Genomic DNA, 138450 nt, shown 5'->3' on the forward strand with positions numbered 1-138450 from the left:
TTCTGGCTGCTCTTGCAGAGAAACCAGGTTCAGCTCAGTCTTCAGCACCCACATGGTGGCTCACAACCATCCCTAATTCCAGTTTCAGGGGTTCCAATGACCTCTTTAAACCTCCAAGGGTGGTGCACAAACATACATACATGCAGGCAAAACACTTATACACATAAAATAAAATACTTCAAAAAATTTTCAGAAAACATGACCAGCCAGTCCACTCCCACTCAGGACAACCACTGCTACTAATGCAGACAGGGTCGGCCCCACCTCTGGGACTCACTGAGGACAACACTCCTCAAGGCCGTCTCTAAGAGCCCATCAGTTTGAACCCACACGGATGCCAGTGTCATGGACCCCAAACAGCCAAGCATCTACATTCTCTGATGTGAGCGGGCCAGCCATGGGCAGGGTCAGTACAGGGTCAGGAGGAGCTGGGCTTCCCCACTGATGGGTACAGTTTACGCAGGCTGGAATCCAGGAGGAAGTCTACTGACCTACAGGGAGAGAAGGCATGGTGAGCAGGTAGCCAAGGATGAGGGAAACATTAGACTACAGGGAAAGACTCCTAGATACAGGGTACCAACAGCAACCAGGTTAGAACCCATTTTATCATTCTAAGTGAGAACACTTAGGCTACTTAGGAAAATCAAACTTAACCTCTGAGAATAACAACCATCTTCCTTTTCTTTCTACAATTGGGTAAACTGAGGCACAGTGGATAAAACACTCACAGTGAGACTTAGGCTCAGATATGCACCCCCAAGACCCCTCCTCATACTGCACATTGGTCTATTTTGATTAATACTTACCTCTAGTTCTTTTTCTTTCTAAGATATTTTTGGTTTTTGTTTGTTTGTTTTGGGGTTTTTGTTGTTGTTGTTTTGAGACAGGGTTTCTTTGTATTGCTTTGGAGCCTGTCCTGGAACTAGCTCTGTAGACCAGGCTGGACTTGGAACTCACAGAGATCTGTCTGCCTCTACCTCCCAAGTGCTGGGAATAAAGGCATGTGCCACCAATGCCCGGCTTCTTTTTAAGATTTTTAAAAATGTATTTCTGTATTTTTTTTAATGCATGTAAGTATTCTATTTTCATATATACCTGCCAGAAGAGGGCATCAGATCCTATTATAGATGGTTGTGATCAACCCTGGGTGCTGAGAATTGAACTCAGGACCTCTGGAAGAGCAGCCAGCACTCTTAACTGCTGAGCCATCTCTCCAGCCCAGTCCTACCTCTTAGTTCTAAGAGCAAGCACATGGGCCAGGGTTGACTAATCAGTGAGGACAATGGCTCAGACATGGGTACCCTGTCTGAATAAACCAATGAAAATCTTCCTTGGGACTTTTGCTATCACGATGGAGAAGTTTTAATGGGGTTTAAGTTGTCAGGAGGGATGCTGTGAGTCACTGAGGGACATGGCAGGAGAATGCATGAGACCAACAAGGAGAGAAGCTGAAGGAGAGAAGCATCACTCCAAAGCCTGGATTCAGCCCTCCCTGAACACATCCCTCCCAAACCGAGCGTGACTGTGTCACTATCACATCCCTCCAGCTCGCCATTCTGGACACCTGCTTCTGACTATCTCTGGCTATCTGACACCAGTCTTTCCTTCTGAAAACACTTGTCCTTTGTCCAGTACCTCAAGGCCCTCTACTTCTGCCACATCATGTGACTAGGGTACAGATGCTCTCTCTACTTCAGCCTTGCCTCTGCTGCTGTGGCCCTGTGCCCAACGCTACCTGCCCTGGTCCCTCAGGCCAGAAGGGCACCTACCTGTCAATGGGGTGGACGATGACGGGGATGGCCAGCAGCCCAAGTGTGGTGGTGGTCCATTTGCGGGCAGTCAGGGGCCAGCGGGTCATGGTACCCAGGACATAGAGGGAGGCAGCACACAGGCGGTTGATAGTGAAGCCTGGGATGGCAACGGAGGCCAGAGACTGCCACACAAAGGTGTCTACCACAGCCAGGGCCACTCTGGTGCTGCGGCCTGCTTCAGGGCTTGGCACCTGGCAGGTACAAAGGCATTTAACTGAGCTGGAGCAGAAGCAAGAAACCTGTAGCATGAGGGTGGACCAGGGAGGAGGGAGAGGGAGAGAGGTGCAGCAGGGGGTTGGACTCTGGGCTGGGCTACATTCAGGGTTGGTCAGTCAGGGGGTGAACTATCCTACAAACAGGATTAGCTTACAGACTTCACAATGCTAATGCGGATAGTACTGTCCCACACGAAAGCTTGCACACTGATCCATACCAGGATGGGGTTGGAAGGGTAAATTAACACTCACCTCTCCTGCCTTCTTGCCTTTGTCTACGGCATCAGCCAGCACGTAAGAGCTAGACACACCATAGCTCAGCCACACCACAGCTGCAGGCACGAGGGAGCGGAAAGCCTCCCCCACTTCATTAGCATAGCCTGTAGCGGAAAGACTTTTAATTACCTGGCCCGCGGGCTGTTCCACAAGGGGGCGCTTCTAATCCTAGACTGCTAAACTACAGTTGGGCAGGTGACCTCAGTTAAGTGACTTTACCTCTGATTTCTGAGCTGTGGACTGACGCCAACAATGAAGTTCATGGCTCACTGATCAGAGTCCCCAGCTGTGGTTCTGGGGATCTACACCAATGAGGCAACCGAGTGGTCAGCGAATCGAATGACTGAGCGTGGACTCCACTGATACTTAATAAGTATCAAAGCCTTTCAGAGCCTTACCTCTGTCCGCCCTTAAATCTCCCCTCAAGAGTGCCTCGTGTTCAGCCCTTTTTGCAGAAGAGGAAACTGAGGCTCAGAAAGAGCCAAGTAATGGCAGGCGGTAGGAATCTAGATCCTCTAACTCCATGGCTAGTGCACGGTCATGGCAGATGGCAACCCACCCACTCGGCTTGTGCCTCCCCCACGAACAGTGCTGTGTGACCTTGGACAAGTCGCTAGCATTCTCCTGAGCACAGTCTCCTGCCCAAGCCCAATAATAACTAAACCCTTTCCTTTAGATTCCAGATCCGCATCCCACAACCTCTTTTCCAGAGTGGTGGGGTCGCGGTGGATCTCACTCCCGCGCTCACCCAGGTAGCGCACCCACGTGTCCCGGTAGAGGTCGCGCTCGGCGCCCTGCCGCTGCTGCTCCGACATGACTTCCTCAGCTCGGTCCGAGTCACTGCAAGTTAGAGCCTCGCGACCACTTCCGTCCCCACTAGCTCTCTGCCCACACTAGGCAAGGACCCGCCAGAAGTCCGAGGCTGAAGGACAGGTCTGTCTATTGCCACTGCAGGGAGTGTCTGAAAATTGCCTTGTACACCCAAGCCCCTCTCCTAGGCTTGGATTTTGCAGATAGATAGTTGTGTTTTCTCCGACCAGTTAATGCAAAACTCTCCCAGGCATAATTAGTTTTTGGAGCTAAACAGGTCAGGGTTTCAATCAGAGGATGGTATCTTCTTAGGTGTGTGACTTGTAGCAAAGCTGTATTTCCCTGAGCCTGAGTTCATGTGCAAATGGGAGGCAAGCCAGCATTCACTACCTTAAACACAAGGACCAATTATAAATGTCATCACGCATTCAATCCACTCAGGTTTGCTTTCTTAAGCACTTGCACTAGCATAGGAACCTATTTTACAGGGGGCAAATAGAGAGGAAGGTCACTCTCCTGACTCGCACAATTGTTAGGCGAAGAAACTTAGATTTGAATCTAGGCTAGGTGATTTCAGATCCCAGGCTCTGATTCGGTAAACGAGGCAGTGTGAGTTGAGTAGATGGCGAATGCTCTAGAGAGGAGGAGGCCCAGACCCTCTGTCCCTTCATGTTGATCTTTGATACGGTCTGAGCTAACTGGATCTTTCTGGGGACCAGACATCAAATGAATGAACAATTTAATGAGGAATCAAGGTTTGGCATACCAAACTCCAGAAGAATGAGCAGAATAAAAAGAAGGGAGTTGGGGAAAAGCACTCTGGGATATCAGAACAGCAATGGTGTATGTTACTTGTGTCACCTTGTAGATGTTAGCCACCTCCTCTCCAAATCCCAGCGCCCGTGTCAGTAAGAGAAAATAGACGGTGGAGAGATTTCTCGGTGGCTAGCAGCGCTTACACCTCTTCCAGAGGGCCCATGGCTCCCAACGCCTACACAGGTGTCTCACAGCCACCTGCAACTCCAGCTTCAGGGGATCTGACATCCAAAGGCATCCACACACACGTGGTACACTCTCACACAGAGACCCACACAAGCACGTACGTACCAATAAAATTTGTCTTAAATCTTTTCAAAAATCAGGCATGGTAGTAAATACTTTTCATCCCAAAATTTAGGAGGCAGAAAACAGGCGGCATTACGTGAGTTCAAAGCCAAACTGTCTACATAGGGAGTTCAGGCCTGGCCGGGGTTACATGGCACATGGGAAAAAAAATCTTTACAACAATTCCAGGTGGTTAAGAACAAGGTTTCTGTACAGCTCTTTTAGCTTTTTTTTTTTTTTTTTTAACCAGTGACTAAAGACCCGAAAGCTGACTTCCTATGGAGGACACCGTTTTTCAGCCGTGTCCTCATAGGCTCTTGAGGGTCAGTGGGGCCTGGGTGCAGAAGGTAGATCTGTCTGCAGGCCCAGACACACCGGTAGTGCTGGAGTGGAATTAGGAGACGGTCCCTAAAACCACGTGACGCTAGTCCCCAGCCTCCCTCCCTTTTATACCCGTTGCAGACGCAGCACACGCTCGCCCGCACCCGTTCGAGTCGCTGCAGACGATCCACCCGGCACGTCTGGACCCACCGAATAGGGCGGAGTCTCCGCCCTCACCGTGAAGGCTGTCGGGAGCATCTTCATGCCATGAACAAAGATGGCGGACGACATTCACCGGCTGAACCAATCACAAAGCAGGACTTCGGGGAACGTTCACGCGAGAGGAGAGGACCCGAACGCCTGTGTCTGTGCATTATTTTAAGAGGAGTCCGTTACTTGGCTTTTGAGAACTGCAAGAGGCCGCTAGGAAGCCGGCGATGGGCAGTGAATTCTACTCCCTTTGCTTTGAAAGTTGCTTTATTCGTCGGTTAATGTACCTAACAGCATTGTAAACCAAGGCCAGGAAATGCTCCTGAGATCCGTGACTAGACCCTGGGTAGCCTCGGCCCTCTGGCCGCTAGCCCTGCCTGCACCTGCCCAGAGCTCCCTCCGCTTGGTGAGACAAGTCCTCAGGCTGGGCCGGGGTCTCTTTCCGAGGAGGAAGGGGGTCCCTGGAAGGACCTGGGGCCGCGTTCCGGAGCTCCATAACCTGGCCTTTGCCGCCAAGTCGTGTAGGGTCAAGAGCTGCTATTGCAAGGCCGCCTGTGGTCGCCCCTTGCCCCTGGCTCAGACGCTTGCCAGGGCTAAGGCCAACTTCCCGGGCAGCCTCCCTCCTTGACTACCCGCGTTGACAGGCAAGAGGAGTCCACTGCTGCCGTTACCCGCCTCCACGGAGGAGGGCCTGCCAAGGCCTCTCTCAGGGCAGTCAGGAGACCGGTTCTCAGGCACTGTGGGAGACTTAGACTGGGAAATGCCCTCTGTGCGCTGTCTCACTAACTCCTACTTCTCATTTTAGTGTAGAGTTGGTCAAGTGGAGGCTTGCCTAGAGGCCTAGGACCCACGCACAGCCTCCTTGGCCCTTTCAGATCAGTGGTCCCGGAAGGTAATTACCCTTGTGCTTTTGGAAGGTAGTTCCCTTTTTCACTGGACAACAGTGGCTAGGTCCCAAAGTCCCACAAAACTCTGGGTCACTGGCAACTGTTAGTAATTAAACAGGCAGCCACTGGAGGTTCTCAAGGGGATAGAGAGGCCCTCCGTTTGCCTTCCAGTGCTGAGTTGGGCCACCCCTGAGACTTGGGGGGGGGGATACTCAAGCCTTTTACAAAAAGTTTGGAAGAGCTCTGGATCCCCCTCACGTGCTTAGCAGCCTGCTCCCTCGCTACCGTCATTACGACCATGGAAGTTTGTTCCATGTTCATTTAGGAGCAAGTGTCCCCCAGCAGCTGGCTTCCCTGAGTGTGACATCTCAATTTCTTCTTTCTAATTTCTTCCCTGCTGCCAGCCTGTGTATCCCAACCCCTCCCTGTCCCAGCTGTCGCTGGGCAGGTGAAGTTGGCAGGTCTCGGGGTAGACATTATTTCTAGAGACCCCTTAGTGGTCTGATGGCAAGGCCCCACTCTAGCCAGTTGAACTCTTTGGATTCTGGACCGGAGTCTCCTGTCCAGTTTGAAGTCTTCCCTCCAGCTCAGTTTCTTTGGACTACTAGGTTGTAGGAGAGTGTGACTACTTCAAAGGAACTGACAGGAAGACAGAGGAGAGCAGGCCTGGCGCAGGGGGAGCTGTTATTTGGGGGTGACTGCCCCCTGTTGGTTCATCTTCTCCTCTGCTGTTTTGTCTGGAAGCAGGACCTCCACAGTGAAACCGACCTTCTTGGCATGGATGAAGCTGTAGGTGTTGTCAAACCGTAGGACATCTGAAGGGGCAGAAAAGGAGACACTCAGGCAGTTCCCACCGGGAGCTGAGGGATGGCCAGCAGGACTGGTTCTTACCGTCTGAGTGAGATGGTGTGGTAGGAGATGGAGATGAAGGTTGTGTGAGTAATAGTCCTTGGCCTTCGGAAACTCAGTCTCACTGAGTTGACAACATATTCATAAAGTGAAAAGAAAATGTACGGCACAGCACAGGCCTCGTGAGATGAGTGACAGAGACACGTCTGTGACAGCTTGGGAGAACAAGGCCTTCAAGGCCAGAAGTCGTGGCTTCTTCAGATCAAGCAGAAAAATGTTAGCAGCCACAGAGGCTGTGATGATGGTGTCTATGTGTGAAAGCACATGAGTTTGTGTCTATGTGTGATCACATCCTTCCCCGCAACAACTACGTGGCATCAGCTAACAGGGTTTTATGTACACAGTGAGGCAGTGATGGGGCTGGGCTTTCCTTCTGGTTTGCATTCTTGCCCATAGTCCTGCCTGATTTGGAACACGGGAAGCCCAGCCCATTTCATTTCTCTGCAAAATGTATGAACCAAGAGTTTGCCCTCTGGGAAGATTAATGGGGCAAGGGGTGCTCACTGCATGCCTGCCTATAATAATAAAAGGATGGGCTGTTCATCAAAGGAGAATTGCCCAAGCAATTTGTGTTGTAATCCATATACTGACACCGTTCTGACAATAAAAACAATCTTAGCTGGGCATGGTGTTACACACCTGTAATCCCAACACTTAGGAAGGCAAGGAAGTTCAAGACCAGCCTTGGCTGTATACTTTTTGAGTCCAGGCTGAGTTACATAGACCAAGGGGGGAGGCAGTGGAGGGAAATGTCCAAGTACATGCAGAAGCCAAAATAAAGTGCAAAACAATTTGTAACATTTTTGTTAATTTATGTGTAAAAATAATTGGGGAGGCTTTTTTATTTATCTACACTTAAAGCACCCAGGAATGACACTGTTCTGAAGGGAAGGTTTTCTCACATCCTGTGGTGAGTTTCACACTATTAAACATTCTTCAAATATAGACTGAATTACAGGCATGCTCTTAGCCAATGTGACTGCAGGTACTTTCCAGGCTTGTTAGAGAAATACACCTCTAGCCAGTTGTGGTGGTGCACGCTGGTAGGATTTGCTGAAGGAGGCAGAGGCAGGAAGATCATGAGGGATGGGCAGTGTTTGGTAGGCTGGCCGGTGGGAAGGCTGCTGGCTGTGGTTTCCTCTAGGAAGGAGCATGGACACAGTTGGCAGGGACAGCCTCTAAGCCTTGGCAGTTGAACAGGCTTGCTTTCACTCTAACCCTGTTTCTTTGCAAGCTTGTTCCATGTCACTCAGACTCTCCTTTGAGACTGCCCAGTGTGAACACAGAAGTACCAGCATCACCCTTCTGCATTGCTCATCTCTCACGGTCCCAGTGTCTTTCCCTTTTCTCACCCTGGATAAACTGCATTCGGCCAGCAGTCAGCACTGCTGGCATGAAGCGTCAGTCATCTGTTTCCCATCTCTACCAGATGACTGACCAGAGGTCCAGCAGATCCCACACTCCCTTCCTCTTGGCAACCAGAGTTCATCGTATTTTGATCTCCTTAGACAAGGATTGAGAGACTTTGCTCTGTAAAATATCTGCCCTTGAGCACAAGGGAGGGCGTTGTAGAAGGCACAGGGGAGTGCAGTTACTGCCTTCTAGGGGCTGTGTGGCTCAGTGTGACACCAATCATATATTCACAGGCTCATGGAGTCCCTTAGAGGCCCTCCAGTCTAGGACTTTTCAACATGTGTTGGGTAACTGGCCCCTTTGAGAACCCAAAGGGAAAGATACTGTTCTTTAGGGAAGTAAGTGTCCTTTTGTCCCCCCATGTCTGTAGTGAAATGTATAAATTCTAGGTCGGGCTTGGGGTCAGAGCACTCGCCTAGCATGCAGGAAGCCCTGAGTTGAATCCTTGGTGCTCGTGATAATTATTATCTTCAAATTGACTTCCTTTCATTTCTCTTTTACATTACAGATAGAGTTTATTGATTTTAAAATGATATGTGTAGGTGGGTTACATTATCTGTGAGTAATGGGAACAATAGTATTTATAAGAGGGAAATGTTGGTTCTTAGATTCATAACCACTTCTCTGGGGAGTCCATGGACCTCAGAAGGAAATGTGGTCTAGTCTACTTCCCTCATTTTATGGTGAGGGAAAACCAAGTCTGTTCTTCAGAGATGCTTGCTGGGAACACTCTGGGAGAGGTGGTGGCAAAGCTAGACTCTCAGCAAGCAGGCATTGGTGCCTAGAGGGCCTCTCCCAGCACTGTCTGCCCCTTCCTACAGTAATTCAGACTGTGCCCTCCTGCTCAAAGTCCATTTTACTCTTTTCTTCATTCTTTCCGTCCCTAGTTGTGCATTCCACACAGTAGGCTCTCAGAAAGTAATTGGGAGAAGGTGAAACCCACCCAAATGCTGGCCTCCTCAGTTAGTACCCCTGAACAAGGGGCAGAGAAGCCCAGGGAAGCAAATGCACCCAGCAGTTCAATTCTCTGCAGGGTGATGGTGCTCCACTTTGCAGGGGTTACCTGGTCCTCGGGGCACTGCTCTCCCACAGGTGAGTGGTTACCTAATCCTTAGATCTCCCGCCTCTGTTCTCAACAACACTGCCTCCTAATGACATTTGACCCTACCTCACTGCCTTACCATCTGGGAAGAGGAATTTTATCCCGCGGCCTGACTCTGCTTCCCCAGCAAATAAGCAGATCCCAGGCAGGTAAGGGTGCTTGTGGGGACAGATCCAGGAAGACGAAAATAAATGGAGGATTTGCAGTCCCCATCATGGTTGTATTAAAAGGTTGTTTGTCCTTCAGATAAACAGTGTTGGGGCTCTCCTGCTACCTCCATGGCCTTTATGGAAATACTTCCTTGATCTGGGACTCTTGTCACAACAAGGATAAATGTCTTAATTTTCTCTCAGCAGTCTGTGACTAGGAGCCTCTAGTCCTCTCTTGGCATCTACACTAGCTACTTGATGGGAGAGAGAACATCTTGGTCTATGCCTCAGCTTCCTCATCATCTGAAGAAAAGTCTACCTTGTGAGCATTGAGTGCCTGGGCTGGGCTAAGCCTTGTTCTTGGTGCAGCACGGGGTATGGTTGCCCCTGTAACTTGGCTGCTCACTAACAGGAATGACCCTGTTCTTTAGGGAGCCAGATGGTGCCCGTGTGTCCATAGCAAGGGATCTCGGGCACTGCAGGTTGCTGGACAGGCAGGAAGAAGCAGATATCTGTGGGGCTAGTGCTGATGCCTCAGTGGATCCCAGGGATTCTCCCGTCTCGCTCCAGGCTCTGGAGACAGCCCTGCTCTCATAGTTGCCCTAATAATAGTAATAATGATGGCTGCCGGTGCTGAGTCACATGCTCTATCTCTGGCATCTCTGTAAGACCCCAGTTGTAGCAATCAGGAAACACTTAGGAAGGCTGAGTCATTTGCCCAAGACCACACATAGCCAGTGGTCAGGTCCCCCTCAGATCTGAGCATAACGCCCCTTGCTTGTCGCTTTTCTACCCCTCATCTCTTGGCTTTGACAGGAAGAAAACTAAAAACTGCCTGGCTTGTTGGGGGTTTTTCCACTATACCACATAATACTGTAAAATATATTTGCAGAAACAGATGAAAATGAAAGCCTTCTGTAAACCCTATTACCCTGAAGTTGGTGTCGATTTCCCAGAATTCCTTTCTGTTTACACACTTAACCCCTCAGCCTCAGTGAATATATACCACACATGCTGTATTTCATGATTACCTGCCTGACATGAAGTAACATCCTGTCAGAGTGTTCTCTTTAATGACTACATGGTGTTTTGTTGTATGGACGGACCTCGGACCTCCTTATGGCTGTGTGCTGGGTTGCTAGGAACATCTTGGTCCCCTAGCTTTATGTGTTGGTAAAGGTCTCTGTAGGACACATTTCAGAAGTAGGATTCTAGGTTAAAGGGGTTTTAACCAATACTCAATGAGCTCCTGTAAGTGCTTTTGTTGTGTAAGCTGCCTTCTCCTTCCCTTTACCTGCTCTTTGGTCAACCTGGAAATGAGTGGTGCTCAGGATGGCCTCAACCTGCAGTCCTGCCTTGGCCTCCTAAGTACTGGGATTACAGGTGTGCTCCACCATGCCCAGACCCCAAAAGCAGGTATTCTGAACCCCCATACCTGTTATGGTAATCACCTCTACTTGGGAATATCAGGAGAGTCTGCCCTGTTGTTAAACTATCTGTCCCCCCCCCTTAAGTCACTGCATCTTTCCAAATCTAGTTTTCCTCCTCTGTGTCAGGAGAGGTGACCTCATAGAACGGCCCTTCCTGTTCTGACACTGAGGTGACCGGTACACTGAGGAAGAGGTGTGTCATAAGCAGAAAGGTGATGGGCTTCATGAGATGCCAAGACCCAGATACTTACAGATGCCTGGCTCGCTGCAGGTGAGGGTCCCATCCTCAGGGACCAGGTGGGAATTGTACCTCTGGTTGGGCAGCACCTCTGTCATCTCCCCTGCTCGCTGCCGTTCCCCCATCTTGGTCTTCAGGAAAATCCCAAAACCCACATCTGATCCCTCCGACATAAACTGCCACCTGCAGAGGACATCCACCTGTCTATGTGTGTCCATGGCAATGGGGTTTCTCCCACCCCAGCCCACCCACTGGCGCTGACAAATCTCAGGTCCCTGGAAGCACCCAGTCCTACCTGAGGACGCAGCCGGGGAAAAGGATCTCGTACTCCACTTGGTGGGAGGAGCCTCGGGAAATCTGCACACTGTGCTCATACTGCTGCTTCACCTGGTCTCGCACGTAATATTGCTTGGGGATGTCACCCCCATAGTTGATCTAGAAGCAGAGCACAGGGTAACTTGGGTGCCCATCTGAACAAAGTCTCTCCCCGTTGACCTTCACCTGGTGGACCATACCTTGGATTTACACTTGGGGTTTCCATCAGGGTCCGTCATAGTGCCTCCATACTCCACAGGCAATTGCTCAGGGCTGATATATTTGAGTAAAACCTCCTTCCAGTTTGCTGGTAGAAGAGGGAAGGACAGAAAGGTGTCTCTAGACAGGACTTCATACCTGGTGGTTAGCCCTGAAGAGGCAGAAAAAGCTGGCCCTGCCTTAAAAGGGAGCATTATAGGCTGGGCATGGTGCACACTTGTGCACTCAAGGGGCTGTAGGCAAAAGAACCGTGAGTTTCAAGCCAGCCTTGGCTCCATAGTGAGACTATGTTGGGGCAGGGGTGGGGTGCAGGGTGGAGTACTTCAGGAGCACATGATGCATACACACAGAGTTAGAAAGAGCTATTATCCGAGCTCTGCCTGGTCCAGGCCTTAGAAACCCTGGGCTGCTGTATAGTGACTGACCAGCTCAGCAACCTTAGGGACCTCCTTCATCCTGAGCTGCCTGCTGTCAGGGTTGTGAAGGCAGGGAAATGAGTTAGGATGGATGAGAGGACTTTGTAAACTAGTATATTACCTCTCCCAGGAAAGAGTACAAACATTAAAATAAAAGCCAGATGGGGACATTGGGAACCAAAGGGGGGGGGGCATGGACAGATGGACAACTGTTTCATGCAAAGGAGCTTGCAGCAGGACTGGAGAAGTCTTAAACTACAGGTTCGTATCCAGTTACGCTTGTCTCCCCACTTTAGAGTGACCCTCAAATTGGGCTTGCTTAGCTTTACTCAGCCAACCTCACTTCTGTTCTTGTTTTGGGCTGTTTTGTTTTTTTCTTGTTTTTTCTAATCAAATCCTCTCCTGATTGGAGTGATTAACTCTTGAATGTCTATTGCCAAGAATCATTTCCCTAAGAAATACCAGCCTAGTGCAATGCTTTAATAACTGGAAACCACGCTGACTGCATAGACATCTCTAGTCAGTAATTCCAGGCCAGGGACTAGCCTAGTGTCCTCTGCACAGATGACTGGAGCACTGACCATCCCGTGTCTGCCAACCCTCAGTTGTTTAAGGACCCCAAAGCATGTGACTCCTGAGAACACAGTGCCTGTGGCCTTGGGGGTGATTTCATTGGCACTGCTGAGCTCCAGTGACCAACCTGGAGTAACTGAGCCTTCCTCTATTGGAGATCTTGTTTCTTCCCAATCTGCCCAAGGCACATTTGGTTGAAAAATTTTAAGTGTGGGTAGGAGAACAGACTGAACCTCCTACATAATTCTGCTGCCAGGAAACCAAACTGTCTCATGCACTTGGTGGGTGGTAGCAGCAGAAAACCAAAAACCTATTGCTCCGATGTTGTTATTTCTTCTTGAAGCTGAGCTGGAGAGCTGGGAGAGAATCAAAAGAGGCCTTCCCATCCTACACAGAGCAGTGTCCGCCACTGCCAAAGCTGGGGCTTCACTGCAGAAGTTCTGATGACCTTTTGTTTGAAATAGGGTCTCACTATGTAACCCAGGCCAGCCTGGAATATGCTGTGTAATTTCAGCTTTCTTCTGCCTCCCCAGTCCTGAGGTATCTTTTATTTGTTCGTTTTGATTTTTGTTTTTCAAGGCAGGGTTTATCTGTATTGCTTTGGAGCCTGTCCTGGAACTAGCTCTGTAGACCAGGCTGGCCTCGAACTCACAGGGAGCCTCTGCCTCCCGAAGGCTGGGATTAAAGGCATGCGCCACCAGCACCCAGCCCTGAAGTATCTTAAATGCATTTTTGTTCTTTTAAAATGTATTGTTATCACATGTGTACTGGGATGATGCATGTGTGGGAGCTAAAGAACACTTGGGGTTGTTTCCCTCTCTCCACTGTGGGATCAAGGCTCAAACTGAGGTCGTCAGCCTTGTGTAACAAGCATATGCTTTACCTGAGGAGCCAGCCCACATTGTTGCTTTTAGGACAGGGTCTTACTATGTAACCTGGGTTGGTCGAACTTAGAACGTAGCCAAGACAGATCTGAAACTAGAGATCCTCACTCTCGAAAGTGCAGGGAAAGTAGACAGTCACCATCTTCCCAGTCCAAAGTTGCCACTCTCACTTTGTCTTAGCCCAAAGGGAAAGAAACAGAGCAAAATTGCCACTTGCAATGTGTTATTCAAAGGCAGCCCTGCAGACACCTTCAGAATCACTATTAACTACTGCCAGTTCAACCCCAGAGCCAGTCCCAGTCCACCAATCTCCAGTGGGCCTGGTCCTGTGTGTCCTCCGGGCTAGTCTGGGGTCATGTATTCCCTGTGTCCTGGCACTCTCCCTGGTCCCCTGCATATTCAATCCTTGCTTCTCTGTCAGCCTCATTCACCACCTCTCACCGTCCCCAGTGGCTCCTGTCACTCTCCCTGCACTTGAACTTGGCTATCCCGCTCAGGTTCACTTTGGGCTCCTGGATCCTCCACATCCGTAGGTCTTGCACAGTCAGCCTCTACTCATGATTTTAACTTCCCCTCTGCAGCCAGTTGAATTCTGCTTCCTGGGCATGTTGCAAGTCCAGCCTTTCCTTCTTTTCCCTGATGCCGCTCAGCCTACACCATCTCTTAGTTGGGTGCCGGCATGGCCTGCACACTGGTATCTGGCTTTCATGGACTTTTGCTGGTAGGTATGAGTCCTTTGAAAATCTGACCATGGCACTCCCCTGCCGAGCACTTCTCTGGTTCCCAGTGGCCTGAAGAGTGATACCCCAGCCTCTCAACGCAGTGTTCTGTTTTCCGTGTGACCTGGCTCCTGCTCCCTCTGCAGCCTCATCTCTTGCTGTGCTCTGCCTCACTTTCTGTGACCGCTGTCTGTACATTCCCAAGGAGGGAGGCTTTTGCCCAGAGCTCCTCTTTCTGCTTTGTTCCGTGGGCTCAACTTGCTCATGCTGCTGTATGTAGCTTAGGTGGGCGTGGCTGTCCCTGTACTCTGGTGCGATGGGTATTGCTACGAGGTGTGACTGTCCACTGTGGGTCCCCTTTACTGCATGTATCATTATCACGCTGATAAGCATGCTTATGTCTCCCCTGAGAACTAGCCAAGGGGCTCTGTGTTAATCCTGGCAGCCTGGCACCTCGTCCTGGGTCTGGCACAGAAAAGGTGTCTGTAGGAGTGGAGCCACTCACTCCTCCTTGCCCCCAAATAAGCTGCCCGCACCCTCTCGATGCTCTTTCTAGTGCCTTCTGGCTCTCACCATAGCCTTCTCTCTGCAGTTGTCCCCCCCCCCCCCCCCCCCGTGTAACACTGTAAGCCCCTTAAGGATAAGTACTGCAATTCCATTCATCTTTGAATTTGCATGGTGTTTACTTCTAGAGTGTGAGAAAAGGTGTCCTTAGGAAACCACAGGAAGCCACAGATCTGTCTCCACTTGCCCCTGTGTCCCAACTACTCCCAAAGTAGAAGATTTTGGCCCTAAAGCCAGACTCAATCTGAACTTTACAGGAGTGTGTAAAGTTCGGGCCACTTACCCCCCAGGACCATAATCTTCTTACGAGTGTCCTCACTTAGGAAGGGCTTGATGAGGTTATAGGCCACAGGAAACAGCTTGGGGGCTGAAAGAGAGGCAAAACCTAGTGAAGCAGCCAGCGAGGGAGGGTAACTCAGGCGCTGACAGCCTCACCTCCCAGCTAAGCTTGAGACTCAGCCAGGCGTGTCTGAAGCCTAGCTCCTAATCTGTACAAGGGTTGTGGCCAACCAGACTCCTATGGCATCACCAACCTGAATCCTATTGGGCCAGGTTGCTCAAATGCTCTGGGAACTGTACCACTTCTGTACATGTCAAGGTCAAGGTCAGGCTTCTCAACAGGTCCCTGGGCCTCTCCTCTGGCTGACTGTTCACTCAGTCTGTCCCCAAGTAATGGTTTCGGCCTCTTGTTCTCATTTGACTTCACCAGAAATTCCCAACTTACCTTTAACAACAAACAGACGCTTCAGTGTTTCAGGATAATTTTCTTCAAACATGGAGAGAAACTGTGGAAGCAAAATTGGTCTAGTTCAGTAGCTCAGTGCACTTCATCTAGCGAGTCCGCTAACTAAGCGGTCCCTCCCCCCCCGCTCCCCGCCTCTTACCTCTCCATAGGCCTCCACTGCAGGTTTCCAGAGGTGCTTGAGGCCAAGTCCCTCACAGTCATAAATCATGGTGATGGTCTCTATCTTCTTCCCCAGCTACAGGGAACAGACACACAGCGGAAGTTGTATCACTGCCCTGCTATAGAACTCATGGAATTCAGGGCCCGTGCTCATTGCACTGGGTACATACAGAGCAAGCACAGCGTGGCAGAGGGCCAGTTAGGCCCAAGGCTTTCCATATGCAGATGTCATCTAGGGTGGAATTGTGACCTAGAGAAGTTGTTCTCATTGCAAATGACTATAGAGTGGATCAAGATCTCATGTGAGGTCCCCGCTATCTGGCAGGTTCTCCTGATGGCCTCTGTCTTCCTGTCAATTACTGTATGCTCCCTGGGCAGCATCCATATGCCACCTGGACCTAAATCACCTACCATTCTATCTAAGCGTTAAAACCCCTTTGTGTCCCCAGCCTCTCAGAGCTTCTGTACTGAGTGGCCTCTTTGTGAACATCTGTAAGTAACAATGCTGAGATGCCCCCATGCTTTAACACATCTGCAGCTGCTGGGGGAGGAAGGTGAGGGATGGCTCCAGCTCGGTCCTCAATTCTTCCTTTAAAAAAATGCATATGCCTCTCCCTCTCTGTCTCTCTGTCTCTCTCTCTCTCTCTCTCTCTCTCTCTCTCTCTCTCTCTCTGTGTGTGTGTGTGTGTGTGTGTGTGTGTGTGTGTGTGTGTGTGTACATGCCACAGTGGGGATGTGCAGCTTCAAAGATAACTTGGGGAAGTTGCTTCTCATCCCCACTATGTAGGTTCTCAGGCTTTCTGGCAAGTCCTCACCCACTGAGCCATCTACCTGGCCTCTCAGTCTTTTTCTTAGCAGAGAATGGGGGCCCTGATGCCTTGAAAATAAACTTGGAAGAACAAGAATTCTGGGTTCACCTACATCAGGACTACTCCCCATAGCCACTCAAGGGTAGTTTAATCCAAGACAAGACCTCACTGGTCCCCACAGAAACAAGAGAAGTAGTAACAGTGTAGTGAGGTGACCCTGTCTTTCTGGCCCTTGCCTGTGCTAGGTGAGCTGCCTGTCACTGAGCAACATCGCCAGCTGTAGTAATTTATAGTTTCTTGTTTTCTTTTGTTTTTAGGCTCTTACTATATAGCCCAGGCTAGCTTCAAATTCAGGACCCTCCTGCCTCAGACTTACAGGTATATGCTACTCAACTCCCTACACTGCATTTTTTTTTTTTTTCTGTATTGGGGTGGAAGCCTTGGGTGTGCAGGGTGGACACTGTACAAGCTGAGCTCCAGCCCTCACACTAGTGAAGTTTTTGAAGATTTGTTAAACCAATGGACTGCTTTTTAGTCACAGATCTCCCCTATATATACCATTCCTATAGTTTGGGGGATTCATCATGGCAATAATAGAGGTTATTTCAAGTTTTTACTTAGCAAAATGAAAGTGTGAGAAGATAGGGTATAGTTTAGTAGTAGAGTAGAATAGAGCACTTGCCTAATATGCACAAGGCCCTGGGTCCAATCTCCAGTCAAAGGAATAGAGAGAGGGGCAAAGGAGAGGAGGAGAGGGAAGAAGAGAAGACAGGATAGAAGGGTGGTGATACTGTATTCACATAAACCCAAACCATAAGGCTGGTACTTCTGTCTCTATGTGACATTCCTGCTTCTCCTTGAATGTCTCTACCATGACCATTCTCCGTGGCAGATAGAGCGCCCACCTTTGTGGTCTGGTGGGTGCACTCCTGCAGAAGCAGCTCACAGTCCCTCATCTTGGTCCTGAGCAGGTCCTGCTTGGAGGCGGAGAACAGCAGACCCTTGGCATCCAGAGGCCCAATGATATCGTACCAGACAGGGCAGCCATCCAGGTCATAGCCACACCTTCCGCCTGACAGATACTGTTGGATCACCTGGCCAAAGACATAGTAAAAGCCCCTTATGGACAAGTCCAAGACATCCATCCCTTCCCCTGGTTCACAAGTCTCTCCCTTTGCATCCTCTCCTGGGTGCCAAGAGATACCTGTTTTGGAACTATAGCATCTCCTTTGGCATTGTCAGACCTGCCATCTGAGGCTCCCAGTTCAGTAGATCAGGGTACAGACTGTGAGTCTAATCCTTACACAGGGATGGGGTGGGGTAATGTCCTCACCTCTGGTGGCTGCCAGCTGATGATGTTGTCAATGTCCTTTTGCTTCCGGAATTCCACATGCTGCAAATACAAAAAGATTTAGGAAGCACGAGGTAGAAGAATAGGTGTGTGGTGGTGGTGGCGGGGCTCTTGACTAGGAATGAATAGGTGATCACTACAGGTGACCCTTAGAAGGAAGTGCACAGGAGTGGAAAAGGAGACCCTAGTTTCTTCAGATAACTCAGCAAGAATATCATTCTTGGCTGATCAGGAAGTAGGAAACTGTAGAAAGCAGCAAAAACTCACCTTCCGGAGCATGGCCTCTGACTTCTGCAGGTCAAAGCTTCGGGCTGTAACAAAATCATGATCAGGGTTGGGCATCAGACTGCATGTTTAAGGACCTGTTCCCAGGCTGGGGCCAAGTTCATTTGTGGGTTTCCCCAGTCAGCTGTCTGATTTGTAAAACACCGCAGCCCTGAGTTTGTGGGGTAGGCAGATGGGTCAAGTTCAAAGCAGACATTGCAATCTTGGGGTCAGAGTATCCTGGTAGATAATCAGGTAAAGGGTCTTATCTCAGAGAAAATGAACCCTGGATCCTTTTATCAATTGGCCATCCCCCCCACGAGGGCAAAATCTATCTCCTCCACAGTATAACATCCACAGTTTGAACCCACAGTTCAAAGATGAACATAGCTGCCCTAGTTGCTGGGCAGAGCTAGCCAAACACCCACCAGAGGTAGAGGAGTCAGTGTGCCTCTAGCCAATCTAGACATTTCTCTAAAAGACCCACATACTCCTTAAAGAAGCACCGTGGGTTCTTAGTATGTGGACCCTCCCCAATAAGTTGTCCTGCTCAGATCTGAACCCGAGATTTCACTGTCGTCTGAGGCCACTTGCTGATAACCAGAGCTGCCATGTGCACTAATTTGTTGTAAGCTGCATTCTACTCCAGAGACTCCAAACACAGGGTTATGTCTTCCATGGTCACCTGTCCTCCCAAACCATGATTTCTGTGCTACCCTCCAGGGCTTCCTCTCCCATGGTGCTGCCTGTCCTTAGAGCCTTCTTTTCTCACACTCAGCTCCACAACCATTACCCCCCCCCCCCAGTCGCTTCCCTTTTGGATTTTCTCCACCTGGTTGGGGCCCCTAGGGGAACTTCACAAGCTGAGACCAGGTGTTGTTTGCCCCTCCTCCAATAAGTCCTAAGAATTCTCTTGGCTACAGTCACACGGAGCTTAGAGTCAACTGAAACCCCAAATCTTCCACACCTGTGCTCCGGCCAAGCCTCCAATCCCTCCACAGAGAGAGGGGCAGGCCCCTCACAGTAGCCCTCTCACATTTCACCACTGGAGTCTACTTCATTCCATCATCCAAAGCGTTCCTGATTCTGGTGGGTTCCGCCTCTGACCTATGAACTATCTATCTCTCCTGGCTGTACATCCTCCAAGGGTTTAATTGACATCTAGATCAGCTGATAGATAGCCCTGGAACTGAACATACACACTGCCCTTCGTCGCTGCTCTCTGGGAGCAGGGAAGCTTATGCTCTGACTCTGCACTCATGAAGTCCAGTCGTCCTTCTGAGTCAGGACGATTTGTCTAAAGGTCTGACCAAGCCTAGGTGCAGGCTGAGACACCAGGGTCTCAAGTTTGAAGTCAGCCTGGTCTGAATAGGAAGGTCATGCTAACTTGAACTACAAATTGAAACTATTTTTCCTCCCCCGAGACAGGCTTTCTCTGTGGGTTTGAAGCCTGTCCTGGAACTAGCTCTGTAGACCAGGCTGGTCTCGAACTCACAGAGATCCACCTGCCTCTGCCTTCTGAGTGCTGGGACTAAAGGCCTACGCCACCAAGGCCCAGCTAAAACACTATCTTAAGAAAGAAAAAACAAAAAAATCAGTAAGATGGTTTAGTGGATAGGCTAGAGAGATGGCTCAGAGGTTAAGAGCACTGGCTGCTCTGTTCCAGAGGTCCTGAGTTCAATTCCCAGCAACCACATGGTGGCTCACAACCACCTATAACTGCATCTGATGCCTTCTTCTAGCATGCAGCCAAATATGTGGTCAGAGCACTCATACCTAAAAATAAATACATAAAAAATTTTTTTAAAGATTGTTCAGTGGGTAGAGGAGCTTACCGTGCAAGCCTGACAACCTGAAGCCATGCAAAGGTAGATAACTCCACAGTCATCCTCTCCCTTCCTCCCCCATCCCACCCACCCACCCACACACACACATTTTAAAATACTTCCTAAAAACAAGAGAAAGGGTTGGCCAGGCCACCGCCAGTATGCATGCCAGAGCCTCTCTGGCAGATCTGAGCAGCCACTCTGGCAAGTTGGGCTTAGGAATTTCCTCCCTGCCACCCTTCCTGTGCCCAGGGCAGCTTTTGGAGGAATTTAATGTGGGTCTGCATCTCAGCTCTGCCATCTTGTATGTTTAAGATGTTGTGTATGCCTGACAACACCACTTAAGAAACTAGAACTGAATGTCATTTTCTAAGAGAGGAGCTAGACCATGAAGATGAGAGTTTCTCACAAAAAGGACACCCCTCTAGAGAGGAGAGCCCTTATCTCTGTAAAGACCAGAGATCCAGGAGTAGTAAACTGAGTGCTCGTATCTCCAACATCTCCAGTTAACCCATCTGCCAAAGCCCAACATTCAGGGTCTTCCTCACCATGCCTGTTGAGTCAGGCTTTCTTTCTTTCTTCCTCTTTCTTATTTTGTCCTTCCTTCCTTCCTTGTCTGCCTGTCTTTTTGTTTTTCAAGACAGGGTTTCTCTGTGTAACAGTCCTAGCTGTCCTAGACTAGCTCTGTAGACCAGGCTGGTCTCGAACTCACAGAGAGCCTCCTGCCTCTGCCTCCGAGTGCTGGGATTAAAGGAGTGGGCCACCACCATGCAGCAAGTCAGGTTTTTCTAGGCTCCTGCTGCCCTGCTCAGGAGCTGCTGAAAGCCGGCATGGGGCACTATATGATAACCCAGCCCAGAGCAGCCAGCCTGGGCTCTGGTTTTCCCATAGCCTAGCCCTGAATGCTGCAGGCTCACTCACTTATGCTCTCCTCTCTCCCAGGATTCCTTCCACCGCTATGCTATCTCACTAACTGGCCTTCCCTGCTGGGGTACCCAGATCTCTCTTCCAACCAGAGAGAGGCAGTGGACACCTGTGTGCCTGCTGGGGAGAGCCAGCAGAGAACTGAACCCAAGCTCATACCACATACTACTGCAAAGGACTCCTTTGGACTCAAAGGGATGGCAAGGGGAGTCCTTTTTTTTTTTTAAGGCAACAAAAACCCCAATTCAAATTCGTAATAGGGTCTGAGTAGGCCAAAAAACGCCTGCCCAGAAAATGTGAGGCACAAATGAACCACAGAGGGGAAGCTTTCTCTGCTCTCAGAAACAGAGTTTGAAACAAGGAGTGTATCTCGGTGATAAAAATGTTCGACTGGCATGCCCCAGACCCTGGGTTCGATCCTCAGCAGCTTAAAAGCAATTAGGAAACAATGTGTGGCCTCAGGAGCAGTTCACGGTGAAGGAGGCTATGGCTTACTTGAAGGTGCTGGCTGGGAATCCAGAGCCCTGAGCTCTGCTCTGATTGTGCTTTCCATTTTCTTGTGCCTTTGGGTAAGGCCCTTGCCCTGTCTGAGCCTAAGTTTTCTCATCTGGAAAATGAGAATTACCATCCTATGTGGGTGGAGTTGGGGCCAGATACAGGCCCTGATTAAACTGCCCAGCCTTATACAAATGGTTTGTTCCATCCCAGGACTCTGAGAGCAAAAGTTTAGTGTCTAGGAGACCAGCTGCCAAGACCTCACACTGGCCTGTGCCTAAATAAAATAGAGCTGCAGAGCTGTTCAATGGCTCTCCCACAGTCTCTTCCTTCTAGCAACAGCTCCATGCTTAGTTAGCTTATCTTGCAGCTGGCCCTTTAAGAAGGCTGCGTTCTTCCCTCTCTCCTTCCCACCTGCTTCTAGCTGTAGCCTTTCAGCAAATGCTAGGCCAAAATTTCCTCCAGCACAGACAGGCTTCATTGCCAGCACCACCCCTCCACCCTCTCTAGGTGGGCTGGGAGAGGGGCCAGATCATACCGGGGTGGGGTAGGGGTGGACAGGTAACACTTTCAGGGCCCATGAGCCCCACATGGCCCTCCTGGGTACACCTGTCATGGGGTGTTGCTAGCAGGCCTTCAAGAATATGCCAGCTTTATAAAATTTCTGGAAAGCAAAAACTTTATCTTTTTATCTCTTGCAGATCTTCCCTGGCTGGGAGATGTGTGAGTGTGTCTGCAAAGAAGCCACAAGGCAGGCCCTGTACGCTAACATTTACAACGGAGTTGTAAGTCCAGACTGGAGCTCTCCTAGTCAAATGCAGTCAGATTTTCTCGTGTTTATGTCTGGTAATAAAGTTTCTATAAAGAAAAATGAAAGCGTGTCAGAAGAGCCCGGAACGGTGGCACATGCCTTGGATGACAAACCAGGAAAGGGATGAGGACAAAAAGGTACAAGGAGAGGGGGGTTGGATCTGATCCTGACACTAGCAGCAGCATGTTCTCATCATTCCACAGGCAGACCTTGCCATGCCATATCTTGCAAAAAAAAAAAAAAACCCTGGGCACCGTGTCTAATCCACTTCTCAGAGGAGGAGCCTAAAGATCTGTGACCTTGGCCCAGGTGTTACAGCCAAGCTGGGACTAGAACTCAAGACCCTGGCCTGTGAAGGGGGAGGGGGCAGCCCTCTCAGTCCCCATGCACAGTGCCCTTCATTCAAGCCAACAGGACCAGGACCCTGATTCTAATCCCAGCTCTGCCTCCAACTTCCCACATAGTGGGAGCTTTGCGGGCCCTGATTGTCCTTCATCTGTCTGCAGAGCAGATTTAACAGAGTAGGGGGAAAAGGATGTTAACAGTCCATACCCAGAGGTTTGTGTCTTCTTTCTGACTGCAGCTCACCCAGAAAGTCCCTTCCCCTCTCTGAGCTTCCATGTCTGTGTCCTGTAGAAGGGCTGGGGCTGGGGGGGGGGGTGCCAGCCACCTTTTTGTCTCAGCTTGCCAGGGTTTCCAAAGGACATCATTCTGTTGTCCAGAACATGGCCCTGCCCCAGCCTCCCACAGCCGGTCTTCCCTCACCTCGGAGCCATCGAAGGAGAAAGTAGTCATCTGGATTGGGCAGAGTGGGCAGCACGTCCTGGACATTTTCTCGAAACTATAGAGAGAGACAGCTGGATGAGTGGGAGGTCCTCAGCCTCCATGGGGGGGTCTTTGCCAAAGCCCTCCTTTAACACTGTTGTAGCCCCTGACTGGGTGAGGTTGCAGGCTGTGTTGCTAGGAGTTCAGGGTAGGAGAAGAGGGCACAGAAAGGGACCGGGATACTTGTAAGCATGTCTCCGGGATACATGTAAGCCCGTGCCTTGTAAGCATGTCTCCATACTTACCTGGTGGGTGTGTTCCGAGCTAACAGGGATAGACAGTGAGCACTCTGTATGCCTAGCACCTGTCCTCTGTATGGCTCTGATCTGGGCTCTGTCTTCCGTCACCCAGAGAGCCCCTAGAGGTGTCACCGTCATGTTTTACAGCTGAAGAGGCTCAGCCACACTCCCAACAGCTGTGATAGGGATCCGAGTCCTGATCCCAGGCTCTTCCCTCAGTCTCCCCACCCCCTTGGTAATGAAATGCGGAACGGAGGGGAGGAAGGGGATAGTATCAAATGACTTCATTCAAAAATGGTAGTTGAGCTGAGTTTGAAAGACTACGAATGCAGCAGAGGGAATGAGACGGACAACCCAGATGGTGGGAACAGCTCCAGCAGGTAGCCACAAAAGGGGACAGGGCTACGAGAGCCACCAAATGAGATGGACAGTGACCCCAAGGGGCAGCCACACCTAACTCCGGCCTCTCACTGCCCAGTAGTGAGCAGGTCCCCTGCTGTCCTCCCCAAGCCTCGGCCCCAGAAGTGACCTTTACTTGGTCACTGACTTACGGGACACCCCCAGAGGGGACCAATGAGGATTGGCCACCTCTGCCCTTTGCCTTAGGTCAGCTAGGTTTGGCCAGACCCTCCCATCCCCCAAAAGCAGCTCCCAGCATTAGGACAATGGTCCTCTAAATAGCAAGAGGCGGCCACCCTCACCAAGTGCCTTACCTAGCCCCTGGCTTAGTCACCGCCAAACTCATGTCCACCACACTTCCCTGCAGGTCAGCAGTAAACTTGACATGGAAAAAAGCCACTCACAGCAGCCACATCTGCTGCTACACTCCAGAATAAATAAGAAACCGCCCTGCTGTGGAGCATCCAAACATCGGGGCTGGATCCCCGCAATTCTGATCCAGTGCAACGGGGGAGATTAACTTTTCAGCAGAAGGGCCAGCCCTGAACTTCAATGGAGCAGACAGGTTCCCCCCTGCCCAGGTGCCAAGGCAAAGCCTGGTCATGTCCTTCCCTTCAGAGTGGCAAGTCCCTTGCCCAGCAAGAGTCTGGATCACCAGAGGGAGAAGAGCTGTTCTCTCTGAAAGGAGTCCAACCTAGTTAGCCCCGGACTCTTAGACTTCAAACACGGGTGCCTCGCTACCAACCTCTTCTAATTTCATCAAAAAAGCACACAGGACAGGGCTTGGCCCAAGGTCGCACAGTGACTTGGTGCCTCGCAAGGGCTGTGAGGAGTTTGTCAAGGAGCTGTCCAGGACCCTTCATATGCCACTGGCCCCACAGGAGGAAAACCTCCCGGAAATGGGAGGAAACCTGGGGCCCTGCCCCTGTCCCACGGCCCTGCTGCCAGTCCCTGCCAACCCCGAGGATGAATGTTGCCTTTGTGCCCTCAGCTGCTTCTGAGGGCTTCCAAGCAACCACTTCTTCCCAGGGGGCACTGCCAGGGTTGTTCGTGCTGGAGACTGTAGGATGACCAAACTTCCCGAGGTCCTCACAGTAAGCATGAAGCGGTCTGCTGGGCACTGGCCAAGAGGGGGCGACTGACCACCTCTCCCTCGGTCGCCGCCCGCGGGGACCGTCCCTCGCAGCCGCCTCCAGCTGGAGGGCGAGGGCCACAGCTGGGCCAGGAACAGGCTCACCTTGGCCAGTGCCTCCTCCTGTTTGGGGCTCAGGTCACCGACTCTGCCGCTCATCGTAGCTCAGCCTCGGGGCGCGGCGCCTGCGGCAGCTGATGAAGCTCCGATTCGTTTGCCGCTGCAGCCGCCGCCGGAGTAAAGTCCCAGCCTTTGGCCAAGGCCCCGGGGCTGGCGGCCAAGACCCGCCTCTTAAAGGAGCCCGAGAGGCGGGGCGAGACGCGCAGAGGCCCTGGAGGCGAGCCAAGATGCCTACTCAGACACCTGGGCTACTTGGATCTACTCATCCTAACCAAAAGGAGGCTGAAAAGAGCTGACTAATGACCTCTTCTAAAGGAGCGATTCCACAGGGCTGGACCGGGCTGCTCATTCACCTCTCTCCTTACCCCCAAATGTTGACAGCTGTCCTTGTGCTCACTTGGAAGGGATGGCCCCCTGCGCCTCTTTTTGCTTCTGGGAACTGTGTTGGTGTTGACTCTGCCATCCACTTATGATCACAAGCACTAACTCAGCTTGGGGGTCATTCAGAGCTGCACCCAGGATTACCGATGCAACTCAGTTGCCCAGGTAGCTCAGTTGGCGGTAGAGGACTTGCCTAGCATGCACAACCTCCAGTAGGATCCCCAGCACTGAGTGGTCATCGTGGCGCATTTCCACACACACCTGTAATCCAAGCATGGTGGGGGGGGGGGTGGCTGGAGAATCAGAAGTTCAGGATCATCCTTAGGTACTGATTGAGTTTGAGGCTGGCCTGGAACACAAACCAACCAACCACAGTTGGTACCCTTTTTTCCTCTACCTGCAGAATAGGCATGGGGAAGAACACAGCGTCTGGCTAAGGGGCAAGGAAGAACACTCACCCTGCCTAAGACCCAGTTCTCTGCAGCTGACCTTCCCTGAACTCTGGGAGCCACTCCCAAAGCTCTCCACCTCAGCTGGCATGCTCTACTTCCTCTCTTGAATCTGGAGGCTTGGGTCTGAGTGCCCCTGTTCTACGACTTTCTACAAGTCCCTTTGCCTCTCTGCATTGTTGCTCTGCATTGTAACTGGGAGTGATATGGGGCCCATAAGTCAGCATGAGGCCAAAAAGAATTAATGTACATTATTCTCAGCTTTGAGGCCACTTCCTAGCAGGCCCTGCACCATCATCCTTTGCTGGCTGCCTAGTCAGACCTCAGCCATAGGCTAAACAAAGAGGAAATCATGGACGTCAAGACCCACAGCAGCTCTACTGTGGCTTACCTGCTTCCTAGCTCTGACCAAGGGCCTGTGGGGTCCCCACTAGTGACAAATGGACTTGTTGGTGGACTGCCGCAGCTGCAGTCCAGTAGCTTCATGTGCAGCCTGTGCCATCAGACTACCCCTACCCCCAGAAACTGCCTCTTTGCTACCCAATAAAGCAATGTCCTCCAACAGCCCCTCCTTCTGAAGGAGCCCCCTGCCACGTTGATCTTATTTCCAGGCACCTGGCTCCAAGTCCAGAATCACACTTTCTTCCTACTGTATGCCAAGCAGTAGGCATTGTTCTGGAGCCCCACAAAAAAGAAGCCAGATGGTCAAGGAGAGGAATCAAACAGTAGGAGATTAGAAAGGGCATTTGCTTTGGATGAAGAGATCCTAGAAGGCTCCATAGGGAGGGTAGAATCTGACCTGCACCTTAAGATGTGGGGTACATGGAAGAGGAACCTACACCAACCTACATCAGCACAGTCTCATGAGCTAAGTTCTGGCGGTAGGCTACAACCAGAGATGCAAAAGCAGCGTGGGGATTGGCTCTTAAACCCTCAGCATGATCCTGCTTAGTAACGTCTACCTTCTAGGCCACACTTCCTTGCTTCAGTTACCAACGTCCCCACAAATCCTGCATCCCCCAGCAGACGCTTCTGCACACAGGGATGGGGTGTTCTGGCGTCTACATACAACTCAACACTCAGGGCTGAGGCAGGAAGATCACAAATTTAAGGCCAGCCTAGGATCAAGAAAATGGCAAACACTGGAATGGAGAGAACGGGAAAGAAGGAGAGGAGAATGTGTGGTGGACTTCAAACCAAAGCTCAGCCCTGGGGGTGGCCCCAAAGGAAGGCCTCGCTTAACAGCAGAGGCCCTGACTTGCCCTAAGCCGTTAAGAGCACAGCAGATGTAGAGTGCCCAGTGGCTGATCAATGGAAAGCTGTCAGCTGAGCCCACTCCTTTCTGCCTGGCATCAATGAGGAGTAACCATCAAGCTATTTCAAATCCAGCTCTTAGGAAGCAGAAGATGCCCCTGTGTCTCTCCTCACCCAGAGTCACGGCAGGTGGCAACAGACCCGCCCATGGCGTAAGAAAGGACTTTTCTGTGCCCCCACGTGGCCTCCTCCTAAGAGATCTGTTAAGGGTGGACTGAGGGACAGCCAGTGCCTGGCAGGCCCCCAGCCTGACCTCACCAGGTAACCCTGCCCTAGTTATGGCTTTCTGGCTTCTGATTAACCACAGGACAGAGCTGCCTTCTTCACTGGATGTGAGACCTTTAAGAGCTCTAAGAGTGGGGGGTGGGGGTGGGGGGCAGTGTGCTCTTTATTAGGAAAGGAGACCAGTCCCTCACAGTTTATAATGCCCTTACAGATGACTTCACTTAGAAGCGCTGGCCGGTCCTCTAGAGTGGCAAGTCACCTGATGTATGGAAGAGCCTGAGGAAAGGGCAGGGCAGTTATCAAAGATCGCTTTTAGTCAAGACAAACCTGGCTGTGCCTTCTGCTGCAGGCCCACTCAGAAAACCACAATGGACATGTTTATCCCAAAAGGATGAAGTCCTTGGAGTCGCTCTCCAAGCCCAAATCTGTAGATATTCAAGAAAAAAGTCTAAGCAAAGAATTGTCCCTCTTGTCTGCCCATTGTTCCAGTTCTCTGGCTGCTCACTGCTTACACTGAGATTTACCGTGTCCCATCAACCGTGAGCCACTGGGTAATCTGATAATATAAATCCTAGATAAATAGACTGGTAAACTCCTCAGGGCTGGTTCCTGAGACTGTCCTTCCTGCTCCTACCTTTCCTCTACTCCCCCCCCCCCACAATTCTCCCTCCCTCCCTCATGAGCCATCACTGGCTCCCTAGTTCTTAGTTCCCTCAGAAGTCACCCCAATCCCATTGACTTGCTTCAAGTTTTACTCCAGCTCTTCCCAGCATCCCTTGTGGCTTCAACTGCCAAAGTCCCCCTTTCTGTACACTTCCTTATCAGTCAGAGATGTCCCCTGCTGTTTCCTAAACACACTTCTACCCCTGCCTCTGCCAGCGGTTCCCTCCTTGGCCCTCAAAGCCCTGGCCCAAAGTTGTTTCCAGAAACTTCTCCCTTACCTGCCCATTGAAATGTGCCCTCTGCCAACCAGAAGCCCTTTGCTCCTGACCTTAACAAGGACTCTTCTGTATTGTGACTGTCACCTGGACTGACAGGAAGGACCTGGCCTCCAGGGTCAGACAGCCTGGAGGTAAGCTTTGGGAACATGAGTGTGCATGGCTCTGAGTGCACCTTGCTGGGAACTGGCAGTGTGGACACCCAAAAGAGGGATTCAGAGTCTTCATTTTGGCAGTGAGAGCGTTGGAGTTTATGCTTCTAGGGAGCAGCTCTGGGCACAGGAGGAGTTCTGGACTGGGAGTCCTAAGCGGCAGCCTTGCTCTGTGTCCCAGAACTAATGTGTCATAGGGGCTGTGTAGCACCGGTAAGCCCAGGGGTGGGAGTGAGATCTGAGCACCGCGTTCCCTGTTCCCTTCCGGGCCGCTGCTTGCTGGGAGCGAGCTCGGAGCACCGCGCTCCCTTCGCTCTTGCCTGGGGTGGGGGTGGGGGGCTCCGAGGCTTCCTCATCAAATGGAGAACGCCGGCCTCAGAATCAAAGTCCCTCCTCCAGTGCCCTGACCTCAGATCTCCTGCTGCCCATAGCAGACAAAGCGGTACAAAGACTGATTTGGGAGTCAGAAACACAGTCCGGCCTTTTAAACCCTTCGACAAATATTTGTGGAACACTCTACAACACTAGGGCCATTCTAGAAAACCCTTGAACTCAGAGGGCGGCCCCATCGGAAGGTCCCCTCCTCTTCTGCCTCCTGAGGCTGCAGGTTACCTCTCTTCTCTGCGTGCCTGGAGTGAAAACTAATCCTTCGCCTTTCTCCCTGGGGCCACTGCATCATTTCCAGTGACATAGTGGCTGGGGAAGCAGTGGATGCACAGGGTGAGGGCTTGTTGTTATTGCTACCATAGGTTATTTGTGAAGACACAGGAGAAAATGAGAACCCGGGTCCATCCCTCTCTCCCACCCTCCGCCCCCACTTCCTCCTGGCTCCCACAGTCCACCCTGGCTTTGTCAAAAGATACAGATCCTCTCCCAGCCCTGCTTCCCACACCTGATTAAGTCTTTTACCTTCCCGGGTATCGTTGTCTAATCCCTAAGTCCTTTCTTGCCAGCCTCCAGTCCTCTCGGGGAGAGTCAAATCCCTTTAGAATGGGGTGGCCCAGTTAGCTGCAAAGGGAGAGGCTGGGGGGCAGGGAGCTGGGACCTCCAACACCTCAGAGGAAACTAGAGGACAGGAAGGGTCTCAAGGGCCTGACTTCAATTCTGGCAGTAGCTGGCAAGAGGCCGGAGACTTTCCTGCGGGAAGGTGGGCAACCACTTCTGCTCCTATCCTGTATCCAAGATGGAGGCCAGATCACACCCCACACCAGGACTCCGGAAACCAACCGACTGGGCTAAACCACCTGGTTCTGTCACTAACAAAGTTAGTTGTCACCATCCGCAGTGTCCTATTGAGAAAACACCGTGATGATCTTACTACCTCACCGGCTGGGGGGAAGTTAAGTGAACTAGTTTCTCAAAAGTGCCTAGGCCATGGAGAAGCGGTGGCTTTTGTCTGGGTGCACTTCCTGTTTCCTGCCCCAGACATTCTGTGGGTGCCTCCCACACTCCAGCTGGGAGTGCCTTTCCTTTCCTGCTCCTGGCTTGAGATGGAAGTAACCCTGGCCGCCATTCCTGTCTCATTCTTCTTGTGGCATTAACTGTGGTCTGAAATGCCGTTACAGTGTATGTGGTTGGACTCTCTGCTCTCAAGGGCAGGAACCACTGTGAGTCAGTGCTGTAGCCCAGTGGACTGACAAAGAGAAATGCTAGTCAAAAGCAAAGAGGGAATTCAGGCAATGGGGTGTTCCTCAGCAGCATCTGGCTTGCAGACTCTGTGACAAGTGGCTGCTGCTACTCTCCACCTGACCTGTGTGATCCTGGGTGACTCAGTAACCCTCTCTGGGCCTTCAGGCGAGTAGAGGGAGCCGTGTGATGACAATCAAGAGGCAGTCAGTGATTCCCCCGTTTTGTTTTGGCTCTCGTGTCTGCAAGGTGAAGACTTCTGAATTCCCTCCCAACCTAGCTGCCTCTTGCTGGCACTGAATCTTAGGCCTCTTGGCCTGGGATCTGATCCTGCAAGCTAGGTGGATTCCAAGGTGGTTTCCCCTGGGACTGGGTGCCACCTGGTGGCAGTGTGCTGGCAGTGACCCTTCCTGATCATTAGTGCTTATAACCTGCAAGTGGATTTGTACCCCTTGCCTCCCCCCCCCCCCGCCCCAGCACCATGGTCCATGCATTGCATAGCCTAATGGGTGGTGAAGGAACTCACTTCACGGGAAAGGGAGCCATTAGAAGGGAGCTCCTAGGGGGCTTGCTTGCCTCCCTGTGATCCCCGTTTCTGGTACCCATCCTCCCATCTGCCATTGGGGAACATATCGCTTGCCTCATCCTGCATCTTCCTACAGCTTTAGGGCTTAAGAGTGTTGTGCCCAAATTCTGAGCCCCAAAATCCAAATCCGATGAAAAAGCAAAGAGTCTTTAATACTTTAACAAGTTAACTATATCAACTCAGTTCCTCTGCCTGTCCAACATGGCAGGATGGAGAAGAAACCGAAGGGACTGAGGGGCAAGGAATTTATTGGGGTGGAGCAAGGGGAGTGTCTGGGGCCCACAACAGTCTCAGGATTGGTGAACTTCTGGGCTTGGGTGGGTGACCTGCCCTGTGTTGATTGGTCAACTGGTTGCTATGGCCTAGGCCCTCCCAGGGCGGTTGCTATGCTATTTATGCCACTTTTACCATAAAGCCCATCCAGAGCCTGCCAGCTAACTTGATGGTTCCTTGCCACATGGAGGCTATCTGACCTCCTAGTGACTAGGACAGGGGCAAGGACAGGAAGCTCAGCACATGTAGCTGAGTCAGGACTACATCTTGCTGGGTCTTTTCTGCAGCTTGTCATGGCTACTAAAGTGGAGGGGGTGCTGAGTAAGGGCCTGGTCCCTTCATTCCCTACTTCTAGAAGTACCAGTGGCAGGACCCAACCATGGGTCCTGCCTGCTAGAGGCTCAAAGGGGCGGTAACAGGCCCTAAGAGCAATTAGCTGACAGATTTTTCTAGGGGAATAACATTTGTATCTATTGTCATTTTGTCCCCTACGTCAGGGAGTTTTCTTTTGGCTTAGCATCTCAAGCAGGGTAAAGGGGGGACATATTCTTTTCTATGGCATCGCTGTCAGAGGCCCAAGCAAGCTGAAATGCTAGTCAAAAGCAAAGAGGGAATTCAGGCAATGGGGTGTTCCTCAGCAGCATCTAGCTTGCAGACTCTGTTGAAACAGAGAGTGGACTGGGTCACATCAGCAGCAAGCCCAGCCTCCATCTTTAGGAGCAACAACCGATGCTTGGATGTGTCTGCCAGAAGTTGAAACCTGTTGAGACACGCCTAAACTAGGAACAGTAGTTAAAGTCTATGTACTTAATTAGAACGTTTAAGCCCAATCTGGAAGGGCAGGAGTCCACAAACCAGGAGAGAAAATCCCATCCTCAGGAACAGACAGGCAGGATAACAAAAGCTGTACTTCTCTGGAGTCCTTCTGACCTGTGAGAAGTGGATCCAAGCTTTATGACTTTTGATCCTCTGAAGCCTATATGAACTTTATTTTACAAAAGACATAAACGTTTTAGATATATTAGCATTACCAAACTGGACTAAAATCCATATTGTAGAAAAAGCAGATATCTGTGAAACAGCAGGAATAGACTCATACCTTTGAGTCCTAGCAAAATCTACAGATTTGGGTTAGAAGCGTGTACAGTTTTCTTCTGTCCAGCGAGATCCAGGTATGGATTGGACAGAGGTGCCTTTGGCCTCATGAGAAGCCCTTTAAGTTTATACTTAGATGACAACCAAAATAAATCTAAAACCTTGAGCTTGTGACTGAACAGCAGGCAGTCATTGCTCCACCAGCTTACCAGAACTCTATTAAATGTTAAGCCCTGAACTTTCATATCATAGAAGGGGGAAAAAATCTAAAATCATTTTTATATCTTAAATTATTTATCTTAAATCATTTTTATACCCTTAAAACTTATATACACTTACAGCCTCAGATCCTTATTTAGGAGCCATATCAAGGCTTGACTTTAGTATATATAAAATGAAGTACTAAGCTGGCTATAGCCTTGCAGAAGGATCTGGCTGCCTAATACTACGAAGCTGACAAAGTTAAAGCTATCCTAACCATCAGTACTATGAGAGATCTGAGAAGGATAAATTCTATGCAACTTCTGAATCTATTTAAAATGACAGAGACCTGTCCATATACGGTTAGCTATACCCAAATCTCCATAGTGTTGGAGACAGAAGTCAGCTTTCGCCAGGCTCATAAGGTGATTTTCTTTCTCTCTGTGGAAGAGGGACCTTATTTTGTCTAGGCAAAAGTGGTGCAGTCAATTCTCCAGTGTCCTGCAGCTTGTCCACAGTCTGGGCCGGATCCTGGCAGCAGGTGTCACATTTGAGCATCTCAACCACTGCTGTCGTAATCCAGGTGCAGACATCATGCTGCCCCATAATCTTCTTTGGGTCACTGTCAGGATCTGGGAGTCTCTGATATTATAAGCCCTTTTAGTCAACATTTTAAATGCCATGTTCTGCAGATCTCTGAACTATTAAGGGGGCTGCCTAGGTAAATCTTAATAGGCAACTTGGTTTTTAGTTACTTGTTTTAAGCTTAACATTTAAAAACATATACAGGGGACTAAGTAAGGTTTGTCCCTATAATTAATCATATCAGAACTTAGCATGGCTACAATTAGCACACTTGTTCATTTATGAGGATGGCTAGTAATTTGTATTTCTTAACACCTTACAATACAATAGGTTAGGAGCTTTTATAAAACTAGGGCTTTACACTGTCTGGTTTAGCTTTAAAAATAATGATTTTGAATTGAAGCTCTTTTTAGCTAAACATGAAACATCTATATGACTCAGTTTATCTAAATAGCTTAAGCTTAGCCAATTTAGCAAAGACGAGGAGGCTGGACATACCTTCTTAAGCCTGAATAGACCTTGAGTTACTGGTTTTTAACTCTTTTAATGCTTTGACCTTTTAAAGGAGTTTCCCATGTTGTGGAGATCCCCTATTTCAATATTCTCCTGTTGTTATCAATGTAAACATCTGATATGCAGGTGGTCCTAGGCTATCCTTAATAACAAAAGTTTTTCAACCCCCAAAGGGTTGAGACCCGTGGGCTTAGAAGCTATTCCAAGCCCCTTTTAAAACTTAGGTCATTGCCTTACTGCATCACAAGAAATAAACATCCCAATTTCTATTTAGTATATGGTGCTTATGGCTGTGACTTAGCTTTTTAATTTAAGTACAAATATTAACAGTATAAACATTTTATAAACACAAATATCCCATAGCCTTATGAATTTAAATATTTTAAAAACTGTCCTTAAAAAAATTAAAAATCTCACCGAACGTTGGTGATGCACGCCTTTAATCCCAGCCAGCACTCAGGAGGCAGAGGCAGATGGATCTCTGTGAGTTCAAGGCCAGCCTGGTCTACAGAGCTGGTTCCAGGACAGGCTCCAAAGCAATACGGAGAAACCTTGTCTCAAAAAACAAAACCAAAAATTAAAATCTCTCAATGTCTTTCTGCAATATCAAAAATAAAGTACCCTTCATGCTTTTAAAAACCATTATCACTTGGGTGACTGTTAAATTACAAAGTTTAGCATTTTTGTGTATCAAAGCATTGAGGTGTAGCATTTTAAATTCTAATTTCTTAAAAAAAAACATTGTTTTTAGGATGGTACATGAAAAAAAATCTATCTTAATCTAAACTCTCTTGGAGATCTGTTGTTATCTTCCAACTAGGCCTACTCCATATGGTCATCTTCAATCAAGATGGTGGTTGAAGTATCATTTTTAGTGCCAGAAAAATGGCTACCAGCCATGTGGCTGGCTAAAAATGCCAACAACCCACACCATTTCTGTTTTAGCTCTATGCTTGCAACTAAACTTACGATTACACCAGAATTGACTTATGATGGTCAAAATTTTAACTTATATTATCTTTTTTAAAAAATTCAGTATTTGCAGGCATGAGAAACCAAGAAACCACAGTTCACAGCCTCCTCTGACCTTCTACAACATTCTATGTATCTTCAGTCTTTTTCTCTGATTCCCTTGAAAAACCTTTACCAAATTCCTTCTTGTGGTTTCAATAACTCTAAACTTGTATTAATATATTAAAACCTGTACCTTGGCCGTACTGCTGCTAGCCACCTGAAGTGTGGTGCAATGATGAAAAACCACGTCCCAGTGCTAGGACCCCGCAGGGGAAGACTGGCCCACCCCACACAGCACAGAGCACACCGGTGATTGAGATGGATGAGGGCAGAGAGAGGAGGGAGAGATACACGCCTGTGCCAATTGGGCTCAGCTTCGAGGCTGACTCAACGGAAGGGGATGGTAGTGGGTCTTGGGGATCCCGGACGAGCCCCCAAATGTTGTGCCCAAATTCTGAGCTCCAAAATCACCAAGAGACCCAATCCAACGAAAAAGCAAAGAATCTTTAATAATTTAACAAGTTAACTGTATTAACTCAGTTCCCCCATCTGGCAGGTGGAACGAGAAGGACCCAGAGGGACCATGGGGCAGGGAGCTGAGTGAGGGCCTGGTCCCTTCAAGAGAAGACAGCAATTAGGATCCCCTCTATATGAGTCTGCCCTGGCCTGGGCCAGGAACCCTGGTATAAGTCAAGACAAGCCAGTTGGAATGAGAGCACATGTGGTGAAAAGACCCAGATCTTGTCACGGAAGATCCATAAGAGCTGGCCATATGGAGGATGGCTTTCTTGGAAGCACATGACAAGAGAATGGCTGTTCTGTGTCCACTGGCTCCCTGTCCTGTCCCAGAAGTGAAGCAAGCAGAGAGCGGCAGCTCTGACTCCCTCAAAGAGGCTGAAAGAGTTGAGCATCCTGTCCATCCATTCTGGCAGCATGTCCCAGTCCACTCCAGGTGGGGCCAATACCCTAAACTCCTTGCAGCCCATGTCCTAGACTTAGCTGCTGTTTCACACACCCACACCACACCATGCCACACCCACACCAGCAGGGGCTCTGACCCACATTACAATGACACTCTTAGTCTTCTAGCAGAGGCTGGTCAATGGGAAGACGGGCCAAGGATACCTTTAGTTACCCACTGTGCTTTCTGGCTGCCACTAATGGAAGGCTGGGGCATGGATAGCTATTGGGATGCAGGGCATGTCCCAGGGGTCAAAGATGAGTAAGGCTCTATGTCTTTCTGGGCCGTTTGTTTGGGTAGTCAGTGAGGATGCTCTGCTCAGGTCTCTGGGTGGTGACACAGAGCAAGAAACAGAAACAGTAATAGGCAGAGCCAGCAGCTTTGTTGATGACAGTAGATCTCTGCAGCCCTGTCACTGGGACATGCAAATGGGCTGAGCTACACACAAAATGAAAGAAGTAGGACTTTGCTGTGCCCCACGTGGCCTCCTCCTAAGAGATCTGGTAAGGGTGGACTGAGGACAGCCAGTTCCTGGTAGGCCCCAGCCTGACCTCACCAGGTAACCCTGCCCAAGTAGTTATGGCTTTCTGGCTTCTGATTAAGCACAGGACAGAGGGGCCTTCTTCACTTTAAGAGCTCTAAGAGCCAGTGGGGGGTGGGGGTGGGGTCGGTGTACTCTTTATTGGGAAGAGCCTCACAGTAAAGGGGGCAATCAGAAGGGAGCTGGCCCACCTAGCAATGCCCTGACTAATGCTGCTGCTGCTGCTACTACCTCTACTAAATGATACAATGAGGACTCATGTGATTTAAAAGCAGAGCCTGATTTAGTGGTGAAGTGTTTACCTGGCATGCATTATGCCCTCAGTTGGAACCCAGCACCATTATGTCCCACTCTGGTGACCAAACGTCATGAGTTTCCCTGATTTTCTTCATAGCTTTGTGTAGCACCAGTGCTTTAGCAATGTTAATTGTTAACTCACTGTGCCCACACCTTTCTGTTTTTTGTTTGTTTGTTTGTTTTTGGTTTTTCAAGACAGGGTTTCTCTGTATTGCTTTGGAGCCTGTCCTGGAACTCACTCTGTAGATCAGGCTGGTCTCGAACTCACAGAAATCTACCTGCCTCAGCCTCCCGAGTGCTGGGAGGAAAGGTGTGTGCCTGGCCTCTGTTTGTTTATTATTATCTTCTTGTGCATTTCAATAACATTTCATCGTTTTCAATGCATGTGTCTTTTACCTCGCTGCTTGTATTGAGCCAACAATATTTCATTATTTTGTATGCTATTATTATAAGTGAGGTTATTGTTTTAATTTCTTTTTAAAATTGTTCCTTACTGGTATATAGAAAGACACTGAAGACTGACCTTTGTGAGATGATCTTAGGCACCCTGATGAGCCTATTGTTGGGCTTCTTTTGGGGGGGTGGTTGAGACAGGGTCTCTCTGTGTAGCTCTGGCTGTCCTGGAACTCACTCTGTTGACCAGGCTGGCCTAGAACTCAGAAATTCACCTGCCTTGCCTCCCAAGTGCTGGAATTAAAGACATGCACCACCACACTGGCTGGACTTGTTCATAAGAAGTTACTTTTTATACTCAGCATCCTGTAAGAATCATTCATGCTGCAAAACATTTATTTCTGTTGTATGGTAGTCTACATATGAAGAATCCATTATTCATCTCTTGTCCTGGTGATAGAGAGCGGAGCTATTTCCAGTTTTTCACAATACAACCTTGTTGTTTTATACATCACAGTGGGGAGGTTCTCAGCTGAGACTGTACATAAGAATTATCTCTCTGGGAAACCTTTTACAACTAACAGAAACAAACCTATCTCCAGAGGTGCCGGTACTGATTTAAAGTATGGGTTAGGGGCCAGGGGTTTGGGGGAGTGGGTTATTTATTTGAGACAGCTCTCACGATGTTCTCAACTCCTGGGCTCAACCAATCCTTCTGCCATAGTCTCCTAAGTATCTGGGATTACCTGCCACAGCATCCTGATTTATTTGTTTTCTAATCGGGGGTCTCACTTTGTGGCTCTGGCTGGCTTTGAACCCACAATCTGCCTGCCTCTACCTCATAAATGCTGAGTGTATAGGCGTGTGCCATCATCTCGGGCTTTATTCCCCCCCAATGCACTGGTGTTTTGCCTGCATGTGTGTTTGTGTGAGGGGGTCAGATCCCCTGGAGCTGGAGCTCTGGACAGCTGTGAGCTGCCATGAGGGTGCTGGGAATTGAACCCTGGTCCTCTGGAAAAGAAGACTATGCTCTTAACAGAAGACTATGCTCTTAACTGCTGAGCCATCTCTCCAGCCCCCATCCATGTAGGACTTTGTTAGGCATTTTAAAAAGATTTTTAAATAACACTAATGTTCTATCTGTGTGGAGAATTATTATTCTAGACTATATACTTAGGACTAGATGTTTACTCCCAGTTTTCTTTGATGAATGGTTTTCTGGTGTGACTGTGTACCTGGTCAGCACAGCAAAGTCCTACTGCCACCAAGCACTGCGAAAATGCCACATCTCTAGCAGCACCTGACATTGTCAAACTCCAGTTAATCTCTCACGGGTTTTGAATTTTTCATTTTCCTGCTCAGTAATTAATTTTGCCGGGTAGTGGTGGCACACACCTTTAATTCCGGCACTCCAGAGGCAGAGACCGGTGGATCTCTTAGTTTGAGGTCAGCCTGGTCTACAGAGTTCCAGGATAGCCAAAGCTACAGAGAGAAACCCTATCTCGAACCCCGCCTCCAAATAAATTAATTTTAATTTTTCAGCATCCCCACCCCCTAGCAGAACTGAATCCAAGGCCTCATGCATGTTAAGCACACACTCTATCAATGAGTTTCACCCTCAGCAAACTTTTCACATTTATTGACCATTCTTGTTCCCTCCTCTGTCCAATCCCTACTGGTATCTTGTTCTCTTATCTGTACATTTCATATTCTGGGCTGAGTCATTTACATGCATGTTCATGGAGGGGTTTTCTTGTTTATGTATGTAGGTACACGAGAGTGTTGGGGGACCATATGTGCATGTATGTGTAGAGGCCATAGGTTGAAGTTAATGTCTTCCTGGCTGGATCTCCACTTGTCTATTGAGGCGGGTCTTTCACTTGAATTGTAGCTAGGTAGCTCAAGGCGTTCTCAGACTTTGCCTCCAGGAGCTGGAATTGCAGGCAAATACCAGATGGACACCTGCAATTTCCTGAGTCCTTTTGCCTGCACTGTAGCCTCGCTCGCTGAGCATCTCCTCCACTCTTTTCTCACTCTAGTTTAGCATTTTCAATTTGCCATGGATACATTGTCTACTTATTTTTAAATATAATTTAATTATTAATCCTTTTTGCCTAGTTAAGGTCTCTATTGCTGTGATAAACACCATGACCAAAAGCAACCTGGGGAGGAAAGGGTTTATCTGGCTTACACTTCCACATCATAATCCATCATTGAAGGAAGTGGGAGCTGATAGAGAGGCCAGGCCATGGAGGAGTTCTACTTACTGATTTCCTTCCCGTGGCTTGCTCAGCCTGCTTTCTTATAGAACCCAGGGCCACCAACCACGAGATAGCACTTTCTCATAAATCACTAATAAAAAGAAAATGCCCTATAGGTGTGCCTACAGCCCAATCTTATGGAAGCATTTTCTTAATTGAGGTCCCCTCCTCTTAGAAGGACGTCTACAGAGACAGTTCCAGGACAGCCAGGGCTACACAGAGAGACTCTGTTTTGAAAACCAAAAGAAGGAGAGAAAAAGAAAAAGAAAAGATGGTGCCAGCAATGTCCTGTATATGTTTCTCTTATTGGTTGATGAATAAAACACTGATTGGCCCATAGCCAGACTGGAAGTATAGGCAGGGCTAGAAGAGGAGAATGCTGGAGAGAGACACAGCGATTGGCTGCAAGAAAGAAGCCATGTAGCTGCTGAGAGTAACGTGCTGGATCATTACAGGAAAGCCACAGCCTTGTGGCAATACACTGTTTAATAGAAATGGGTTAATAATTTAGAGAGCTAGCCAATAAGAAGCCTGAGTCATCAGCCAAACAGTTTCTAATTAATATAAGTCTTTGCGAGTTCATTTGGGGCTGAAGGGCGGCAGGATCAGGTAGAACAGAAACTCCATCTACAAAAAGAACTTTTTCATTTTTATTTTAAGCCTATGATTGCACGCACAACGGCACACCCATGAGCATGCAGTGCCTATAAAGGCCAGAAGGGGGCAACCGATCCCCTGAGACTGGAAACCCAGGAGTTTGTGACCCGGAAGTCTGTGGGGGTGCTGGGATCAAACCCGGACCCTCTGGGAAGGGCCCGTGCTCTTAACTACTGAGCCATCTCTCCAGATACTGCCCCCACCATTTTATGTTTTTTCAAGCAGGATCTCACTGTGTAATATATGTTTGCCTTAAACTCATAATCTTCCTGTCTCACCCTCTCAAGTGCTGAGATTATCAGCATGCCCATGATAATAGTTTTTCTGCCATTAAAAAAAAATAAAATAAAATACTCATGACCTTGAACTAATCAAAATTATGTTTATTTAAAATGTTAGAGTTTTACTTTTCATGTTTCTTTAATTCATATGAATTGACTTTCTGTAGGCAATGTGCAATAGGGCTCCAATTTCATTTTTAAGACAAGGTTTCTCTTTGTAACAATCTGGCTGTCCTGAAACTCACTCTGTAGACCAGGCTGGCCTTGAACTCACAGTGATCTGCCTGCCTCTGCTTCCCGATTGCTGGGATTAAATAAAGGCGTGCACCACCACTGCCCGGCCAGTGTCATTTCTTTTTCCAGTGGTTGCCTGATTTAGTGGCAGTCAGAGTGAGCCACACCATTCTCCTCCCATCTCCCCAAGTGCAACATGTCCTCTGACAGACAAGGTTTATGTATGTGCTGGCCAGTTTTATGTTAATTCCCCGTTTGCAGACTTTTTTCTATACATCTCTGTCTTCTTTAGAAATATTTTGGTCATCACATACTGGCAGCCAAACAGGTTTCTGTTTCCCATAGGTTTGAATATTTTATTAGAAAATGGGGGATGTGTTGCAGCACATCCTTTTATCAGCATATAATTTGTAAAAGGTTCAGGTTTCAGATTGGGCCAGCTCTCAGCAACCAACCCCCAGGGTAAAGGACAGATTTTTAGGACAAAAATAGAACCTTCACAATCCAGAAAGCATTGGAGATTGTGTTAGAAATGGAGAAGTGCAGGTTTAGATAAGTCCATTTTACAGACGAGGACAGTCCAGTTCTCAGGGCCACTATGGCTCTGTATGGCTTGTTCAGCCTCCTGCCCCTAGCCCTTCTCCCTTGCTCCTTAAAAACCCTCTGCTATTTGATTTTATAAAGAAACGCTGACTCGGAGGAGGATGTGACATAGCCTTGGCCACACCGTGGGTCCAGGCCCCTACGCCTCCCTTGTTCCTGCCTTTCTCTGGTCCTGCGACTACCCAGCACCTGTCTCCACTGACAACCTGGCAATCTCTCCAGAGCCTTCTGCTGTCGGTGATCGCGGGCCCGATGTCAGCAGCCCCCGCCGCCTGCACTAGGGCTCTCAGGGACCACTAGGGGGCGCGCGGAGTTGCCAAACACCCGGCTCACCCTCCTGGCGCCCCGCCCCTCCGGCCGCGGCTCCTCCCCTGCCGGCGCCCCGCCCCGTCCGGCGCGGCCTCGCTCTCTCGGTTCTCCCGGTGCCCCGGACTGCCCCAGTCCACGGCCTCCCTAGCTCTTCGCTCTGACCATGGGCCCTGCCGACCGCCCCGCGCTGAGATCGCCACCGTCGCCGCCACCTCCTCCATCGCCGCCGTCGCCGCTTCTTCTGCTGCTGCCCCTGCTGCCTCTATGGTTGGGCCTGGCGGGGTCCGGGGCCGCGGCAGATGGCAGCGAGCCGGCGGCCCCGGGCGGGCGGGGCGGAGCCCGGGCAGTGCGAGTGGATGTGAAGCTGCCGCGGCAAGACGCCCTGGTTTTGGAGGGCGTCAGGATCGGTCCTGAAGCCGGCCCAGAGCCTCTGCTGGGCGGTCGTCTGCTGTTGGTGAGCGCAACCCTGCCAAAACATGCCATGACCCTCGCATAGATCCGGCTCCTCAGAATATGTCCTAAAGCAAGCAAGCCCTTGACAGCCCAGGCTTTCGCAGACCTGAGATCCACATGCCCCTTCCAAACTCATTCCCCCGACCTTGCATACTGTGGCAGACCCTGGCTGCCTCTTGCATTCCGTCTTCTCATGACTCCTCACACAGATGGATGTCGTGGATGCTGAGCAGGAGATACCTGTGGACGACTGGATTGCAGTGGCATATGTGGGCAAAGAACAGGCTGCCCAGTTTCACCAGGAGAACCAAGGCAGTGGCCAGAAGGCATACCCCAAGGCCCTGGTCCAGCAGGTGCAAAGGACTTTTGGAGGGAAGGGGAGAAAGGAAATGTTTTCAAAACATCATTTAGAGCCAGGCTACCTGGTGACCTATGGGGAACCTTCCAAAGAAAGCCTGGCCTTGAGTCAGGAGACCCCAATATGGGGCGTCAAAGCAATACGATGGGGAGACAGAAAGAGGGGGAAGGTTTGCTGGGGAAAGAGGGTCTTTGCTCAGAATACATGATGGGAGTCAGCAAGGGTGGCGAGAACTGCTTTGCCAGGACTAGGGCAAATGACAAGATGTTTTGGATCCTAGAGAACAGGAGTTTCACACACACACACACACACACACACACACACACAGAGAGAGAGAGAGAGAGAGAGAGAGAGAGAGAGAGAGAGAGAATGTGCAAATTTCTTAAAATCGAGGATATCCTTAGGTAACTATGGTATCTGAAATTAGAAAAGTTAACATCTCTAAAATGTATTCTATGCCTCTAATTAAATATTGCTTCAGTCTACAACCATCAAGTGTTACTTATGGCTGTCATCTCTCTTCAGTTTTAGCTTTGGAATGCTTGAGGGATCTTATGGCTAGTCTGTCCAGCAGTCAGACTCCTGAGAACTGGGGCCACGGGCAGGTGTGGCAGCCTCTTACCTTCTGTCTTCCCTTGCAGATGCGCCGTGCCCTCTTCCTGGGAGCCTCTGCCCTGCTTCTCCTCATCCTAAACCATAGTATGGTTCGAGAGGTAAACTGGAATGGACTGGAGGGTGAGCAGGTAAGGGGATGAGGACCAAAGCCTGCTGACCTCCCTGTCTCCTGCAGTTGGACATATCCCAGCTTCTGCTCAGGCCAGTAATTGTCCTCCATTATTCTGCCAATGTCACCAAGCTCTTGGAGGCACTTCTTCAGTGAGTTGGGTTTATTTTGGGTGGTCTGCTGCCTGGGTGCTGAGTCTCTGGCTCACCAGTGGGCTCCAGGGGAGGAGGGTGTCTCTGGAGAGGGTCCTTACCTGGCCTGTTAGCCCTTAAACCACTGTCCAAGGGTGAAAACAGGAAGAGATGGCAAAGAGGCGGCGGGATCTGGGAAGGGAGTTGCCCTATGGGCAGAGGGACTAGCTCAGCCTGAGGAAGCTGGATACCTGGTTGACAGGCAGTTTCTTGGTCTCGCTGGGTGAGAACCTGGGAAAACAGCCAGGAAAGGTCTGGGAGCCGAACCGGAAGGCTACAACAGCAATATCCTGGGATATCTACTGCAGAGCCAGGTAGATGAATCTGGACCTCCCTTCCCATGGTTCTTCCTCTCAGGAGGACCCAGGCTACTGCTGAGATCACCAGCAGAGAGTCCCTGTCAGCCAACATCGAGTGGAAGCTGACATTGTGGACTACGTGTGGCCTCTCCAAGGACAGCTATGGAGGCTGGCAGGACTTGGTGTGCCTGGGAGGTGGTCAGGCCCAGGAGCAGGTAGGTGGATCCTACAACAGCCTTGCATGTCTTAGAGCCGATTACTTAGTCATATGGTACAGCAGACACTGACCATGACACTTGGCCTAGAGTCGTAGGCAACGGTAGGCTCTGTCATATTGCCTTCTGCTCTCTACTTGTCACTTTCATTCTCCATTGGGGAAAGGACCCAGGGCCATGTGCATGCTAAGCAAGGGTTCTTCTGCAGAGCCTCGCCCACACTGGTCCTTTACTTCTAAGTTCTGGCTACCTTGCATTACTCACCAGCTCCCATACACGCCCTGACCTCCTGCCTCTGGGCCTTGCCCCTGATTGGCCCTTAGTGTTCATTCCCCTTTTGAGTCCTTGGCTAATAGAACTTTCCTGGCTCATCCTGCCCTCCTGCTTTGGACTCTCCAGTCCTCTGCTCACAGGCTTACTCTGTCTGCTCAGTGATAGCTAGGCTCTGCCGGGGTTTCTCAGCATTCTGAGGAGATCCAGCCCGGTATGTTAGTGACTTTGTGTCCTCGTGGCTAGGGCTGTGTCTTGTGTCCACATAGCCCCGTGTTTAGCTTCCAGGGTTTCAATCCACAGCATGTCTTGAACTGCAGTATATAAGTTATGGGGAGGAAGACATACATTGTCTCTTAGTGTGCAGCCTTCGGTGCTTGGTGACAAGGGCCACACTGAGGATTTTGAAGTCAGACAAGTTAAAACCCTGGCTCTCAAACCTTAGCTCAACAACCACAGGCCAAGTGTTTTCATGTTCTCCCCATACAGTCTCTCCCCCACTGGGGTGGACCACACAGACCTCTGGTGAGGGGGGGCATTTGGTGAAGGGTAGGGGGAAAGGTTACATCTGGAAGAAGAATAGGCTGGGAAAGGGCTCTGACGGCCTGGAAGTGAGAATATACAGTGCTTAGGACAGGCTGGCAGGGACAGAGGAAAAAGCTCAACAGCTGCAAAGGGACTACCAGCCAAGTTGGCGGTGACCATGGCAGATGAGACATCCAAATGATAGCTGGCCAGGCTGCTCATGGAGTTTCCCTGATGGACAATGGACACCAAGCCTGGTCCCAGGCCCAGCGACCACCCTGAGCTGGTAATCCAGAAACTATGCTGGACAGCACTCTGGCTACTCTGAGAGGGAGGGGGGAGGATGCTGCCCGTCCTCTCCCTACCTCAGGTTTCAGAGCAGCTCTGCCTTGGTGGCCATTTGGCATGTCCTGCTGACTGGCCTGCCCCATTGTAGGACAGGACACAACACAGTAGCCCCAGCCCAGACTCCGGCTGGGGAGCAGATAGATACTGTCATTCTGTAGGGGTGAACCTCAAGCTAGCAGTAGGTACAGATCCCCTTCCAGATCACAGCAAAAACACCTGAGCCCAACTTAGGGCTCGGGGTTTCCTGGAATAGGTGCCACCACCCTGCTGGGATTAGAGGGGAGAGGGACAGGGTTGTAGCCGCCTCTAAGGAATGACCCCAGTGCTTTCACCCCAAGCCTCAGCCTGGCCCAGCACGGTGGCTTTTGCACTGTATCACTTTGGCACCTCTCCCCGGCTGTGATGGAAACGGTGTTAGCAAGAGCAGTCCCTGGGAAATACTTACTACCAGGGGGAACAGTTAGGACACCCCACCCTGTACGGGGTGACAAAGACAAAGCTACTGAGAAGGTCTAGAGTTTTTAGTGAAGCTGTTTAGTTGTCACAGCACATCTAGATTCTGTGTGAAACAGCACACCTGTGCGGCAGGGCCCTGTGGCTCGTGTGCTCTGCCGGTTCGGTTTCATTCCACACAGACTGCGGCTACATGTCACCATATCAGACTTACTTCCCAACCAGTGAAAGGGCCTCGAGGACTACCCAGGGCAGCAGCGAGGAAGCCCATGGTCAGCGGGTATTAAAGGGCTGGGCAGGGGGATATGTATCCAGTGGGGCCGTGTCCCTGGGTGTTGAGAGGCAAGGGCAAGGAAAAGCAATTTTCAAGGCAGGGAAACGTGGCAGGGCAAGGCAGGGGACAAGGGGGAAATACGGTGAAGGAGGGCATGGCATTGTCAGTTTGCCACTGAAGTCCCTGGGTCTGGGGGCGGGGCCTGCGTGCTGGTGGTTGAAGAGAGAAATGATGGCAGAAGTGTACCAGCTTCTGCAGTTTCAGATGAAGAGGGGGTAGATGTGGCTCTCCACGTAGCTGGGGCAGATCCTGAGGAGCACACAGGTCGGTGGGGTGGAGACAAGAGACAGAGGCCCTCAGTGCATGTCGCCTGATTTGTCACCAGTGTGCATGGGAGTGGCTGTTCCTGGGGAAGCATGTGGAGCAGCCCCAGTGCCCGACATCCTCCTCTCTCTCCAGAAGCCCCTGCAGCAGCTGTGGAACGCCATCTTGCTTGTGGCCATGCTCTTGTGCACAGGCCTTGTGGTTCAGGCCCAGCGGCAGGCATCACGACAGAACCAGCAGGAGCCTGGAGGCCAGGTGGGAGCCAGATTGTGGAATCTCTTGTGCCCACAGCCCTTGGGCCTGCAAGACTGTGGCCATCCTTTTCTCACAGGGGGATTTGTTCACACGCCGTGTGGTTCGGAGACTGGCATCCCTCAAGACCCGGCGCTGCCGGCTGAGCAGGGCAGCACACAGCCTTCCGGAGCCTGGCATGGAGACGTGTGCTGTTTGTCTAGATAACTTCTGTAACAAGCAGGTTAGTGCCTGGGCAAGGTCAGCTACCAGCTCACCTGTGGCATCCCAGATCCTGCTCCTAAGACCCTCAACACTCCAACCAGGACTTTCTTCCAGTCCTCGTTATAGCTACCAAGAACATACCTTGGGAAGGCCCAGGAGTGCTCAGTGAAGAGGGCATGCGCCTGTCCCCATCTATAGCCCATGCCTCTCCCCTGCCCTGTAGTGGCTCCGGGTCCTGCCCTGTAAGCATGAGTTCCACCGAGACTGTGTGGACCCCTGGCTGATGCTACAGCAGACCTGCCCACTGTGCAAGTTCAATGTCCTGGGTGAGCATCAGGGGCTGGGGGAGGGGGGTCCTGGGCTAACCCTGAAGCCCAGCCTGATTCCTCTGTCCCTGCTCTTCCTTTTCCCCTACAGGGAACCACTACTCAGATGACTAACTGCCCAAGTGGAAATTCTGCACTTTGGGAAGGACCCTTCCCAGCCTACACTACAGGATGGTGGCTTGGACAGACCAGCTAGCCCTGTGGGCAAATCAAGGCCCCACCATACCATACCCATGATGGGTAGGAGGGACTCATGGCCCCAGGCTGAAGACACAGAGCCAGGACCACCAGGCAAGGAGAAGTCATAGAGCCCTTCTTTGCGACCCTGGGATATCTGTGTCTGCCCTTATAGATAAGCAGCTCACAGGACTCTGGGGAAAGAAAACATAGCCATTACATCTGTCTCCAGCATTCTGGGGCTTCAGTGATTGAATTTTATGCTATTTATTGGGGGATAAATTGAGGGAAAAGATGTGTGGCCATGGAACCCACTGGCATGACCTCATCCTATGGACTATAGCCTGGTCAAATCAAAGGTATGAGACTCCTCTACTACCTGCTGCCTGTCCAGCCGGACGACTCCAGTCTGGCTGGGATCAGAGGCCTTAGAAACCATCTAGTGCTGTATTTCTTGGTTGGGCTGAATGTTACTGACCAGGATACTTGAAGCCACAGAACATATGTGGTGCATCTGCCAAGGGCATCATTTAAAAAAACATTTGGGTAGGGAAGTTTTAATAGTAAAATAAACATGGATTATATTTTAACATAAGACATAAAATCTGTCCAGCTGTTTTAAGATGTTGAGCAAGAAATGGGTATGTGGTGGCATATGCCAATAATCCCAGAAACCTGGAGGTGGAGGCAGGAGGATTAACAGTCAAGGTCAGCTAGGCCTAGTGGTACATGCCTTTAATCCCAGCACTGGGGAGGCAGAGGCAGGTGGATCTCTGAGTTTAAGGCCAGCCTGGTCTACAGAGCTAGTTCCAGGACAGTCAGGAATACACAGAGAAACCCTGTCTTGAAAAACTCAGATAGATAGATAGATAGATAGATAGATAGATAGACAGACAGACAGACAGACAGACAGACAGACAGACAGATTAAAAATAAAAGAAGTTCAAGGCCAAACTGGGCTACTGGGCAGTACATGTAATTCCTTTGTACCTTGGCCTTTGGGTAGGTCCTCACACTTGAGAAGGGAAACCAGAGGATCAGGAGTTCAAGATCATCTTCAGCTGCATAGTGAGTTTGAGGTCAGTCTGGCACCTCTCAAAACAAACAAAATAGCAGTCACCTTGGCTTCTCTTACTTGGAACAGGGAGAATTCTTACAGTCCTTAAAGCTTTGCATTCCTCTGCTGCATGAATATGCCTTGCATAACCTTTAGAACACTGACTCTAAGAAGTTTTAAACCCTGTGAGTAGGTTGTGTTAAATGACCTTCAGATGAGAAAGTCAAGGGCTGGGGGCATGGCTCCTTGATAGAGCATTTGTCTAAAATGCACAAGGCCCTGAATTCAGTTTCCAGTGCTAAACAGTAACAAGAGAATGAGAAAAGCGTCTGGTCAGCTTATGAGCCCGTGGTGAGCAGGAACAAGTCAGAAACTGGAGGGGATCTATAGGGGAGACACACATTCTCTGCTGCATGCTCTCTCTCTCTCTCTCTCTCTCTCTCTCTCTCTCAACAGCATCTTTATGTAGCCCTTTGCTGTCCTGAAGCTTGCTTGCTATGTAGACCAGGCTGGCCTTGAACTCACAGAGATCTGCCTGCCTCTGCCTCCCAAGTGCTGGGATTAAAGGTGTGCAAATAAGAGGTCAAGCTAGAGCAGCGTGGCAATGAGGAGGACCTCAGCTCCACAGCCTAAGCCTAGGGATCAAGCTCTGCCTCTGCCAGGAGCTCGTCAGAGGCCCCTTTCCCAGAGCCATCTAAAGAAAATACCCGAGAGACACCTTGATTTTGGCCTCTGAGCAGAGGACCTGGCCAAACAACCTGAACGTCTGAACTTTTTGCTTGTTTTGTATAGTTCTCTGCCTGAGTCCTGTCTTCCCTATATAGTATAGGCTAGCCTCAAACTCTCAGTCCTCCTGTTTGGGAGGGGCCTGGCTTACCAAGTGGCAGAAGTGAGAGCTAATAAGTGGATGCTGAGTCAGAGGAGGCCTGGGGTGCTCAGCAGTAACAGGCCTCTCAGGGAGCTGTATCCAAAGCTGGATCTCTCCCTGGTAGAGTGGCTCAGAGCATCCAGTGTCCTCCAGAAACCCTGGGCTGTTAAGAGACAGAGCTGGGAGACCTGACAATGCCAGCCCACTGCACATACGACTTCCATTGACCCTTCAGTGTAAACTGAGGCACTCAACCTGGTGGCCTCCTCACCACATGAAAAATAGTGCCCCCCAGATGGCCAGGAGTGTGTGACCTTAGGAACCCTTGGGAAGAATTTATAGCCTGTCCTTTACAAACAAGGTGACTCGAGGCAGGCTAATGGCTTGCACTGCGTGCATGGTGTGGCTGGTACATCCTTTCTTGGTCTTGTGTCACCCTGAACTGGGGGAGCCCCAAAGTCTATTGCTCGTCAGACTATGGCTGGCTATGGTGTCCAGAGGCCTGGGTTTTCCTTTGCTGGTTTTGTCTTACTTGTCCCTAAAGGCTGCATGCTCCTCGCTGAGCTGCCTAGTGCCCTTGGGTTGCACCAGATGCGGAAGCCAAAGGCACTGCTCTTCTTTGCCTCCCTTGCTGGAGCAGAGGCAAGGTCCTGGCCTCTGGTTCCATGTTTCAGACATGCTCTCACACCCTAGCCCTACCCTGAGTGTTGGTCAATGAACCCAGGGCTCAGGTGCTGCCCTCTGTATCCTCTCCCTGTACAGCACCTGTCAGGATGGAAACATGAAGCTCCCACTCAATGGCAAGCCTCTATTGGCCGGTGAGCTGCCTGGTGGGATCACAGAGGCCTTTGTCCAATAAGGAGGGGAAGGTCTTTTCCCCCAGCTCAGCCACGCTGAGGCCAAGATTGCTGTGGGCAGATGGCTGGGGCTTTTATTCCATGTGGGGTTGCTAGCCACCTGCCCTCCAGCCCTACCCTGCTTCAGGTTATGTGGGTCGCTCCTGGGGCTGGTATGAAGAGCCAGCCTGACCTCTGTTCGGTGAGAGTTTCCTCCTGAGCCTGGCCAAAGCGCGGATGGGGTTCTGGGTGCAGGTGGCTGAATAGGTTCTGTCCTCCAAAGAGGACTTGCTGGGCCAGCTGCAGGGCTGTCGAGAAGGGGATGCTCGGGGCCCCCCTGGGTGGGTCCTGCCCATACTGCTTGCTCTGCTGCCAGGAGACTGCCGTCTGTCCATGGGCCTGAGGGAGGACCAGAACACAAAAATTCCCTGTAATCAAGGGGACCCTACCAGTTATCTGTCTGACCTCAAGGAAAGCCTTACTTACCCTGGAGATGTACTGTGTGCCTGGGTGTCCTTATAGGGAGGGGACCAGAGCTGGCCCTGCGGGATCATCTGCAAAGAAGGTCAAGCTCAGAAGGGCTCAGGAGTTCCTCCCTACATTACAGAGCATGCCATAAAATGGATGGCAAGGAAGAATCCCCAACCAAACCCTCAAGTTCTCTTCAGCAAGAAACAGGGCTTGCAAAGCCATCCAAGGGCCATCCTCAGCTGCAAACCCTTGGGCAGGCAATATATATTGACTCTTGAAGTAAAAGAAAGGGATTGTGAGCTGGAAATCTCCTTCCGTCTCATACCTAAAGCCACAGGCCATGAGGCAGGTTCTCATAGCACAGTAAGGACCCCTTCCAAACACCCAAGCCCCCTCAAAGGCTCACTTTGAGACCTCCCTGTTGGGCCACCTCTCGGATTTTGGTCAGCATTGACTGGAGCCGCCTGTTCTCTTCCTGGAGGACCTGGATACGGATATCATTGGCTTGCACTTGCTTCTCCATGTCATGGGTGACATTGCCAGAGCCTGCAAAGACATATTTGGGGCCCTATCTCACTGGGCCCTGCTTCTTGTGTCCAATTGGACAGGGCACAGGGTGGGCAGGGCGGCACCCAGGCGTCTCATTCCATCTTCTTTCTGAGGCTTTTGTTCCCTTCCTGTTGCCAGGGGATGTGACATTTTAGAGTTTGAGAGCTGGGTGAGTCCTATGACTTGCAGGTTTGGATACTGAGTAAAAGAATGGATCTTAGGGATGGAGAGGTGGCTTAGTGGTTAAGAGCACAGGTTGCTCTTCCAGAGGTCCCCAGTTCAATTCCCAGCAACCAGGGTGGCTCACAACCATCTATCATGGGATCTGATGCCCTCTTCTGGTATGCAGATGTACATGCAGACAAAGCACTCATACAAGTAAAATACATAAATAAATTGAAGGGGGGAGGGAGGGAGAGAAACAGGGAGGGAGGGAGGGAGGGAGGGAGGGAGGGAGGGAGAATCTTATTCAAGACCACTTGTCTGTGGCCTGTCAGAGAGGTACTGTAGGCTGTGCAAAGGCGCACTGGGATTTGAGTCACAGGAAGTCATCATGTATGTTCTTCTTTAGACTGTGGTTGATGAATGACAACGTCCAGCCCTATACAGCTGAGCGAGCTGATGCCCATGCTAGAGCTCACTTTCCTGGTGTGCAAGAAGGTTGTTGGGCTGGAGAAACAGCTCAGTGAATAAGAGCACTAGCTGTTCTTTCAGAGGACCGGGGCTCAATTCCTGGAACCCACATAGTAGCTCACATCCATCTAACTCCAGTTCCAGAGGATCTACCCCAACTTCTGGCCTTCAGGCACCAGGCACCAACGTAGTGCATAGATATGTATGTAGCCAAAACATCCATACACAAAAAGAAAAGAAAACAAATGTTTGTAGGGCTGGTGAGATGGCTCAGCAGGTAAGGAAAGATGCTGAAACCAAGCCTGGCCATCTGAGTTTTGTCCCTAGACTCATGGACCCATATGTCAAAAGGACAGAACCAACTTCCACATTTGTCTTCTGGCCTCACTTCTGCTGTGGCAGGTGCAGACACAAAATAAATGTACAGGAAAGGCTTTTAACAAGAGAGTCGAGGGTAGCCTCAGGAGGCAGTTGTGGGCAGCAGAAAGGCTTGGCACTTAGTGCTCAGGAGTGGCAACTCACTGGGACCTGCTGAGCAACAGTGGATCTCCTGATAGCTCTGGGGAGGGACCCATCCATCCTAGGGCCTCAGAAGTCTAGAGATGCTGGCCAGAGACTGAGATTGCCTAACAGGATCCTGTGCCAGTGTAGGTGCCCTGCGCTCCCAAGCATGGGGTCCAAGACACTGAACAGCTAGGAGATATGTCCTGGAAAAGGTTCCCATGTCGTATGACACCAGGAAAGGAAACACGGGGAAGCCGAACAGGCCTGACACGCGATGTGAAGAACATGTAGTAAAGAAAGACATACCTGAGTTCTACAAGGGCAGCTTTGCTCAACCTGTGGGCTGTGGCCCCACTGGGGGGGGGGTCAAGTGCGTCTTTCACAGATGTCACACATTACAATTCATAACAATAGCAACTGTATTAAAGGGTCACAACATTACAAAAGAACCACTGTGCTAGGGTGAAAGGTGCCGTCACTTTGAATTTGGAGTTTTGTGTGTTGTCTCCACAGAGAGGTGCACAACATACGAAACACTTTGGGGCATGGCGTCTCTAGAACCACACAGCGCACCCTCCTGCCCCCAGCCTCCTCTTGCTGGGATGACAACAGTACCAGGTCATATCCAGCAGAACCCCAGGCCCCTACTTTGGATCTGGGCCTCCGTGTGCTGGTGAAGGTCTGGGAAGGTCACCAGCAGTCGCTCCCGCTCCTTCAGCTCCTCGAGCTCCCGCTGCAGCTCTGAGATGGTCAGCTGCAGGTCCGTGGTCACCTGCTCCAGGTCCTGTTTCTCCTGCTGTAGACTCTGCAGCAGTTCCTGGAGCAAACAAAAGCTCAGACCTCGCTCTAAGTTCCCTGAGGGACACACAGGCCCGGGGCACTCAACGGGTTAGAGGCTTTTCAGAAGACAGGACTGTCCTCTCTCTCACTCTACCCCACTGCACCTGCTGGGCCTGTAGCTGGCACTGTCCCTGTTCCCTGTCACTCTGGAGGCTCTGCAACTGTTCATCCAACTCAGCCCGCTGGGCCTCAGCCTCATCCAGACTTCCCCGCAGCTCTTCCCGCTCTTGGTCCAGACTGTCCAGCTGCTGGAGCAAAGTCCTCTGCTTGGCCTGCAGGGACTAAACGGGAATGGATAGGAAGGGCAGATGAAAAAGGACCCTGGGGTCAAACGAGGCATCTGGGACTAAGGAGGCTGTGGTGTGGTGTCTACAACCCCCTGTGTTACACGCTTGGATGCAGCGGTCAGCACTTGTATGCTAAACTACGGAAGGAAGGCAACAGGCAAATGGGCATTCCGTCGGGACAGCAGGACCCACCGTTTAGAAAGCATTTGGATGACCCCCTTCATTCCACTCATACAGCTCCCACTCAGAAAGGACTCTGGGAAACAGGTTTTGTTTCTTTTCATCAAGTCTTTAGTGTTACTGTATCACTGAAACCCAAATACCCTGGCATCCATTAAATATAAGGACCTGGCTCTGCCCCTTGGCAGCTGTGTGGCCTGAGGCAACTTCCGTAACCTCCCACCTCAGTTTCTCCATTCATAAAATGGGGACATTAGGAGTGTCCACCTCTTCCTATTGTGACAGGGAATGGGGTGAGGGCTGCAGAGCCTGGATGGCAGGCCTCACTTACCTCCTGATGACGGACCATGCTGTCGACTCGGGCCTTCTCCTTGTCCAGCTCTGTGCTGGCCCAGCGGATCTGCTGGCCCGCCCCATCCAGCCGTCCCGCCAGCAGCTGCACTTGCTCCTCCAGCTGCTGCACGTGCCTCTCAGCTGCCGCTCTCCGCTCACTTTCCTCCTCCAGCTGCTGGGCCTTTGCCACTGCAGGAGTGAGAGAGCAGGTACAAAATGGGTAAGGTGAGGGAGCTCTAGGTCAGAGTCTCTCACTGGGGCTAAGGGGAGGCAGGTCACATCACAGAGCCGAAGCCCAGATCACAACATGGGGCTCTGGAGCCCAGGAGGTGGGCTTAGGATATGAAGGCACTTTCTGCCTGCCCACTGAAGGCGAGGCACCAGCTTGGACCATCACTGACAGATTAGAGTCAGAACTATCCTGTGGCTCCCACTCTTTGCCCTAGAAGCTTGGAATGGGACTGGAGGTACATGCCCACATATATAGTGAGTTGGAGTCTCACAAAGGAGGTCACACAAAGGGGCTTCTTACCTATGGCCTGCATGGACTTCTGCTGCTGCTTCAGGTCTCCCTCCAGAGTGGCCACCTTTGTCTTTAAGTCATACGTTTCTATGGCAGCCAAGAGAGAGTCCTTTCAGAAGATCACTTAGGCCTGTGGCCTTTAAGCCCAGTGCACCCTGTAGAATGGAAGCAACTATCCAGTGTGCAGGGGCTGCTTGAGTTGCCAAGGGGGGCCTGGTATGCTCCACTGGCTGGCTGCTGGATTACCCATGCCTCTCTGGACCCAGTGCTCTACATGGAGGTAAGGGAGAGGCTCAGAAGGGACAGTGACTACTTGCCCTAAGCCCTCAGCTAGTAACAGTGGACAATGGTACCTTCCTTTTGCCCAAGAGCTTTAGCCAGAGCCAAGAGGCTGCTCGATTGAGGCAGAGAAGTGTTGGGGATGGGGGGAGTTCCCTGCAGGTACCTCTAGTGACCACCAGGAGTGAATGCTGGTTTAACATCCCAGCCCTCTCCCCTTCTGATCTGACAAATCTGAGGCTCAGGCACTACTCAAGTCTCCAGGTGTCCCCTGAGCAGACAGCTCCAGCTGTTCACAGGGTGGCCAGCTGGATGTCTACACCCTTCTTGCTGCCTTCCTGTCCTGGAACTCTTGCCCACTCCTCAACCTGGGTTTCCTCCATGCAGACTATTGGGACTCAAAGCCTGGCCTCTGAAGGGGAAGCGGGATGATTGCCCTAAGGCTATGGCAGTGTCTGGCCTCTGGGGAGTTGACCTGTGAGCAGCTGTTGCCTGTCCTGCTCGCACTTGGCCAGGCTCCGCTCAGCCTCCTCTGCCTGCCGCTGCCGCTCTCCTTTCTCCTGCCGCAGAGCCTGCTCCAGCTTGCCCACTTGCTTCCTTAGCCCATCCTTCTGCCCCTCAGCCTCTTCCAGCTGGGCCCTAAGGGGCCCGACAAGTTGAGTGAGGGCCACCACATGCTTATTGAGACGAGTCAGATCTTTACTCTGTTCTGCTGCCCAGTGGCCCATGGTGGCAGCCGGCAGTGGTTTGAGCCCCATGCTGTCCTGCACCAGCTTCTGGAACTGGCCCAAGGACGAAGGCAAATTTTGGCTCTGACACAGGCTGATGACCACCTTGCCCACCTCCCACAAGCTGCCCTGGACACTGGTGCAAGCATCACAGGGCACCAAGGCTGTCTCAACGGTCTGGGAGTGGACACTCTTGGTTTTCTCAGAGGTCCCAGCTGGGCCCCGCATGGAGACTCTGACAGGAATGCTCTGCAGCCCTGGGCAGATCAAGGGCAAGCCCGGCACTGGGGAAGGAGGCTTGATGAACTTGGCAGTCATGCATTCCGGGCTCCTGGCTGGTTCACCCTTAGCCGTGGGCTTGGCGATGGGAATCTCCGCTTGGTTTGCTCTTTTCTGGGGTCAGGAAAAGAAAGGGAAGGCAGGTGAGAAGATGGGCATGGCAGGCATCCAGTTCCCTGGAGAGGTTGGTGACAGCCTTGCCCAATGCTCAGCTTCAGATGTTATGCGACTCCTGCACACATCACGGAGGACCTTCTCCCTTTCTTCTGACTCAACCAATCCCTGGCCTCTTTTCTGCTCTCCCTGCACCCACCCCAGGCTTTACATACACATGGAACTGGGAGGGTAATGGTGGCAGTTACAGCTAATTCATACTGGGCTCTTGCTTGCTCTCAAGCCACTATAACCACTCTATTTTAGACTCCACCTTCACAGCAATGGTGTCCTCGCTCACTGGGTGATTGTGAGGAGTATGGGATAACCTGTTATCATATGAAACCACTGTATAGATGAACAAACTGAGGTTCAGAGTGAGCAGGCGTTTCCCAAAGTCCCACCGTGTAAATAACAAAGCCAGGGAGCCAGATTTGATCCCGAGGCCTGCTTTCTTAACTGCCAAGCCCACAAGATTTGAATGGGAGGCTCTAGAGTTTGAATGCTCCAGCTGGGCAGTCGGGAGCCAGCGAAGCATGTAGTGCAGCACTGATGTGGTAGGAAGCTGGAATTGTAACAGTCTATGAGGATGACCGCAGTTAAGAGCCCAGATGACCCACCTGGGGGACTGCCTGCTGGTAGAGCATGCCCAGTCTTAGCAGGTTGCTCCAGAAGCGCCGTACTGTGAGCCCCACAGACATGCATGGCCCTGCAGCTCTGGTAGGAGGCATCGTCTGCTCCAAACTGAGGTTTTCCAGGTAGCTGGCACAACTCTGAAGCAACAGCAGGAGTCTGTGGGCAGAAGTGCTAGGTGGGCTGGGGCCAACACTGGACTTCATACAACTGGGGGCTTTGAGCTCTGGGGGATCAACCTGGACATCAAGGACCCAGAGAGAGTCCATGTCAGCGTCATGCTCAAACCACTTCAACCAGGGGCCACCTCCTAGAGGATGCCCTCATGTAGCTTCCTGGATGGAAGTGCCTTTGGCTTCATGGCTCCCCAAGGAGCTGAGGAAGAGCAGTGGGACTCGGAAGGTTCTGGGTGAGTAGCACCTTACTTTTACAGATGACAAATGAGACCCCTAAATAGCAGGAGCACCCCAGAGTCACAGGGGAAACAGGGCAGGGCAAGGGCTTGTGCTCAGTTTTTTTGGTTCCAATCAGGAGTGCCTCCTTCAGGCTGAGCAGCCTCTGTGACAATTGAGACCTGGGGTGTGGACAGCTAGGTCTCTCTAACTGCCAAGTTCAAGTTTAGAGTCAAGCTAATGCTAGGGAAAGGAGGTGCTGGAAAGTGTGTATTGGCATGACCAAGACTTACCTTAAAGGCAGAATTGTATGCATGCAACACACACCTGGGAAGTAAGTGAGCTTATCTTGTTGCAGGGGGTAGGGAGTGGCAGGAGGCCCCGAGGCCTTGAGGAAGAGGTACCTACTGCCTCTAGCCTCACCCTCTGAGCCATGTGGACAACAACACTGGAGAATTAGGACACAGCAGGGAATCCAGCAGAACAGTCTGTGTTCTCAGTCACCTGTGGTGGGGGATGCTGTGACACATGTGGCCTTAGCCGTGGTCCCACCATTGACATGTCTATGGCTAGAGGCCATGGCCTTCACCCTAGGGTTCCCAGACTCAGCTTAGATTCAGTGGCCTCTGGCAGGAGTTAGTTTTATATACAGAAGTCACTTACACACAAAAGGAAGCTAGTACTAACTCAGAAGTAGACAGTGCTCAGCCAGGGAGGGTGAGGGAGGTATGTCAGCCACTGCTTTCAGGAAAGGGGTAAGTGATCGGGGCCTTGGTGGGTGAAGGGGTGCTCTGCCACAGCAGGAAGGGGTTAGCAGGGCAGGCCTAGACCCGTACTCACAGGCATCCAGCCCTGTAGGTCTTACAGGGGTGCCCCGACTTTTCTATCTCCAGGCAGGTCACCCCTCAACATTCATGATGCCCACTGGACAGCTTTTGAGTGCCAGAAGCCTGGGTTGTGGTTTTGAGTGCCAGAAGCCTGGGTTGTGGTTTTGAGTGCCAGAAGCCTGGGTTGTGGTTTTGAGTGCCAGAAGCCTGGGTTGTGGTTCCCAGGAGGAAATTTTAATGACAGTGTAGAGACAGTGGGGTGGCAGGGGGGCAACTGGCCTCTTCCTAGCAGGGCCATGGGTGGTTAAAAAAAAAAAAAAAAAACTGTCCCCATTTCTGGCCTTGTGAGGCACAGAGGGAACTCAGCCCACAGAATGGCAGAGCCTAGCATGAAAATGCTAAGCAGCAACTATAGTGTTCCGAACACACAGAAAGAACCCTGAGGGGACAGCAGGCAGAGCTGTGGTACTGTGGGGACCAACAGCAGAGGGCGGAGTCGGGTAATGACAAGAATTCCCTGAAGCAGACAGGCTAGGGCAGCATAGTACAGCACAGAGTAAGAAGTGGCGTTTCTCTGAGGGTCCTGAGTTGTGGCCCCCGACCTTGCTACCCATGTCGTCAGCACCTCTAGCAGGGGCTCCTGCAGCTGCTGCTGGTGCATGGGGCAGGTTTCAGCATCTCCAGAAGTCTAGGTTTGGTCCAGGCCTCACCTGTCAATGACCAGCTCCAGCAGCACAGCATGGGACAACTGTGTGAATTCAGGGTCACCTGGCACATGGTCATAGTGCTCCAGAAGGGCCACCATGTCAAGGTCACAGGCCACACGGTCAGGGAACTTCCAGGATGGGAAGCGCACAGGCCCAGCACGGGAGAACACATCCACAATGGTGCCCTGCAGGTCAGTGAGGTCCTTGCGCAGGCTGTCCATGCAGGCCTGGCTGCCTAGCAGGTGTGCCATCCCCACAACTCCTGGGGCTGAGAGAGGAACCATGGTCAGCCAAAGTGATGTGGCTACTGCCAGGAGAACCTTATAAACCCCCTTGACCTGTCTGGGTGTCCCACATCTGAAATCTACCTCTGATTTAAGGAGAAACCATGAGTGGCAGGCCTTTTAGACTCTGGTTCTGCGTGTCTTAACCAGCCTCCCTTTCACCTACCCAGCTCCGTGGCTACCCTGCCTCCAGAGAACTTGTGTGTCCCAGGCCCCCTTGCTATATGGAGACAGGAATGAATCTTCTACCTGTAGGGAACAGAGAAAGCCCTGAATAAATGAAGTCCTGAATGAATGGATGCTGTTGATATGGGCATGGCAAGGACTCCAGAGCTTCAGCCCAAAGGGAAATGGCAAATCCTTCCTTGTGGTATGAGTGTTGACAGTATATTCAGACTATACCCACCATAGCTTTCTCCCCCTGGATGTTTACAGCCCAAGTACTGCCCCCCTGCTCAGACTGTGCCTACCAAGATTAGATTAGCTATATCTGTCTCCTTGATCCACCTACGTACCATAAACCCCGCCTCCTTGTGTATCTATAATAACCCTAGCTTTGTCCGGCTGTATGTAATAACCTTGCCTCCCTGTACAACTCTATATAAACACCTGAGCTTTTGGGATGCTGCGGTTTCCCTATCCCAAGCCCCAGCCTTTCTTTGTGTCTGTCTTTTCATCATTCTGTCTCTGTTCCCAGTCAGGTCCAAGTTTGGAGCCGTGCTAGACACGGTACCTACTTTTCCCTCTGACACAGCCAGAGCACACCATAACTTTAGCATGACAGTTAATGCTAGGATCTACCCTACCCCTACTCTCACTGCACCTGTGAACATGTGAACCATGCCCTTTGAGCTCATTACTGTATGGCCTAGTCACCAAGTCTGAGACCTGGGCGCAAAAGTGCCGGGAACTCACAGCCCCCAGGTGATGCTGCGGGCCGAAGTGGACTCTGCGTTTCCCAGAGCACTTGTTCTGCCCTTACCTCTCACAGATGTTTGCCCATGAAGCTGGAGTGACTGACTACGTCCACCTCTTGGACTAGGCTCTGAGGTCTGGGGCGCGTTTGGGTGCTTGGCTTTCTGGCTCTTGGCTTCCTGGTTCAGGTACAGGGCTGGCCGCAAGCGGCCCTCCCATCCCTAGGGATAAACACAGAGGACAGTAAGTGAGCACCAGAAGGGCTTCAGACAGTAAGTGAGCGCACCAGAGGGGCTTCCTAGGACATGTCCCAGGCTGGAGGGAAGGGGTGAGGAGAAAGACTGGGACCATGCATGCCTTCAGCCTGACCACAGCAGTGCCACTTCCCACATCAGCCCCTTTATGCAGAAAAGGGAAAATCGGAACCCAGAGAGACCACTCGGGCCGCAGGAATTTTTAGTTTACCATCCTCCTTCCATCCTTAGGCCATACTGTTTCTAGAACAACCATGTCCAAAAGAATGGGGGCTTGGAAACGGAGAAAACAGAAGATGCACAGAAGCCACTTTTCCTTTCCCTCACCCTTCCCAGAAAAGTCTGTAAAGCTCAGGGACACTGACTCCGCCCTCTCTTTTTCACAGAAGACCTCATATGATAGGCATCCTGCACAAAATCTGATTGTAAGGAGAATGAAGAGAAAAACCTGGAGTCAGTGAGATGGCTTGCCACAAAAGGCTGACAACCTGAGTTTGAGCCTTAGAACTCACATGGTACAAGGAGAATGTCAATTCACAAAAGCTGTTCTCTGACCTCCACACATGCATGGTGACACAGGCATGTGCACACACACATCAATGCATAATATAATAGTAAACAGGATTTCACTGTGTAACAATCTTGGCTGTCCTGGAACTCACGCTGTAGACCAGACTGGCCTTGAACTCATAGAGATCCGCCTGCCTCCCAAATGCTGGGATTAAAGGCATTCCACACTGCATGTGCCACCACCACTGACTACAAGTAATTTTTTTTTTAATTGAACAGTCTATCATGGTTTGAATGTGAATTGTCTCCCACAGGCTTGTGTATTGGTTGCTTGATGCCCTTTGGTGAGCTTCAGGGATGTGACTGGACCTTGAAGATTTTGATGTAGCCAATGGGTTCATCCTCTCACAGATGCACAATACAATGGCATTCCTGAGAGGTAGTACAAAGTTGAAGGGGGGGCTGGTTGGAAGGATACCTCAAGTGTGTGCCTGAAGGCTAGGCCTTGCCTTGTCCCTTCCTCTGTTTTTACTCTCTGCTTCCTGTCTGCCAAGAGGTGAAGAGCCTCCTCCTCCACATGCTCCTGGTTTCTGAAGCAGACAGCCAACATGACTCTTGCCTTCAAGAAAAGATGTCCTAAGTTCCCTTCTTCACTACTGTTAGAGCTTAGACTTTAATCCTCCAATTATATTTTCTGCATGGCTGTCTATAAAAATACAAAGATTTCCTGCTGTCTTTTGGGTCTCTGTTTATGAAAGCTCCAAAACATGGAAAGTTGTTTGTTTATTTATTTATTTACTTATTTACTTTAGAGCATGTGGATGTTTGAATGAGAATGGTCCCCACAGGCTCATATGTTTGAATATTTGGGTCTCATTTAGTATATCTATTTGGGAAGGATTAGGAGGTGTGGCCTTGTTGGAGGAAGTGTGTCACTGGGGTGAGCTTTGAGGTTTCAAAAGGCCAACGCTGGATTCCCCTGCCTGTCTCTTTGGGACCAGATGTGGATTCTTGGCTACTGCTTCAGCATCATGCCTGCCTGCCTGCCTTGCTTTGTCTGCCTGCCACTGTGACTCCCAGCAGAATGACCATGGATTCATCCTCCAAAGCTGTAAGCAAGCCTTCAATTAAATACATCCTTCCTTAAGCTGCCTTGGTCATGGTGTTTCTTCACACAAATAAACCAGTAAGTAAAACAAAGCATTTAAAATTTTTAGTTATTTATTATATTTTATGATTATGAATGCTTTGTCTGCAGGTATGCAAATGCAACATGTACCTTCCTGGTGCCTTCTGAGGTCAGAAGAGGACATCAGATCCTCTAGAACTGGAGTTTCCAGTGGTTGTGAACCACATGTGGGTACTGGGAACTAAACCTGGGTCCTCTGCAAGAGCAGCCAATACTCTTAACCTCTGAGCCATCTCTCAGCCCTCATAGAAAAACTTTTATTAAATACATTTTTTTTTTTTAAAAGATAGGGTCTCACTGTGTAGCCTTAGCTGGCCTGGAACTTGCCATATAGACCAGGCTGGTCTCCAACTCAGAAATCCACCTGCCTCTGCCTCCCAAGTGCTGGGATTAAAGGTGTGTATATGTGGCCCTGCTTTTCTCTTTCATTCGTGTGTGTGTGTGTGTGTGTGTGTGTGTGTGTGTGTGTGTTTTGTTTGTTTGTTTTTTCCAAGACAGGGTTTCTCTGTGGCTTTGGAGCCTGTCCTGGAACTAGCTCTGTAGACCAGGCTGGCTTCAAACTCACAGAGATCCACCTGCCTCTGCCTCCCAAGTGCTGGGATTAAAGACATGCACCACCAATGCCTGGTTTCCTCCCTTCCTCCCTCCTTTCCTTCTTTCTTTCTTTCATCTTATTCATTTTAGAGATGTCAGTCATGAGTATGTTAAAATATTACTTTCCCTCTCTTAAACCACACCAAAAGCAGTAAAAAGAAAGCTGGAGAGATGTTCCTCTGCTAGAGGTTAAGGACTCAGCACTCATAACTGTCTATTTGTAACTCTAGTTTCAGAGGATGTGATGCCCTCTGTAGTCACTGCACACATGTAGTACCCAGATACTCCTGCAAGCTAAACACCCATACATGTAAAATACAAATAAATCTTTTTGAAAGGAGTGAAAAAAGGAAATTTAATTTTATTTAGCCTAACATACTCAAGACATTATTTCAACATGAACTCAATATAAAATTAAGATTTTTGTTTATTAGTTTTTAATTTTTTGGGACAGGCTCTTACCATGTAACCTTGGTTGTCCTGAAACTCATTACACAGACCTCAAACTCACAGAGATCTGCCTGCCTCTGCCTCCCCAGTGCTGGGACTAAAGGTGTGTGCCATCATGCTTGGCTATTTATTTACTTATTTTTAGTTTGTCTATTTTTAAGTGTGAGTGTGTCTGTGTGATGCTTGTGGGTGCCCATGGAGTCTGCTGGGGGGCTGGGTCCCATGGAGCTGATGAGACACGTAGTCTAGCCACCTGACATTTGTGCTGGGAATTGAACTTGGTCTCCTGGAAGAGCAATACATGTTCTTAATTTCTAAGTCATCTCTACATCCTGGCTATTAATTTTTATTAAGACATACTTGTGCCTGGCATGGTGGCCCATGCTTTTAAGGCACAGGCAGGCAGATCTGTGTGAGTTCAAGGTCAGCTTGGTCTACAAAGTGAGTTTCAGGATAGCAAGAATTATTATACAGAGAAACATTGTCTTTAAAAACCAAAAAAAAAAAAAAATAAAAAAAGAGAAAGAAAGAAAGAAAGAAAGGAAAAAGACAGTATTATATATTTCTGCTGGCCTTCACTTTGAGGAAGACAATCTCTTCAAGTTCATGTCTCTACTTCCCAGGTGTGCACCACCATACCCTACAAGTGGTGTTGGGGACTGAACTCAGGGTTTGTGCATAATGAGTAAAACACTCTACAGATTGAGATATATATACCCCCAAGCCCTTTAACTTTTTTAAAAAATCGATTAAGCCACAAAGTCCAGTGCTTATTTGACTCTTATGGTAAACCTCCAATTTGTACCAGAGAGTATTTCAAAACCATTTTTTGTGACAGTGTCTCTCTACATAACCCTGACGGTCCTGGGACTCACTCTATAGACCAGGCTGGCCTCAAACTCACATAGATCCACCAGCCTCCGCCCCTCAAGTGCTGGGGTTAAAGGTGGCACTACTACTACAGGTGTAGAGGACCAAATGGTCATCAACAATAGGCTGAGCATCTACTGCTTGCTAGAGTCAGGCAGGGCATGGTGACACAGGCCTGTAATCCTAGCACTTTGGAGGCAAAGGTAGGGGGAACTCAAGATGAAGGCCAGCCTGGGTTTAAAGTGAAACTTGGGAAGAAGGGAGAGAGATCCTAACTATAAGTGAGCTTCCCTGCAAGGAGTGTTGCCCATAACCCTCACACAAACAAATACGTTTGACTCATATCTCCCATGTGTTAACTTGGTAACTGCCTCTGGTGAGGTTGTGCAGCCCAAGAGGTATTTATGTCCCTAAGGAGTAAAGTGGAGACAATCAGGAAAACAATAATATCTAACATTCTGGCTTTTTTTTTTTTTTTTCTGGGATGTACACGAAGGAACTCAAGCAAGAAGTCCCAATCTGGGGAGAAGCACATTCAGGAGGCAAAGTGCCTGAGTGTAAAAAAATATCGATCTGTTTTCTGGGGCCATCTTGGATCCTAATTCCCATGAGATTCTGTGTCAAAATATCAAGAATATTCAAAACTAAGCAGACACTATAGCTTGGTTAGTACAGCATTTGTTTAACATGGGTCAATTGTCAGCACCACAGACATGTATGCACACAGAATAGCCAAGGTTACTTTCTATTGATTTTTTTTTAGGGTAGAGCTTGTGCAGATTCATAGGGTGGGAAGCATTTAAGGTGTTTAAGCAGTGAAAGAGCAAATGCCATGGACTTCCTTTGTAATTCCTAGGTCTTGAGTGAACGACCAACCTGAAACTACTAGCTCTGGACTGCACCTGGGGTGGCTCTAAGGGAACCAGCATGTCATTATAGGTGCAGCAGCTAATAATGCTATTTGAGGGTTTCTGACTCCCAAGAAAGGGCAGGAGCCGTTCTCTCCATTCAACCTTCAATCCTCACTCTCTCAAACAACTAACAGCGTGGCTGAAGACCATGCTTATTTCCCAGCCAGTAGGCCCACCGCCGCTTAGTCACCACTAAGAAAGTATTTTTGAAACTCTAAAACCACCTACATGGCAACTGCCTATCTCTGACCCGAGTTATCTATTGTTTGGACCCTTTGGGACTTGAAAGTGATAGTGAAGACATACTAATAAACATTAGATTAATAGCGAAAACTGGCCTGAATATGGTGGATTCCCCTCTCCCCCGCATAGAGAAGTTCTCCCTCCCCCGTGAGCATAGATTCTTACTTCGTGGTTTTCACTAGTAAATAGCTTGCTATAAGGAGCAAATGAAGCAATACCTGTAGAGTTTGATACATGATCTGGCTTGTAGTAAATACATGTCCAATTGATCCTAACTGTCCCTACTCTACATTAATAACAATGAAATAATCAGCTATAGGGGAGAAGGACCTTGGGTGTTTTGTTGCTGCCCCGTTTCACAGGTGAAGTGAGGAGGGATGAGCTCTCAAAACTTTTTTCAGAATTCCGGTGTTGGGAGAGGAGAGGGAACCGGGACCTAGAGCATCTCAGGAGAGAAAGGCAGGTGATTGGAGGCTCGGCTCCGGGAAGCAGGAGGCGTGGTCTGTAGGGCCGCCAGGTGGGCATTTGGAGAGCTATGATTGGAAGATGTAGGTCTAGAGGGCGGGGCTATGGAAGTTAAGGGCGCAACTTAGGAAAGAGGCCAGTAGGAAGCGACCCTAGGGAATTGCGGGCTAGGGCTTTGTAAGGCGGGATCCGGAGGAGGTTGTGTTGAACGGAAAAAGAAAAGGGGCTACAGGGGTAGTTAGGTGGGACTTTACGGCACAGGTCTAATGGGAGGAAAATTCTTCAAAATGACAGGTCAAGCAGCAAGGCAGCCTGGAGTGGGGTGGGGGCTTGGGAGGTGCGGTGGCAGGGAGCGAGGAACGGACTAGAGCCGCGAGGGGAGTTCAGCCGGTGATGTAGAATGGCTCACCTGTCTCCGGCGACGCAGCCTCAGCTCTGTGTCTGGCCGGCTCACAGAACTTCCCCCGGAGCGCCTGCGGCTCCTGGGATCCCTCAAAACCCTTAGCTGCGCGCCCAGGCTGCTGCCATGGCAACGGAGTAGCGCGCCGCCGTGCCCGTGGGGCGGGGTGGGAAGTGCGCCACGGCCAGGGGGCGTGGCCGGAAGTGTGTTCACTAGCTTCCGCGGCTTTTCGCTGGTTCGCCGCCATCTTGCCATTGCGTTGCAGCCTTCGTGTGGGGAGCTTCACCTTGCCGCTGCACCGGTTGTCGCCCTGAGGCGGACTGGCAGCCCTGAGCGTCGCAGTCATGCCGGCCGGACCCGTGCAGGCGGTGCCTCCGCCGCCGCCAGTAGCCACCGAACCCAAACAGGTACCTCGGCCCGAGTTCCTCAGCCCGCAGTCCTGGGGTAGGCCTCGTCCCTCCCCTCCCGCGCGGGCGCCACGGCACTCCTGCTGGAAAGTTCAGGCCGCCCTGAAGGACCTGGAGGGACTGCAAGTCCCAGGAGTCAACGCGCTGAGTTGCTTTCTGGTCTCCAAAACTCGCTAGAACCGGAATTCTCAGAGTAGAGCCTCGGCTTCATCTGGGGGCTTATTAGAATCATGAAGCCTCCACTCTAGACCTAAGTAGGAATATGCATTTTAACCATTTCCCAAGTTATTTCCTTAAAGTGAGAAGCCTTGGGCTAGCCTGTTCACCGTCGCAGTTGGGCCTACCAGTCGCTCAGCCTTTGTCTAGTAGTCTCTAATTTCCTAGCCTGCCCTATGCCATTTTGGTTTTTTTAAACACCTGCGAGATGCTTTCCCTAAACTAGACAAGGTGCCAGTCTTCATTACAGAATGAATGAGGGATAACTCCTGCCTTAACAGAGAGTCCAGACTAGTGAAAATATAGATATGCACAAATACTCAATGATAAAGTGTCAGGCAACCTTTAAAATCTCTCCAGGCTGGGCACATGACACACAGCAGAAATCCCAGCATTTGTGAGTTTGAGGCAGGAAGATCTTTAATTGAGTGCCAGCTTGGACTATAGGATGAGACACCAAAGCTCACAAATAGCTGGGGAGGAAGTATATGGGTAAATATTTGCAGTTAAATTAAATACAAATAAACCATGAATTTAATCAGCATTGCTTAAAAATGTAAGGGAAGTCCACAGGAGTGAGAGGGGAGTGGCTATTTTAGAAGAATGATTAGCGGTGAAGATGGAGAATGAAGAGTGATGGAGAAAGGAAATATTCGTCATATATCAGGCACATACTATATGCTTATTGTTGCTTTGGGTTCAGAATACAGTCTCAAACATGACAGATGAGGCCCATGTTATGTATTTGTGTGCCTATGTGTATTTCCCTTGACACTGGGGGAAAACAGACAAGGTGATACCAAATAATAGTTACAAGATCACCAAGATAGGAATCAGATGGTCCCTCTCTTCTCAAAGGTACGTGAGCAAGTGTGGCTCAAATACAGGTTTGGGTTAATGGTGGTTGGAGATGCAATTAGGATTTGACTATGTCCTTGAAGACAGTAGGAGACATTTTTAAGCTGGATAGTGGCATTTGTGTTTCAAAAATTTAGGCTGACAGTGACATAAAGAGAGGGAAGAGAAACAGTTATGGTATTCAAAAGACACTGAGGGTCTGATCTAGATTAGGGCAAGAGGAATGAGCATGTGATTGTCACAGAATGGCTGATGACAGTTTCTCCAGCTAAAGTGACATGCTAGAATCCTAATTCTGCCTGTGGGGTCAGGCATAAGTTTGTTATTCCCCTATTCAAGGTTGTCATCAGGATCCTAAGACTTAGTACAATTCAGGTGCCTGACAATACTTAGTGTTTGGTGAATGTTTATTTAGGAGACTGAGAGGGTTTGCATTTCTGGCTTATGTGACTGGAAAACCATTCTAGGTTAGACATGACAGTGCCCTGGAGTCCGTTTAGTCTAAAGCTTGGTGGTATTCGAGAGTTATCTGGGAGATTAATTTAGGCAGAATTTTTCAGCCTAAAGTAGGGAAAGGAAGTGTAGAACGTTGTTTTCAAGGATGTCTGGCTGAAGACTGAATACCAGAAGTTATAAATCATGTTTAGAGCAGTCCTAATTCTGCGACCCTTTAATACAGTTCTTTGTCATGACCCCAAACCATAAAGTTATTTTCATTGCTATTTCGTTAAGTATAATTTTGGTGCTGTCATTAATTGTAACTATCTGATATGTAGGATTGTCTTAGGTGACCCCTGTGAAAGAAGGGTCATTCAATCCCCACAGGAGTCACAACCCATTAGTTGAAAACTCCTGGTTTAGAGATTTCTAGTGCTATAGGTAGGAGGTGCAATACAAAAGCCAGAAGACATAGAGGCTCCTGCAGCTGTAGTTGACTTTAGGCAGTTATCTTTTACTTCGCCAAAAAATATTTGAAATGAGCACTTGGGAGGCAGAGGCAGGTGGATCTCTGTGAGTCTGAGGCCAGCCTAGTCTACAAAGTGAGTCCCAGGACAGTCAGGGGTGTTACACAAAGAAAAACTGTCTCAAACAAACAAAAAGAATACTTGAAGTAAATGAACCAAATAGGAGATGAAATAGGAACTTGGTATGTTCAGCTGCCAGAACAGGGAAGCAGCAGCCCAAAGGAGCATGAAGGTTGAGAGAGAAACCTTGTTTTTCAGCTCTTAACTGAGAGGAAGAAGCTGCTGGGTAAAGTACCAGAGATAAAACATTAAAGAGCCTTTTGTCTCAAACTCCATTGAAGCTCCACAAACCATTTCTGCATTTAACACTGGCTAGGTTTATAGAATGGTTGTATAGAAAAATGGGCAGCCAAGACAGAATGAGCTATCAGCCAGACGTTTTTTTTCTCTGCCTTCATTTCTATTTGTGCTGAGTATAGAACCTAGGACCTCATGCAGGGTAAACACATTAAACAACTGGGCTGCTCTCTGGCTTACCTGCTTCTTTTGTTTGTTTGTTTTGTATTTTGAGACAGGGTTTCTCTGTGTAGCTTTGAAGCCTGTCCTGGAACTAGCCTTTGTAGACCAGGCTGTTCTTGAACTCTACCTGCCTCTGCCTTCCCGAGTGCTAGGATTTAAGGCATGTGCCATGTTAATAGGCAGTCATTAAGTGTTCTGTGCAAGGCACAGTACTAGGTTCAGGGCTAAAGACATGGCCTTTTGGATTCTGGAATTTGGTTTCTTAGATTGTGGTCAACATCCCTGAATCTAAATCACATGGATATTGGGTAAAAATGCAGATTTAGAGACTAAGGATATAGTTCAGTGCCTTGCTCAGCATGTATAAGGCTCTGAGTTTGAGCCCTTATTCTTTGGCAAGTAAACTAAAAATGTTTCTGATTACACCAGATGTCTGTCTAAAGGTGAACCAAAAAAGCCATTGTTTTCCCTAATATTTTTTTTTTTTAAGATTTTCTTTAATGCATATACAGTATTCTGTCTGCATGTATGCCTGCAGGCCAGAAGAGGGCACCAGACCTCATTACAGATGGTTGTGAGCCACCCTGTGGTTGCCAGGAATTGAACTCAGGGCCTCTGTAAGAGCAGTCAGTGCTCTTAACTTCTGAGCCATCTCTCCATCCCATTTCCCCTAATTCTTAGGAATGGCTGCATAAGTACATATTAAGAAGTCTGCAAGACTGACTCTTGTCAGTTGTATCATGAAGAAATGCTGGGAGTTGGTATAGAGTTTATGAGAGCCCAGCCCAAACCAGGAACTTGAAGATCTTATTTCCTTTTTCTGTTTTCACAGCCAGTTGAAGAAGAAGCATCATCAAAGGAGGAATCCACCCCTTCCAAGCCGGTGGTAGGGATTATTTACCCTCCTCCAGAGGTCAGGAATATCGTTGACAAGACTGCCAGTTTTGTGGCCAGGTAACAGCTGCTTCTGCACAGTGGGTTGGGGAAAATTGTAGTATAAAGGGCAGCATGGGATTTTTTAGAGGCTCTGGCTTAGACCTGTTCTTCCAAAACCACAGTAGGCAGTGAGGTAGGCAATAGACAGGACTGCTGTCTTTGACATACCACAACAGTGGCCACAGTGAGAGCCATAACTAGCTGTATAATCATTAGGAGTTTCTGCTTCCAAAACAAGCCTGAGAAAGTTCCTGACAGCTTCTTTTAACTGATGATGTGAGTATGCTGTGTTTGAGCTGTTGGCCAGAGGAAATAGAAAGCAGGGTTGATTATTCTCATTGTGTAAGGACTACTTTTCCACAGAGCCTCAAATGATCATTTACAGATGAGTCAGGTGAGATAGCTGATAGGCCTGAGTGAAGCTCAGCTATGTTATAAGCATTTAGTTATCTTCCTGGGTAGGTGAGAATTGGTCAGGATTCGTTCCTCCCAGGCAAATTCTTGGGGCTCACTGGCTGACCAGCCTGTCTAACCATTTGTCTCAAAAAATTAAGGTTGAAGATGCTTGCATGCTTGTTCTAGGAGAGAGCTGATAATTCAGGTCTCTGCTAAGCCAGGTACTCAGGAGCAGGCAGTGGATATCTTCACCCAAATCGGACTAGGTAGGTCTTTCCAGTCCTGCATTTTCCTATCAAAAAGCTAAATTGGAAATTACCTTTAAAAAGCCCTGCCAGCTGGACTGAGTCATAGTCAGTCTTTTCTGCTGAAATCCATTCCTGTGTTGGAGGATCTAATTCTAAAATTAGTAGTAAGCCAACTTAGAGCACTGAAATTTCTTAGAATAAGTACATCTGCCTTCTCATTACATCTTTTTCTGTTTGTTCCCTGAGGTGTAGAGGCTGTGGCTTAGGCAGTCTGAAGAAAGAATGACCTGTCTGGCACTAGACCCTGGAGCAATGAGATTTGGGAACCTGGCTTGGTATATTCAGGCTATTTCTGAATGTAGGATTCTGGCCAGAGAGAATCAGTGGAAACCCCATGGCCTCTCCTGAGAGGCCAGTCATCTCCAGTGTTGGTGGAACTGCCCCTTCTAGGCTACATAATAGTAACTGTCCCCTTTGTTTGCAAGCCACTGTATTTAAAAAAAAAAAAGTCTTGAGCGTCTCCTTAAATACTGCTTGAGCAAATCTCAATAAAGTACAGGGGGAAAGTGATGTTAACCACATTTTACAAATCAATCTAGGAATACTTTGAAATCTTGCTCTATGTGAGACTAAGAAATGAAGCAGAAACTTGAAGGTGTATATCTCTTGTCTTTTTAAGGCAGTGTGCCTTTAAATTGACACATGTTATATGTAAGTATGACACTTGGAGCTAGGGTTGGCGGCATACTTAACTACACCTGGAAGGTAAAGGCAGTTAGATCAGGAGTTCAAGGCCATTCCTTCGCCTGGATTAGATGAGACCCTATCCCAGAAAACCAAAACCAGAAAGTTAGGGCCTCTTGAGTTATAACTACTGGACTCTTAAAAATCTGAATTCCCCATTTCATCTTTATGGTAGAGGATTGCATTTCTTTAGTGTGGGCATATATCTGTATGTGCACATGCGTGCGTTCACACGCTCACGCACGTGCGCACACACACCCTCTCACCCTCCCTCTCCCCCCATCTCTCTTAATCAGAGTACAGCTTGTGAGAATCAATTCTTTCCTTTTACCATGTGGAACCAGAAGATCAAACTCAGGTTGTTGTTCTTGTCAGCAAGCACCTTCACCTACTCAGCAATTACACCATGCTCTTATGCAGCATCTATATAGTATATATAAATCTTGCAGAGCCTTGTAAACCTTACAGAAGTTTTTCCTTTGTGGACCTCCCAAGTAATAAACGAAGTTACTTTAGGCAGTATTTGGACAAGATATTGACATTTATTATTAGCTGTTTGGGTTTTTTGTTTTTGTGGAACTGGGAACCAAAGTCAGGGCCTTATGCACATTAGACAAGCACTCTACAATTGTGCCACAGCCTCAGCCAAAGACATTTAATTTTCTAAGGAAAACAAACAAACCTAAGAAAATAAAAAAATAAAAAAAAAAAAAAAACAATTACTCAGCTGGTTATGGATGTTACAGAAGTGTCAGAGGAGCTAAGGGATGGCTATTGGGAGTAGCCAGGTCCATTTTGGCAGCTGGCACTAATTGCTGATTTGAGGAATGGACTGGTTTGATGAGTGGGGTTGACACAGATGTTGAAATGGATGGAGGTTTGTATTGAGTGGTCACAAAGGTTGTGGTATTCATTATTGGTGTGTTAACTTTTTCCCCCAGAAATGGGCCTGAATTTGAAGCCAGGATCCGACAGAATGAGATCAACAACCCCAAGTTCAACTTCTTAAATCCCAATGACCCTTACCATGCCTACTACCGCCACAAGGTCAGCGAATTTAAGGAGGGGAAGGCTCAGGAACCCTCAGCTGCCATCCCCAAGGTCATGCAGCAGCAGCAGCAAGCCGCCCAACAACAGCTGCCCCAGAAGGTTTGGAGCCTATCCTCTATTTGTGGGTTAAAGAGGAAGTACGGTGGGTGGGCATATTTGCTGTTTACAGTCATAGCCACCGTGGACTGAAGTAAAGTCACCTTCATCTCCCAGAAGCATTGATGATACATAGCACTTTTTGGGCACTGGTTGATCAAGCTGTGTGCTCTGGGCTCAGATCATGAAAAGCCCAGCAGAACAACTGATAACAGATGGCAAAGCTGGGGCTTGTCCAAATACGAAGTATTAACCTAAGGACTAAGAGTTAGTTGTAGTGTGGCCTGGATGAGCTAAGGGACATAATGTAGCCTTGTGCCATTATTTCCCTTTAGTTTGAGCTGTTGGGGCCCAGGAGTGTTGAAGCCAGAACTAGGGACAATCAAGAATGTCAGTGAAGGATGAAAGTGCCAGTGCAGTTTGTCTGCTTTGTAGAACTGGCCTGGTTTCTTCATTTTGCACCATTCTCAGACTTTTTTGGGAAAAGCTTTGTTTAGCCATGAGAAATAAAAGTTGAAGTCATGTTTGAAGACCTTGCATTTCAATTGCTGCTTGTAGGGCCTAAGTTTCTCGTTTATAAAAAGCATTCGCAGTATCTGTTCTGTCTGCTTCAAGGTTCTCTCGGAGGTCATTGATATACTTTATGCAGTGGGATTCTAATGTGTGGGAATTAAGATTCACTGGACTCAGTATAGGTTAAGTGAGGTTTGTTCAGGGAGAATTCACTTACACATGAAACAGATGATCACCGCGGGTTCCTGCTCCACAGAAGCCACCCTGCTTCCGGACCAGGAAGCAAGAGAGTGAGATGGAGTCCAGGACCCCAGACCTAGCCTTCCCCCATCACATCCACACCTGTGACCACGCCCAAGTGGGCGTGGTCAGTGCAACAAGTGCAGGTGGGGTGGATATCTTACTACAGGATTACACACACACACACACACACACACACACACACACACACACACGGGCCTTATGGTACAGCCTTGTAAATTGGGTTTTATAGCTTATTTCCTGTATATTTTACCACCTCTTTAGGCCTTTGATTTCAGGATGAGAGCAAAGATATAGATACTTGAAACAGATTAGGGAGTTGAGACATAGTTAGGTGAGACACCAATGTACTTGGTTGCCCATCTTCTTATAGCAAGTCCCAGTGATAACTCAAAATTAATAAAACATTGGAGTTGGAGTCTTTGAACATTCTGTGGAGTTAGTTTACTTCTGTTCTTATTCTACACTCTCTGTCTTAGGTCCAAGCCCAGGTGATCCAAGAGACCATAGTACCGAAGGAGCCCCCTCCTGAGTTTGAGTTCATTGCTGATCCCCCCTCCATCTCGGCCTTCGACCTGGATGTAGTGAAGCTTACAGCTCAGTTTGTGGCCAGGAACGGGCGCCAGTTTCTGACCCAGCTGATGCAAAAAGAGCAGCGAAACTACCAGTTTGACTTTCTCCGCCCGCAGCACAGCCTCTTCAACTACTTCACAAAGCTGGTGGAGCAGTATACCAAGGTGCTGGGTCAGGGCAGAGGGTAGTGTCTCACCACTCTGTCATTCACTCTGTCATCAAGGACACTTGCTTTGTGGGATATCTAGGGAAATGTGAATCCCAACCTAATGTAAAATCTTGACTCACATATAAGAGTGTGTGTGTGTGTGTGTGTGTGTGTGTGAGAGAGAGAGAGAGAGAGAGAGAGAGAGAGAGAGAGAATGTAAGTGCTTTTGTGCCTTGCTGTGGAACACACTTGGAGTCAGAGAACTGTGTTCAGTTCCTGTCTTCCACTGAGGATCAAACTTAGTACATCAGGTTTGCATAGTGTGTGCTTTTACCTGCTGAACTGTCTCATTGGCTCTAACTTTTGGTTTCTATTGTTACTTTTTTTAAGACAGGGTCTCACTAACCCTAACCCTGGTTGACCTTGAGCTCATTATGAGAACCAATCTGGCCTCAAACTCAGAGATCCTTTTGTCTCTGGGATTAAAGGCATGGCCCGCCACATCCAGCTTCTATTGTTATCTCTTTAAATCTTGTTATTATAGAGACTTGTTTATAAAGTTATTATTGGGTGACCATCTGCTATATAACGAGACTAGGTAGCACTAGCTGCTTTTAGGTGTATGTACATACTCGTTTGTCTACTATATGACCCGAGAAGCAAACTCTTAATAGTTGCTTCCTATTATTAATTTAACCTCGCAAAACTTTAGTGATGTTTCCCCAACTTTCACAAGCAGAAACAGGCTAAGAAAGATGATTTCATGGAGCTACAGTTATACCACAGGGATATATAGTACTGGCCCTGGGTCCAGCACTGGGGGGGAGGAGGAGAGAAAGACAAAAAAGTAATGAAATGTGAAGTTTTTCATAATCTCTATGATCTCAAATTAATAAGCAATGTTGCTGAGATTTAAACCCTTATTTTTTCCCCTATGGAGTAACTTACACTAGGAAAAATTCAGTATGAGTTTACTAACACTGAAAACATGCAGCATTTTCCCAATTGTCCCTGGCGATGTGTAGCTTGAGCTACAGACTGAAACTGCTTTGTTTGGTTGGCTTTTGTTTTTTTTGGAGGCAGAGTTTCTCTGTGTAACAGTCTTGGCTGTCCTGGAATTAGCTCTGTAGACCAAAGATCCACCTGCCTCTGCCTCTGGAGTACTGTGATTAATGGCATTCGCTATCACCATCTGGCTTTGAAGCTGTATTTTAAAAAAGAATCTGACAAAGCAGTTTGGTAATTAATTAATCAGCTGGGTGTAGTAGCTAACACTTGTAATCCCACCCAGCTCTAAGAAGATAAAAGGCATGAGGATCACTAGGAGCTTCCTGCTTTAAAAATCATTTTTTAAAAATGTGTTATAAAGGCAACTCGTGGTAGAGGTTTACCAGCAGCACATTTTCCTTTTGAGTGGAATGATCTATACTTGAGTTCTTAATATTTAGAAGTAGTGTTAAAGATCTAAGTTGAAAGGATTCATAAGGACTAGCTCTTGAGTATAAAATTAAAAGTATAAAACCGTGTTTTAGAATCTAGAAGCTAATAGAACAATGACTAAAATCCAAAGCCAAAGGGTTACTGTAAGTATACAGTATCAGATTTTTAAGGATTTTCACATTTTTTTTTATTTTTATTTTGCATGTATGAGTGTTTTGCCTGCATGTATATTTCTGCACTACTCCTGTGCCTGGTGCCTTGGAGATTAGAAGAGGCCATCATATTCCCTGGAATTAGAGTTACAGATGGTTGTGAGCCACCATATAGGTGCTGGGATTTGAACCAAGGTCTTCTGAAGAACAGCCACGGCTTTTTGCTGCATGCAATCTCTTCAGCCCCATAGTATGAGTTCTGAGTAAAGCCTGGGTTCAATTTGAACTGCTTCCATAGACAAATCCTATGTCTATATTGTTACTTTTGTGTTTCTTCCTTTGTATTTGGATATCGGCTTTGACTCATAGCTTGAAGGCACTGTTGTCTACCCATGGAAAACTCAACTAGCAGGTAGATTCTAGGAATAAAGGTATAAGGGCAGGGCAAGGTAAAAAATTGTGCTGCTTTGTGAGTGGAAGTAGATATTGCTGGGACAAATGGAATGGTTGTTAGAATAAAGGTAGTCAGTGTTCCTTTTCTTAGTAAATGCACGTTAGACATTGGGTTTCTGTTGAGAAGACAGATTCTTAGTTGGGTAGAGAATAAAGGTGAGGTGTCTGCAGGGATGGTTCAAATGAATATATATACTCTAAGTCAAAAGGCAGGAGATAGAACTACTGGGAAGTAGGGAGGAGGTGGTTGTGGTCTTGAACAGGACAGCAGAGAAGGACTGAATAACATTTTCAAAATGACAGGAGCACATCAGTGTCACTTAATGTAGTGTCATGTAGCATGATCTGGGTAACCTGCCAATGGTTTGCATACTTACGGGCCCAGCAAGGCTACCTCTTTGTTTTATACTGTGATACACTTGACAGTTGTTCTAATTCTCTTTCAGATCTTGATTCCACCCAAAGGCTTATTTACAAAGCTCAAGAAAGAAGCTGAAAATCCCCGAGAAGTTTTGGACCAGGTAAACACAGGATTTCCTGCTACCAGGTACCAATGCAGCAGGTTCTTTGTGTGGGCTTTTTGTTTAGAAGCCATCTTTAAGTCAGAATAGGTTGGCCTTCCCTAATCTGAAATTTAAAAAACACTCTGAAATCCAAAATTTATGAGTGCCACTAGAAATTCAAAATTCCACATCTGACCTCATATGATAGGTCACTTTCTAAATGCAGCTCCACTAACATTGTATAAAATTAACCTTCAGGTCATGTATATGAGGTACGTATAGTATGTAATGACGTTCAGGTTTAGACATCTGGTGCATCTCATTCATCATGTACATGAAAACATTCCAAAATTAGACACACTTGTGGTCTCAAAGCATCTCAGGTAAAGGGTAGTCAGCCTGAACCTAGTTGTAGGGTGCTGAGAAGAAAAGTTTAGCAAGTTTCTCTTCCCTTCATTAGGCAGAAACTACTCCTTAGCAGATCCCTGGGTGAGAGAGGTAAGGAGGTGCCTTTTGAAGTCACCAGGCTCTCACAATTGAGCACACATGTTGGTTTGTGCTGGTTGGTTTTAACTGTGAGGCGGCTGTTTCTCAGACTCTTAGATTGGGACTGCTTTTGCAGATAAGCAGGTTTGCCAGGTGTAGTGTCTCACCTCTAATCCCAGAACAAGTTCAGGGCCACTCAGGGCTACAGAGTGAGACCCTGTGTCAAGAACACAAAGTGCCCACCCAAAAGCTTTTGATAGCTTCATACAAGTATGTGCTATTTTTTAGACATCTTCATCTCCCCTTATTCTTTCCTTTCTCCTGCCTTTTCCACTGAAGCCCTTTGCAGTAAAGTCCTCCTCCTTTCAGGTCATCTTTTGTGTGACCTACTGTGTGTATTGAAGTTGCTTACACAAATGTGGGATGAGAGATTTCCTGAAGTGTGGCTAACTAATCGTGGCTACACCACTGAAGAAAACGATACCCTTACCTAAGCCACCCTTAACTGCCAGTAGTTCCTCAATGCTAATGGGTCCAGTATTGTGTAGGTAACCACAGCTGCAGTGAGTTGATGAATACAAAGGCTTTGTTATGTCCAGAAGATGTCTTTTTGCTGAATACTTCCCATCTTCTGGTTCTTATATTCTTTCTATTCCCTCTCCTATAAATGTTCACTGAGTCTTGGAAGGGGTAATATGAATGTCCTCTTAAGGGCTGCACATCACTATCATTTATCCTTGGCATTTGACCAGGGTCCCTACATTAACTGCCACAAAGTTTAATAAGTTTCTCTGCTGAGAACAATCATGATATATACTTTGAACACTTTAACAGTATGACCGTCTATCAAAAGAGGAAAAGAAGGTGATAGGTTCCCCTAGGGCCCGTGACACTTGCAGCCACTGGCTCTTGACAAGGTTTACAGTACCACTTACTAGGTTTTCATGCACATTGACTGCAAGAGAGTTTGGTGCTGTGAGCCTGGAGCCTTTGCCAACTCAGGTGGAACACTGGAAGTTTCTTCTTGTGAACATAGTTGCTTCTTGGTCTGAAGGCAATGCCCTGAAGCCTCATTGGAGGCACCTTGCTATGTTCTATCCTTACAGGTGTGTTATCGAGTAGAATGGGCCAAATTCCAGGAACGTGAGAGGAAGAAGGAGGAAGAAGAGAAAGAGAAGGAGCGAGTGGCCTATGCTCAGATCGACTGGCATGATTTTGTGGTAGTGGAGACAGTGGATTTCCAACCCAATGAGCAAGGTAGGACTGGGAGAAGAGTGCCTCCCCTCCGTATGGAGTCAGGAGCTCTGGCACAGAACCAGGCACAGTACTTCATTACTGGTGTGTGTTTGTTTTCCCTCTATTCCAGAAGGGGAAACATTGTTCATTTGCTCAAGTTAAATGCAATTCAACAGCTGGTTACCATGTTAGACTCTAATGTCCTCTGCAGATAATAAAATTAGACAATTCCCTAGTCTTCCTGGAGTTCACAGACAGGGCAAGGAATACCTTTTTGTTTTGTTTGTTTGTTTTTAGGAGACAGGGCATATTAATCAGGGTTTTCTAGAGGAACAGAACTGATAGAATGAATCTATATATGTAAAGGGGGGTTTATTAGAGTGACTTATAGTCACTAGTCCAACAATGGCTGTCCAGGAGGCTGGATGTCTTAGCTGGTCTTCAGATTCATTGGAATCCTAACTAGGGAAAGAATGCCTCGGCAGCAGGATAGGCAAACCTTTCATCAAGAGTGAGGAAGGCAAGTAGGCAAAAAAAAAAAAAAAAAAAAAAAAGCCTTTCTTTCCATGGCTACTAACAGAAGGTCTCACTGTGTAGAACAGGCTGACTATAAACTTACAGAAAATCCACTTGCCTCAGCCTTCCTTCCAAGCGTTAAGATCGGAGGTGCTTGCCACCATACTCTACTCAGAATGCTTTTGACCTTGTCTTATCCCTTTAGGGAACTTCCCACCCCCAACAACACCAGAGGAACTGGGAGCCCGAATCCTCATTCAAGAGCGCTATGAGAAGTTTGGGGAAAGTGAGGAGGTGGAGATGGAGGTTGAGTCTGATGAGGAAGATGAGAAGCAGGAAAAATCTGAGGAGCCCCCTTCCCAGCTGGACCAGGATACTCAAGTACAGGACATGGACGAGGTAAATTCCTAGGTGGTTTTAACCTGATCTTTCTCCTGGGGACCAGGAGGCTGGGTGATGCTCTCCTCGTCCAAGGTTCCGCTCTTTGAGACTCATAAGACTGAATCCCGGAGAAGGCCAAACTGGCTGCTGCTGTTTAAGCCCAGGCAGCCCAACATGTTTCCAGCTCCAGCAACAAAGATCAATTCATAGGAAAGATCTGAAAACTGTGCTGGCTTTGTAGTCTGTTGCTTTCCCTTTGGCTCAGCATCCCTGCTCTCAACCCACCCTCTACCAGCCCTGTTAGGGAGCCATATCACCCTGTGTTTTGATGCCTTTCTAAGCTTAGGCCTAAAGGATCACTAGTTCCCAGGCTTATCTAAATGTAGCCTACATATCCTTTCAGACATTTCTACCCTCTTCCAGCATGGTCCTCCAAGTAGGCACAGAATCCTGAGCCAAACTGCTTTCCCTGCTTTGAAAGAATTTGTGTATAGCTTGAGAAGAAAGGGCCCCAGTGTCTGTGGGAATTGACTTTTTCTCTCCCTCCCAGCATTGCTCTGGGAGCAGCTACCATTGAGCGCTGACTTGGCTCCTGTATTCCTCTTCTATGTGTTAAGTGCCTTTGGCCTCTTGGGATTGCCTGGTGCCAGCCGCTGGAAATGCCTGGGAGGAGTGTTAGCACCATGGTCCCTGATGCTCCCATTCATGTTGTGAGGAAAGAGCTTGGCTTGCTGCCAGTTGACCTTAGCTGCTCCAGAAGGCTTAGCACATGGACACTGGCTGGCAGGGACTGAGGCTCCTTGCCACCCTGAGAGCTGCCACAGATGCGCGTTCATCTCCTGAGTTGTGCTACTGCTTTGCTTTTCAGGGTTCAGACGATGAAGAAGAAGGGCAGAAAGTGCCTCCACCCCCAGAGACACCCATGCCTCCGCCTCTGCCCCCAACTCCAGACCAAGTCATTGTGCGAAAGGACTATGATCCCAAAGGTAGGGCCTGCCTCCTAGTCAGTCCTCCTGCTGCATGGTTGTGAGTGTTCTGCAGGTGGGCTGTTATTAGGAGGGCTTGAAGTGACCCTATGTTACAAGTCTTGTGGTAGGAAACAAGAGTGTAGTCATTTCCAGTTTCGGGTTTCTGGCTTCTGGTGTAAAGGGGGCAGTGAATGCATGATTCCGGTGAATGATATTTGAATGCATTGCTTTCTTAACCTCAGCTACTATCCAGAATTCTCACGTAGACATCTCTGTTTCCTTTTAGCTTCCAAGCCCCTTCCTCCAGCTCCTGCTCCTGATGAGTATCTTGTATCCCCCATCACTGGGGAGAAGATTCCTGCCAGCAAAATGCAAGAGCATATGCGTATTGGGCTCCTTGACCCCCGCTGGCTGGAGCAGAGGGATCGCTCCATCCGAGAGAAACAAAGTGATGATGAAGTTTATGCACCAGGTGAGGGGGAGCTTCCCAGCCCATAGCTTCCTTTATGTAGACACAGAACAGTTGAGGTCAGTGAGAATTTTGGAGATAGGTGCAGCCTGTGCTGTTGCAAAAGAAATCTGTGATAATTCCATAACAATATACTGGCAATAGCTGGGAGGGATACTTAGTCATTTGCTCTCTTGGACAGATTTATAATTGAAATTTTCTTTCCTGGAGTGACACTCACTATTGCCAAAGCAGCAAGATAGGGCTGCACATGGTGGCACATGCCTTTAAACCCAGCATTCCAGAAGCAGAGACAGGTCGATCTCTGTGAGTTGAGGTCAGTATGGTCTACATGTAGAATTCCAGGACAGCTAGCACTACATAGACTCTGCCTTAAAAACAAAACAACACAACAAAACAAAAACCCCAGCAGTATAGGAAGAGAGCTGGGTCTTTAGTCTTGTTAATAAGGGTTGGACAAGCACCAGGTCTTTAGGCTTACTGCTTCTCTGGCAGCCCTCTAGACAAAGAATGAGTGACATGTTAGAGCTGACAGGCAGCCTGTACTGTGGATCCAGCCTCCACACTCCCATTTCCAGAAAGCTGCTGACTTGTCAGAAAGGCACCAGGTTTAGCTTCTCTTTCTCTCCGTTCTGTTGTATACAGGTCTGGATATTGAGAGCAGCTTAAAACAGTTGGCTGAGCGCCGTACTGACATCTTTGGGGTAGAAGAAACAGCCATTGGTAAGAAGATTGGTGAAGAGGAGATCCAGAAGCCAGAGGAAAAGGTGACATTTCCATGAGTCTTAGTGCCTTCCCTGCTTTCTGCCTCAGTTCCAGGAGTCCTGACAAGCTGTGTCTTTATATTCCCATGCAGGTGACTTGGGATGGCCATTCAGGCAGCATGGCCCGGACCCAGCAGGCTGCCCAGGCCAACATCACCCTCCAGGAGCAGATTGAGGCCATCCATAAGGCAAAGGGCCTGGTGCCAGAAGATGACACTAAGGAGAAAATTGGCCCTAGCAAGCCCAATGAAATTCCCCAGCAGCCACCACCACCATCTTCAGCTACCAATATTCCCAGCTCAGCACCCCCCATCACATCAGTGCCCCGGCCACCTGCGGTGAGTCAGAAGCTTCCCTGTGACCAAGTGTTAGTGTTCTCATCTTTAATCTTTATGGTGGGATGATGGTATTGTCTGGGAAGGTAACTGTTTTAGAGTACAGCCTGAATGCTAGTTTGTCAAGTTGAAACAAACTTGTAGTTTTGTCTTCCACTGCAGAGGAGAATTAGAATAGGGAGTAAGCTAAGGTGCGAAACAGATTCGAGGCAAAGAAGGGCTGTGAGCTTAATGGGTCTTTGGGAACTGGTGGCCTGTGTCCAGAAGATCAAGTCAAGGTTAACTTCTGAAGTGGTATTGTCTGCCGTGAAGAGCTGGTTCTGAACCACTAAGCCCCAAGTGGAAAGGATATTACCCCGGAACTCTCAGCAGCAAGATGCTGATATATTGGGCCAGATGTGAGACTTCCAGTCTCAGTGGTCCAAGCTGTCAAGCCCCATCCTGAGTGGCCAGTTGTGTGCCCTTGAAGATGAGCCTTGGTTTTCTGTGACTTATGGGTCTCCTCCCACCCTCAGATGCCGCCTCCAGTTCGGACCACTGTTGTATCTGCAGTACCTGTCATGCCTCGGCCACCCATGGCATCTGTGGTCCGACTGCCCCCAGGCTCAGTGATTGCCCCCATGCCACCCATCATCCATGCTCCTAGGATCAACGTGGTACCTATGCCTCCCGCTGCACCTCCTATCATGGCACCCCGCCCACCTCCCATGATTGTGCCAACAGGTCAGTCTGAGTGGTTTTCATCTGTTGGGTCAGTCCACAGAGCCATAGCTGGTGTCCATGGCAACTATTCCCACTGGGAATCAATCCAGAGGAAATAGAAACTAGGAACTGGGAGCCATTGAGAAAGACAAGAAACAGAGAAGGCATAGCTAATACTAGTGTGTCTGCGTTTGCTGGTCAGGTCCGTGATGGGCTCAGAAGCCTGACAGTTGACTCTTTTCTGGCTGCCCTGCCTCTAGTTCTCTGCTGCCTAATATAGGAAGCCTCCCAAGACTCCCTGCCAGGAAACCTGCGAGTGCCAGACTTATCAAAGCAAGGCACTCCATACCTCTGAGGAGCAAAGCCTTTAAAATCTCCCCAGCCCTGCCTGCTGGGCCTCTGCACCCCTTCTGTACTCATGGGGTGGCTGTACCTTGTTTTTGCAGCCTTTGTGCCTGCCCCACCTGTGGCTCCAGTCCCAGCTCCAGCACCAATGCCTCCTGTACACCCGCCACCGCCTATGGAAGATGAGCCTCCTTCTAAGAAACTCAAGACCGAGGACAGCCTCATGCCTGAGGAAGAGTTCCTGCGCAGGAACAAGGTGTGTGGTGATCAGAGTGCTGCCTGGTCCCTGGAGTATCTGGCAGCAGCATGGGATGCCCAGGCCCCAGTTATGTTCCCCTGCCATGCTGTTAGCTTCTGGGTGTGTGTCTACTGTGAGGTCAACAGCTGGGGAACATAAAATTCTAGTGGTGGTAGTGGTTCTGGTACTATGGCCTCTTGTTAGAAACCAGTGTGGAGATGCAGCTGAGTGAAGTGCTATGAGCACTATACTGGTCCTGGGCACAGTTCTTAAATTCAGTTCCACTTCCAACCCTGGGAAGGCTGCCTGTTATTTGCTCAAAATTTGACAAAATAGTTTTTCCAAGACTAAAGTCTTTTTTTTTTTTTTTTGAGATAGGATTTATCTGTAGCTGTGCAGCCTATCCTAGAACTAGCTCTGTAGACCAGGCTGGTCTCACTCACAAAGATCACCTGCCTCTTCCTCCTGAGAATTGGGATCAAAGGCTTGCGCCACTACCGTCTAGCTAGAATATATTTCTTGAGCACCTACCAAAGGTTCAGACTATTCTCTGTTTAAAAGTGTTCCCAGCAGCCTGTTTCACAAGCAAATAGCATTGAGCCCAGGTGTCTTGTCCACCTTGGAGCTAAGTTGTGAACCCAGTACCTCACAGACCACATTATTTACTTTTCTGGTCCTTGGGGTTACAGAATGTTTTCACCTTAGTTCCATATTAACTGGAAAGCAAGACTGGTAGGTCTGTTTAAAGAAGGAAAAGGAAACCAAACATAGTATAACATACACTTAAAATGTCAGCACTCTAGAGGTAGAACAATTAAGACTAGTCTGGGCTACATATGAAACCCTGTCTAAAAACTAAAAAGAGAAAGAAAACAAAGCCTTATATAGTGTGCCACAAGTAAATGGGCCAGAGGGACAGGAATCGTTGTTTGGATGGGCCCACTGTTGTTAGAGCATAGTTCCTCGTTGGCTTGGGGCTCTCCAGGCATAATGTGCTCTCCATTTTGCAGGGTCCAGTGTCCATCAAAGTGCAGGTACCCAACATGCAGGATAAGACAGAATGGAAGCTGAATGGGCAAGGGCTGGTCTTCACTCTGCCACTCACAGACCAGGTATGTGCTGCCACCCCCAAATGTTACAGGTGCTTAGAAGTCAACGGTTAAGTCAGCTTCTCCAGCTGTTCTTAGCAAGGGAATACATGACTTTCTTTGGTTCCACAGGTCTCTGTCATCAAAGTGAAGATTCATGAAGCCACAGGCATGCCTGCAGGGAAACAGAAACTACAGTATGAAGTAAGCCAGGGTAACCCCAGTCCTGTCCCTTAGATTCCAACACCTCTTGTCATCCCAGAAACAATCTGTTGCAAAGTAGGGTGGAGAGAGACCTGGATGTGGCCATCTGAGTCCATCCTAGAAATGATACAGCTGGGATATTGGGGCAGGTGAATCTGACAGTGCTGGATTCTGACAGCACAGTCTAATGCAGGGTTTAAAAACCTTTTAGAGCTGGATGGGGACCAACCCAGTGATGTGATCATAGCCTGGCTTTCTCTGCAAAGGGGCGTCTTCCGGGTCATCCCTTCGGTAAAATGAAGGTGTTAAATTAGGTAAAGGTCTTATGACCTGAGAAGTTGGCTGTTCCTCTGAGTCAGTCATGGCCAGCCTCTTGGGAGTTGAAAATTGAACCAGGTGTTGACTAAAGGTCCCTTATGTTGTTCAATATCAGTTGAAAGGAAAAAGTGTTCTAGAAGAAATCAAAGTTCCATAATCCACTGGCCTTCCCTTTAACATCCATATTATGAAGACTAGAATATTAACAGCTAAACCCTGTTATGTGAGGCTGCATTTATGTGGTCAAAAACAGGTGCCGTACCTAAGATGTTTGTCTGTATTCCAGGGCATTTTCATCAAGGATTCCAACTCCCTGGCTTACTACAACATGGCCAGTGGTGCTGTCATCCACTTGGCCCTCAAGGAGAGAGGCGGCAGGAAGAAGTAGTGAAGTGATACTCCGGGCTCCGGCACTGAACCCCTTCGTTTACCACCACTCCCAGGGGCTTTTCTGGGACCTCAGGCATAGCCCGTGTATTTGTTTCCCTCTTAATCAGTTTGGGAATTCACCTAGTTCTTGGGAGAGTTGTTGTCCACTATCTAACCTGACATGGTTAAGAACAGCAGAGCTTTCTAAGCCAGTCTGTGGAATGATTTCTTGTTAGGTTCTGGATTGGAGATCCTTTAGGAAGTCCATTAGGAATTGAAAACTCAGGGTTTCCTAGAGGATAGTTTCATAATAATACCAAGTGACATTTGGCAGATAGAATATGGTTACTGTCATTCATTGTTTTGTATCATGCTTTGGGGTCTAATAAATCTCTTGAAGCCAAGCATGGTACGTGCATGCCTGTAATCCTGGGACTTGGGAGGTGCAGGTAGGAGAATTAGATGTTCAAAGTTACCCTCAGTCTTACAACTTAAAGCCTGCCTGGGTTGTGTGAGATACTCTGTTAAACAAAAAATATTTTTAAAAATTAAAAACAAAACACCTCTTGAACCCTCATGGAAGCAGTTTATTAGGTTTGACTCTTGGCCAAGTGTGCCCACTGCCTAGTACTGTGGAGCTCTTGGGGTCTCAGTAGTCCTGGTGTTTGTATATAAATTTTTGCTGCCATCATAGTCTTTCTTCTGAAAGGCATTATGGGCTGGGGAGGTGGCTTGGTAAATAAAGTGCTTATGGTGCAAGAATCCATGTAAAAGCCACTAGCACAAACCCCTCCAACCCTGGTGCACTAGGAGATTGAAGACTAAGCCAGAATCATGTGAAGCAGGCCTGTGAACACTAGAACATCTCTAAGTTAGATGGAAGGCAAAGCCTGACACCCATGCATGTCTTCAGGTCTCCACATGTATGCCATGGCACACCTTTACCAGATACATACATTTTATATTTGTAAAGCATTGGGACCCTCCAGCATGCAGTATCCCACAGAACAAGGACCACAGTATATGGCATTGTAGTTTCCTTCAGATCTAGAATCACCCATCAACTGAATGGCATAGTGGGTTTAGGTTAGGTGCTTCATTCAGTGTGAGCAAAGGGTGTTGTTTATGTGTGTTGCTAATGCCAAGTCTATGTACTTCTCTAAGGGCCTCAAATTTACTACTTCACGGGTTTTGTTGTTGTTCTTTTTTTGTTTGTATGTTTTATTTGTCTTTGTTTTGTTTTGAGACAGCTGGCGTGGACGTGCTATATAGACCATTTGGCTTTGAATGTACAGAAATCAGCCTGCCACTGCCTCTCAAGTGTATAAGCTGTCAGATCTGACACTGCTTCCTGGCCAGTTATGTGGTAGTCCTTATGTGTTTTTTCTTTTTTGAGGTACCAGAGGCAAGTCACAGTCCACAATCACATGGTTCAAAGATGAAGAATATGTGCAAAACATTTTTCTCAATCTTGGTCATTGAGTGAGGCCCTGATGTAGGCTATTATTTTTGGAACTGTGCTATTAGTGATACAGGTGCTGCTGTAAGGGAGCAGCTGAGAGCTTGTTGATTTTGTAAACAAAGCTGGTTTTGTTATGAGGATTACACATGCTCAGATCCCCTAAAAGGTCCCAATACCTTTTCGTTTGCAGTCCCTTTATGTGGTGCAGATGTCAGAGAGGAAAATGTTTTCAGGATTACGGAAGCAGTGTTCTAGTCTTCACTCTAGCTCCACCTTTCCTCTCCCAACCTAAGCTTAGGCAGCTCCTCGGCAGGGCCAAAAATAGCTTCTCACACTTCTCACAGTCAACTTGTTGATGCACAGTGCCATTCTGCACCCTGTGTGACATTTGCCTATCACCTGGTTGCCTGAAGTTTGCCTAGGGACTATTGCAAAATTTGACTTGCTGGTGGGCTTTTCTGATTTAGGGGCATGAAAGCAAGCTCACTGATGGACACTGATTGGGCATCACTAGAAATCCTCTGGAGGGATTTCCAAGAGGGAAGGACATCAAGAAGCCTTGGTGAATCCCGTGCCAAAGCGCTCCCTCTTGGTATTAGAGACATGGCATGGGGCCAGGGCATATGCCTCTGCAAACTGGCAGGCCCTTACAGTGCCTCTGCGGCTGTGGCTATGACAAGAGGCTGGGCAGAATGCAAGTGAATGGGCCCTTTGATCCATACTCCATGGAGTTAACAGTTCCCAGAACTCCTGAATGAATGTCACATTCACTGGAGGCTCATTGAGCACAGAGCCTTGTGACCTTTGGTGTCCATAGAGGAATGTTGTTTCCTGGCACTGCACATCCTACAACCTTGCAAGTTTAAAAAGTGCTTACTTAGCCTTTTTGTTTTTTTAAGTATAAAATACTCAGGCATGGTGGCACACTCATTTGATCTCAGGAGGCAGAGGCAGGCAGTTATTTGTGAGTTGGAGGTCAACCAACCTGGTCTACAAAATGAGTTTCAGAACAGCCAGCACTGTTACACAGAGGAACCCTGTCTTAAATAACCAAAAAAATCAAAAAATTGTGTGATATATATATATTATATATAAAATGTACTTGGGTCATAATGCCCTCCATTATCATCATCTCTTCCTCCCAGCAAACACTTTTCCAACAAGTTTCCTTGCTGTAGGTATGTGTGCGTTTCACTGCATTTAATTAGGATTGTGTATTTGATTAAGGGTAACTTACCAATGGCTATCCCACTAAAGAATATGCCCATCTACCCAAGCAACTGTTAAGTGCCTGTAGATCCTCAGGGAGGGTGGGACCTTATGCCCCCCCCCCCATCCATGATGAAATGTTAGTAGGCTCAGTTTCCAGCAGGCCTTGTACTATGAGTTCATGGGTACAACAGCTATATAACAATCAGCCCCATTTCACTACAATCATCCAATGCTCCTAGATTGCTGCTCTTTCAGAGGACCCTAGGTCAGTTCCCAACATCTATCAGGTGGGTCACAACTGCCTATACTAACTTTAGCTGGCCTGTGGGCACCTGTACACATAAGCAGGCTGTGTGTGTGTTCTATATATTTAAACATTTAAAGAGAAAAAAACTTAGCCAGGTGGTGGTGGTGCACGCCTTTAACGCCAGCACTTGTGAGGCAGAGGCAGATGGATCTCTTGTGAATCTGAGGCCAGCCTGGTCTATACATCGAGTCCCAGGACGGCTCCATAGCTACACAGAGAAAGCCTGCTCAACAAAACAAAAGAACTTTGAAATATTGGGAGGTGGAGAGATGGTTCAGTTATGAGAGTGCCACCAAGTAAACTTGAGAACCTGAGTTAGGGTCCCTATACCAGGTAAGACGGGATCCTGACACATGTTAGTGTCTGCACTGGGAAGGCAGACACAGGAGTATCCCTGGAGTTGGCGGGCCTGCCAATCTAATGGATTTGGTGAGCTTATTGAGAGGCTGTTTCAGAAAATAAGGCCGAGTATAAATTAGGAAGACATACGACATGAACATCTGGCTCTTCACAAGCACCCACATATATCCTGACACAAACAAACTAACAATGTGCCTGCTTTGTTCTGAAGGCTTCCGAGTCAAAGCACACTGGGTCACCAAGTAACTACTGACATTGCAATTTTTTCAGAAGAGGAAAATGGTGTTCTCCACGTTAAATAACTTAGCACAAGGACACCCAGTAATTTAGGACAGTCAAGAAACAACCCATATGCCTTGAATTAAGCTGTTAACTCCACTGCTACAGCTGTAGACTGGTGGAAAACAAGATCTTGAAATTTATGAGTTGTGTCACCTCTATCCATGTTACTGGGAATTTCCATGTACCAAACATTTAAGGACATGTCACACTAAAATCTCAAAATAGGGGTTGGTTTTGTTTGTTACAGTATTTCATCTTACTAATGAGGAAATGGTCTACAAGAAGCCAGGCAAAATCCTGGTCCCAGCTGTTTGAACTTGATTAAGCAGGGCAATCCCTTGAACCAGAGTTGGGGGCCAGCCTAGGTAATAGATGCTGGCTCAGAAGAAAAACAAGAAGCCTCAGAGTTGATTTTTCTCATGGTCATCAACTGCAGGCTGTCCTGTTTCTGAAAGACAGGTACCCTTGCTCCAAGATCTTTGGGTATCTGTGTGATGGTCAGTTTACACTGGACTGGAGACACACCTCTGGGCATATCTATGAGTTTGTTTCTAGGAAAGTTGAACTGAAGAGGGAGGAAGACCCACTGTGAATGTGGGGTTACCATTCCATGAGCTGAGGTCCAGGACTAAGTAAGATGGAAAAAGGAGCTGGTGACATGCCTTGTATCCCAGGGGTTACATAGTGAGACTCTTGTCTCAAAAACAAGTAGAGCTACTGTACCATGATGGTGGACTGTACCCTAACTGTCCCAAATAAGTGAACCTCTCCCTGAATGCTTTTGTCAGGTACACAATCCTTACAGGGCTGAATGATAGTGTGTTTGGAACAAGATTGTGAGGTCCGAGTGGGTACTGCACTATTCCAGTTACATCTGGTTCCCTTCTCCTTCCCTGAGGCAGACTCACTGCCTCCTGGGAGCTGTGTTCAGCCGTTGGAAAGGAGGAATGTTCTCCCAGGCAGGGTTTAAGAGCAAAATGGCCTGTGCCTGCTCCCATGTCTGCTGTTGCTTTTTCTGTGGAAAACCAAAAGCAAATGGAATGTAGACTGCAGGTCTTCTAGAATGTCAGACAACGTGGCATCAAGGAAATGGCTGGTGAGTCACTCTGGACCAAACCCCTTTCTTGGAGCCTATTTCAGATGCTTTGCAGCCTGTCTTGAGCTTGGCAACTCAGGCTGTCCCTTTGCTTCCCTTCTGAGCCCGTCTCCTCTCCCCCTACCCCACCCCACCCGTAGTTATTTAGGAAGCATGTCAAATGACATTGTGGTAAACCGTAGAATACTAGATGAATGAGAGACTGTTCTAAGAGTTGACAGTCCCGAGGTCCAGAAGTTGGGTGTGAGTCCATAAAAGTATAATTGGCTCAATTCTTCAAATACAAACATTGTAAGAATAGGGGTCACATCCTAGGACTATCATAAACTAGTATGGGTCCTTAGGCAACTGACTACTTCATAGAACCTCAATTTACCTACATGTAAAATAGGATATGTATAATAAAATTACTAAAAGATTACATGGGAAGCAATTTGATAGTTGCTCAAAAGGTTAAATGGGCCGTCATGATGGATCAGCAGGTAAAGGCTCATGCTGCCAAGACTGGTGGCCTGAGTTTGACACCCAGGATCCATAAGGTGGAAGAAGAAAAATGACTCCTAAAAATTGTCTCCGATTTCTGCATACATGCCATATGTGAGCACACACAGAGTACTTGTTTTTGGCTTTTCAAGAGGGTTTCTCTTTGTACCCCTGGCTGTCCTGGAACCCACTCTGTAGACCAGGCTGGTCTCAAACTCACAGAGATCTACCAACCTCTGCTTCCTGAATGCTGGGACTAATTTTTCCCCATGTTGTGTCAAATTAGGGATTAATAAATTCCACTCCTAGAAGATTCTAAGAAAAATGAAATACTGTCTGAAAAACAAAATGAATCAAAAAATAATAGTTTAAATGATTTTCACTGATGAATAGTGCATCAATATATGTCAACACAATGAAGTTTAATTTAAAGCAGTAATAAATGCTCAAATATAGTTGTATCTTTTTTTTTTTTTTTTTTTTTTTTTTTTTGGTTTTTCGAGACAGGGTTTCTCTGTGGCTTTGGAGGCTGTCCTGGAACTAGCTCTTGTAAACCAGCCTGGTCTCAAACTCACAGAGATCCGCTTGCCTTTGCCTCCTGAGTGCTGGAATTAAAAGGTGTGTACCACCAACGACTGGCTAGATATAGATGTATCTTAGAAGCAATAAAAAAGCTTTAAGGCCAGCCTGTACCATATAACAAGATAAGACACTCTCAAACAAAAAAGTGGATACACAAAATGATTGGTAACCACAGATAATTGAAATGTCTAGAAAAAGCAAATCTGTAGGCACAAAGTAGAATAGGGGTTGCCATTACTGAATAGAAGCTTCCTTGGATGATAAAACTTTTCAAAAATTGGATTGCAATGTTTGCACAACTAGGTAAGGATGCTAAAGAACCATGGTATTGTACTATTTGATATAGGGCCATTGTTTATAGCCCAGTTGGCCCAGAAACTCATAATGTTTTGACGTTCCGAGTACTGAGATTACAGGTTTGCATTAATTTTTATTTGTGCCTGGGTGGGTGGACGGGGTGATGGAGTTCAAACCTAGGAAATATACACTTTAAATATAAAATTGTGGCGCATTAATTGTATCGCAATAAAACCATTGGGGAGACAGGCTTTGTGGCCCACACCAGTAATCCCAACATATGGAAGACTGGGGAGGGCCCTGGGCTACATAGTAAACTCAGCCACTTTGGAGATGGTATCTCAGAACAAAACAATATAATCAACCCTCACTAAAAAGGTGGGAAGGAAAAAGATTACCACGGAAAGTAGTGCTCAGGTCAGGTTTTGTTTTTGTTGTTTTTAGTTTTTTGAAACAGGGTTTCTCTGTGTAACAGTTCTGGATAGAAGTCACTTTGTAGATCAGGCTGCCCTTGAACTCAGAGATCCATTTGCCTCCGCCTCCCGAGTGCTGGGATTAAAGGCGTGCACCAGCACGCCTGACTCGGTATTATTTTTATAGGGTCTCCCATGAGCTAATTTAAACGCCCCTAAGCAGAACTGCAAGGTGACTCATATCCCTAAACCCACTTCCATCTCATCACGGTTCTTCAAAGTGAACGGGTGAAACCGCTCCACCCACGACCCTGTTTCGCAAGGATCAGGCCCAGGGAGGTAGTGGCGGGCAGGACCTCTGGGGAAGCCCTGGGCCTTCTTCCCGAGAGCCACAGCAGGTGACACGCCAGCCCGGGGCCAACCCGGAAAAGCCAGAAGAGCTAGTCCAGGTGAGTTTTCGTGATTGGCAGCCAGGGAAGGAGGTTGTCCCGCCCCCTCATGTCGGTCCAGTTGGCGCCAGCCTGAAGGAGGGGCGGGGCCCGGGGCCCTCGGCACCCATTGGGCGCGTGGTGGGAGCTCCCTGGGGAGCCGCCCCCAGTTTTGCGGCAGCCAATGGGTGCGGCGCGTGGGCGGGGCTTCGGCAGCGTCGGCGGAGGCCGAGCGGCTGAAGCGGCTGAGGTGGCCGCTGGCGCTCTGGTGGCGGGCGCGGCCAGGATGGCGAAGAGCAGTGGAGAGAATGGGCCGCGCGCGCCCGCAGCGGGCGGGAGCCTGTCCGGGACCCGGGAGAGCCTGGCCCAAGGCCCCGACGCCGCTACCACCGACGAGCTCAGCTCCCTCGGCTCCGACTCGGAGGCCAACGGCTTCGCCGAGCGCCGCATCGACAAGTTCGGCTTCATCGTGGGTTCGCAGGGCGCCGAGGGCGCGTGAGTAGCGCTGGGGTCTGGGCCGGGCGCGGGACCAGCGCAGGCGTGGGCCTGACCCACCAACGTGTCTCCGCTGACCGATCCCCACAGACCCGCCCCAAGCGGCGGTCTACTTCCTACCTACGTCGGGCAGACAGGCCACCCCACTTCCTCCCGGTCCCCAAGCCTGTACCCCCCAGACCGACTGATCTGTCCTTCCGAGGGACTCACCTTGCCTTCCGGACTCGGGGACAACCACCAACGCCAGCCCCTAGACTCGGCAGGACACTCTTGTCTTACCACCCCCTGACATGCGCACAGATGGCTGCCCCATACTTTCCCCTTAGCTGTTCTCCATCTCTCTCCCCTACCCCACAGATTCCTTGTCTCACCACCTCAGGACCCACACCCCAGGAAGTCTTAGATCGACAGCAGGACTCCCGGCCAGCCCCACCCTACTCCAGGTCACACTAACCCTTATCCAAATACATAGACACATTGACTCTGGCCAGCTCCCTCCCAGATAGTCCCATCTTGTCACCAACAGTTACTTTCTTCCATCATGGGAAGGTCAGATGGACTCTCTCTCTCTCTCTCTGTCTGTCTCTCTCTCTCTCTCCTTCTGCCAAAATGCAGCTTTGTCCATTGTCACAGGCGACAGGTGGGCAGACACTCCCCCTTCCTAGTAGTTTAGTAGTTTATAGGGTGACAGCGCCGCACCTCTAGGACTCACTACCAGCTTCATCACCACAGGAGCCAGCCAGAAGACTCCCAGGCTGCTGTGTGTATACATACTACCATATCCAGATCTTGGGCAGGAATAGGAGGGAGACGGCAGGAGCCCCACTCATGTAGCACTCCACCACTGAGCACCCCACTGGCCCTTAGAGAAAGGCGAGGCGGTGAAGTAGCACCTCCCCTCTACTGCGAGCCTGCTGGGCTACAGCCTTGTGCCCCACAGAGCCCCCGGGAGTCAGTCCTCCCAGAGACTTGTGAGTCCAAGCTAGTGGTCCCCTCAGGAAGATGGCCTCTAGATCCCACTTCACTCCAGTTGTCTTGTAGTATGAGACTTAGTGCCATGCAGAGAACTGATAGGCCTCCCTCCCATAGTGTGCCCCCCTGTTTATGGAGTTAGCCTCGCAGTCACCAGGAGAGCCTTACACCAGAATATATCTCCCCCTCTCCCTTGACGAGTTGTAACTGTCCAAGGTGTCCCCAGCTACTCTCGGGACTTACAGAAGTACTTGACTACCTTAAGAAACACACTCCATAAAGTCATCCCATATAAATGTTGGTTCCGTAATATCATAACACCCCCCACACACACATACACACTCCAAGAGTCTCTTATGCACCAGACCTCCTCCTCCTTAGGAGGAAAATTTTACAAATCCAGGCTTCTAACCTAGATGGAGTTTCCTCCCACCCACTGGATCTGTCTCTACCACCCCCTCCATACTTGCTCATATTAGATTAAGCCTAGTCCAGTCCAAAGCCAGGAGAACCCTTCATTCTCACCCTTTACCCTGACTTTGTCCTAGTTTCCTTGCTTTTGAGCTTCACGTAGAAAGGATTTAAGGGTGTGTTTCAATTGCAGTACAGACATCAGGGATCAGGGGCCTGGGAGGGGTGGGGTCTTGCAGGGGTAGGAAGGGATTCTCAATTTTATTTGTGGAGTCTTAGAAGTAACAGCTCAGATTTGCTGGTAAATTCTAAAGCATAAAAGGTCTTCTCCATGCTTATTGGACATTTGACCAGATTTCAGGGTGCAGGTTGATGTGATAAAGTGAGGAAGGACCAGATTTAGGGGTCATACTTGTTGCCTGTGTGACCTTGTTCAGATATTGAATTCCCTAGCCTGATTATTCAAGGGCAAAATTAATGCCTATATCCAATGCTGCTGAGAAAAAGTGAGAATCTGATACATGAAATCACCCAGCACCATGCCTGGCACAAGTAATAGCCTGAGAAATAGTTTCCTTTCTCCTTCTAAGGGTCTGAGAAATGAAGAGAAAAATGAGGATGTACTTTTGGTATTTGTGGGAAGAGTCGCCCAATGGGAGCACCTCCCTTTGGCTCTCATTCCCAACCAGGCAGCCAGATATCTGTCTTTCCACCCTCCAACTACAAACCTGGGATGTGGCTTTGCAGATGCCCTCCACATCTCTGGTGTCTGTGAGGCCAAGGCTGAATGAGATCCCAGATCACTTGTGTCTCCCTGCCTAATTTTCTTCAGCTTGTCAGTTAGCAAGATCTCTGGTATCAGAAAGCTTGAATCTTCCTTGTTTGGTTTATACCATAGTTCTAAAAAAGTCAAAAGTAAGTCCCTGCCCAAGGCCATAAGAAGGGAAGTTGTGGGAAGTTTTAGGGTGACCGCCCTGAGCCTAGTCTCGTGGTTGAGGGCTAGAAGTCCATGTGCTATCCCAGAGAAGTGAAACATTAGCACAAATGGCCTGCAGTGGAGATGATGGGAACTGCCTCCAGATTAAAGGTCCATTTCAGACACCCTAGGCCAAAGGTTGTCTCAATACAGGTTAATTTTGATAGTTGCCAAGGGCTATGGAAATGGGAAAGAAATCAGAGGCTTCCTCATTCTGGTGTCTGTTGCATTCTGGCCTAAATTATATCATAAAATTGTAGGCTAAGCTGGAATGGATCTTAATAAATTGCCCAGTATAGCCTATGTATAGAAGATAAAACAGAGGCCAGAGAGGCAAAAACTTGCGTAAGTTCACTTAGCATATTACAGTAGATCTAGAACTTGGATCCAGGATGTTAGAATCCCAGGTCAGGACTAGCTTCATCATCCATAATTGTAGCCCTTTGCCCCCAGCAGGGAATCAGTTTGTAGGCAGGTAAAACTGAAGATAGCTAATAGGAACCTTCCCTTGCTTCCTCAGCATTTCTTACACCCTTGACAGTGTAGGAGGCTAACAGGTATGGCCAGGAAGTGTGTTGTCATTAGTCTATTAGCTTAGGGCTAGACCAACCAAGCTTATTCACTCTTTTCTTCTCGGGTTTGCAGTGGAGTAAATGCTCAATATTTATTAATGGAATGACTTACTGATATTCCAAGTCGGAAAACTAAAAGTGAACTTAGAGGTGGCCACTGTCATATAGAGAGGTGTGAAACAAGTATTAGTCTTGCTTTTTTCAGTCATTAGGAGAAAAGCTGGGGGTTGAATCCAGAGTTCCCTCTGCTGTTCTACTTTTCCATCTTGTCATTCAGCCTGCTCTGTAGGGAACCTTTAGTGGGACTGAATTGTTCCCTGCCTTCACTTGAGCACTAGCCAAAGGCAAGAAAGCAACTAGCCCGTGAATGACCCTGTGGGCGGCACAGCCACAGACAGAGATCCTGGCAGCATTAGTTCTGGGTTAACCCAAGACTTAGCTGGGCAGCGAAATCCCAAGAAGAACAGATGTTCTGAGCAGGGAAGGGTGGGAGGGCAGGAGTGATGTCACCCTTCCATCTCTTGGGGAGGAAGAGGGACCTGTTTGATGATCCTCCTGCAGCTGAAAGTTGGTCAGGAGGGGAAAGGACATAAGCTAAATCCCTGGTAGCTGGAGAGATAAATCCCTAACCTTCCTCTTCTTTTCCCAGGTGATTATCAGCACTAGCCTGAGGCTGGAGCTTCCCACCCTGCATCTATTTGCTCAGTATGTAGGCCAGATGAGTCAGGAGTTATACTCTTTGGGATCCTGTGGGCTTCCTGTTAGGGGAGCAAGTGATTTGAACTGAGCTCAGGAACAAACATCTGGAACAGCAGTATTGTCTTCTTTAATCCCCTGGCTCCCTCTACTTCTAACCAATTATATCAGCCCAATGACTTTGGAAGTCATAGAACTGGCTTACTTGGCCTGCTTACAGATTGGTCTATGCCAGTTTTTGTTGAGGTGGGGCCAGGGCCCTCCTGGCAAGCTAGAGCCTGTCTCCTAGCTGTACTGCCTCCACTGCCTTTTTTAGTTTGTAAGCTCAGACTATCCACTTCTCTTGAGCTATTATTACAGTTCCCAGGAGAGCATGGAGCTGGTAACAAGTGGTCCCTGGGTAGTCCATTTGGAAGAACATAGCTGTCCATGTGTGGCCCAGGTTTTTGAGCCCTCCCATTTGTTTCTCTTTATTTCCTTCTCCTGTTTAGAGCCTCAGACAAGATCTGACTTGGTAAAGGAGGAGGCAGCTTACCAGCTGCAGTCCTGGGAAGGTGCCTGTGTGTCCACTTGCTAGAAACCCTAAGCTGTGGGAACGAGATAAGCGGTGGAGTCTGCTTGATGTTTTGTCTTCCCAGCATCTGGCCTGAAACAGGACCTGGGGGTAGGGGACAACAGTACCTGACTGTGGCTCAGTCACCCAGTCTGTTTACATCAAGGTGGGGGAATAAGGTAGTGCTGGGCCCTCTCCTAACACAACCTCTGAGTCTGGCCGCTGTGTGACCTTGAGCACGTTGCCTCGTTTCTGAACCTCAGTGTCTCACCCATGAAAAGATTATTCTAGTACTGACTTTTTGGGTTGCTGTGAGGGTTAAATGAACTGATGTGTGAAAAGAGCCTGGGACAGAGTCTCCTCGGTGAATGTTCTTTCCCCTTTTACAGATGAGTAGCTAGTGAAGTGATTTACTTCCCACCTCAATCCATAGTGAGGCCCTGCCCTGTGGGCAAGAGAAAATCCTAATCCAGGTGAACCTCACTTACCTGAAGACCTCAGAAAAGAATGCCCAAGATTTATCACCTTATAAATCCTAAGACAGCCAGGCCACTTTCTTTCTCCCAAGTGGGTTCTGTTGGGGAGAATCCTACAAAGAGACAATTGGCCTGGCTCCCCACTGGCAAACCAACCCTCCTGCTTATAAGCCCCCTTAGCCAGGACTTTAAGGCATCTGCCAACTTGGGTTTCTCTTTTCATCTTTCCTTTCTCCACCTCTCCTACCTGACACAACTCTACTCCACAGCTAGCTTTTCAGAGGCTGGCACAGATTAGCTCTTTACTTCTGCTTAGGTATTGAGGTAGTCAACCCAGGCAGCACAGTCCGGGGAGCCAGCTAAAGGCTTCATTTTGCTAGCTTAGCCACTTTAACAGAGCGCTTATTACCCAGATTCTGGAATACCTGCTCTGCCAGATGCTGTGGTTGAGACAAGAACTGAACAAGACATCTCTGTCTTATTGCCCTCAAGGAATTCAGACAGAACCACAAACAAATCTTTGCAGTATTGAGTGATAAAGGCTATAATTGAGGTGTGCATCTGCTCTGAGAGTACACGAGAGGAAGCAGCAGCTTTACCTACAGGAACCTATGAATAAAGAAGTTCCATTTGATTCCAGCACTCAGAGGGACAAGCAAGGTCTTTTCATTGGATGAGAAAGGATGTATGTGCAACATTCCACCCAAAAGCCAGCTCTTTGAGAAGTAAAATGTGCCAAGAGCAAAGGTGGCAAGCAGAATGGAAGTAAGGATAGGCTGGGGAAAGAAGTCGGGCAGACAGCCTTGAAAGTCGGCCTGAGTCCTGTGTTTCACAGGGGTTAGCTGTTGAAAATGGCAGAAAGAGGAGCTCCATCACAGGCAGTGAAGCTGTCATGAGAATCCAAAATAGAACAAAGGAGCTATGGTAAAACTTGGAATAAGTCTATAACCAGAGGGAGAAAGACTGGCAAATCGTTAGAGCTTGAACTGTGGCTAGCCCTGAGAGTGACAGAGATGTTCAGGCCCCTTACAAGGCCTATCCTGTAACCTTTGCGGTGGGCTGCTGCTGATTTGCCTTTGTCAAATCCCCAAGGTGCATAGCTTGGCTGCAATGCCCGGGGCACATCAAGGGGCTCTTTGTTTCTGTCTAGCAGGAGAGTTGGCTGACCTGGCTGGAGGAGGCGGGAGGGTGAGTAACACTGAGCTTTGTAGTTGCTGCCTGGTAAACAAATTGGATGGTAAGAAAAGGTACAAGGAGAACCAGGCTTCTCTTCAAGAAGCTACAAGTGAGACTGAGGACAGAGAAACCCTTCCTGAAGGTGGCATGGCAGCTGGGACAGGGGCTTTGGGGCTTTGAGCATAGTGTAAACTGATCAAGGGGAGGTGGATGACAATCAAGGGTCATTCTGATTTCATGGAGTATCTTTATTCTCTTCTTCCAGCTGGTGCCTTAGCCTGGGACAGGTGAGTCCAGTATCTATGAGAGGCGAGCTCCTAGCAAGTCCAGGAGATCAGAGATTCTGCCTGGAAACATGGCTTTTTAGGCTAAGGGATGGAGGGCTATGAGGGTGCTGGTGCCAACTTACCAACTGATTCCTGTGGTTCATGGCTTAGGCATGTCTCCTCATTCAATCATAGGGCTGGTTCCCTGCTCCCTGTCCAGCACTCACTCTATGTGTAGCCCTGGTCAGCTTCCAGATAGAAACTGGTCTTGCTTTCAAATGACTTAGAGTCTAGCAGGGAAGTCATACATGAGACAAGTAGTTACAGGCGCAGCTATGTACAAAGGATTGTGAGGCTCAAATAAGATATCTGGATTAGAAACACAGTGCAAACTAAGGCTTCTGAGCAGGGATCAAAAGACCCAAGTCCTGGGCCTCCCTGAGCTACTAAGTAGCTGTGTGACCTTGAGAAGGCTGCTTGGCTTTCCAAACATCAGTTTCCCTGCAGAGAAAATAGAGTGCATCTATCCCAAACATTCTAAGAAATGACCTTGGAAAAAATGCTTTTATAGGTAGCCCTAACACGAGGGGTCATTGTGGCACATTCCACAGAAGCCAGTGCTTCCAGCATACTGTGTTCCTCTTGTATGAGCTTTGTGCGTAGAACCAGTGGTCTTCATGAGTGTGGAGGTGTATTCAGATTGAAAGATGTTTTATCTCTTTTTTATTAGATAGATTTATCTTTTTTAATTTTTAAAGAGCTTTTGAGATTATAAAATACAATTCCATCATTTTCCCCTTCCCTCTCCTCCCTCCAAACCCTCACACATACCCCATTCTTCACTGAAATCTTTGGCCTCTTTAGTGGTTACTCGTGTGTGTGTGCATGTGTTTTCAGGGCTGATTTTGATATTAGATAACCAATAGGTGAACTCTTGCCTGGGGAAGACTATTTCTCCCAACCTTCAGCTCATGTTCCTTAATTGTCTGTGGTCTTTGTCTAGGGTTGGGTTCCTGTGTGGTTTTCTTCTTCCACAGTAGCATGTCTATTGGTGTTAGTGCCAGCCTCATTCAGGTCATGTTTAGGCAGCATGTTGGTGAGACTTCCTGAGTGTACTTATGTATTTTTGAGACAGTGTCTCATTGTGTAGCCCTGGCTGGCCTGGAACCCCAGTGGAGACCAGGCTGGCCTTGAGCTCTGAGAGATCTACCTGAGTGCTGCGATTAAGGACTTGTGTCACTATGCTGGGTTTTATCTTTTTTAGTCTCTGGTAACTATTATGGGAGCAACTGGAAATTGATGGAGGATTATTTTGCTTTGTTTACAGGCAGGGGAACTGACTGAGCAAGGGATAGAACTGGACCTGCTATCTGGGGTCCCAGTTTTCCACCCTACTAAAGTGATCACCTTGTGGCCTCTCTTCCTGCCACAGTCTCAGGACTTCAGCCCAGTGCCAAATGTTTACTTTTCCTAATAGGTCTCCTGTGTTGTTTTGGTAGCTGAGTTGTTACGAGGAATAGTTCAACTCCTGTCCCATGTCTGCATGCACACTTCCTTACATGCACCCTGAGATGAGACAGGCGTGAGGTCCAGGAAGGGAGCATAGATTCCAGGAGCTCCTCCTCCTCCTCAGTGCATCTGGGACCTGGACATTGTATGTACAGAACAGTCAGTCTAGTCTGCCCTCGGGAAGATGCTTTCTTTTTTTTCTTTCTTTTTTTTCTTTTTCCTTCCAGTCTTGACTTACAGGGAAGGGAAAGTCCAAGTTCAAGAAACCAGCACATTTAGCTTTCCGTCTTCCCTCTGACACTTTCCAGCCATGTGACTTCTCTAAATCCCTAAGTAGGACATTGGTGGCATTGAAAGAGGGAGATGGTAGGAGGAGGCTGTTTAAAAGGCACCCAGCAAAACATCTGCCTCAGTGTAAGGGCTGTGTGTCCTTGATGCATGATGGCTTCATGTTTATTTATCTATTTTTGGGTTTTCAAGACAGGGTTTTTTCTTTGTAGCTCTGGCTGTCATTTTGTAGGCCAAGCTGGCCTTGAACTTAAAGATCTGTCTGCCACTGCCCTGCCAACTTTCACACATCAAGTGTGAAATTTTTTGCGGGGAAGGGTTGGAGACAGGGTTTCTCTGTATTGCTTTGAAGCCTGTCCTGGAACTAGTTTTGTAGCCCAGGCTGGCCTCAAACTCATAGAGATCTGCCTGCCTCTGCCTCCCGAGTGTTGGGATTAAAGGCGTGTGCCACCAATGTGAGTCTTAGAGTCAGGTGGATCTCTTTGAGTTTGAGGCCAGCCTGGTCTTCATAGTGAGACCGTCTTGAGATACACACATACACAAAACAACGTCAGCTTTCTCCCCACTCTCCCTCCGTCCCTCTCTCATGAGCTTTTAGTACAATGTAAGGAAGTAAGGCAGTGTAGGCATGAAGGTTCAGCTTCCCTCGTGTGTTCCCTCACTCATGGTGTTGGGGGTAAGGCAGGAGCCAGTTCCACTGTGCTTGAGGTCAGGAGCCCCTCAACTACCAGGGCAGGTGGGGATCCCCCATCAGTTCCTTATTGAGTCATTTGCAGCAAGGCCTTCTGACTCTGGACCTGTCCTGTCTTCTCGGTGGCCTATGGAGAAAAGCAGAAGTGAGAGCGGAGGTAGGCTCTCTGGGACTGCAGGGCCAGTGTGTGGCCAGAGGGCTGCCTGGCTGCTGCACCCCTAGGTAGTTCCCTGAGGAAGATTTCAAGTTTGCTTTGTAATTTCCATCCCCTCTTCCCCTCTCTGTGTCTTGTGGACCTTGGTCCTGGCTTCCTGGCATGCCTAGGTGACGCCTCCATTCCCTCAACACCATTAGGAGCTTGTGTGGCAGCCCAGGCTGTCACTTGACTCTTCTCACTTAATTCTATGAGGTGTGGTTATCATAACCCCTATTTCACGTTGGCAGAAACCACATCCCAGCGGGCTAAAGTGACTTGCGTGGTGTTACACTGCTTGTGAGTTGGAGTTCATTGAGCTCTAAGCCCCTGGGGTCAGTCAAAGCTTGTGTGTGTATCCCAGTGCATACACAACACCAAGTGCTGAAGTGGGGGCATAGTCAGAAGAGCCAGGGCTGCTTGCCATAAACCCTAAGCAGCAGTTAGCTTGCAGAAAACCTGAATTTTCTCATTTACCAAGTGCAGCTGGTAATTGGAGAATGCATTATGGGCTTTGTTACCAGGCTTAAATGAAATGATGTCAGTTGGATGCTGAACAGTGTCTCGTGCTTAGCAAGTGCCTGGTAAGTGCTACCACAGGCATGCAGTTAAGTTAATTGAATAGAACTGTAATGTTGTAAAAGGCCATCTTCAAGCAGATCTGAGCTCAGCCTTGTGCTGGCCTTCAAGATCCAGAGCGGTGTTAGGCTGGAGAGGGCATACTCCTACTGTGCATCTGCCTGGTCTCAAGGCAGAAGCAGTATTCCCAGCTTTTTGCTGAGAACTCAGGCCTGAGGTCACAAAGCAAACCAGTCACCATGTGTTCTTAGCGTGAGACATACTGCAGAGGATGGCCTGGTGGAGCTGTCTAGTAGCATACCTCCTCATGGAATGCTGCCTCAGCAGAGCAGAGGTCGGGTGGGGAAGCTGGACCTGCTCTGCTGGACTGCTCACATTCCCGCACAAGCCATGCCCTTCCTATTAACTCGCACTTGCGCATACTGGGCCTCCTGCCTGGTATGTTCTCTCCTCCTTTCTCAGCCTAGCCACTTCCTGTCAGCCTTCAAATCCCAATTTAAAAGTCAGCTCCCCAAACATCTCCACCCTCACCCCGGGGGCTTCTTGCAGATTCCTAGCACCTTTCACAAAGCTCTGTGCCTGAATTTAAGTGTGTGTGAGTTATTTATCCACCTAGCTGCCTTGGCAACATTGCCTTCCTCAAGGTCAGGGGCTGTATTTTATTCATCTTTACAGCAAGGCTCTGGAGAGATGTGTATGGAGCAGTTGGAAGCCATGTAGAGATGAGAGGCAGTTTTGAATGGGGTCTTCAGAGGTTGGTAGGAGGGAGGCTGAGAGAGGTGGCTCAGGGAGGGGACACCTAGACATAAAACTAGGAGTGAAAGGAGTAATGTGCGAGGGACAGGAGGGTTGGAGAGCCAGGGCCTACAACTTCTGTTGTAGATGAGGACAATAGGGAGCCAAGAAGTTTCAGCAAGGAGAGACCTTGTGAACACAAGAGTCAGGACAATTAGGCAAGAGCTAGCTAACAGTTTGATGAGGGTGGCTCCGGGAGTCACACATAGATCAGGTGAACTCTAACCATCTGCAAGGGAGATGGTGATCCAAGCACCCACTCACAGGCAGAAAGTTTCAAGCACCACTCTGCCAGACCACTGTTGGGTTTTGGGGAAGTGATGCCTTCTGTTAAAAGGCTCCACAGCTTCCTCTGGTTGTCAGGGAGAGCTGCCCTGGGGATTCTGCTATCTGTGCCCTTTCCCAGCTCAGTGGACCAGAAGAGGATTCCTTGATTTTTAGAGTCTGCAAAACAGAACAGGGTGGAGCTGAGTAGAGTGGAGAGCTGGGCAGAGGCCCAGGATGCCGAGGCCAGTGAAGGGTGGAGAGAACCTGTTTACCATTGTGCACTGACCCAGAGCCGGAAGGAGCAGAGCCAGTAAGTGTCTCATGGGATAGAGAGGCTGGCCCAGAACTCACTGCCGCTGGGAGTGAGGGAGACTGAAGCAAGCTGGACTCTCTCACCCAGACTGCCACTGCCAGCCAGCTCCAAGGCACAGGGGTGAGGCCACAGGAGGGAGCACTAGACTACTACAGACGTCAGCTTTTCCCTACCACTCACAGCAAGTCCTCGGGCAAGTCATATACCCTCTGGACACCAGCCCCCCCCCCCCCCCGCCCCCAGATATCTGGACAGGGTATTGTTTTTGTTTTTATTTTTTTGAGACGGGGTTCCTCTGTATAACAGTCCTGGTTATCTTGGAACTAACTTTGTAGTCCAGGCTGGCCCTGAATACACAGATCCATCTGCCTGCCTCTGCCTCCCCAGTGCTGGGATTAAAGGCTTGCATCACCTGGAAAAGGTATTCTTAACTGTGTGATCTTTGGGCCTGACTGTCATCCATTTGCACAACCTAAGCTACCTTTTCCAATACTCTAGTTTCCCGTCTCCCTTTCTGTGAAACTGGCTGTAAAGCTATGGGTATGTACTTTCAGGCATTACTACCTTTTAGAGTAATGAACTCTAGAAGTTATCACCCAGTGTGTAGAGCCGGCCATCCTCTTTATCTTTGTTTCTCTTCCCAGCTCCCCTTCCCTCACTGTCTCTAGACTCATGGTTAACCATACTGTCTCTGCATATTCTTAATTTCCCACACTTGGATTGGGACTTCTTTCAGTGACTTTGTCTCTATCCTAGAGACCCAGCTGTGAAAGGCTGTTTCATATTCTGTCTTTCTCAACTTAAAGGGTAGGGAGGAGTAGAGAAAGGGAATATGATAAAGAGAGTGTATTATGTGTGGGATACTTTATTAGACAGATTATTATCTGAGTGACAGTCTCCACTTACAGGTTATCTAATGTGGATAGGGAGCTTAACCATGGAGCTAATAAGAACTACTTCCAGAGGGAAATGTATGCCCTGTAGTGGCTCAGCAGAGTTAGTACATGGCTCATTCTTGAGACATGTCTTCTTTACAGTTGCTCTCTGGGCAGGTGACATAGATACCTTATTAGAAAGGAGAAACTAGGAGCTTAGAGGATAGAGAAACAGAGTCCTTCTCTGTTTGCATAGCTGTAAAGTGATAGAAGCCAGGAATTATAGTTTGTGTGTCATAGAGTAAATGGCATCATCTTGTGGTCTTCTATGCCTTCCTAGGTAAATAAAATGAGGATGATCTTATATTGCCCTGCCTAACTCCAAGAGCTGCATTTGGGGAATAGTTAGAAGAGAAAATGAATATGAAAGTTCTGTCTGCAAATCCAAGTTGTGAACTAGCTACTGTTTTCTGGCTATCCACAGTATGTGTTTATTCTTCATTGAAGTCCTCTGTACAAGGTGTATATTGTGGTCCCACTAAAGATGAAGTAGTGTTGGGGTCACAGCTCAGTGATGACTGCCTTTTTACATCATACACAAGGCCCAAGGTTCAAACCCAGAAATCACAGGTGGGGGGAAGCATCAGCTCATGGTTTCCAGCTAGTAGATTGAGGAACTGTAATGCATTCCTCGGTAGGTTGACTTCAGGGGTCCACTTTATTTTCTTCCATGTCCCATTTAGTATCTCTGGTGTGTGATGATGAAAAGCACCAGTCCTGTGCTCTTTGACTTTAGTAAGAATGTCTGCTTAGGGTTCAGGGAGCAAAGCTTGTAGGAGAGGAACCATGGTATATCTTCCACAAGGATAAAAGGGTTCTGGGCATGTGCTAAGCCAAGGAGTTGAGTTTGCTAAGTCAAGGAGTTGAGAGCAGAAGTCTAAAAGGACTGGGCTGAGAAACTTCCAGGAACCTTAGGAACCGGACTTGTCCTGCTGAGCTTTTGGAAGCCTCTAGCTTCTAAATGTTGGGAGACTTTGCAGAGAGTGGGGTATATGAAGTGTCACTGCCACCTTGGATTATAGGATGACACAACACAGCAAGACCTGAGAGTCTGGGAGCCTGGCAGGATCTGTAGTCAGTTACCACCTCTATCTTCTCTGAGCTTCCTTCCTCAGGAGGTAGGGATATTGGCAAACAGCAAATCGCCTAGGCCTACCATCTCCAGCTGAGATTTTACAGCAATGTCTACCCATTCTATTGGCTTTGCTGAGCAGTGTTACACATAGGTTGACTACTCACTATAGCTGTAAGAACACAGGGTGGAGATGGACTGTCTCCAAGGGCCTGCGAGCCAGATAAAGCCATGCAACATCTGGAAAGGGGTCCAGTTTCTGCACAGACTCCTGTAGGGAGCAGAGGCAATGCATGAGTGCTGTGGCAGAGAAGCTCTGGTTCAGCCACTTGCTTGTTAGCTTTGTGACTTTGCCTAAATTTCCCTGATCTGTCAACTGAGGAGGCATAGTACTAACAGTATGAGCAAACCCACACTGTAACAAACACTGATTTCAAATGTAATGTCTCTGCTCATTCATGTAGTTACTAGAGTCAGTTCCAGAGAATTATATGTAACTTTAAAATTTTGTTTTTTGCACTTGGGAGACAGAGGCAGGTGAGTCTCTGAGTGCAAGGCCAACCTGGTGTACAGAGTGAGTTCCAGGACAGCCAGGGTTACACAGAGAAACCCTACTTCAAAAACACAAAAACAAACAAACAAAGAAATAAAGATTCTTGCCGGGTGGTGGTGGTGCACGCTTTTAGTCCCAGTACTCTCGAGGCAGAGGCGGGAGGATCTCTGTGAGTTTGAGGACAGCCTGGTCTACAGAGCAAGTACCTGGGCAGGCTCCAAAGCTACACAGAGAAATTGTCTATAAATAAATAAATAAATAAATAAATAAGTAAGTAAGTAAGTAAGTAAGTAAGTAAGTAAGTAAATAAATAGTTGCAAGTAGTTATCCCAGCAGGGGTCCCAGAGCTGCATCAGCCCCAAATAACACACAGAGACTCTGATTAGACATAAAGTTGTTAGCTTGTTTCTAGTGTTTTTTATTGGCTAGCTCTGCCTTAAATATTAACCCATTTCTATTAATCTAAGTGATTCCTTGTGGTCTTATCATACCGGAGAGAGGGTCTGGATCTCTTCCTCTCAAGTCCCTACATCTTGACTCTCCTCCACTACATCTCCCAGAATCCTCCTTGTCTCCTATTCCCACCTATCTTGCTTTCCTATTGGACAACAGGGCTTTTTTCATTAACCAATAAGAGAAACATTTACAGAATAATATCTCCCATCAACAAATAAATATTCTTTTGTTCATATGTGTGTGTGTGTGTACTTAACATGACCTTCGTGTGTGCAGAAGTCAAAAGAAAACATAGGTCTTAGGGATTGAACTCTGGTTGTCAAGCTTGGAGGCAAGTACACTCATCCCCTGAATCATCTCACTGTCCTGTAAGAAGCTTTTTGATTGTTTTGGTTTCAGTCTGTAGTCCAAGCTAGCCTCAAACTCATGGCGCTCTTCTTGACTCAACTTCTCAGGTGTTGGGATGTATGCCACTATGCCCAGCTTACCTAACTTTAAAAAAAAATGTATGAAATTGATTTGAAAATCAGAAAGCGTATTTATACATTTAAGGGCAATTTACTTTATAAAACATTCTAGTTATGTGTTTGCAAACTTAGTATAAATGTGGGTCTTACTGTGGGTCTCAGTTTAAAGTATGAGAAACAGTGTTCTAGGCCAGGGTGAAGGTCTGCATTGGGGAATAGTTGTGGCATTTGGGCACATGTGGGCAGGCTGGGAGGATACTGAGGGGTAGGCTTCTGCATGTGTAGGATCAGGTAAAGATCAAGAACATGGCCATGGAGTCACACAGCCCTGGATTTTGTCTCAGCTTGCTTCTTAGAGCAATGCTTGCAGGTCTGGCTTTCTGTTATTAATGGGGAAAGTTACATTGTCCTGGGGTTATTAAGGAAATGTACATGTAATAAATTCATGTGAAATCTTGAAAAAGAATTAGTTAAGTAGTAAGTGCTGTATAAATGCTAACTACTGTTGTTGGTGTTACTATTGTTGTTGGGGTCTTGCTGGTATGTGAGGCTTTGAAAGGGTGCTGACAGAGAAGAGAGAAGAAAGCATTTCAGACAAGAGTGGGTAGATGGGTGACAAGGGATAAATAAGCATGTGTGTGTCTGGTATAAGAGGACATGAGCACTGTGTAGCACCGGCGCAGTTCCAGTAAGGACTGGCCCCAGAAATTGGTCTTAGTAGGCTCTATTGGTTATGGAAACCCTCTCAGACCCCCTTCAGGAAAGAGGGTTTCTAGAAAGTGAGTGTGCTTCTGATCTGAGCCACCCCCCAAGAACATCAGTCAACCTCTCTGTCACTGCTAGTAATTAACTCACACACTGCACTCTGGGAGGAGCCGCCTGGGTCTTTATTCCACCTTGCTGTTTGAAGTGCTCCCATCCTTCCAGCTTCATCCCACGGCAACCCTCTTGGCATCGTCAAAGTCAGTTCACAGTGTAGCCTGGTCATGAATACAAGAAAGAAATACAGAGAAAGAAGGGGCTAGCGTGTTGGCTTTTGTGTTTATTTTTCTTTTCCTTTTGTCTTTGGATTTTATCTTTATTTACTGTGTATGTGTGTTTTGCCTCTGTGTATGTGTGTGTACCAGTGTCTGGAGGCCAGAAGAGGGCATTGGATCCTCTGGAACTGGAATTAGAGACAGCTGGTACTGCCATGTGGGTGCTAGGAACCAAACCCAGGTCCTCTGGAAGAGAAGCCAGTGCTCTTAACCGCTGAGTCATCTCTCCAGTCCCTGTGGGATTTGGTTGTTGTAGAAAGAATTCCTTTACCCAGACAGATGGTTTCTAGGATCCTGACTGACTCTACTGAAGGGTCCTTCCTTTAACCTGATTTTTTAAAAAATGGACATCCTGTGTAGGAAGACATACCCACCTGTAGTTAGAGAATATACTGAATACTAGGGACAGCCAGGCCTCTGTGCCCACCCTCCAAACACCCAGATTAAATCCTTTTACTGGAAGAGAAGTCATTTAAATGAGTGTATTTTTTCAAAATTTCCCCAGTTTAAGGTTTTAAATTTAAAACAGATCTTCTGGTTGATATACACATTGAGAGCGTTAGCAGTTGTTTGTCTGTCTGAGACCTTCCTCATCACTGGTACAGCCTAGAATCAGTGGTGTCTTAGAATCCAGGAAACATGACCTTTTGTACCCTATTTGAATTCTGGTTTGATGTTTGACATTGGGGCTTTGAAATTGTCACAAGTATCATCTGGCATCAGTTGAAAGAATTTTTAACACGTTCCCCTGGGTTTGCAGTTGGGAAAATAGGTATCTCTGAGACCCTGCAGTGATATTTTACCAATGAGCCAGACCCCAGGGTCAAAGTGTCATGGTATATAAGCAGGGACTTAATCACGTGGGGTTTCTTTGGCAATTAGCAGTTTCAGTTGTAAGTCTCATCTTTGAGCCTTAGTTTCCTGTCTGCACAGGGGGCTGAATCAGATGTTATCACATCTATAACTGCTAGAACTTCCTGTTGACCCTCAGTTTATTTAACTAGAAGACTCATCCCTGACTTGTTGCGGAAATGAATACTGTTATTGATATATATGCCATCGGGGGGGTGGTGGGGTGTAAGGATCTTTGGTGTCTGCTTCTGGGTATGTGGGGGTTGCCTGAACATGTATATCCTCTTAATTACTCATCCAAAGGCTTGAGCACTGCTTTGTTCTTATCCAAGAGAGAAAGAAAGTGCCTTGGTTCTGCCTCTAGATTGTGAGAGATAGCAGTTAGTTTAAGGTACAGTGATTAGTGTCAGTGTGTTGAGGGGCCCAGTTTATTATCCTAGGCAAGTTCTATTCCAAGGCTGAGCTCAGGCTGTGTTCCCCAGATAAAGTGCACTGAACAAGGGGACTTGCCTTTTGGTGTCCTGGAGGCCTCAGCTCTGCCAGGGCCCCTCCCTCTTGCAACCAGTAAAAGTCACAGCAGCATGTTTCCTTCCAGCAGAGAGAATCAGAAACTCCAACCCTGGGCCAGGCCTAGTTCCATCACCTCCTGTTCCTGCCTCAAATGCCTCCTACCCTGTGCCCCTTTCGGGGAAGTCAGACAGGACTGAATACCAGCTTTGGGCTATATAGTGTCCCACGTTCCTTACTGATTGTCTGCTTGACTCTGAGCAGGATACCCTTGTTGGGTATGTTAACCTCTCTGAACTTGTTTCCTCGTCGTTAATTAATCCTTTCATAATACTGTAAAAATACTTAACTTTTTTAAGTGATTTATTTTTGTTTTATATGCATTGGTGTTTTACCTGCCTTCATGCCTGGGTGAGGGTGTTGGATCCCCTGGAACTTGGGTTACAGACAGGTGTGAACTGCTTTGTGGATGCTGGGAATTGAACCTGGGTCCTCTGGAAGAGCAGCCAGTGCTTTTAACCACCAGTCAAGCCATCTCTCCAGCCCCCAAGTATTTTCAGTTTTTTGTTTTGTTTTGTTTTTTGGACAGGATTTCATGTTTGCCAGGCTGGCCTTAAAATCCTGCCTCTACCTCCAGAGGGCTAGAATTATGCCCAGTTTATAAACTACTACTCTTCTTTCTTTCTGATGGTACTGAGAATTGAACAGTGCCTGGCACATGCTAGGCACTCACTCTATCGCTGAGCTACATATCACCAGATCAAGTTCTTTCTGACTCGGGGCAGGGGAGTGCTTCACAAAAACACAACAAAGAAATGTAAGATTTCAGTAATCCATTACTTTAAAATGCACTTAAGGAAACTGTGTGTGTTCTATGTTTGTCTACTTTGGGGGCTCTGCAGGCCAGATAAGAAGTCATACATAGAGTGCCTGCACTACAAAGGTAGTTTCCTTCTTTTCTCCGCCTTTGCAAGTTCTGTGAACTCATGGATCTTCGGGGCTTTACTCCTTGAGGAAGCTTACTCAGTGACTGTGCTCTGTCTGCTTTGGTCCTGATCTGCCTGAGCTGAGCATCGGCACCCATCAAATGTCAACTCTACAATGGGTGTAGACAAGAATCTGCTTAGCATGTCTAGAACTGACACAGCTGCTCAGTCTGGGTACTGAAGTGTACGCATATAGAAGGTGGCATTGGAAGAGACTTTGAAGTGTGTGTCTCTATGATTTAATAGGTGGAGACCACTTGGGGAATTCCAGCCCAGGGCCTGGCATGAGTAGAGGTTGAGAGGTGGGAAAGAGCCAGGATGTAATTGGGGGGAAAAGTCTGAGTAACTAGATTGGCTCAGGTGAAGAGGTGAGCATGTTATTTCTGTACTTGCTTGACTAGTTTCTGCATCCAACTTTACTCCTAGCATGCTGGCCCCTGAAAAGGCTTATTTACTAAGGCAGGCCCGAGACAGGAATGCTTGACTTCAGTGCACAAAGGCACACAATCAGCCTTTGCCCCAGAGAGGCAAGGTGTCCCTGGCCCCTTGACACATCAGGAGAGTAGGCATTTGCACCTGTTGTATCTTGGCCTCTGACTCTGTGTCAAGGGCAGCATTCTGTTTGTCTGCAGTAGGGTATCATGAATCTGCAGACCTGAAGGAGGTGTAGAGGCAGGGTGCAGTGGTCTACAGGTCTATAGGTCTTTGCTTGTCTTGACACATCTGATCCTCTGCCTCCACAGGCTAGAGGAAGTTCCCCTGGAAGTGCTGAGGCAGAGGGAGTCCAAGTGGCTGGACATGCTCAACAACTGGGACAAATGGATGGCCAAGAAGCACAAGAAGGTAAGGGGCCTGGCCTTGGGCATAGGCCTGGGAGTCTGAGGAGGAAGAGGAAAGGGGATGAACTTCATCACTGCAACAAAATAAGGGCTTCTCCTATTGGTCAGACGGGGAGTAGAAGCTGGCTGTGGGACAGGGACAAAGTTAGGACCTGGCATATGACTTCAGAGAAGAGCTGCATAGAACTGTCCTGGAATTAACCCTGAAAGATACTCTGTAATCAATAGCCCTCGTAGGTAATTTTTGCTTTACCCATGCCAGAAGGGCTGAAAAGCTTCCTAATACTAATGCAGCTAACTTGGGAGCATTTTTAGGGTTCACGTATTGACTGCAGCAATCTAGCTAACACCCTGATGAAGTTAGTAATAGTGGCACTCTTGCATTGCCAATGACCTAGGAGTCAAGCTTTGAAGCCAGGCAGCAAACTTTAGTTTGACCACCATAGTAGGACCTTCTTCACCACCTAGACAAGTCGATGATTTTCCTCTTGTCTCCTGGCCAAAGTGAAAAGAAATAAAAGTAGCCCTACAATTTACAAGTATTTTTATAAAAATGAGAATACCCATTCCCTGTCTAGTTCGGCTGTCCTCAGGTACCGGCTTGCTTATCCTACAGGAATACCACACTCATCTGCCTTTCTGAAATGTGTGTGTCAATGTCCTTAGGAGCCCTTTTCAGAGTTTAATCACTCCTGGCCTTTCATGTCCACACTCTATGCGCAGATTTGCAGTCTACAAAGTTAGCTTGTTGCCCCCTGTCGTCAGCTGACACACTGGGCTGCTGGCCCAGGGCTGAAAGTCTGAAGTGAGTGTGGGCCCTGTCGTCATGGTGAGCTGTGTAATTTAGAACAAGCCATCTTCCTCTTTTTAGACTCAGAGGCATTAGTCTAGTGGGAGTGATAAACCTTTTACGAGGATCCTTACACAGGAAGTGTTTCACACACTGCCAAGGGAGAGGCTCACACAGGCTGGGACTTTTTCTTGCTGTTCTGTGTAGGGTTGAGAGTGGAGTTCAGGTATAGAAAATGTGCTTAGCATGTGCAAAGAAAGCATCTCCCCCCCCCCCACCCTTCTCTCCCTTTCTCTCCCCCCCTTTCGTGTGTCGTCTCCCACCCTCCCCCCACCAACAGAGGGGGTCCTTTCTTGCATGTGTGTGCGTGCTGCTCTGTATATCAGGCTGGTCTCCAACCTGCTGCAGTTCTTCTGCCTTTTAAGTGTGGGGATTATAGGCATGTGCCACCATACCTGGCAAACTTGGTAGTTCTAGGACACTTACTCTTCACTCATCCCCTGGCTAACTTTGGGGTCCTGCCTTATCTTTCCTTCAGTTTTTACCCTGAGCTGTAGCTAGCTCTGTACCTCTCTTGTAGCTGTTGGGATTTCCTGCCATAGAGCATTCCACAGCCCTTCCTTTTCCCTTTGGCTTCCCTGGCCAAAGGGTAGAGGTCAAGGGCTGCCTTTGCCTAGCAAGAGGCCTTCAGAGACATGCTTTATCCCATTGTACTCAGAAGCCCAAACCAAGACTGCTGCCTCAGCTGTAGCCACACTGGACTCTGCCTGGGCCCTGCCTGGCTCTGGAAGCATGGATTCTTCCACTCAGGAAGTTATGGCACAGGAAGGGTAATAACCATTTTGGGAAATGGCCTCACACCCACCATTTCTCCTGGACTCATCTGTAGTTCTGCCAGGAGGGTGCCTTCCTCCACCTTCCAGTTGTGCTTGGGACAGAAATGAGGGCCTGCAGGGAGTCAGGGCTCTGCCCTCCCAGAGTTCAGCAGTCAAGTGTGTGGCTTCACTTAGTTGACATCAGTGACTGCCTTCGAGTTTGCCATAGAGACTGGTAATCTTTTAAGTATTCTGGCCACACTTCCTCATGCGTTAATCCTAACTCATTCTGTCTGTCCTCCCTGTGGCAGGGAGATGACCATCTCTGGCACCTTTGTGCTGAAAAGTAGGGACCGGGAAAGGCTGACTCTGCTCTTGACTCTCCATCCCCTACCCGGGCCCTGGTGTCCATGAGGGTACCAGGACTGTCCTGCGCAGGCATGTGTGATAGGCTAAGAGAAGGTTGTCTCATGCTGACCTTGCCCAAAAGTGGGAGCTTGAAGCACCCGTGGCTCTGGACTATCCTATGTTCCACTTCCAAAACCTGTCCTAAGTGTCTTCCTTAAGGTGACCCTTGTCCCACAGCGACAGGAAATTGTCCCTGGTGTCTGGTACAGTACTCTTCCTCCCCCTTCTCTCCTGGTTTTCAAGTAGTCAGAAGCCCCAGCTCAGCTCTTGTAAGTGGCCAGCAGCTCTTCCTTATCGACTGTATTCTACAGCCTGGTGTCTGTCTCCGTCCTGGCCCTTGTTCTGAACTCTGGAAACTTTCCTCTTATTTATGCTGGTCCTCAGGAAGGCCTGGTCCTTTGTGCCCCTCTTCTGAAGCTTCTAACGGGACTGTTTGAGGGGCTTTCCAGGTGAGAAGTTAGGCAGCAGCTGAGTCCCTTGGCCTTTCTGTGCCAAGGATCCTTCTGGGATGATGGTGGAGAGAAAGCCTGACACTAAGCACATCTCCCCTTTAATGGAAACTCTTCAAGCTTGGACAGTAACACGTAATGTCATTCAGATCTTAAAGGAGGTGAGAAGTGGTTGACCCAAGGTCACTGTGGGATTCAGTCCCTCATCAGTTGTTGTCATGCCACAGCACTTGTCCCCTTGATCGCAGGCCAGCCTGCTTAGTGCAGGGTGAAGGAGGGCCACTGTCTCAGCCCAGTCCTCTCTGCCATCATCCCACAAACTCAGACCCTCTGTCTTTGCACTAACTCACCTGATAGGTCAGGCAGCTGCCCTGAGAACTTCATTTGGGGATCAAACCCAGAAGGAGCCTACTGCCTTTCACCTGTCAGTTTCTGAGGGACTACTGGGGCTGGGTTCCTCTAGCCTGTGTGGCTCAATGTAGAGGTGGTAGGGTTTCTGACTCTGTAATAATAAGAGTTCTCCCTATTCTGAGGGAAAATGTTCTGTTCTATTTTTCAAATTTTCATCTAAACTTAATATTGTATATTCAGCATATTGATACCTGTATCCCCTTCCCATCTCCTTCCCTTTAATATCCTTTGTTTCCTTAAACAGTTTTGTGTCTTTTTAAAAGACAGTAGTAGGCTGGCCATGGTAGCACATGCCATTATTCTGTGAGTTATATCTGTGAGTTCAAGGCCAGCGTGGTCTACACAGCAAGTTCCTGGCTAGCCTCCCGAGCGTTGGGATTCAAGGCATGTGAATGAAAAGGAGGACATGACACTGCAGGCGTGGTTGAGGAGGTTTTTATTGTAGACCTGAGGGAGAGAACAGCCAGAGGCATCTGAAGAGTCCAGAGCAGGCAGAGAGAGAGGTAGACTAGACCTGGCCAGCAGACTGAACCGGGCAGTGGGGGGGGGGGGGACACAAGAGAGAGACCAGAAACCAAGAGCACAAGACTGGATGGCAGGCAGGGTTATACAGGAAAGAGAAGCTGGGGGAGGGAAGAGAAGCCCTTGGACTGGAGAAGTTTGAGGTGGGGTTGGTGAGAAGAGCTGAGAGGAGCCACAGGTACTGAGTGGGCCTGGAGCCTGCATTCACTATGATAGGCTAGTAGGCACCACGGTTAGCCATTTGTACAAGAGTTCTTTGAGATCTGACAAACAGCGTGTCCCACCATGCCTGGCTTCTTGTTTGTGAGAAGGATTTAATTGAGTTTGGTGTCTGCAGGGAATTCCAGAACCAGTTTCCTGTGGTTACTAACAGTTAGCTATAGTTCTGGGGTCCAGAATTCTGTGACCAACATCAGGAACGCCTGTGTCATTAGAGAGCGTGCACTTTGCCATGACTTGGTGGCGTCATGTCTACTTGCAGTCCCCATCCCTGCCGTCCGTGGGCTCTGCATTGCAGGGTGGGAAACCTTAGTCCTTCCCTCTTTGCTCTTGTGTGTATGCTCACTGAAGGGCCACCAAGCCTTGGCAGAGGGGCAGCCAGGGTGGGTACATGGGCACAGCTGTCCTTTTGTCTTTCAGATTCGTCTTCGGTGTCAGAAAGGCATTCCACCTTCTCTGCGGGGACGGGCTTGGCAGTACTTGTCAGGAGGCAAGGTGAAACTTCAGCAGAACCCTGGAAAATTCGATGTGAGCTTTCTTCCTTTACTTCACCTCCCTGTCCTGTCTCTGATTTGGGCATGTCCCCTGGCAGTAGGTCCCCCATGTGTTGTCCTAGACTTCAGTAAGATGGACAGTTGGCACAAGCCAGACTGCTCAAGACCCATATTGGCCCAGTCAGTGAACCATATCTACTGGAAGCTGTTGTTCACCTAGGGCGCTACCCTTAGCAGACCTCAGTGGAATGGACTTCGCTACTGTCCTGCCACCCTATTCTAGCCTTTCTCTCAGCTGTCCCTCACGTTTGCTTGTATGGTTGAGCTCAGTGCATTACTTCACAGCTCTTGGTCATCAGGAAGTGACCCTCAGACCACATCCCCTCCTGATGCCTTTAACATGTGTTTGCCTGTTAGGACCACAAGAGCCTTCACATTTCTTGGCCCCCGTCCTCTACTCTGTTTCCTGTCTCTCAGCCCAGCTAGACATGGTCCACTAGGTGGTCTTCAGGGCTACTCGGGGATCAGAAGCTAGTCAATCAGTGGTCAGAGAAGATGCCTTCTGCAGTCATGCCCCACCATCCTGCTCCCCATGGCTGACATGGCATAATACTCTCCCCATTCAGTGAGCTGAACTGCAGAGCTTCTTCCCCCTGGAGAATACCATGGTAGCAGTTGGGGTTCCTGGGTTTGCCCCAGCTTACCGCCAGACTTGGCTCCAGGCATCAGGGCTTCCCCTCAGGCCACTGGGGCTAATGATAGGCAGTGAGACACCTGCCAGCCACCAACTCTTTGTTGGTGACCTTCATATTTCAGTATTTCTGGCTGGACCTGTAGTCTGTGAAGAGTGGTCGGGGCAGAGCAGGGAAGCCTGGAGTTTACACTGTTGGCCTGGAGAGGGCTCAAGCTGTTTGTTGGCAGCTCTTGGCCCTGGGAGACAGAGAGCCTGGTGGGGAAGCAGCACTTTGTTAGAGGCAGCTATGATTCAGGGTGATTGGATATTCCCACACAGCACAAAAACCAGGTCCCATAAGAGCAACTTGACTCTATATTCTTCCTTTTAGTAACTCTATCTCCTGTATTCCAGTGGACTCCATCCTGGTCAAAGTTGGCAGTTCAGGAACAGGTGCTCCACCCACAGTCCATAGGGCCTACACATGAGAGCAAAGGCTGCAAGTAGCTGGCCTCCTGGGTGCACTGTTTAGGAGTGTGTCCACAGCACAGTGAAGCACAGATCTTTCATTTTTGTTTTATTTTGGTTGTATTTTGTTTTTTGTTTGTTTTTCAAGACAGTGATTCTCTGTGTAGCCCTAACTGTCCTCATTCTGAATGCTGGGATTAAAGGCATGCACCACCACTGCTCAGCAGATGCACAGAGTGTTGTATGTGTGTATCTAGAATATTACCCAGAGAGGAAAAGCCTTTTTGAAACCCTGAAGATGCTTGCTTGTTCATCATGGCAGTACTGGGGGCCCCAGTGCTTTCGAGAACATCTGGAAGGACGTATCTGTGGGTGACGAAGAGGGAGCAGATGAGGGTGAGGTGCTCTCTTGTGCTCTGAGTGCCTGAGCCGTGGCACAGCACAGTGCTGCCTGGTACCAGGGTTCCCTCCTGCCCACACTACAGGGTCTGGTGGCACCATCCTCTCCAGCATTTGCTCCTTCTTGCCTTATTATTGGCAGACTCCTCCTGCTCTTTTTGTGCTTGTTTGTTTTGTCTTGTTTTCTCTGGTCTCCTCTTTGAAGCACCTCCAGCACCACTTAGGTTCACAGCAGGCCCAGTGATTGCAGCACACACTGGTCTTCTGGCAGCTGCAACAGCCTGTGTCCTTGAGCATCCTTTCCCCCGAGGCCCTGCAGCTGCCCTTTTCCTTCTTCAGCAGCCCACATGTGATTGTGCACCTTGGCTGCTGAGGCACCAGATCTATGTCCAAGGAGCTGACTTTTAGGGTTCTCAGGAACCACCAGAAGAATTGAGGGAACCTTCTTCCTGAGAAAAGCAAGCCTGCATTGTGCTCAGGTGGTAAGGGGAGTGCACAGGACACGCACACAGACCCTAACTTGAGGGTTCCTGGGGACCCAGGAGGTGACACCCACTCCTTCCACTGAAAAATCCTAGTCCCTTCCTTCCTCTGCCCTGCAATCTTGAACATTCCCTGATTCTCTTCTCGCCATTTGCTTTCTAGAAAGCCCGGTTTCTGACACACTAGAGACAGGAGACAGAGTAGAGGATGGGGGTCAAGAAACGTGAAGGCTCTTGTGGTCCTAACAGGCAAACACATGTTAAAGGCATCAGGAGGGGATGTGGTCTGAGGGTCACTTCCTGATGACCAAGAGCTGTGAAGTAATGCACTGAGCTCAACCATACAAGCAAACGTGAGGGACAGCTGAGAGAAAGGCTAGAATAGGGTGGCAGGACAGTAGCGAAGTCCATTCCACTGAGGTCTGCTAAGGGTAGCGCCCTAGGTGAACAACAGCTTCCAGTAGATATGGTTCACTGACTGGGCCAATGCTTTCTAGTCTGGTGCTGCCACTTCTCCAGGCTCTGTCCTTGAGGGCCAAGTACTCCCAACAAGAAGCTTGAGCCCTCTCCAGGCCAACAGTGTAAACTCCAGGCTGCCCTGCTCTGCCCCTGACCACTCTTCACAGAGAACAGGTCTGACCAGAAAGAAGTGTGTCAGAGACCACACTAGTTCTGTAGTATTCTAAATACCACTGCCTCGGGCCAGGGAGTCACTGTTGGTCAGGTCAAAGGCCATCCTGCACCCACCTGCACCCACTTCACAGGATCCCTGCAGGCAACTAGTACTTGTTTCCTTTCTTTTCTGAAAGTTGATGTTTTCATAGAGTAAGATGGACAGACTTGAGCATAGAGCTCAGTGAGCCTGAGAAAACATGTGTATGTCTCCAGCAATCAGATCAAGACAGAACATTTCAGATGACTGGGACTTTTTTATTCTGTGGCAGTTTGATGTCTTTTCAAAAGTACACACATTCAGGGTTTGAAAAAGAAAGTAAAACTGTTGAAACCTCAGTACCTAGACAAGCACTTAAAGCCTGCCGGATGTTACAGCCCCTTCCTGAAGAGGCAGTGCCTGTAACGGGGAATGCAGGCAGCAGAGGGTCTGGGTTTGGTGTATCTGATTCACAACTGCTTTCATGTCCCAGCTCCATCGTTTTTCCAGTCTCTTTTGATCCTTCAGTTCTCTCATCTGTGAACAGGGTGTTATGACAGGATCTATTTTGGCGTAGGGAAGGAGCCAGTGAGTCCCAAGTGTGCTCCACCCTCAGCTCTGATTTGGCTCTTAGCAATGGTAACATCTGTAGCTATTGTTAAGAAGGCTTCTTCTATCTGAAGGACATATTCTTTATCCCTAGATACATAGAGTCCTGACTACTGTGTTTCTGGCACAGCAGGATAGATACTTGCTCATAAGAATCTTCTGAGAGCCAGGCAGTGGTGGCACACGGCTTTAATCCCAGCACTCAGGAGGCAGAGATAGATTTACAGAGTAAGAGTTCCAGGACAGACTTCAGAGCTACACAGAGAAACCCTGTCTCAAAAAGATCTTCTGAGAGCTAGGATCCCTGCCTCTCAGGGTTCTCAGGGTTCTGGCATTCTGCCTCTGCTCCTTTTTTTTTTTTTTTTTTTTTTTTTTTTTAATCTGTCTGACCAGGTTCTATTATGAGATTAGGTGCCTCTGGTGCCTAATCTAATACCCAAGACAGTTATCTCCTACCAGGAGTGTCCCTAACTGCTTTCTGACATTATGTCCTTGCTTCCAGGAGCTGGACATGTCTCCTGGGGACCCCAAGTGGCTAGATGTGATTGAACGTGACCTGCACCGGCAGTTCCCTTTCCATGAGATGTTTGTGTCCCGAGGAGGCCATGGGTAAGCGGGTTAAGCATGTGGGCTGGGAGGTGGCTCTAGCCTGTCTCTGAAACTGTCTGGGAAGGTATCGTGAGCTTGGGAGGATGGTACCCAGAACCCTACTGTCAGCCTTTACCTTCTGTGGTTTGGTGTACTGACCCACTTTTGATTGCTTGCCTCGTTTACTGTCTAGACTGTTAGAACTTTCCTGGTTAAGCCTTGTTGATGTAGGGAAAGGATTAAGGGAGTTTGGTGGACCAAAACAGTAAGCAGGAGGGGAGTGACGTATTGGGCAGGCAGACTGAGCTGAGCTATCTAGCAAGGTTGCCCTTTCTAGCCCCACTTCAGCCTGTATCTATCTGCTATCCAGCCCGGGCCCAACCCCTGCTTTCTTGTTGTGCCTTGTCCTTGGGTCACATCCTTTCCGGTGAAGGGCAGGTTCCGAGGCAGGTCTGGCCAGTAAGGTACCAGTGAGGTGGTGGGCAATATTCATGCCTGCCATCCTATCCTGCTTGTCCTCTCCACAGCCAGCAGGACCTGTTCCGCGTGCTGAAGGCCTACACGCTGTACCGCCCTGAGGAGGGCTACTGCCAGGCCCAGGCGCCCATTGCTGCGGTGCTGCTCATGCACATGCCTGCTGAGGTACCCAGGGCCTGGTGGGCGGGCAGGGAACCGGACCCCAGCCACAGGGCTCACCTCTGTCTCACCCACAGCAAGCCTTCTGGTGTCTGGTACAAGTCTGTGAGAAGTATCTGCCTGGCTACTACAGTGAGAAACTGGTGAGGACCTGCTGGCCTGGGGCGCTCTAGGCTGATGTCTTCTGTGGCCACTGCAAGGCCCTCTCACTTCTTTCACAGCCACGCTAGGCCAAGTCCAAAGACCTGAGACAGACCACTCAGGCGCTTATTTCCATCTGGGCCTCTGATGCTCTCTGAGGCAGCCTATAGGGCTCCCTTGGCAGGACCAGAGTTCCTCAGCGCTCCTGGTCCTTCCCTCCTTGACCTTGACATAGATTTACGAGTTTCTGCTTGATCCAGGTGGAGGTTGCGCATGCCTTTAATCCCAGCACTTGGGAAGTAGAGACAGGCAGATCTCTTGAGTTCAAGGCCAGCTTGGTCTGTATAGTGAGTTCCAGAACAGCCAGGGCTACGAAGAACCCATCTTGAAGGGGCAGGCAGACATACACCACCAGGGACCTTCTGCTTGAAGCTCTATTCTGTTCCCCCAGAATGCTGTTCCCTCAGCCTTTAGCCCATGCATGGCCCTTTCCTGACCTTGACAGTCTGGAGCTCCTGTTCCTTCCTTGTTTGGGTTACTTAGCCCCATTATCCACTTCCCCATTCTGTATCTAGTTTGTTCACCTCTGCCTTCCAGTGCTCTAGGCTGTAGCTACCTGAATTAATGTTGACCCAGTGTTAGGAGCCCCATGGCCTGTGGTCATGGCTCTGTGGCCTTGATGTGTCTTTAGGAGGCAATCCAGCTGGATGGCGAGATCCTCTTCTCACTGCTACAGAAGGTGTCCCCTGTGGCTTACAAGCACCTTAGCCGACAGAAGATCGACCCCCTGCTGTACATGACAGAGTGGTTCATGTGTGCCTTTGCCCGTACCCTGCCTTGGAGCTCTGTGCTGCGAGTCTGGGACATGTTCTTTTGTGAAGGTACCAGGCTATGCTGGCTTGTGGGGGGTGCAAAAGAAGCCCACAAGCCTCCCTTGAACTCATCACCTGCCCCATACAGGAGTCAAGATCATCTTCCGTGTGGGGCTGGTACTGCTGAAGCATGCACTAGGCTCCCCCGAGAAGCTCAAAGCCTGCCAGGGCCAGTATGAAACCATCGAGCAGCTGCGAAGCCTCAGCCCCAAGATCATGCAAGAAGCCTTCTTGGTTCAGGAGGTGTGGCCCATACCTCCCACTTGCTATTGGAGGGAAAGGGAGCTGGCAGTGGCTTTGGAGGAGGCCTTATATGGCCCTGCCCCAAGGGTTGGTTAGGCCAGGTCAGGGTGGATGGACCGCATCCTTTTACTAGGCCCAGCTTTGCAGTGCCCTCCTTAGCTACTCCTCTTTGGGAATAGAGAAGAGCTATGGTGTGTGTGTGTGTGTGTGTGTGTGTGTGTGTGTGTGTGTGTGTGTGTACTTGTTTTCGGGGGCTACAAATTAAGAGACATAGGCATGGATAGCTTCTCTGGCGGGGGACCGGGGTGAGGTTCGTGCTAATGCGTGTTGCAGGGGCAGACATACAAGGCCATTTGAGGAGATAGAGGCTCATAGAGGCAGAATTTCAATGACTCCCCTTAGTAACAAGCTGAAAAGTGGTGGAGCTAGAATTGAAGTCTGGATAGCCAGGCTGCCCTGGTCAGTGGGAGACAATGCTGGCTGAGAGTGGGGTTGCCCATTTTGGCCCTGCCCCTTCTGTCCAAGATGGAAGGTGAGTGGGCCTGTGAGCTGTAGGCAGCTTTCTCCTCTGAGACAGTGGGTCTCCTGTTTGCCACTCAAACCACAACTATAGCTTTCCTGGGTTCAGCTTTTAACAGGCACAGTCGGGGTTGCTGGTGGGCAGGAGAGCCTAGGATTGGAGGTAGTAGGGAAAGGTCATGCTTTTCTGGTGCTCACACATCCCTTGTTGCCCCAAAGGTGATAGAGTTGCCTGTGACAGAGCGCCAGATTGAGCGGGAGCACCTCATCCAGCTGCGGCGCTGGAAAGAGACCCGTGGTGAGCTGGAGTGTCGCTCTCCGCCTAGGATGCATGGTGCCAAGGCCATCCTGGATGCAGAGCCTGGTCCCCGACCTGCCCTGCAACCATCACCTTCCATACGCCTACCCCCAGATGCAACCCTCCTTAGCTCCAAAGCTAAGCCTCCCAAGCAGGTCCAGAAGGAGCAGAGGCGGACAAAAGCCAGCGGGCAGCTGGACAAGTCCCCAGGTCCCAATCAAGCCGCGGTGGTGACTGCTTCAGGAGATGCATTTCCTCCTCAGGATGTGTCCCCAAAGGACTCAGTCCCCCAGCCCTCTGCTCCCCAGGACTTAGCCCACCACCATTCCCGGGAGAGCCTGACCTCCCAGGAGAGTGAGGACACCTACTTGTAACCCGGGAGCTCAGGCCTCCAGGTGGGGTCTGCACTCATCTTACAGATCAAAGACTGACAGCACTCCAGGCCCTGTGTGCCCGAAGGCCCAACTGCTTGGCCATTGGGCTGGGACAGAATCTGGCTGGCCCAGGACAGATTCTGCCTTAGCCTCCTTATTTATTTTCTCTTGAGTCGAGCTGGCCCAGCCAGCACAGGCAGAAGCAATGGCCCAATGGGTTGGGTCTCAGCCCCATCCTTCTAGGGGATGTTCCCCAGGACTAGGGTGCTGACATGCAGGGAAGCGGTGGGGTGCTCTTTGTGTAAAATAGAAACATGGTTTTTTACGGAAATAAACAGGCTTGTATAGAGAGCTGGTATGCAGCTAGGACCCAGAAGGGGCACCACCCTTCATCCTGGTCTCCCAGCCCAGCAGGAACCCTTCTGAAACATACATCTGATACAGGAGGCACCAAGTCCAGAGCCGGCTGCTGTTCTAGGCTCTCTTCTCTCTCAACCCGTCTCTGGTGTATGTCCATCTTCTGACACAGAAGAGTCACTGCCGAGCTGAAGCCCATCACTGGGGCAGAGCAGGAAATAACCCCCAAGGTCCCTGCAGGGTTTCTCTGTGTAGCCCTGGCTGTCCTAGAACTCACTTTGTCGATCAGGGTGGCCTTGAACTCAGCTCCACCTGAAGCTGGGATTAAAGGCACGTGCCTGGCCTGATCCCTGCTTTTTCACTGGGGTTGGGTAAATCCCTGAATAGGCAGCTTAAGAGCGGTCCTCTTCCAGGGCCAGGCCTCCATGCATGCCACCTCAGATCCCAGTTATCTTCTGAGCACTTGCCACTGCATCAGGGGCTGCCACAGGCGTGTTTCCACCAGAAGCAGACAGACAGGTAAGGGGACAAGATGGCCTCCTTGATACAATGCTACTTTCCATTTGCTGACATACTCCACTTGCTAGGCTGGAGTTCAATGCCCATCCCCAAGCCCCTCACCCAAGTGACCAGACTGCCATGGAGGGGTAGGCAGGTGCTCAGTGACAACCTGATAACTGGCAATGGCAAGAACAGGGTGTCCTGGGAGAGGGCCCCCCTTCTGCTGAGGAAGCAGCTTTTCTAGTCAAACAATAGTGGCTGTTCCTGGCCTGAGACCAAGCTGGGCCAGACCATAGGAGGAAACAGGGAGGGAGAAACAGACTCTCACTACAGACACAGCCCCAGCCTAGAACATGTTGTCCTGGCACAGCTAGAGAAGTCACCAGAGGCTCTGGGAGCTCACTCATTGTCTACCTCCTGCCTCTCCTGTGTCCCCACTCCCTAACCCTGCCATGGTAGATGGACTCAGCCCTTGGGAAGTCCCCCACCCCCAATTCTTCAGAGGACAAGCCAGGATGTGGCGGCTGCACAGTGTTCCACGAGAATCATCTGGAGCTAGAAAAGCCAGGAACAGGGCTGAGGCCAGCTTCCGTCTGCCTGTGGTACAGGGTCCAGAGTATGAAGCCCTACATGGGCCTACCTTGTTCAAAGCCTCCAAGCTGAGGAGCCTTGAGCACCTGGGCCAAATTAGGGCTCCTTGGAGCATGCTGTGTCCTGCCATGAAACCAATCTGTGCTTGCTCAGCACAGATTCCTGCTCAGCCTTGGGGTCTTTTTTAAACCTTCAGACGAGTGATCATACCTGGGGTGTCTGCCCGTGCTTAGGGCCTTCTTGGATCTAAAGTAAATCTGGATGTGCTCAGGCCAGTTGAGTTCTGCTAATGGTGACAAGCTTTAAGGAGACTTCTACAGGGCTCAAGTCTCTGGCCTGAATACCCAGGGAGCCTCAAATGCAAGAGCCTGTCCCCTCAATGTCTGAGCCCTGGGTATTCCCGGTTCAGGTACTTCTGGGTTGTTTCCCTGGAATAACCTCAGGCTTCAGAGCCCTCTGTATGCTGCTCAGGAGACAGGTCGCTTTTTCTGTGCCTCCCTAGAGGAGAACATTCAACTCTGTAAGTAGGGTGATTAAAAAGCTGGGGCACACAGGTCAGGTTTCTGCTGGTCAAAACGCTGGCAAGGTCAATACCAACCCTGCCTGGGCAGCCCAAGCTTAGTGATCTTTAGTCCCTATCAGCTTCATCAGCTCTGCAGTCCCTGCCCCCAGCAATAAAAGGAAGGACAAAGGCGCCACCCAGCTGTACCGCACGCGGGTCTCTGGCCTCCCACTCCGGAGCTTTGTGCACAGCATTCCGGCTCCAGCCGAACTCCGGCAAGTCTTGAAGCCCTCCTGCGTCTTAATGGCCTCAACCATAAAGATCCACGTGCAAGCCTGTAGGTTAGACAGGACCGCGAGTTCAGGCACGTTCCCAAACCCAACACCGCCCGCAGCCAGCGGAAAGGGTGTGGCCGGGGCGTGGCCTGGAGGCCACCGAGGAGTGGGAGCAGGCAGTGATCCCCAGACTGAGGCTAGAGGAATGGAGAGCAGGCCAAGGCTGGGTTCGAGGGCAACCCGCAGCCCCGGGAAAGCAGGGCTTAGGAGGAGGCGTGGCCACTTTGTAGAGGCTGTGGGGCGTGGCCTCCGGAGAGTGGGTCGCTGGATGGGCGGGGCCGCCGCGTAGCGGGCGGTGTGGAGCCCCTCACCGCTGCTCCTTTAAGCCGGGCGCCGCCCCGCCTCCTGCCTAGGTTTAGCTGACGGCGAGGCCGTGGCCGCGCGATCTGCGATGGAACTTCACATCCTAGAGCACCGTGTGCGGGTACTGAGTCTCGCCCGCCAGGGCCTCTGGCTCTACACCCACCCACTCATCAAGCTGCTCTTCCTGCCCCATCGCAGCCGGTGCGCACCCGGGTTCAGGGGCGCAGGTCAGACGGGTGGGGGCTCCTAAGTCACTCTAGGCCAGGGGCGGAGGATTAGGGTCATCGCGAGGTAGCGGGTACCGGGTGGGGACGCTGTCCGCTCTAGCCACCATCCGGCCGGGGCCTACTCTTTCTGAGACGCCGCCTATCCGGCCGCGAGAGGTCCCCTCCCAGGGCTTGTCAAGGTGCAAACTGCCTGGGATAGGCAGTGCAGTGGGGCATGCCTTCTTAGCCCTGCGTTAGCCCTTTCCCACACGCCTCACGTAAAGTTCAAGAGTTGTCTAACCCAAAGCCCGACACCCCTGAAGGTGTGGAATGGAGGGAAGATCTAGAGTTGGAAAACAGCCGGAGATCCCAGAGGTGGGATCCAAACCACGTTGCTCCAGGGAAGAAATTGAGGCCTGAGGGCGGGCCAGGAAGGCGCCCGGCGGGGGGTCCTTTAGTACTGCTGGGACAAAGTTCGCTTGCCCTCTCCAGCCCATTCACCCAGCCTCAAAGTCTCCCCACCCCTTCCCTCCCCACTTAGGTGCAAGTTCTTCAGCCTGACGGAGACCCCGGAAGATTACACACTCATGGTGGATGAGGAGGGCTTTAAAGGTGGGAACTGGCCCCTTGCTCACCAGTAAGCTGTATTCTTGCCAGGTGCAGGGCTCAAAGGCATATGAGTCTGGGTTTGAATCCTCCGCCCTTCACTTAAGTTTTCTCTTATGTAAGATATAGTCTTGTCAGTTTAACAGTATTTATGAGAGCTTTTTAAACTTAGCCTAGGTGTGAGTCCCGGACCAGTTAGGGGTGTGGGGGGGAGGGGAGGGGGTTGTCTCACAGTTTTTAGTCCAGATTAAGGGGAGTCCTGTAGCTGTTTTAACCCATGGGCATTATTTATTCTTGGAATTATCTCCCCAGTGAAAGCCAACTCCTTCTTTACTGGCCTGGAAAGTCTAGGAGCCTGAGGGTTGGGGAAGGAAGGCAGCGGGAGCAGGCAGCAAGCCCAGAGCAGGGTCCTGGGGCCTCCTGGCTGTGCTTGGGTGAACAACAGCCACTCTGGCCCCTGTCCCTGTTCAGCACTGGGACTGGGAACTGACTTCTGGCTCCCGTTTCTGCCTGCCTGGCCTATCCTCTGAGACCTAGAGTCTCGAGCCAGCCACCTGGAGCTTGGCCTAGCCTCCCTCCCGGAGGACTTCGTTTCCCTGTTCTGTAGGAACTCTCTTGTCTGAAAGGGAGTGCCTCCCATCAGTAGATCGCTCGGTGCCCTCTAGTGGTGCTATAAAGCCTATTAAGCCACAGAAAAGTCCCCAAGGATAACCCATTTTGCAGATAGGAAACTGAGACTTACAGGGCTTGAAATCCCACTGCTTAGGAGGCTGTGGCAAGAGGGTCAGTTTGAGTTCAAGCCCAGCCTAATCTATGTTTTAAGACTGTCTCAAAGCAAACAAACAATGAAAAGCCACTTAACCTCAAGTCACACAGCAAAATGGTGAAGCTGGAACTTGAACCTGATTCCTAGTTTGAGAACACCTGCCTACAGGAGCAAGGCAGAAACGATAGGAGACAGCTGTGCTCTTCAGACCTGACCTGCCTTGCTAGAACCCACTAAGGCTCACACTAACTAACCAGGCATGTACCTCCCATCCACAGAGCTACCCCCATCTGAGTTCCTGCAAGTGGCGGAGGCCACGTGGCTGGCAATGAACGTGTCCTCTCACAGCGGTGTGGTAATGCAGGCTGCTGGAGTCACCAAGATTGCCCGGTCTGTCATTGCCCCCCTGGCTGAGCACCACGTGTCTGTGTTGATGTTGTCCACATACCAGACAGACTTCATCCTGGTGGGTTTGGGTGGTGCTGGCTGATACAGGCCATGAGCATAATGCTTATGCCTGGGGCTGCGTAATGTGTCATTTGTCTTGACCCAGGTACGCGAGCAGGACCTGTCTGTAGTGATCCACACGCTGGCCCAGGAGTTCCAAATCTACCGGGAAGTAGGCGGGGAGTCTGTGCCTGTTGCCAGGGATGATTCCAGCAATGGCTTTCCCCGAGCACAGCACGGTAAGGTCTGCCCTCCAACACCCAGATTTAGGTGGGACCTTTTCCCACAGGAGGCCTTGTCTTTTAAAGGGATGGGATGGGTATTTCCATTGGACCAGTAGACACTGTTTCTCAATGTGAGAGATGGGATTAGGTACACCCAGGCCCTTCCCTTCCCAGCCACCAGGGGTCGCCCAAGCCCAGGGTTGCTTTTCACCTGTGGCCCATGTATCCTGAGCAGGGCCCAGCCCCACGGTGCATCCCATTCAGAGCCCGCAGAACCGATTTTGTGTTCTCACACTGGACCCCGAGACATTGCCGGCTATTGCCACCACCCTCATCGATGTCCTCTTCTACTCACACAGGTGGGCATGCATGCACTCCGTCTCTGGCCTCACACTAGTGCTTTGTGCACTCTGACCTTTGCCTCATCTGTCCCTTCTGTCACTCTGTATCCTGCTCAGCCCGTTTGCTCTCAGCCAGAGGTGTTGACAGAGCCACTCTACAGCCACATAAGCCTCAGCCGGGCCCTCTGCCCAAGGCCCTTGGTCTTTGGCAGTTAGGGTTCATACCTCAGGAAGTTAGGATTCTCTCACAAGGGCCTCCCCAGAGCCATCCATTCTGGCCCCTCCTCTGTGGTCTGCTAGTCAGGAAATGGAGAGGGCCATGTGCCTGGCGGAGCCCTTGACCTTGCCACCCCTCTCCAGTGTCCCCAGGGAGGCAGCCTCAGGTGGTGGTCCTGAGTCAAGCTCCATCCCGTTCTTCGCTTTCTCCCTCATCGAGGGTTACATCTCCATTGTTATGGATGCAGAGACACAAAAAAAGTATGTAACCCTTCTCTGACCCCAAGAAGGCCATAGCCCCTCAGCCAGCCTCGGGGAGGGGGAGGTGGGGTGCCAGGCTCTGTGGTTGGCTGGAGGCCGTGCCCTGGGGATCAGCTAGACAGGGATGCATGATTGCCCCTCCCACCACCCCCCTGCCTCCCCAGATTCCCTAGTGACCTCCTGCTGACCAGTTCCTCTGGAGAGTTGTGGAGGATGGTGCGCATCGGGGGACAGCCCCTGGGTTTCGGTGAGGATCACTTACCCACATACTGGGAGCTCGGGCAAGCCTATGGGTGTCCAAAGAATCTACACTGAGCCACCTGATCTCCAACCCTTAGATGAATGTGGAATTGTGGCCCAGATCGCAGGTCCCCTGGCAGCTGCTGACATCTCTGCCTATTACATCAGCACCTTCAACTTTGACCATGCCCTGGTAAGTGCCCAGGCTGAGCCGGAGGTTCCTGCAAGGTCCCAGAGGTGGGGGCAGGAAGAAATCCCAGATGATTTAGGGAGCTGGGCATTCCTGCCCAGATTCAGCCCTGGTGTTTCATGCCATTCTCTTACCCCAGGTTCCTGAAGATGGGATCAGCAGTGTTATTGATATACTCCAGCGAAGGCAAGAAGGCCTAGCGTCCAAAGGTTCATAGGGAACCCCAGGCTCCCAGCATTTCCCTACCCTAGGCTCTCAGAGACTTCTGAGCTCTTTCCTGAAGCTGCAGAATGAGCCCCCTGATCCTGCCCAGGGACCCTGGTTCTGCGTGGAGCTGGCACATGTGGACACATGTGTACCCCTTGGCACAGCGGGCAGTGCTGGCTCCTGATGGCTGCCCTCAAAGGACACCTTGGTGCTTGGGGCTTAGAACCCCCAACCCATTACTTTCTACGTGACCTCGGCATTTGCACAGTCCCTGCATGAGGCTTGAGCCATCCCCCCTCGCCTGGGCTCAGTCTCCAGCTTGGGTTGCCTTCCTGGCCAGGTGAACTACAGCAGTGCCTTCCCTTCCCGAGGCTCCCGAGGAAAAGGGTTTTCACATCTCACTCTTATTGTTATGACCATTTAAATAAATAAAAGACTTTCTGAGCCAGGCTCTCTGGTTCCCAGTGACAGCCAGTGTCAGGTCTTGATTTCCCAGATTTCTCCCACCTCCTTGGCTTTTCAAGCATTTTGTGTCTGTGACACACGAGTAACTAAAGCCTCCAGGCCCTTTGTGACTAAGTCACATGGTTCCCGACCAAAGCTGCTGGTCTCTGAAATCTAGAGTCTATTCATTCTTCAGGACCCTGGGAGAAATTCCCCTGTCTCTCACCTAAGAGTTCCCTGGCTGGACACTGGGGAACCTATCCAGGAGATCCCAAAGCACCTGTCTCCCAGGTTACTGCTTACATTCCTATGGGCCTTGCATGAATTCTCATGTTCCTCTTATGGAGAAATCGCACAGTTCATGACACTTGGAATGGTGGGCAGGCCTTTTCCTGCTGAGGTGCAGGGCTAAGCAGACAGAACGGGACCCTGGAGCCCTGGCCCTCCAGTGCTAGATGCCTGGGCACATCTGGGGCTGGGTTTTTCCATCTTGGGGCCTGCTCGGCAGGACAAGACTCCCATCGCAGCGGTCAGGGTCCCACACATGCCCTGGGAAGTTATCAGATACCTTCAGCTCAGACCCACCCATGCTCAGGAGGGGAAGAAGGGTGTGACTTCTGTGTACCCAGGTCATAGTGGCTCCCCAGAAAAGCCAGCACATGGGCTAGGCTTCTGGCAGTATGCCCACCTAGCTCTGGGGACCGCAAGGCTGGGGCCTCAGGCTACAGCTCCGATGAGTCTAGAGCACAGCCCGGCATGGTGAGTGAGCGGTGAGAGGTGTTGGCTAGTCCTCTTCAGACTCGGCTTCTCTGTGTCCAGGAATCAATTCCTTCTGGGACCCTGGGAGGGAGCGTTTCCTTAGCATTTGTCCGCAGTGGGTGCGATGGAGGCCTGTCTCCTGAAATTGTAGACTAATGTAAGCTCAGGCGGGGGTGGGGGTGGGGCTGCACACTCTGGGCTGCCTATCCTATACCCATCCTTGGGAGGTCTGCCTGTGAATCAATCACTCGGGTTTGGCTGCTTTGGTCATCTTCAACCAGGTCCAAACTAGCCCTTTTGCTGGCTCTCAGGGCTGCCTACCATCTGATCCAGTCAGGCACAAGAACCACGGCCCAGCGGGCTGCTCAGGTATCCCAAGGCTGAGGCCACAGGCTGCAGAAGCCGTGAGCCTAGTTTGGTGGTAGGCACAGCCTGGTGAGTGTGTACATGTGACTACTTCTGTCTATATGTGACTTTGTCACTGTGGGTCTTGGCTGTCAAAGCCTCTGGACCCAGGGCTGGGGTTCTAGCCTCTAACAGGTCTTCTATGTTCCAAGGGGCCTCAGACATTTGGGGGGCACAGGCATAGATAAGGCTTAGAAGGTGCCCCAGAGAAGGGACTTCCACCCCAGCCTGGCGTGTCCCCGGAAGCTGATATTCTGGGTTGGGTCTAGCAGTCTCCAGGCTGAGGTAGGGGCTGACGCTAACCCTTTTGTTCTACATAGGCCTCCATGGGGGTCTCCAATCAGTGTGGTCAGCCTGGGCTGGACTTGGCAGGTCTGCCCTAGAGGCAATAGAAGGTATGCTCGGCTTCCATCATGCAGCCCAGGGCCCAGCTCTGCCTGATACGTGGGCCTAGACAAGTGGAAATGACACAGCAGGAAACCTCAGCCAAGGCTTTCTACCCCTCTGATCTTGTCAATACGCAGGAATCCATCACAGGTCATCCTCAAAGATAGGAGCAGAATGTCGGGGTTTCCAGACCGCTGTCCCAAGGACTTGCCTGGTCCTGTATGTGACAAATTACACCACAGTTGGGTTTTCTTTTATTTTGTTAAAGATTTATTTATTTTATGTGTACAAGTGTTTTGCCTGCATGTGCAGCCCTGGGGCCTACAGAGCCAGAGCTGGAGTTATGCATTGTGAGCCACACTTGGCTGCTGGGAACTGAACCCTGGTCCTCTGTAAGAGCGACAAGTGCTTTGGAGTCATCTCTCCAGCCTTCACAGCTGGGTCCCTGCTCCTCTGTAGGAGTGAGCAAAGAGTGCTGGCCACCATGCTATGGCCCTTCCCTGCCCTGCAGGAAAGGCCCACACAGGAGCAGGAGGTGAGCTTGTCTGCAGCAGGCGCTGCATGCCCGCATGCCCAGAGGAGGCTGCTTCTCTGTGGGGAGGGGCTGTTAAGGGGATGTGCCTGCTGACTCGCATGTGATAGGTCTTTCTTATCCTCACTTTATAGATGGGAATGAAGCACAGAGAGGTGAAGGGACTTCCTGAAAGCCACACGGTTAGGGCTAACAAAACCAGAGTTCTAAAAGGGTCCATGTGCCCACCAGGCCTGGAGAGTGTGTATGTGTGTCAGAAAGGGAGAGAGAGAGAGTAGCTGAGCCCTGAGGGGGTGGGAAAGATTTTGTAAGAACCCTTGTAATCCAAGCTGTCTGCCTTGGTTACCAGGCATCTGCTTCTGGTGACAGCTGACAGTGGTTGTGTGGGCAGGCACGCGAGGTCTGGCCCTGGCTCCTCCCTGACCCTGGCTGAACAGGGTGGAGATATTGAGCAATGTGTCGTCGTCTCCTCCCCCCCCCCCCCCCCCCCCGCTCTGTGTCACTTTCCCAAGAGGATCATAGTGCTAGGGTTCTGAGCCATGGGTGCCTGTCACAGTGGTGCCCAGAAACTTCTTTCCAGTGGATTAGCTGTGGAATCATATGGATATGGGTGCTGTGTGAGGATGTGTGTGCTTGTGTGTGTATGAGAGTGTGTGTGCGAGTGTGTGCTTGTGTGTGTGAGTGTATGTGTGAGAGTGTGTGCTTGTGTGTGTGCGTGAGTGTGTATGAGCGTATGTGTGCGTGTGTGTGCATGAGTGAGAGTGTGCGTGTATGTGAGTGTGTGTATGTGTGAGTGTGTGCATGTGAGAATGTGCATGTATATGAGTGTATGTGCGTGTGTGTGTGTGCGCGTGTGAGTGTGTGTTTGAATAGCCACCTGTATACCTGTAGAAGGGATGGTGTCCTGGTGTGGTCATTGAGTCCTCTTTGGTGGGCATGTGAATGTCTGTATACGTGTCTGTGTTGTATGGATGCTCACTGTGCTTGACTCTGTCTCCGCATGTGAACCGGGGGCATCTTTGGTGTTTATAGGATCACATGTGCCCCTGCCCCTGTTGCTTCTCTCCAGGGTCACTGCATCCCCAAGGACAAGGTTGTCCCTTGCTCTCTTGCCTGTCAGCTCCCTGTTGCCTCCACCCCACCCCACCCTCTGTTCCCTTGCCTGCTGCCCCCACAGCAAGCATGCATGGCTCTCTGCCAGACCCCAAGATGTCACCTGTTCTTCGGCCCCTGCCCCTTCAGCAGTCCCTTATGGATGTTCTCATTCCTGGTCTCGTCCCCAGTGTCTGCTGGCTTTAGTGACTCAATTTCCCTTTCCTGTCACTGCACGAGTGAGTTGTCCCCCAGCACGTCCCTCGAGGAACACAGCCCTACAGCAATGTTCCTTCTCTGGAGGACCCTGATCCTCCCACTCACTCATGTAACCCTGGAAACCCCTAACTTTCCCAAGGTGACTGTCTGTCTGTCTCCCTCCGTCCCTCTGTCCTGCATCTTTCCTTCTCCCTCCCATATTGAAGACAAAGCCAGGGCTTCTCACATGCTGAGTAATACAGCTTGCTGCATTTTGTTTGTTCATTTTCTCCTGAAGAAATTTGGGGGTTGTCCACTTTGGACTAGACAGAGTTTGAGTAAGGCAGTGCGGTTCCTCCATCCTGATTTTAAGTTCATTCTAGAACACCCTCCCCTCCGTTGAATGGCCACCAGGAGGTGCCTGGAAACAGCATGATGGCTTCCATCCTTGGGGTGCAGGATAAATTTCTCTTTTGTATCAATGTAACTGGAATTTCTCTGGGGTCTCCCCAAGAACACGTACGGAAGAAAGTGACTCTTCCCAGGTTCCCAGTCATTTTCTCAGTGAGCTTGCTGCACAAGAGCCCTCCTCTTCCCACATCTTCCAGTGAGACAGAGTTTCTTTGTGTATCCCTGGTTGTTCTGGAACTTGCTATGTAAACCACACTGGTCTCAAATCGGATCCACCTGCCTCTGCCTTCTGAGTGCTGGGAATAAAGGCATGCCACCACACCCATCCATAACTTCTCTTTCCTGGTTGTTTGTCTCTTCTGCTCAACTGCTAAGAATGAAGAGTCAGTAATGTGCCTGCCTTGCATGTGTGAAGATCTGAATTCAGATGCCCGATAGCCATGAAACATCTGGGGCTGTGGTGCTGTCACCCCAGCACTGGGCAGGGGAGTGGGAAGACTCAGGCAAATCCCTAGAGCTTGCTGGATAGCCGATCTAGTCAGACTGGTGAGACCCAAGTTCAGTGAGAGACCTGCCAATAAATAAATAAAGTGGAGAGTGACTGAGAAAGACACTGGCATTGACCTCTAGCATGCACGCACGCGCGCGCGCACACACACACACTCAATAGAGTCAGCTCCCCACCAGCAGCCCCCTTCTTTTTGAGGCCAGCAGGTGTCACTTTTGTAGAATGGGTACCCAAGTGAATTCTACAAAGGAGGGGACGTGTGGCACTTTTTTCTTTCAGTTACTTTTCCTGGAAAGTGTTGCAATCTAGAGCAGTCCAAAAAGCAAATTTTTGAGCATGCTATAAAAGAGTCAAGGAAAAAGTCAGCATGTTTTCAAAGCTGCCCGGCAGCAAGATCATGTGCTCCGGTGTGACGAGGGTAACAAGACGACTCCTTTGGAAAGGGACCTAAGCAGCTGGACTGTCTGAGAGCAGCTGCTCCACTCAGCAGCCCAGGATGCTGTACTTCCAGAAGCCCAGCCACAGATGCACCCGTGCATATGTGCCAGCAGAGCATGTCTGGGTCCTGCAGCCTGGCAGCCATGAACCCCCTGTGCTGCGGCCTCTATAGACGGTCACATCTGGATGGTCACATCTGGACGGCCATGCAGATGTCCTTTGATGTTTCCTCAGCCCCTAGTGTACCCTGGGCCCTGTCTCACCGTGAGCACAGGACACACTTCCCTCTGTCACACCTGCCCAGGCCTGTGCCACTTACCCCTGCTTCTGTGGAGAGACTGCCATTTTTGTCACTTGGCAGCATCGGCTCTGGAAGATCAGTTGAACTTGCTGGTGGGTCTCTTGGCCTAGGAGCCTGAATTTTCTCCCTTTCCAGGAGTCTGCCCTCTATGCCTCAGTTTCTCCATCTGCAAAATGGAGCTGGCTCCTACAGTGGTTATGAGAACCCCGTGGGGTGTCCTGCACGAATGTGTAATGCCAAGCCCGGCACGTGAAAAATCCAGAAACACCTCATTTTCAGGGGCCAGGGAAACCAAACATCTTAAGCAAGAATCAGATATTTCAAAATAGGTGTTCCAAAGGCCAGGGAGGCAGATGGGTTGGTAGAGTACCTGCCTGTTGTTCATGAAGGCTGGGATTCAATCCCCACACCTTATAGGCCTTTGCCGGGGCAGCCACTCAGTGTCAGCTTCACAGTGGTGAAAAAGCCAGCCTGGGACACACGAGGCCTTGTCTCAAAAAGTGGGCAGTGTATTCTACACTGTCATCACAAGAAATGTGGGCGTACAGCTCAACTCCTACCATGTTACTGTTCCACATGGTGTTTCCCTTGAAGGGACACAGCTCTGTGGGGGCTCGGGGCCCTCTGCGGTCAGGTCATTGTGCCTTGTCTTACCTCACAGGTATAACCTGGGCTCATAGTGGGTGGTGAGGTCATCCTGGGGTAACCAGCCAGGGGACTGCTGAGCAGCCTCTGCTCTGTTGCCAGCCAGTCAATACGCCTGTGGTCACTGTCCCCAGGCTTCCCTCAGTCTGGGTTTCCCTGGTCACAGGAGCTGTGGTGGCGGCTGGTGTGGTGGCGGCTGGTGTGTCAGAGACACAGCTGAAGGAAGTTTCACAGTTCCTTCCACTCCTCTGAATAAGGCTTCAGAGCCCTGGGGGATCAGTTACTCAATTTAGGAGGCATGGAGCACACCTGTTGGCAGGCCAGGTCCCAGGAAGACTCTGGGAACTGGAGAACAAGGGATCCCCTGGGCCCTATGACCTCCTTGACCCGGCATGTCCCTGCTCACTGGGCTTACGTAATCCTGCCTTTCCCAATTGCCCCGAAGCTACCCAATGACATAAACCAATGTGTGTCTCTTTCATCTGCCCCAAGGACTGCCAGGTACGTGCTTACCAAACCCCCACTGAGGGTCAGGCTGAGCTCTGAGTGACACTAAGCATCTTCGATGCCCTGAGCCGCTCACCGCGCTTAGGAAAATCCAGACACAGCCCTCGTATTATCAGACATACACAGTTCTGTGCCTTTCCTTTGAGGGTTTCACAGTCATCACCACTATCCAGTTCTAGAACAGTCCAGTCATCCCTCGCCAGACTCTGCTAGCGGCCACCCCCATCCCCGGGCTCCTGCGCCATTCTGCTGCCTACCCTGACCCTGCGTGTGAGCATCAGCATCATTGCACAGTATCGGTGGCCTTTCCTCTTGTTTCCTTCATCAAATGGAAGGGTTTCAAAGTCATCCATGTTTGTGACTTAGTATTCCACCGTGTTTATCCATTTCCTCTGACCCCTAATGTTTTGGGGGGAATGCAAATAGTCTCTCCTGTGATTACTGCAGGTTTGTGTGTGGACATGTCTTTTCTGGTTTTATTTCTTATTAGATCAAAGTTTTGTTTTATTTTGTTTTTTTGGCCTGATGTGGCAGTGCACACCCATAGGCCCCGTGCTTGTGGCTTGTGGGGCTAAGGCAGAAAACTGCCATGACTTTGAGGCCCACCTTGACTATAAAGTGAGTTGCAGACTAGTCTTTGGTACCGAGTGAGACATTGTCACAGAAAAACAACTACAAGATGTTTTTAGTTTTGGGGGTTTTCTAAGACGTGTTTTGGGACATGAGTTTATTCTTTGTGTTTGTCTAACTGTTTTCCAGGCAATGTCTTCTACTCTTGCCAGAACTGTGCAAGGGTTTTAGTGCCGCCAAATCATCATCAACACTTGCTACTGTCTATCTCTGCCTTGACCAGGAACGGTGTGGTATAACACAGGCTCTGTCATTCAGGAGCGGTGTGGTATAATGCAGACTTCTGTATCTTTTTCTTCAGTGGGAAATTTCTGATCAAATCCTTTGTAAAGGGTGTGTGTGTGTGTGTGTGTGTGTGTGTGTGTGTGTGTGTGTGTGTGTGTACGCACATGAAACCTGAAGACAAGCTTGGGTGTCACCTTTAGGAATGCCAGTGACCTTCTTTGAGACAGGGTCTCTCATTAGCCCAGAGCTCACCAGTTAGGCTGGCTCGTGGACCTCTGGGGTGCTATTTCTGCCAGCCTGCTGCTGGGATCACAGGCATAGGCCATCACACCTGGTACTCTCCTGTGGGCTCTGGGAATGGAATTCAGTCCAGGACCACACCATCCCCAGCACACTCTGCCGTTTCACTACCCCGCCATCCCCCAGGATGCCATGAAGCACAGACTCCTTGAGCTCACGCTGTAGTTGAGGCTGACCTTGAACTCCTGATCCTCCTGCTTCTACCTCTCAGTGCTGGGATCACAGGCATCTGCTGCCCGCCACACCTTTTGCCCATTTTAAATCAGATTATTAGTGCTTCTTGTTGTTGAATGATGTCACTGAGATTTACAGGGAAGAGAAACGGAGGCCCTGAGAGAGAGTGTGACTCAGTTGAGAACAACGGGAGGCTAGAACTCGAATCTGTGTCCACTGTGACCTAGTAAGTAGGGGCCCACCTTCTCTGCCCTATGAAGCAGCCTCCTGCACCCCACCGCAGGCAGTGTCAGGGCCTGCCCATGCATTTAAAGGTGCAGAGCCCTCACAGCCAGAGGATGGGCCGGAAAGGCTGGGAGAAAGCAGTTCTGAGGAAGCAAACCCACCCTCTCTTCCTCCCCACATCACGAGGACCTGGCTGACGTGGCCCAGGAAGAGGGGACAGCCCGGGCCCTGTGGTTGAAGATCCTATTTATACTGGCTGTTGCAAGTCTTTCCTGCTGGCGATAGGGACGTCACTGAGAGCTGACCTCATCAAAATCGCTGACGCATCTACCCTCACGCCTTGCCTGGATGGTTGTGAGGCCCCGCCCCTGGGCCTCTGGACTACTCCCCACTGCCCCTGTGCAGCATCAAACTCTGGCCCCTCCTCCCTCCAAACCTGACTCCTCTTATAATCTGTTATGGGCTGCAGCCTGTCCCTGGAGTCATAGTGTACAATCCTAACTCACAGTACCTCAGACGTGACTGCATTTGGAAATGAAGCATTTAAAGAGGTAAACCAAAAAGGCTCAGGATTCAGGGCGACCAGATTAGGGAAGAAGACAGAGGCTGGGGAGATGACTTCATCAGTAAAGGGCTTGATTTGCAAACATGAGGACTTGAGTTCAAGCCCCCAGATCTATGTGAAAAGCCAGATGTAGTCATGCATGCCTGCGGCCCCAACACTGTGAAGAAGGAGAAAAGGAAATGCCTGGGGCTTTCACCTGCTAGCCCAGCTCCAGATTCAGGTGAGAGATCCATCTCAAGGGAATAAAACAGAACGACAGAGCAGGATGCACAGTGCCCTCCTATGGCTCCCATGCACACATCTATACTCCTGTGTATGCACACACCACGCACACACATCCACACACACATCCACACACACCCACATCTACCACACAGCATATACATACACACACATTCACATACACACACTCACACACACACACTCACACATTCATACACACACACTCATACACACACACTCATATACACACACACTCATATACATACACACACTCATATACACACGCACACACATCCACACACACATCCACACACACATACACACACCCACATCCACCACACAGCATATACATACACACACATTCACACACACACACTCACACACACACATTCATACACACACACTCATACACACACACTCACACATTCATACACACACACTCATACACACACACTCACACATTCATACACACACACTCATACACACACACTCATACACACGCACACCACATCCACACACACATCCACACACACCCACATCTACCACACAGCATATACATACACACACATTCACATACACACACTCACACACACACATTCATACACACACACTCATACACACACACTCATACACACACACACTCATATACACACACACTCATACATACACACACTCATATACACACGCACACCACATCCACACACACATACATACACACACAACACACACACATATACACACACCATGTACATACACACACACATCCACGTCCACCACATTCTTACATATTACATACACACACCATGTATATACACACACAACACATACACACATATACACACATACCATGTACACACACACATCCACATGTAGCACACATATACACATACACACACATACACACACACCCACATCCACCACACAGCATATACATACACACACATTCACATACACACACTCACATACACACACTCATATACACATGCACATCCACATCCACGCACACACTTGTGTGCTCTATATGCAAATGTGGAGAGTAACAGAGGAAGACACTGACCTCTGCTTAGCTATGACCTGTGGGCCTCCTCAAGCACAGACATGAGTCGTCGGTGCACCTACCCTCAACATACACAGGCATGCATGTACCACACACAGAGAATCAGGATACGATGACTATGTAAGCACACATGAGCGTGTGACCGCCTGCAAGCCAAGGAGCAGCCACATGGGTGGCACATTCCAATAACCCCACACTAGAGAGGTCAATCCGGACTACGTGTGAGTCGGAGGCCAGCCTGGTCTACACAGTGGAGAGCTGGCCTGAGGAAATAAGCAGGGAGGGAGAGGGCCCTGAGAAAGAAGCAGCCCCAGGGACAGCCCAGGTCCACAATGGTAGGAGTGCACAGCCTTCAGGACGAGCCTCATTGTCCTTCTGTAGGCTTCTGCCTTAGAGGGTGCAAATGAGAGGTCGGAAAATGAAGCCGGACTGAGATCCATTCCGCCATAAGGAACGTGCTCGGACATTCTTCTTAGTGATTCCCGATGACACCATTGTTTGCACAAAGAATTTGCCTTGGGCTGGGGATTATAGGTCATCTAGGGAAGGTTTCCATCTACAGGAGGCCGAGTGGAGGTTTCATGCATGTGCCACACTGTTTTTAAAAGTATCCGAGGCTTCGTAGATTTTGGTACCTTTGAGAAGGAGGCCCTGAAATCAGTCACTTGTGGATACCAGGGGTCAGTTGTATCCCATTATGGCTGTTCCAGGAAATAAATATGCCTTAGTGATGGTGGTCCCAGGAGCCTGTGTACACAACATTCAGATTGGCCCCTGAGCTAAGAGAATGGACCTTTGGACACCAGGTAAAATGCACTTCCTTCCTTCCTTCCCTCCTTCCTTTCTTCCTCCCTTCCTTCCCCCCTCCCTCTCCTCTCCTTCCCTCCCTCCCTCCCTCTCCCTCCATCCATCCCTCCCTCCCTCCGTCCCTTCCTTCCTTTCTTCCTTCCTTTTCTTCAGGAGTAGGATGCTCCAGGCATCAAGCATCCAGGCCAGCACCTGCCTCGGTGGACACCGGCAGCCCCTTTTACTTTATTTCATTGAATTTATCTATTGATTTGAGACAGAGTCTCCCTGGCTGGCCCGGAGCTGGCAGTGAGTGAACCCCACTGTCTGCCCCAGGCTGGCCTCTGGCTTACACTCCTGCCTCAGCCTCCCCCACGCCCAGCTTTGGATGCCCTCTCAACTCTGCAGGGTGGCCTCCAGCGGGGCAACCTCACTTCTTCGTGCCTTTGCCTTAAACAGAGGAGATAGTGCAGAGTCCATGGTGTGGGGAAGGAGCAGCAGTGGTTCAGTGGCGCTCTCCAGCCAGATGCGCCTCTCAAGGCTTCCCTCTGTCACAGTGGGACGAGGCAGCTCCCTGCCAGGGCTTGGGTGTAAGGAGAAAGGGGCTGTCCCAGGGTGACATCAGGTACGTGCAATGCAGAAGGAGACCTGACCCTCTGGGGAACAGAACCCTCGGGTGGGCAGAGGTGAGAAATTCAGCAGAAGGAAATGCAGACCTCAAGGGGAGGATCTAGACTGAGCCAGACTGGCGGGTGGCTGCCAAGGGGAGCATTCTGCCCGGCACAGGCACTGAGTGGGTGGGGACACAGCGGCCTCTGGATGGAGAGGATGGGGAGAGGCTTGTTCAATAGATACCTGAGGACCAGTGGCAGGTGGCATGGCCGGGCTGGACTCCTTCAGCAGGGTCCCTGCAGCTGGAGCAGCTCAGGCTTCCTGAAGTTCTAGGGCCTGCACGCAGCCTCCTCTGGCTACCTCGGTCCCCCAAGTTACAGCCTAAGGATGCTCATTCTAGCTTGGTAGACATGACGGGGCTGCCAGGCATGGCCTGTGGACCTGGGTCAGCCTGGGTCTCAGTTTACCACAGTAAAGTAGCCGACCAGCTGGGAGCCCCTGTCTCTGGTGTCAGAAGCCTTCACGTTCAGCCTGTGCTGAGAAGCAGAAGACCCACCCATGATGGATCACTATCTTTCAGAGAAAGTGAAACCTGGTCTCCAACTGCCACCGCAACCCCCCCCCCCACTCCAGCTTCCCCTCTGAGCTCACAGCTTCCCCATCTCCTCCGCCCCCCTGCATCCCGTCCCCCGAAAACCAGTACTTGGAATTGAGTTTTGTCCTTTCCTTTTCCTTCAAAGGCCTTTTTGCCTTTTATGTCCATGTTGGCAGTGGCCTTGTGAGGTGAACCAAGAAATGCATTTCTCTTCTT

General features: G+C 49.4%; 7 protein-coding genes across 8 annotated transcripts; 4 read left to right on the forward strand and 3 right to left on the reverse strand.

The window, feature by feature from the left end:
- Positions 1-303: 303 nt before the first annotated feature.
- Positions 304-3190, reverse strand: Mtfp1 (mitochondrial fission process 1). Its single transcript, XM_051200349.1, has 4 exons — positions 3051-3190; positions 2279-2406; positions 1770-2002; positions 304-491 (listed from the first exon to the last, which is right to left on the reverse strand). The coding sequence occupies exons 1-4, from the start codon at positions 3115-3117 to the stop codon at positions 419-421; spliced, it is 501 nt and encodes a 166-aa protein (XP_051056306.1). The 5' UTR covers positions 3118-3190; the 3' UTR covers positions 304-418.
- A 2436-nt stretch (positions 3191-5626) lies between these two features.
- Positions 5627-24821, reverse strand: Sec14l2 (SEC14 like lipid binding 2). The gene is made up of 12 exons (XM_051200214.1): positions 24650-24821; positions 22715-22790; positions 17897-17940; positions 17612-17671; positions 17184-17372; positions 15450-15545; positions 15290-15350; positions 14849-14932; positions 11391-11497; positions 11171-11310; positions 10889-11058; positions 5627-6449 (listed from the first exon to the last, which is right to left on the reverse strand). Exons 1-12 carry the CDS (start codon positions 24701-24703, stop codon positions 6319-6321), a joined length of 1212 nt encoding a protein of 403 aa, XP_051056171.1. The 5' UTR covers positions 24704-24821; the 3' UTR covers positions 5627-6318.
- A 15853-nt stretch (positions 24822-40674) lies between these two features.
- Positions 40675-46541, forward strand: Rnf215 (ring finger protein 215). The gene is made up of 9 exons (XM_051200356.1): positions 40675-41007; positions 41216-41359; positions 42006-42077; positions 42155-42240; positions 42637-42793; positions 45123-45242; positions 45319-45462; positions 45667-45769; positions 45861-46541. Exons 1-9 carry the CDS (start codon positions 40717-40719, stop codon positions 45881-45883), a joined length of 1140 nt encoding a protein of 379 aa, XP_051056313.1. The 5' UTR covers positions 40675-40716; the 3' UTR covers positions 45884-46541.
- A 2235-nt stretch (positions 46542-48776) lies between these two features.
- Ccdc157 (coiled-coil domain containing 157) lies at positions 48777-64365 on the reverse strand. Its single transcript, XM_051200357.1, has 12 exons — positions 64120-64365; positions 58292-58445; positions 57029-57293; positions 55087-55258; positions 53782-54427; positions 53037-53114; positions 52503-52693; positions 51809-51985; positions 51513-51681; positions 49585-49724; positions 49194-49261; positions 48777-49106 (listed from the first exon to the last, which is right to left on the reverse strand). The coding sequence occupies exons 1-12, from the start codon at positions 64363-64365 to the stop codon at positions 48857-48859; spliced, it is 2556 nt and encodes an 851-aa protein (XP_051056314.1). The 3' UTR covers positions 48777-48856.
- A 3-nt stretch (positions 64366-64368) lies between these two features.
- Sf3a1 (splicing factor 3a subunit 1) lies at positions 64369-83411 on the forward strand. Its single transcript, XM_051200355.1, has 16 exons — positions 64369-64517; positions 67908-68029; positions 70341-70548; positions 71799-72056; positions 74532-74606; positions 76181-76331; positions 77032-77225; positions 78076-78193; positions 78462-78647; positions 79290-79411; positions 79501-79746; positions 80259-80466; positions 80892-81046; positions 82039-82140; positions 82249-82320; positions 82925-83411. Exons 1-16 carry the CDS (start codon positions 64455-64457, stop codon positions 83024-83026), a joined length of 2382 nt encoding a protein of 793 aa, XP_051056312.1. The 5' UTR covers positions 64369-64454; the 3' UTR covers positions 83027-83411.
- A 6687-nt stretch (positions 83412-90098) lies between these two features.
- On the forward strand, positions 90099-120274 carry Tbc1d10a (TBC1 domain family member 10A). Its single transcript, XM_051200168.1, has 9 exons — positions 90099-90424; positions 108766-108865; positions 112896-113003; positions 116755-116861; positions 117368-117482; positions 117554-117619; positions 118309-118498; positions 118578-118732; positions 119471-120274. Exons 1-9 carry the CDS (start codon positions 90114-90116, stop codon positions 119921-119923), a joined length of 1605 nt encoding a protein of 534 aa, XP_051056125.1. The 5' UTR covers positions 90099-90113; the 3' UTR covers positions 119924-120274.
- Positions 120275-122250: 1976 nt separating this feature from the next.
- On the forward strand, positions 122251-126686 carry Castor1 (cytosolic arginine sensor for mTORC1 subunit 1). Of its 2 annotated transcripts, none has more exons than XM_051200246.1 (9): positions 122251-122713; positions 123260-123330; positions 124369-124556; positions 124644-124776; positions 124997-125120; positions 125463-125579; positions 125744-125826; positions 125918-126012; positions 126149-126686. In XM_051200246.1, the coding sequence occupies exons 1-9, from the start codon at positions 122601-122603 to the stop codon at positions 126224-126226; spliced, it is 1002 nt and encodes a 333-aa protein (XP_051056203.1). In that variant the 5' UTR covers positions 122251-122600; the 3' UTR covers positions 126227-126686. The 2 variants fall into 2 exon arrangements, with proteins under 2 accessions (XP_051056203.1, XP_051056204.1); XM_051200247.1 differs by having other exon boundaries at positions 122253-122739.
- The last annotated feature ends 11764 nt before the right edge of the window (positions 126687-138450 follow it).

This window comes from Phodopus roborovskii, unplaced genomic scaffold (assembly GCF_943737965.1).
Source record: "Phodopus roborovskii unplaced genomic scaffold, PHOROB, whole genome shotgun sequence".
NCBI lineage: Eukaryota > Metazoa > Chordata > Mammalia > Rodentia > Cricetidae > Phodopus > Phodopus roborovskii.

Bases quoted from the DNA above. Each gene is read 5' to 3' on its own strand.
- Mtfp1 (XM_051200349.1), bottom strand. From the start codon at position 3,117: ATGTCGGAGCAGCAGCGGCAGGGCGCCGAGCGCGACCTCTACCGGGAC. The intron at 2,407-3,050 runs GTGAGCGCGGGA...TTTCCGCTACAG, and splicing joins CACGTGGGTGCGCTACCTGG to GCTATGCTAATGAAGTGGGG. The intron at 2,003-2,278 runs GTGAGTGTTAAT...TGTACCTGCCAG, and splicing joins AAGGCAAGAAGGCAGGAGAG to GTGCCAAGCCCTGAAGCAGG.
- Sec14l2 (XM_051200214.1), bottom strand. From the start codon at position 24,703: ATGAGCGGCAGAGTCGGTGACCTGAGCCCCAAACAGGAGGAGGCACTG. The intron at 11,498-14,848 runs GTAAGTGGCCCG...CTCTTCTACCAG, and splicing joins GAAGATTATGGTCCTGGGGG to CAAACTGGAAGGAGGTTTTA. The intron at 11,311-11,390 runs GTATGGTCCACC...CTCTGCTTCTAG, and splicing joins ACCCCAAGTGTAAATCCAAG to ATCAACTATGGGGGTGACAT.
- Rnf215 (XM_051200356.1), top strand. From the start codon at position 40,717: ATGGGCCCTGCCGACCGCCCCGCGCTGAGATCGCCACCGTCGCCGCCA. The intron at 41,008-41,215 runs GTGAGCGCAACC...CTCCTCACACAG, and splicing joins TGGGCGGTCGTCTGCTGTTG to ATGGATGTCGTGGATGCTGA. The intron at 45,770-45,860 runs GTGAGCATCAGG...TTTCCCCTACAG, and splicing joins GTGCAAGTTCAATGTCCTGG to GGAACCACTACTCAGATGAC.
- Ccdc157 (XM_051200357.1), bottom strand. From the start codon at position 64,365: ATGGCAAGATGGCGGCGAACCAGCGAAAAGCCGCGGAAGCTAGTGAAC. The intron at 52,694-53,036 runs GTAAGAAGCCCC...TCACTCCTGCAG, and splicing joins GAAGTCCATGCAGGCCATAG to TGGCAAAGGCCCAGCAGCTG. The intron at 51,986-52,502 runs GTAAGTGAGGCC...ATTCCCGTTTAG, and splicing joins GCATGGTCCGTCATCAGGAG to TCCCTGCAGGCCAAGCAGAG.
- Sf3a1 (XM_051200355.1), top strand. From the start codon at position 64,455: ATGCCGGCCGGACCCGTGCAGGCGGTGCCTCCGCCGCCGCCAGTAGCC. The intron at 74,607-76,180 runs GTAAACACAGGA...CTATCCTTACAG, and splicing joins CCCGAGAAGTTTTGGACCAG to GTGTGTTATCGAGTAGAATG. The intron at 82,141-82,248 runs GTATGTGCTGCC...TTGGTTCCACAG, and splicing joins CTCTGCCACTCACAGACCAG to GTCTCTGTCATCAAAGTGAA.
- Tbc1d10a (XM_051200168.1), top strand. From the start codon at position 90,114: ATGGGTGCGGCGCGTGGGCGGGGCTTCGGCAGCGTCGGCGGAGGCCGA. The intron at 108,866-112,895 runs GTAAGGGGCCTG...TTTGTCTTTCAG, and splicing joins TGGCCAAGAAGCACAAGAAG to ATTCGTCTTCGGTGTCAGAA. The intron at 117,483-117,553 runs GTACCCAGGGCC...TCTCACCCACAG, and splicing joins TCATGCACATGCCTGCTGAG to CAAGCCTTCTGGTGTCTGGT.
- Castor1 (XM_051200246.1), top strand. From the start codon at position 122,601: ATGGAACTTCACATCCTAGAGCACCGTGTGCGGGTACTGAGTCTCGCC. The intron at 124,777-124,996 runs GTAAGGTCTGCC...TATCCTGAGCAG, and splicing joins CTTTCCCCGAGCACAGCACG to GGCCCAGCCCCACGGTGCAT. The intron at 125,121-125,462 runs GTGGGCATGCAT...ACCCCTCTCCAG, and splicing joins GTCCTCTTCTACTCACACAG to TGTCCCCAGGGAGGCAGCCT.